The sequence below is a fragment of the Cetorhinus maximus genome, chromosome 9 (genome assembly GCF_964194155.1).
Source record: "Cetorhinus maximus chromosome 9, sCetMax3.hap1.1, whole genome shotgun sequence".
NCBI classification, from domain to species: Eukaryota; Metazoa; Chordata; class Chondrichthyes; order Lamniformes; family Cetorhinidae; genus Cetorhinus; species Cetorhinus maximus.
In genome coordinates, this window is record NC_135887.1 from 86,046,957 (window position 1) to 86,191,135 (window position 144,179).

Genomic DNA, 144,179 nt, shown 5'->3' on the forward strand with positions numbered 1-144,179 from the left:
ACCAAGACCGTCTAGTTGCAGTTCCACAATATTGCCCACCTCCGTCTGTACCTTTTACTCAACATCACTGAAATCCTTGTTTATTAATTTAATTATTTCCAGGTTCAATCTCTCCTGTGCTCTTCTAAGTTGCTCCCTGAGCTCCTCACAATAATAACTCCAGCTTATCCAGAACTCCACCACTTCCACCCTATCCCATAATAAGTCCACTCACCTATCACATTTATCATCAACCTCCACTGGTTCCCACTCTCCAAGCATCTCTTCAAAATCCTAATATACAGTTACATGTCCCTGTGCACTACATCCTAGCTCATACCATCCACCTTTTTGATTCTGAATTACTATCTACTTTCCTCTGCTCCACCACCAATGGTTGAGCCTTGAGCATCATGACCCCATTTTCTGAAACTGTCTTCCAAATGTTCTTCATCTTATTTCAACACTGTCTAACTTCAAAGACATCCTCAAAATTTACCTCTTCAACCTCACCTTTGGTCATTATCTTTGCTTTATCACAATTCTTGCTTGGTGATCAAATTGCCCCTCTGCCTTTTGAGTTGTGCCTTGGGACATTTTGTTACCTTGTAAGTTGTTCTTGAAGTGCGTGAAGGATAATTGAACAGGATTGTGGTGTGTGAATCATTCATTTTATTTGCAAAATAAAGATGACCTTACAAAGTTTCTTTATTCCTCCATATACCAAAGCAATCTGCCAAAGTATTTGCAATGGGAAAACCCCTGCTGAGGAGACTTAACAATAATTGCTAGGTCAAATCTGCCAAAGATTTGCAGCAGTCCAAGTTTAATTGGTAATACATGGTACAAGTGTGAATAAGACTCTGTGCTGGTGCTTTTTAAATACTGTAAATCATTATTTGAATGGTGTCAGGAAGCTGTTCTGGAACAAGTGGATGATTCAATGATATTTAACTTGCCTCTATATCTCTTCCCTGCAAGCTGATTAGTAGAAAGTATTCTGAGCTTTCACTTCATTTCCATTTATTGCCTTTGGTCTTTAAGACACAAGAAACAAATAATTGTCCAAACTTTCAAAGACACTTGATTTGGGTGATGTAATATCTTAGGCTTCTAAAAATGTTCACCTGGTGGAACCAGTGCTACACCTTTGACTAGAAAAAAAACAATTTCTTAAATCAAACTAAACTGGGAAAGATTATTTGCCAAGTACCAGCATTGGCTAAATAGTAGTATTCTAATTTTTGGATCAGAAAGTAGTGGGCTCAAACCTCATTCCAGAGAAATAAGCATGTAATCTAGGCTGGCATTTCAGTGCAGTACTGAGGGAGGTCTGCACCATCAGAGGTGCCATATTTTGTGTGAGATGTTAAAGAGAGGTCTACATATGAGCCCAATTTTAACACTGTGGATGAGTGGGCTATGAATGAGTTAAAATCTTGACAAATATATTTCAACAGTACTTAATTGCCTGTAAAGTGCTTTAGGACATCTCGAGGTTAAGCTACATAGCTGCAAGTTCTTTCTTTCTTTGGTAGCACCTCCAAGTGTATCCTAACGATTGTTTAGTCTAAATGCCAAAGTAAACATGATTGATCAACATTAAGCTCTTTCAGTTCATTAATTCTAAAAGCCAAAAACAAGGCAAATAATCTTGAAGCATCTGGAAGGGAGATCAGTAAGGATGGCAAAGCAGGTGCATACCACAAATGCAGCACGTGGAAGCTTTTGGAGAGCATCAGAATCCTGGACAACAACTGCAGTAAGTGCCTGCACCTCAAGGATCTTTAGCTCAGTCATTGAGCTGAAGTCTAAGGTACAACACTGTAGTGCATGGGGGTGATGTGGGTAGAGTTACCTGGATGCTTCGATCCAGTTTAGGTAGTCAGGTGCAGGTCTGATTAGCATTTAGGTACAGAAGGGTGTAACTGAGAGTCAGACAGATAATAAGGGGATTCCAAAGAAGAATCATATTAGACTCGAAATGTTTACTCTGTTTCTATCTCCACAGATACTGCTCGATCTCCTGAGATTTTCCAACCCTTTGTTTTTATTTCAGATCTCCAGCATCCGCAGTGTTTTGCTTTTATTTAGGTAATAAGGGGATTCCAGGTGCAGTGTTGGGGGATCCTTGGCCTTTGCTCTTATTCCTGTAGGGTCCTGCAGGGTAGGTGAGCAAACTGTTCATGACAATATGGTACAGGAGACCATTCAAATGGATGAGCGAAAAGAAACATGGTGGTGATAGGGGACAATATAGTCAAGTTGATAGGTACTGTTCTCTCCAGCCATGACTGAATGTTTTGAAGGTTATGTTGCCTGGTCAGTACCAGGGTTAAGGACATCTCTCGTGGCTGGAGAAGAACTTGGAGTGGGAGGGGGAAGATCCATTTGTCATGGTCCACATAGGAATCAACGATTATACTGGTTCTGCTGAGGGTTTGTGACAACCCAAGGTTGAAGTTAAAACATAGAATTTCAAATTGTTTTCTGAGCCATGTGCAAATTGGCATTGAGACAAACAGATTAGAAGGTTAAATGTATGGCTATGTTTGTAAGAGTGGTGTGGGAGACAGGGGTTTCAATTCATGGCACCAGTGCTAGTGAAAGGCAGAGCTGTTCCATTGGGATGGACTCCACTTAAACTGATTTAGGACCAGTGACCTGGCAAATCATATACTAGAGCAGCAGATAGGGCTTTCAACTATTGAAGGTTTTACACCCAAAGTCACCCAAACTTCAGGACCATCTTTCCAGTGCAACCAAAGCCAAGGACTGTATCCCTGTGTTGCAAAATCTGAACCTAATCCTTAGCACTGTTATACACCAAATGCCTACCTCAACTTGCTGTATGTCCTACCCTTTAAAAATTATACAAATAAAATATATACTAAAGATCACTTATCCACCCACTTGTCTTCCACAGAATGTTGCACACAGTTGCAAATTAAATTCCCAAAGCATTGGTAAAATCCAAGAATACCAATGAAATGAAAATGGATTTGGACTTTAATGTCTGATGTTAAACCCTACATGGAATAAGTCCCCTATTGTCATAAAACTGTGCATCTCCTCTTACTCACCATGAGCAATGTCACAAGAGAGCAATAGGAAGATAGCAATTTGCATTAATATGCTTTCTTATCCTTGGAATGCACCAAAGCACTTAACAATAATATTTTCTGTCTGTGAAAGCATATGAAAACTGGCTGCCACATTTGCATATAACAGTAACTACATAAAGTGATTCAATGGTTGTGAAATGCTTTGGCGCAACCTGAAGATGTTAAAGGCGCTATATAAAAGCAAGTTCTGCCTTTATTCCTTTCTTTCTCTCATGCCAACTGGCTCAATGTACTGAGGTATTCTCTAAGTATACTATAATAAAACTGTATAGTAACTTCCATGTATGATTTTTTTTCCGAACATATAAACAATAATAGATACTGCATGAGGGACTATGAAGGATCCATTACATGGAACTGGCACTGAACAAAGAGCAAAGGCACCATCACTTGGAGATGAAAGAGGTAGGCATCCACAGTGAATAAAAATAAAGACTTGCATTTATATAATGCTTTACACAACCACTGGATGTCTCAGAGCACTTCATAGCCAATGAAGTACTTTTTAAAGCATAGTCAATGTTGTGATATAGGAAACACAGGAGCTAATTTGCATTCTGCAAACTCCCAGATTATCTGTTTTTTGTGATGTTGGCTGAGGGATAAATATTGGCCAGGACACCAGGGATGACTTCTAAATAGCGCCATGGGATTTTTTTACATCCACCCGAGGAGACAAATAGGGCCTTGGTTTAACATCTCACCTGAAAGGCAGCACCTCTTACAATGCTCCCTCAATGCTGCACTGGAGTGTCAGTCTTGACTTTTGTACTCAAGCCTTGGGGTGGGACTTGAACCTGGAACCTTGTGATTCACAGGCAAGCATGCTACCGACTGAGCCACGGCTGACACACAATACTATGTAATGTGGTGCACAATGTAATATATAACTTGTTTCACACGACTTTATAAAGAGCAATTTAAGTAGAAAAGATTCATTATGGAAATGAAATCGCTCCAAGGGAAATAGGGTAGAAAAAAATAGACAAAATCTTGGGTATGTTTGTGGCAGTTATGCAATCAGATAAGTTTCTAGGTATAAGATACATCAGTACACATTTGAACAGGACTCTGGGTAGGTGACTATGCAGATGCAAGGGCAACTGGTAAGAATTGTATAAAATCATAGGTAGAATAATGTGCATGATCCAGGGATCCTGAGTTATATTGGGACAGCATGTTCTTTTGTGAAAAATCACTTCTCATTCCAACATGTACACTGTTACAGAAATTGTGTACATAACCACAATACATTTCTTAACATAAAAGATAACTCAGTTGAGAAAGTTCAGATTAATTTCACATTTATTATTTATTTAAAATATCCACATCTTCCATTTCCTCAGTTACAAACAGGATCCAAAAACATCAGGTTACACTTTGAAAAAGTTTCACATTTACATTGTGCCATTCTTGTTTAAAACTGTACCCAAAAATGAAAAAAAAAAGTTTATGCTAGAAAGACCATTTCTAAATATACTCAGTTATCATTTGACAGAATCTTTGTGCACAGAAGAAGCACTGCCTCCCCAAGCTGTGTTACACAGGAATTAGTCCTGTAGCTCTCTTCCGTTTTGGTCAGTTGGTGAGAGTCACCCCGAGTGGTCCATCTTATTGAATTGCTTTCTCCCAATATGCAGCTCTGTAAATTACATTGAGTCTCTTCAATGTCACAGGGCTCTCACATCCCTGTCCAGCATAGCAGGTTGGTGAGCTGGTCGCATGTTCTGCTGGGACTTTGCAGGTAACACAATCTCTCGCTCTCAAACGTCTCAAAACAATGCAGCATCACGTCTTTTTCAGCATTCGTTTTGACTGCCAGACATGGAATTTACTGAAGGCTACCTGTAGCATATCTTCTAAATGACCAGTCAACTGTAAGGCAACCAAAAAACAATGTAAACATGAAGCAAACCTCACAATCTAAGCCAGGCTAGAATTAAATTATACCACCTGCATCACACAGTTGACCTGCTCAAGAAAAAGCAGTACAATTAGAAATGTCAACTGCAGACTCTCACTGCTTCAAGCCTGAAAGACACCGGCAATACTAAAACCTGCTTAAGGTGTCAATAATTCGCAGTCATCTCCAGGTCCCTTTTGTCTCTCTTCCAATTCCGTTCTGAAAATTATTTAATCTGCTTCCACCACCCTTTAAGGCATTGCCTTCCAGATCATTACTCGCTCTGTAAATTTTTTTCATGTCACCTAATTACCTGAAATCTGCTCTCTAATTACTGACCCTCCTGCTTCTCTCTTTATTGAAACACCTTTTGAACACCTCTATCAAATCTACTCTTAACAATTTCTGCTTTAAGAAGAGACACCCAGTTTCTTTAGTCTCTCCTTGTAACCGAAGTCTTTCATCATTAGTATTATTTCAGTCTGCACCTTCGCTGAGGCCTTAACTTCCTTACTAAATTATGATGCCCAGAATGGGCTACAATATTCCAGATGGGACCTAATCAATGTTTTACCACTGCCGGCCATACCTTCAGCTGTCTGGGCCCTAAGCTTCTCAGCTTCCCTAACTGTGTCTCTTCCTTTAAGATACTCCTTCAAATCTATCCCTTTTACCAAGTTTTTGGACATATGTGCTAATATCTGTTTCTGTGGCTCGGTGTCAAATCTTGTTGATAACAATCCTGTGTAGCACCTTGAGACTATTCACTATGTTAAAGGCACTACTTAAATGCAATGTGATTCTTAGTCCACCCACCAAACACAGCTTGTGGCAAGTTGCCAAATTATTCAATTGAGAAAGGTGTAACTGACCCAGACAGATCAGAAAATTGTTCCACATTTGACTTAACTGGGGCATTAAAATTTGCCCCAGGGAGGGGGAAAACAATTTCATTCCTATTTGCTAGCCGTGATCCCAGCTGGAAAGTGGTTATACTTGGATATTGGGCAAAAAACTTTAAAGCTTTCTGTGGTTCAATCAAGTTGAGTGTAATGATCTTGACACTACTTACTGGCTGGGCTCACAAAATTGCACAATTGGATGAGGTGTCATAGGATGCCTGCCATCCATGGAACCATGAACCAAATAAATATCCTCACAGAAGGGGAAAAAAACTGGTAATATATAACCTCACTTTGCAGAAATACTGCCGAAACCCATGCTTACATAACTCCCCTCACCAGCTGCAGAGTAAATCTATGCTGGATAAATATCCCCTCTCCAGACTTTCGATTTTTCTTTCAATTTAGTATGTGGCATTCATTGCTCACAATGCAGTCTACTCTACATTGGGAAGACTAAACAGATTGGGGAGCTGCTTTGCGGACCATTTCCGTTCAGTCTGCTAACGTGAACCTAAACTTCCAGTGGCCTGCCATTATAATTCTCCATCTTACTCTCTCACTAAGCTCTCTGTCCTCTGTCTCCTGCAGTGATACAATGAAGCTCAATGTAAACTCCAGGAACAGTACCTCGTCTTTCAATTAGGCATTTTACAGCCTTCCACTCTCAACATTGAGTTCAACAATTTCAGACTAACCTCTGCTCCAATTTTGTTTTTTTTCTTCGCAGGTGTATTTTACTCTCATTATTTTCTTGTTTGTGCTTTCAGATCTTAGCTATTCATCCTTCTGCCATTTGCGCCTCCTCTAGACATGTGTTTGATCTCTTTACTTGTCCCATTACCACTCCCTTTGGCCTTGCACCACCAACCCTTGTGTCATTTAAGCTCTCCTGTCTTCCACCCTATCACAGGCCTTCCCTTTTGTTCTTTTTCCCCACCCTCCTCTCTTTCGCTTGTTTGAAAGGTATTATATTTCTAACTTTTCCCAGTTTTGACGAAAGATTGTCGGCCTGAAATGTGAACTGTTTCTCTCTCTCTGCAAATGCTGCCTGACCTACTAAGTAATTCCAGTGTTTTCTGCTTACACTATGTAATCCATGTTGTACAAACAACCCTTCCTAGCATTTACAACAGATTCAATCCACATATATATGCTCACATTGAGCCCATGCTGTGCATTTGGTTGACCTAAGAAACAGATTTCCAGATAAGCCCTGGAATTCAGCTCACACTGAGTTTCGATGTGGGAGAGATGGGTTTGATAGGGGGGTGGTTTTAAACTAACTCGGCAGGGGTGTGGAAACCAGGAGTGAATATCAGATTAATACCAAGGTGCACAAAATACTGGGAGAGACTCGTCCCATTACCACTCCCTTTGGCCAAGATGGCACTAGAATAGAGAATAGTAAGTTAATAGAATTGGAGTAAGGGAGAAAGTAACGAAGTCTAAATCAGGGTTATACTGTATGTATATGAATGCAGAGAGTATAGCAAATAAGATTGGTGAGTTACAGGCATAGATTGCCATGTGGAAATATGATGTTGTGGCAATAACAGAGGCCTGACTCAAGGAAGGGCAGGTCTGGGTGTTATATATTCTTAGGTACAAGGTGTTCAGGAAAGGACAGAAGGAAAAGGAGGAGGGGTGGCTGTATTGGTAAGGAGAGCATTGCAGTGCTGGAGAAAGAAGATGTCCCAGAGGGTTCAAGGACAGAATCAGTTTGACTAGAGCTAAGGAACAAAAGGGTGCAATTACATTTCTTAGTGTCGTCAATAGGCCACCAACTAGTGGGAAAGATGTAGAGGAACAATTCTGCAGGGAAATTAGAGAGGTGCAAACATCATAGAGTAGTTATAATAGGGGACTTTAATTACCTGAGTATAGACTGGGATAGTGGTAGCGTAAAGGGCAGAGAGGGGCAAAAGTTCCTAGAGTGTGTTCAGGAGAATTTTCTACAGTAGTATGTGTCCAGTCCAATAAGAAAGGAGGCACTGCTACCCCTGGTTCTTGGAAATGAGCTGGGCCAAGTAGATCAAGTGTCAGTGGGGGAACATTTAGGAAATAGTGATCATTGTATCATAAGGTTTAGGATGACAGCATAAAAGGACAATGGGAAATCCAGAGTAAGAACAATTAACTGGGTGAGAGCCAACTTGAATGGGGCAAGAACGGAGCTGGGCCAGTTAGACTGGAACCATAGGTTGGTGGGAAAAACTGCAGCTGAACAATGGGCTACCTTCAAAGAAGCGATGGATTGAGCACAGTCAAGGTGGAAAGGGAAAGGTAGGGCAACAAATCCAGAGCTACCTGGATGAAAAAGGAGATAGAAATTACAATAAAGAAAATAAAGTGTGCTTATGACAGGTGTCAGGTAGAAAATACAATTGAGAACCAAGCTCAATACAAAACGTTCAGAGGACAGTTGAAGAAGCAAATAAGAGAAGCAAAGAGGGATAACGTGAAAAGACTGGCAGCCAACATAAAGGGTAATCCTAAAGTCTTCTATAGGCACATAAATAGTAAAATGGTGGTAAAAGGAGGAATAGTGCTGATTAGGGACCAAAAAGGAAATTTACACATGGAGGCAGGGGGCATAGCTGAAGTGTTAAATTAATACTTTGCACCTGTCTTTACCAAGGGAGCAGAGGCTACCCAGGCCATGGTGACAGAGAAGGAAACTTTGTCACTAGAAGGGTTCAAAATTGATAAGAAGGATGTATTGGATAATCGTCAGTACTTAAAGTTGACAAGGAACCGGGACCAGATGAGATGCATCGAAGGATATTGCAGGAAGTGAGAGTGGAAATTGCAAGGGCACTGGGCATATTCTTTCAGTCTTCCCTGGACTCAGGGCATGTGCCAGAGGACTGGAGAATTGCAAACATTACACCCTTGTTCAAAAAAGGTTGTAAGGATAAGCCCAGCAATAACAGCCCAGTCAGTTTAGCTTCGGTGATGGGGAAGCTTCTAGAAACAATTATTCTGGATAGAATTAATAGTCACATGGAAAAATATGGGTTGATTAGGAAGGGCCAGCATGGATTTCTTCAGGGAAAATTGTGTTTAATTAACTTGGAGATTTTTTGAAGAGGTAGCAGAGAAGGGTGATGAGGGTAATGTTGTTGATGTGGTGTACATGGACTTCCAAAAGGCATTCATAGCAGTGCCACTCAACAGACTTGTGCGAAAAGTTATAACTCATGGAATAGAAAGGACAGTAGCAATGTGGATACAAAACTAACTGAGTGATAGGAAACAGCGAATCATGGTTAATGGATATTTTTCAGGCTGGAGGAAGGTTTGTCGTGGAGTTCCCCAGGGGTCAGTATTGGGACCCTTGCTTTTCCTGAGATATATTAATGATCTAGGTCTTGACGTGCAGGGGACAATTTCAAAGTTTCTGGGTGATACAAAACTTGGAAGTATTGTAAACTGTGAGGACAGTGTAGAACTTTCAAAAGGACATAGACAAGTTGGTGGAGTGAGCAGATAGGTGGCAGGTGAAGTTCAATGCAGAGAAGTGTGAGGTGATTCATTTTAGTAGGAAGAACATGGAGAGACAATATAAAATAAGGGGCACAACTCTAAAGGGTGTGCAGGAGCAGAGGGGCCTGGGTGTATATGTGCATAAGTCATTGAAGGCAGGACAGGTAGAAAGAGCAGTTAATAAGGTGTAAAGGAAATCTCTTTTTTTTCCCCTAATATTACTGTGGGATACTGAAGCAGGCTTATGGGGACTGTGTGTATGTGTGTTGTGTGTGGTTTTTGTGTGTCTAGTTTAATTAAACTGCAGACAGTCAGACTGCAAGGTTTGAATCATCAAAAGGGATTAGGTATAAAACAGGCATTTGAAATGGAGGTTGGTAAGCTAGCATGAAGTCTCAGCAGATACAATGTGAATGGAATTGGCATTTTTAGATAAGTTGAGAGGTTGTTTGATTTTCAAAGGGACATGATAAATAAGTTTCATGAAAGAACTGGCCATAATAACAACACAAAAGATTTTACATTCTGGGAAAAGTAACTTCCAAAGAAAGGTTGAAACAATGGGATTTACAGATCAAAGCTGAGAAATATATTTAAAGAAGGAAGGAAAGCTGTATGGGGATATGGCTGTGTGAGATCTTGAAAGGTGCACTGTGAGAAACAGAGCTGGGAGAAAAACATGTAGCCGCCACCCTGGAGAAGTTTGCTGTTCCAGTAACCAAGTTTTTATTAAAAGCCTTTGGAATTCCATTGTCGAGTGAGAAGGAGAAAGAAGCTGTGAAATACCTCCCTTACAGCCACAGTGGGTGCCTGTGGTAATATTTCTGGTTGTTTTATAGATTAAGAATCTATTTGGAGTGTTGCCTGAAAGGAGTATGTAGTTGGGAGTTTAGTTAAGTAGAAATCTGTTGAGAACTGTTATAAAACTAAATGTAACTGAAGTTTTGTGTGTTTAAGTTTTCTTTTCTTAATAAATGTTTTAATTTGAACTTTAAAATCTCTAAAAGTGGTAGTGGACTTATTACTTCTGACTTCAGTGCATTAACCTTCTCGTAATAAATACAAATTGCAAAATCGTTGTGATAGCGTGGCCAAGCTTTCCTTTGGGATTTAGTCCGCCTGGCAAATACCATCTACCATATCATAACAAAAGCATACCGTATCCTAGGCTTTATTAACAGGGACGTAGATTACAAGAGCAAAGAGGTTATCCTGAACTTGTATAGGACACTAGTTAGACCTCAGCTGGAATATTGTGTACAGTTTTAGGTGCCAATTCTGTGATTCAGTGATAGTGATCAGTGAAGGCAATAAGTCAATTTCCAACCCAATTTTTTCCATTTGTCCACTCAAGCCAGATGTCAATCTAGGAGTGTAATTTGGTGGACTAAAGAAAGCCTGGAAAGGAAATTACAAGGTCCTTACTCACTCATTTGACAAGTTTCATTATATGATCTCTCAAGTATCAATGTACCAAATTTGGAAAGATTTGCAAGGCTAAGCACAGCTTTAGTTGGTTTTAAACGTAGAGCAATTCCAATCTGGCCAAATACCGCCCCAACAGTCTACTCTCAATCATTGGCAAAGTGATGGCAGGTGTCGTTGACCATGTTATCAAGCAGCACTTACTCAGCAATAACCTGCTCACCGATGTTCAGTATGGGTTCCTCCAGGATCACTAGGCTCCAGACCTCATGACAGTCTTGGTCCAAACATGAACAAAAAAGCTGGGGCAGCATTTAATGGTTAATGGTGCACCTTTCCTACTAGCTGGAGAGCCAGTAGCAACCCCACTGCAACCAATTCCAGGAGCATTGTTGGGATTATGTCCCAATCAGGTAGCCTGCTGGCAGCCGTCAGGGCTCCCGGCTCCACTGAGGGCAATTTCCTGTCGGACTTCCAGGTGTGGACCGGAGCTGTCGATCACAGGCACACCACAGGGTGGCCAACGCCGGTAGTGTAGTGGGGCTACAAGAAGGATCGTGGCTGGAGCCCTGGGCTGCAGGTAAGTTGGGTAAGATTGGCAGGGCCAGTCAGGGAGGCCCCAGGAATGGGGTGTGGGGGAGGAGGGTGGGGGGAGAACCAGGGTTGTTGCCAAAGGCGGGGTGGTGGCTTCCCAAGGGTCCCTCCATTGGGCTCAGGATGCCAGAGAAGGAGGGACTCCCCCCACCCCCCCACCCCAACCCACCAGATGCAGCCATACTCACCAGGGTTTGCCTGGCAAGTTGCCCACATGACGTAGTGTCTGCCCACCACTGGTAGAATACCAGCGCAGTGGGTTAAGGCCTTAAGTAGCCTCCAGTTTGGGGGGGGAGCATTAAATTCCATCCCTCAATTCCAGAGGTAAGGTGAGAGTAACTGCCCTTGACATCAAGGCGGCATTTTTTAAAATTCATTCACGGAATGTGGACTTCGCTGGCTAGGCCAGCATGTATTGCCCATCCCTAGTTGCCCTTGAGGTGGTGGTGGTGAGCTGCCTTCTTGAACCGCTGCAGTCCATGTGGTGTAGGTACACCCAGAGTGCTGTTAGGAAGGGAATTCCAAGATTTTGACCCAGCGACAGTGAACGAACGGCGATATATTTCCAAGTCAGGATGATGAGTTACTTGGAGGGGAACCAGCAGGTAGTGGTGTTCCCATCTATCTGCTGCCCTTGTCCTTCTAGGGGTAGTAGTTGTGGGTTTGGAAGGTGCTGTCTAAGGAGCCTTGGTGAATTGATGATTGACTGAGTGTGGCATCAAAGAGCCCGAGCAAAACTGAAGTCAACAGGAAACATGGGGAAATCTCTCCACCAGTTAAAGTCATACCTAACACAAAGCAAGATGGTCATGGTATTTGGAGGCCAATCATCTCAGCCCCAGCTGCAGGAACTCCTTAGGGCAGTGCCGTAAGCCCAGTCATCTTTAGCTGCTTCAACAATTACCATCCCTTCACCATAAGGTGTGAAATGGGATGTTCACTGATGATTACAGATTATTCTGTACCACTTAGATACTAAAGCTAACATTGCGTGTATGCAGCAAGACCTGGACAGCGTTCAGAGTTGGGCTGTTAAGTGGCAAATAGTATTCACATCACACAAATGCCAGGCAATGAATATCTTTAACACTACAGAATCTAACAATCTCTCCTTAATTTCAGTGGCATGACCATCATTGAATCCCATCAACATACTCAGGTTACTATTGATCAGAAACTTAAGTGGAGCAGCCATATTTATATTGCGTCTAAAAGAGCAAGTCAGAGGCTGGAATTCTGCGGTGAGTAATTCAGCTCCTGACTCCCCAAAGTCTGTCCACCATCTACAAGGCACAAGTCAAGTGTGTGATGGATTACTCTCCATTTGTCTGGATGAGTGCAGCTCCAACAACACTTAAGAGACTCAACATCATCCAGGAGAAAGCAGCCTGCTTGATTGGCCCCATCCACCACCTTAAACATTCACTCTCTCCACCACTGGCACATAGTGTCATCAGCATGTACCATTTACAAGATGCATTGCTGCAATTCACCAAGCCTGCATCCACAGCACCTTCCAAACCTGCAAACTCTACCAACTGGAAGAACAACAAGTAGATGCAAAGGGATCCTCACCACCTGCAAGACCCTTCCAAGCCAAGCACCATCCTGTCTTAGAACTATATTGCTGTTCCTTCACTGTCACTGGGTCAAAACCTGGAACTCCCTTCCTAACAGCATCTGGGTGTACCTACAGCAAATGCAGTGGTTCAAGAAAGTGGCTTACTGCCACTTTCCCAAGGGCAGTTAAGGATGGGCAATAAATGCTGGTCTTGCCAGCAACGTTCCGATCCCATGAATGAATAAAAAACAACTTTGGACTAAGTGAGCTTTGCATTCATGGGGGAGGTGGCCCTGTAGTGGTATTTTCACTGGGACTGGTAATCCAGAGACCCAGGGTAATGCTCTGGGGACCTGGGTTCAGATCCCACCATGGCAGATGGTGGAATTTGAATTTAATAAAAATCTGGAATTAATAGACTATTGATGAGCACAAAACCATTGTCAATTGTCATAAAAACCCATTTGGTCCAGCCTACATGTGACTCCAGATCCACAGTAATGTGGTCGGCTCTTAAACGTCCTCTGAAATGGCCTAGCAAGCCAGTCAGTTGTATCAAACTGCTAAAGAGTCAAGAAAAAGGAATGAAAACAGATGGACTACCTGGCATCGCCTAGGCACCAGAAATAACAACCGCAAACACAGCCCTGTTGGCCCTGCAAAGTCCTCCTTTGGGGACTTGTGTCAAAATTGGGAGGACCGTCTCAAGCAACAGTCACTCATCCTGACTTGGAAATATATCACCGTTCCTTCACTTTCGCTGGGTCAAAATCCTGGAACTTCCTTCCTAACAGCACCGTGGGTGTACCTACACCACAGGGACTGCAGCGGTTCAAGAAGGCAGCTCCCCACCACCTTCTCAAGGGCAACCAGGGATGTAAAATAAATGCTGGCCCAGCCAGCAAAGCCCACATCCCATAAATGATTTTTTTTAAAAAGCCTGACATAGTCATACTCACGGAATCATACCTTACAGATCATGTCCCAGACACCACCACCACCATCCCTGGAAATGTCCAGTCCCACCGGCAGGACAGGCCCAGCAGAGGTAGCGGCAGAGTGCTATACAGTCAGGAAGGAGTTGCCCGGGGAGTCCTCAACATCGACTCTGGCCCCCATGAAGTCTCATGGCATTAGGAAAAACACAGGAAAGGAAACCTCCTGCTGATTATCACATACCACTCCCCACAGCTGATGAATCAGTACTCCTCCATGTTGAATGCCACTTGGAGGAAGCACTGAAGGTGGCAAGGGCGCAGAATGTACTCTGGTTGGGGGACTTCAATGTCCAAGACCAAGAGTGGCTGAGTAGCAACACCACAGACCGAAATGGCCAAGTCCTAAATGACATAGCTGCTAGATTGGGTCTGCGGCAGGTGGTGAAGGAACCAACAAGAGGGGAAAACATACTTGACTTCATCCTCACCAACCTGCCTGCCGGAGATGCATCTGTCCATGACAGTATCGGTAGGAGTGACCACAGTATCGGTAGGAGTGACTACCACACAGTCCTTTTGGAGGATACCCTCCATCGTGTTATGTAGCACTACCACTGTGCTAAATGAAATAGATTTTGAACAGATCTAGCAACTCAAGACTGGGCATCCAGGAGGTGCTGTGGGCCATCAGCAGCAGTAGAATTGTACTCAACCACAATCTGTAACCTCATGGCCCAGCATATCTCCCACTCTACCACCAAGCCAGGGAATCAACCCTGGTTTAATGAAGAGTGCAGGAGTGCATGCCAGGAGCAGCAGCAGGCATACCTAAAAATGAGGTGTCAACCTGGTGAAGCTACAACACAGAACTACTTGCATGCCAAACAGCATAAGCAGCAAGTGAAAGACAGAGCTAAGCAGTTCCACAATCAACAGATCAGATCTAAGCTCTGCAGTCCTGCCACATCCAGTAGTGAATGGCGGTGGACAATTAAACAACTCACTGGAAGAGGAGGAGGCTCCACAAATATCCCCATCCTCAATGATGGAGGAGCCCAGCACATCAGTGCAAAAGATAAGGTTGAAGCATTTGCAACAATCTTCAACCAGAAGTGCTGAGTGGATGAAACATCTCGGCCTCCTCCATTAGTCCCCAGTATCACAGATGCCAGTCTTCAGCCAATTCGATTCACTCCATGTGATATCAAGAAATGGCTGAAGTCTTTTGATACTGAAAAGGCTATGGGCCCTGACAGTATTCTGGCAATAGCACTGAAGACTTGTGCTCCAGAACTTGCTGCTCCCCAAGCCAAGCCATCCCATTACAGCTACAATACTGGCATCTACCCGACAATGTGGAAAATTGCCCAGGTATGTCCTGTCCACAAAAAGCAGAACAAATCCAACCCAGCCAATTACCGCTCCATCAGTCTACTCTCGACCATCAGTAAAATGATGAAAGGGGTCATCAACTGTGCTATCAAATGGCACTTGCTGAGCAATAACATTCTCATTGACCCTCAGTTTGGGTTCTGCCAGGGTCACTCAACTTCTGATCTCATTACAGCCTTGGTTCAAACATGGACAAAAGAGCTGAACTCCAGAGGTGAGATGAGAGTGACTGCCCTTGGCATCAAGACATTTGACCGAGTGTGGCATCAAGAAGCCCTAGCAAAACTGGAGTTAATGGAAATAAGGGGGGAAACTGTCTGCTGGTTGGAGTCATACCTAGCACAAAGGAAGATGGTTGTGCTTGTTGGAGGTCAATCATCTCAGTTCCAGGACATCACTGCAGGAATTCCTCAGGGTAGTGTCCTCAGCCCAGCCATCTTCAGCTGCTTCATCAATGACCTTCCTTAGGTCATAAGGTCAGAAGTGGGGATGTTTGCTGATGATTGCACAATGTTCAGCACCATTCATTACTCCTCAGATACTGAAGCAGTCCATGTCCAAATGCAGCAAGACCTGGATAATATCCTGGCTTGGGCTAATAAGTGGCAAGTAACATTCATGCCACACAAGTGCCAGACAATGACCATTTCTAACAAGAGACAATCTAACCATCTTCCCTTGACATTCAATGACAATATCATAGCTGAATCCCTCACTATCAACATCCTGGGAGCACACCATTGATCAGAAACTGAACTGGACTAGCCATTTAAATACAATGGCTTCAAGAGCAGGTCAACAGAGGCTAGGAATCCTGTTGCGAGTAACTCACCTCCTGACTCCCCAAAGCCTGTCCACTATCCACAAGGCACAAGTCAAGAATGTGATGGGCTACTCTCCACTTGCCTGGATGAGTACAGCTCCAACAACACTCAAGAAGCTTAACACCATCCAGGACAAAGCACCCTTTCCACAAGTATTCACTCCCTCCACCACCGACACATAGTAGCAGCAGTGTGTCCCATCTGCAAGATGCACTGCAGGAACTCACCAAGGCTCCTTAGGCAGCACCTTCCAAACTAACGACCGCTACCATCTAGAAGAACAAGGGCAGCAGACACAAGGGAACACCACCAGCTGAATGTTCGCCTCCAAGCCACTCACCATCCTGACTTGGAAATATATCACCATTCCTTCATTGCCACTGGGTCAAGATCTTGAAACCTCCTCCCTAATAGCACTGTGGGTGTATCTACACCACAGGGACTGCAGCGGTTCAAGGCGGCAGCTCACCACCACCTTCTCAAGGGCAATTGGGGATGGGCAATAAACGCTGGCCCAGTAAATGGATTTTTAAAAATCTGTTACCCATGTTGCTGCTGATCTACCACCAGAAAGATAAAGGCGGTGAATATACTTTTCTCAAGGACAATAAAGTATGGAAGAGATACAAGAATTATTATTTATACTGTAAATGCAGCTACTCCCTATTCAAATTAGCCTAGACCTGCCAAACAATTGCAAGAGGGAGATGTGCTCTACTAATTGTTCTCTAGTCTATGATCATGATGTCAGACAGAATGATCCCTCGCCCAGCATTCCAGTATCAGCCTCAATTGGTTAGGTTCCCCGAATGATAGTATTTTTTAAACTTATCTCCTTGAAATTTGCACACTGTTATCTCACTATATACCATCTTGACAGGCTTTGCCAGCCACACTTTGAGAAACAGTGATCTACACCACATGATGCAAGATAAATAAGCTTAGTGTACTGCAGGCACAAAAAGCCACATGGGATTGTGATATAGTGGTAATAACGGAGATGTGGTACAAACAAGAAGAGAAGGGCACTTGACATCCCCAACTACAATGTATTCGGAAAGGGCAAAAAAGGAGGGGTAGAGTGGCAGTTCTGTTCAAGATCCTTTTGCAGCACTGGAAAGGGATGATACACCTGAGGGTTCAATCAAAGTCAGAATCCATTTGGTTAGAATTATAGAACAATAGAGGAACGATTACACAGCTGGGTATGTATTAAAGGCCATCAAATAATGAGAAGGAAATAGAGGAGCTAATCCGCAGGCAAATTATAGAAAGATGCAAGATCTAGAGTAGTGGTAATTGAGGACTTCAATTATCCTAAAATATAGAATGGGATAGAAACACTGTAAAGGGAAAAAAAGCAAGCAAATTCTGAAATCTGCACAAGAGAATTTTCTTGATGATTCTAGCCCAAAGAGGAAGGAAGCAGTGCTGGATCTAGTTCTGGGGAATGTAGTCAGATAGTATTTGGATCACAATATTATTTTGTTTAGAATAGTTTGGAAAAGGACAAAGAAAAACATAATGTGAAAACATTCAGCTGATGGAGGGCTATTGTAATGAGTTAACTAAGGATCTGGCCTAGGTGTATTAGGATCAAAGACTGGCAGGTAAAGCTAAATGAGCAACAGGGAAGAAGAGATGGTTTGGGTACAGAATGAACACAGTCCCATGATGGGGAAAAGAATGGCACCCAAAGCTAGAGCTCCTTGGATGACTAAAGAGGTTAAAACGAGACAAATAAGAGGAGGCTTACGACAAATATGAAGTACATAATACAAAAGAGATCTAAGTTGAATACATAAGAGACAGTATGAGAATGGATTAGCATCTAATGTTAAAAATGGAATCCAAAGCCTTTTATAAACATACAAATAGTAAAAGAGTAGTCAAAGAGTGAGGCCGATTAGGGACCAAAAAGGAGATCTTAAAGAGGCAGGGAGCATAGCTGAGGTAATGAATGTTTTGCATCTGTCTTAAAGAGGATGATGATGCCAATGTCACAGTAAAGGAGGAGGCAGAAGAGAAGTTGGGTAGAATAAAAAATGAAGAGGCACTTAAGCGGTTGGCAGCACTCACAGTAGAAAAGTTATCTGGTTTAGATGGGTTGCATCCTAGTTTATGGAGATTAGTAGTGGTGGAAAATGCAGAGACCTCGACACAATCTTCCATTCCTCGTTAGATATGGATGTGGTGCCAAAGGACTTGGAGAGTTGCAAATGTTACACCACAAAAGGGAAGAGAGATAAATTCAATAATTACATACCAATCAGCTTAATGTCAGCGACAGGGAAACATTTAGAGACATTAATTTGGGGCAAAATTAATTGGCACTTGAGAAAATATCGATTAATAAATGGAAGCCAGCATGTATTTGTTAAAGGTAAATTACGTTGGTTAACTTGACAGAGTTCTTAATGAAGTAATGGAGAGTGTGAATGAGGGCATTGTGGTTGATGTTGCATACGTGAACTTTCAAAAGGTATTTGATAAAGTACCACAAAATAGGCTTGTTAGCAAAATTAAAGGCCATGAAATTAGAGGGGAAATGGCAGTGCAGATATACGGGGTATAATTTCAAAACTTGTAGATGATACAAAACTCAAATGTAGGATATTAATAGATTTCAGATGGACATAGACAGATTGGTGAAATGAGAAGACACACAACAGATAATGTTTAATGCAGAGAAGTGTGAATTAATTCATTTTGGCAGGAAGAATGAGGAAAGGCTTAGAGGTACAAGTAAACCAGCTTTGAAGGTGGCAGGACAAGTTGAGAAAGAATGTGAAGGCCTTAGAGAGGATGCAGAGGAAATTTACTAGACTGCTATCAGGAATAAAAGATTTCAGATACATGAAGAGACTAGAGAAGCTGAGGGCCTTCTCATTAGAGCAGAGAAAGTTAAGCAATGACTTGACAGGGGTATTCAAAATCATGAACAGTCTTGATAGAGTAAATAAGGAGCAACTGTTTCCACTTGCAAAAGGGTTGGTAGCTAGAGGATACAGATTTAAATTAATTTACAAAAGCATCAGTGGTGACATGAGGAAACCTTTTTATGCAACAAGTTAAGATGGCCTGGAATACACTGCCTGAAAGAGCAATGGAAGAGGATTCAATAACTTTTGAAAGGAAATTGTATAAATACTTGAAAAGGAAGAAAAACTGCTGGACTATTGAGAAAGGAGAGGGGAGTGGGACTAGTTGCATTGCTCGCTGGCACAGGCATAATGGGCTAAATGATCTCCTTCTGTGCAGTGTCATTCTATGGTAAAATAAAAAGTACAAGCTAGTTGATGCAAAAAGGCTCAATACTTCCACATAATATATCTCTGGGAAGCACTTGTTACAAAAGTCCTAATATGGTCTAGTAGGAAGCTTTCAAAAACATATGCCTATTAAGGAGATGGAAGGAATGAGGATTTTTCTAAGCTATTTTTAGTTGGACCAGATCTGTAAACCAGGATAGGACCTGAGTTTTGTTACCTTCCTGTGTGACAGCTCATGTCATCACAGGGTCACAAGATAGAAGACTGCTCCAACCTTAAGATGCTTTGAGCATGCAATAAAAATGGCAGCATGCCAGAAATTCATGATCAATGAGTGCCACTCTCTCCTTTTTTCTTTTGTGGTGATGGTCCTGATGGACACCCTGGACAGTCAACAGAATAGGGGCCTGTATTTTGCAACGGCTCAGGAAGCTGCTCTGAGAACCCAAGAAAAAAACAGGAATGTAGACAGCATTGGAGATGCAACTGCCCTCATTACATTGATAAGATGCCACCGATGACAGGATTAGCATATGTATGCTGCTAGTATATCATCAGTGTAAAAGCACAACTGTAACAGCTGCAACTACAGAAAGGCACTATGTGTGAGTACCCAAAGAACTGATAGACCAAAGTTGGGACCTTGCATTTTATGCTGAGTTCAAAGCAGCCTACAATATTAAAGATGTTGGGAGCTGATACATCTTTTGTCCCGATATCTGAGGCAACTTCTGAATCAAATGTGCAGCACAACTTGCTTTTCCTTCTGCACCCATTTCTCATTCTCTCCCACCAGCGTAACCATGTCTAGTGTACATAACTGCCGGGACTCACGTTTGTACTGATGTATAGCTTCTGCAGCTTCTCTCGGAATGGCCTTAGTTTTGACATCTGAAATCTCTCCAGGTTATTCATCATCTTCCCAACCTGCCACAGCAGACAAAAAAAAATTACACTTCGCCATTCAGTAAACTCCTGCTAAAAATCAGCACGAATTACTATCCACGCCAGGAATTCTCCAAGCACTAAACAGAACAAATAGGAGCAGGAATAGGTCATGCCTATTGAGCCTTTTTTTAATTAATTCAAGGGATCTGGGCTTTGCTGGCTCAGCCACATTTATTGCCCATCCTTAACTCCCCTTGAGAAGGTGGTGGTGAGCCATTCAATAAGACCATGGTGTACCTCAGCTACACCTTCCTACACAAACTCCATTGGGGCCACGATAATCAGATAAAAAGGTATTTTTTCTTCCAATACTTTTATGAATGTTTTTCAGCCTGGACATTTTGATTCCTTTTACTGTATTGACACTCATATAGGCTGCCAAAAATACCCCGCCTTACTTTTTATTTACTTGATGACAATTTACTCTACATGCAGGCTAATATAGTATATGATATTTGGCAATAGAAATGAATAGGCAACCATACAAATCAGAAAGTTTCAGATTTCATCACAGGCTTCACCTTTAGTTGATTTCAGCCAAGAGGCAGCCTTCGACGTGCTATAAATGGGCTCAATGCTCCTAGGCTGCAAGTCAGGGCCATGAATGAGGATGCATGCTCCTGATCACTATCCAGTGACCTGTATCTAGAATTCTCTGTTTTCTTGAGGACAGAGCTGACCTCAGCCATCTTTCCTACTGTTAAATAGCCTGTCAACACTTGCTGGCTAGGCTCACATATGACAAATGGTCATTTAAATGAGGTAGGAGACAGCTGGTAGGAGTACCCATGAAGCTGCACCATAGTGAAAGTCAGTACTTTCAGGAGAGGAAGAAAATTAAGGAAACATACAAAAAATTACTTTCACAGAAGTTATGATACAAATAATTTCCACTTTGAGAAGTTAAACTATTTGGGCACTCAAGGACCTAACCACATCAGCAGCACAAACAGTATTAATCATAATCTGTAACACTGCCCCTTTATTTTTCTTGTTATGTTTTTGCAGTAGATAAGAGGAGAAATTCCAATACTGAGAAACATGGAACATAAGAACATTAGATATAGGAGCAGAACTAGGCCATTCGGCCCCTCAAGCCTGCCCCGCCATTCAACAAGATCATGGTTGATCTGCCTCAGGCCTCAACTCCTCTTTCGTGCCAGCTCCTCATAACCCTCAACTCCCCGATTTTTCAAAAATCTATCTACCTCCTCTTTAAATACTTCAAGAGATCTAGCCTCCACAACTCTCTGGGTAGAGAATTCCAGGCATTCACTACCCTCTGAGAGAAGAAATTCCTTTGCATCTCAAGTTTTAAATGAGTGCCCTCTTATTCTGTAATTATGTCCCCTAGTTCGAGATTCTCCCACTAGTAGAAACATCTTCTCAACATCTATCCTGTCAAGCCCCCTTAGAATCTTGTGTTTTTCAACAAGATCACCCCTCATTCTTCTAAACTCTAATGAATAAAGGCCTAACCTGTTTAGCCGTTCTTGATAAGTCAACCCTTTCATCCCAGGAATCAGCCTAGTGAAGACTTTTACCATTTATAGTCAGGGTTAAGCACTTCCACCTATAAACACCCTCTACTTTACCCTCAACCACAAGCCTGTGCCCCATCTCAGAACAACATCATCTACAACAACTGTGCAAATTTTATTCTTTCTCCACCCCATACTAGCCAACCCAAGGCCTTTCCGAGGGAGGTTGCATATTTAATGCCAAGTAAGGGCAGTTTTAAAATCTGGGTCCATGCCCGTAAGGAGCATGGCTTGATAGTGATCATAATCAAAACATTAAATCTGAAGAGAAGATGCTACCCTTGGATAAATTAGAGATTGTATTTATGCTGTGCCAAAATCTATGAAACAATTTAAGATGGGAACACAATACAAGTTGCTTTAAAAGGAGAGTAGACACGGGTATGTATGGTAATAATGCAATGTACCAAGAAGTAAATTTTTTTAAAAGAAGAAACTTTGAAAAGGAGTTAGAATCTAAAAACAAACTTTTTTTTGAGCATGCCTCAAGGTTGGAAATGTTCTGTCAAAACGAAAGTATCAACTATTTTTTTTAGATGAGTAGAGATTGTCATGTAGTTATAAGCTGGTAATAGTGCAATGTAAAATTTCTGATTGATTTTGTTGTTCCAGTTTCAGAACTTGAAAATTTAACAACTTTCAAGTTAATATGGTTTTTAAAGCCCGAAATGCTTTAAGTCCCAAAACAAAGCATAGATTGAGCTGTGTTTAAAGTTGCTGGCTTTAAATCTTGCTAACAATAGGATGATCAGACCAGAGTCAATTGCTCACCTTCTCCTCAAGGAATGGCGTATTGACAGGAAAGCAGGACCAGAAGTGTCTCAGTAACTCCGCCACTGCCACATACATGTGTTTGAGTTCCATCTGGACATCACTTGGCATTATCTCTGCAACAAAAGCAACACGGAGTGAGCAAAGCAGAACTTATGGTTTCCAGCGGCACACACCTTTAAAAGCATGAACCCTCCCAGATTGGCTGGGAGTCATGTAGAACGGAGGATCAATCTCCTGGCACTGCTGGTAGAAATGTACTTTGTAATAGCACTTTGTATCTGTGCCCTCTCCTAAAGTCTGTACTTGCATTTTTTGGTTCCTTGATGTGTGAAGAACCCATCTGTCTTCATTCTCAACCATTCCTACAGGAACCTTGGGATATCACTGGAGCTGGTCCTGCCTCATGTCACTGTAACTTTATCAAAAACATGGCTTGCTATACTTTTGGTAAAAGTACAGCATGGATCAACTAAAAGGAAATTTCCTGCTTACTTTAAATTTAAAAATGCTTATCTTTCCTACTAGCAGCCTGTGACTGGTAAGTGAAAACAAACAGTAAAACAAAAGAATCCTCCTGGATTTGTTCACTTTGTTAATGTTGCACAATTATTAATGCTTAAATTCTGGAACCTTCTACATAATTCTGAGCTCAAAATATAGTCTATAGAAATTTTAAAACAGTGGAGTAGTACAAAAGTCTGGCAGTAACATAGGAAGAATAAGGCTGTTTTCATGGCTACATTATATCACGAATCCTGGAAATCTATTTTTTAGTGTCTTTTAATTGCATTTTGTTACAATTAGTAACCCAATATTGCTATAGCAATTTCAGAATGGAGCTATCCTGAGTTATGTATATCCACGGGCTTACTATCATTCTGGATTTGATAAAATGAATGGAAAGGAAACTTTCAGATGGCAGTTTGGGGGGATGCAGAGGTGGTAATTTTCCACATAGCATAATAGTTAAGGGTTCCCAACCTGCCAAAAATGGCCAAGAGTCACCAGGAATTGAAGATTGATCACCAGGGCACAGCTGGCTATCCTGGAGAAAAGTACTTTGCATTTGCATTTCATGCCTCTGTACTTGTACCTGCCACCCCAAGTCATCATACCCACCTCTCTGGCAACTGAGGCTATTTAATTACAGCTGCCTTTCTCCGGTTGACAGGCTCCCAGCCATTCCCTGCCTCCCATATCAAGAAGTCATAGCTGGCTCAGCATAAGGAAATTCCTTGCCTACCTGGTAAAAGTGCCAACTCTTTCCTGCGACTGGTAAACAAAAATAATTTTTAAAAATCCAGATATCACCAGTGCTTGAAATCTCAAACAAAAAGGGAAAATACTGGAAACACTCAGCAAGTTAGACAGAATCTTTAAAAAAGGAAAATGTTAACATTACAAGCAAAGCATAATCTGGCCTGCATCAAAACATGTAAACATTACCATGATTACCATGATACCATCATCTTATAAAGAGAAAAAGTATGTTGATCCACGGAGAAACCAATAAATTTTAAAAAGAGATGAATTCGCCAAGGAAGTAACTGAAAGATTTCACATTTTAAGATTTTTACTGTAACAAATAAAAACCAACATTGATCAAACGTCACCTAACGACTAATATGTCAAACTACAGACGCATTAACTAACTAACACAATTGAGATATGTCTTACAACCCGTTTTGCTGTACGCCGCACTTCTGGCAGACGTGTAGCATTACAAAAACAAGTACAAATTACTTCCGGCTCTCCCTGCTGCGCTAGGTTAAAACTTCGTGTCCTTCAAGTCATTCCACTCAGTCCAGGCCTTTCAGATCTGACTTTCCCCAGGAAGGTCCGCCTCAGTGACTCCTTGTTCCTTAAATCTCCAAAAGTCCCGTTGGTCCTGTCCTTCCTTTTGAAGGGAAAACCAACTCTCACAAGCATCCTGCATTTTTGTTAATACAAAAAGCCCTTCTCTGCTCTTCACAGCAGCTGCTGCTTTGTCCCTCCATACAGTAGTATTTGCTTTCTCTCTATGTCTCACAAAACTCTTGTCCCTTTACTGTGAGTTACTACGTAAACGTGTGAAACTGTCACTTAATTTCAATAGGTTTCTGTTCGAGTTTCTCCCCCATGGCCACCAGATCACATGGGCCTATATGATGACACAGCTAATGGTAAATGCTGAGCTGTTCAAATCCCAGGGGGAAACTTGAAACAACTGTCATAATTCATTTTGAAATTTATATATTTCGAGATGCAGGCTCTGAATTCAGTAGTAACAAGACCACTGAGTCTCAAGAGGTTTTTATAAAACTAAATTAAACATTTATTAATACAAGAAAGATTGTAATGACATACATATGTATACAAAATTACTACTATAATAACTACAAAAATCCCCTAATTAATCTGACTCCTTGTTACACCTCCATTAAGGTAACAGTAAAACACATAGATTTAAACAGACCCCAGGCAAAGAACACTCCGGACAGTCGCATTCAAAATGGGTTTCTTTCAGTTCTGGGTCCTTGCAGACAGCAGCTTGAGGCTTACAGGCTGGAGGCTTTAGATCTTAGAATCTCTCACCTTTTTACCAACAGCCTTCTCTTCCTTTATACATATTTTCCTCTTTGAATGCAAATTTTCATTGTATCACTATGTCTTTTGAACTTTACCTCTTCTAATAATAAGACCCCTTCATAATACCCACTTTATTAGTAATCCCTGGGAAAAATAAACAAACACACTGTTTCTGAGCTTCACCTGATTAGGTGTAATATTTCACTCCCTCTCTTTGAATCCAAGCTACACTAGCTTGTTTAAAGAAAAAATGCAAATTGCCCTCATGTTTACCTAATTAACATTTCAAAGCTACTTCTTTTCTATACATCAAAGCCTCGCGACTAGCTGGCTTTAATCCAATTAAGACACACACGCACATATAGACAGACACCACTAAACTCTACTTTAAAATAATTTCCAATAACATTATAGACATTACATCTTCTTGACACCTGTCTCTGAGCAGAGGTGTTTAGTATGACCTCACCATCCCCCATCCCCCTTTCCAGAACATTCTGTTTCACCTTAAGTTAAATGAGACATTTTAAAACATAACCATCTTGCAAAGTCCAGCATTCATAAAAAAAGCAAGGGAAATGTGTAGATAAAGAAGGTATAATATATATATAGAAACGAGCTGTTAACTTGATTGAGAGAAACCATCAGAACTGATGTTAGTGTAAGATCTTGATGGAAGAATTATGAGAAATAAAAACCAGGAGATGCAGAGAATGTGTGAATTGTTAAGGCAGGTTAGCTAATTGAAGGTAGGAGCTGCCTTCCATCGTCTAGTGTTGACCTGCCTTTTAATCTGCCACTTCAATTCTTCACTCCACTTTGACCCTGGCCTCTTAAACTGTATCAATGAACCTTGAAGCAAGCATGAGGAACAACACCTCATCTTTTAATTAGGCATTTAATAACTTCTGGCTTCAAGATTAAATTCAACAATTTCATAACCATTTTCTCAGACTGCAGGTAGTAGTAATGGTTCTGCTTTTACCATTTACATTTCCCCTGGACCCATCTTTTGTTTTTTTATTATCCCATCACCACCCATTTTGCTTTGCACCATCATCCTTTTGTCATAATTTCCCCTGCCTTCTACACCATCATAGACCTTCCCTTCCACTCACCTTTCCCTGCTTCTGTACTTGCTTAAAACCTGTTAATTTTAAAAAATTCATTCATGGGATGTAGGCTGGCTAGGTTTTTAAGCCAGCATTTATTGCCCATCCCTAATTACCCTTGTTCAGAGGGCATTTAAGAGTCAACCACATTGTTGTGGGTCTGGAGTCACTAGTGAACAAGAACAGGTCTTCATGGGTCATCAGACTTTTAATTCCAGATTTTTACTGAATTCAAATTTCACCATCTGGGATTTGAACCCAGGTCCCCAGAGCATTACCCTGGGCTTCTGGAATACTCATCCAGTTACAATACCACTATGCCACGTCCTCTCCTATTCTAACATCTCTAACGTCTTCAAGTTCTGATGAAAAGGTCATCAACCTCAAATGTTAACTGTTTCCCTCTCTACAGATGCCATCAACCTTCTGAGTATTTTTAGCATTTTCAGTTTTTATTGCATTTTTCTTCCACCAGATTCCTGAGCCACTGCAACATGCCAAGTTTTCATGGTGAACAAACAAATACACTTCCTAATCCTTATAGCAGGTACATTCGAACAAACACGGTTTGCCCACTATATACAAGTATATTGCGGAAAGGTTAATAGAATTAAAAATTATTCTAAACAAAAATAAAAATACCTGGAAAAGCTCAGCAGGTCTGACAGCATCTGCGGAGAGGAACACAGTTAACGTTTCGAGTCCGTATGACTCTTCAACAGAATTAAGGAAAAATAGAAGAGAGGTGAAATATAAGCTGGTTTAAGGGGGGGTGGGACAAGTAGAGCTGGATAGATGGCCAGTGATAGGTGGAGATAGCCAAAAGATGTCATAGACAAAAGGACAAAGAGGTGTTGACGGTGGTGATATTATCTAAGGAATGTGCTAATAGGTGACATTAAGTGTAGAAAGCAGGACGAGCAAGGTACAGATCTCCCTAGTGGGGGTGGGATGGGGGGAAGGGATCAAAATAGGCTAAAAGGTAGAGATAAAACAATGGATGGAAATACATTTAAAAATAATGGAAATAGGTGGGAAAAGAAAAATCTATATAAATTATTGGAAAAAAGGGGGGTCAGAAAGGGGGTGGGAGGAACTGGAACTGGAGGAACAGCACCTCATCTTCCGACTAGGCACTTTACAGCCTTCCGGACTGAATATTGAGTTCAACAATTTTAGATCATGAACTCTCTCCTCCATCCCCACCCCCTTTCCGACCCCCCTTTTTTCCAATAATTTATATAGAATTTTCTTTTCCCAATTATTTCAATTATTTTTAAATGTATTTCCATCCATTGTTTTATCTCTACATTTTAGCCTATTTCGATCCCTTCCCCCCACCCCACCCCCACTAGGGCTATCTGTACCTTGCTCGTCCTGCTTTCTACCCTTGTCACCTATTAGCACATTCCTTAGTTAATATCACCACCATCAACAGCTCTTTGTCCTTTTGTCTATGACATCTTTTGGCTATCTCCACTTATCACTGGCCCTCTATCCAGCTCTAATCCCCCCCCACCCCCCCGCCCCCCCACCGCCGTACTTAAACCAGCTTATATTTCACCTCTCTTCTTTTTTTCCTTAGTTCTGTTGAAGAGTCATACGGACTCAAAACGTTAACTGTGTTCCTCTCCGTAGATGCTGTCAGACCTGCTGAGTTTTTCCAGGTATTTTTATTTTTGTTAAAAATTATTCTAGCTAGTTGTCCCAAGCAGCTGCTTAGCAGATTTTTGAGATGGGACATTACACCCCAACATTTTATAATACCACCAGTCGGCGGAGTTGCCATCTTGTAATTCACTTCCTCCAATCTACTATCTTCAGGGTGTGAAACATTATTCCATGATATTAAATCTACATTTTAAATTGTAGAAGAGATAAAAAACTAAAGGGCATGAAGCCTACAAACTACTGAGTAAATACAACTGAGTAAGTACAATACTGAGTTTCTGCAACTTAGTAATTCACAGTAATGCAAATGGATAATGGTTAATGCTTTTAGGCTGATGATCAGCTGCCATTTTAAACATGGACAGTTTAAGTTGTGGAATTATACAGCCAGCCAGAGTTTCCAACCCTAACTGAGGTCATCAATCAAAATGTTTTGAAAACACTAAATTCACCAACTATTTAATTTAGATAATGGGGCCAAGACATTTACGTCAACAAATCCCCGAATTTTCATTGCGCAGTGTTCAACCGTGAACAGCCAAATCCTAACCCAGCAGCTTTTAACTTCCTATTTCTAGTTTGCCCAGTTCAGATTTTCTCAACATAGATACACTGAAGACAGTCTGCTCATACTGATAGTAATGCTCATTATTAACAATCTGACCTTTATTCAACACCAAAGTCTGACTTCGCTGTAAAATGGTCCCTATGCAAGACCTGCATGTGATATAGCACAGAATTCCACTCCCTTTCCCACACCCCCCCCCCCCTCCCCCCGCACCCCCCACCCCCAAACCCTATAGGTGCTGACTAATGCTTGAGTACACCGCCGCAGACACCCAGTTCTCCAGTATGCCACGGTAGTAGTGTCTTCCCTTGTAGGCCTCAGCAAGCAAGTTTTGGCAGATAAAATATTGGGGGTGCAAGTGAAAAAATGTACACCATTCAGGCTTAAAGCAGTACTTATGCAAAACCCAGATAGAGTCAATAAATAGTCATCAACAGCAGGAGCCAAAGCTGAGTTTTCCCTTCGGCTGTAGTGCCTCTCAACCACGGCCACTCTAGCTATGACCAGCACAGGATTATGATGCAGCCTGTAACCTTGCTGCTCTATATGGCTCTATACTGAACAATTCTGCATGCTCTATCCCTGAAAAATTGCAGGAGCTGTTTCTCTGCAATCCAGAAAACAATAAGGATCATATAAATAGAGGGGCTGCATCAAACCATGTTTTACAGATACAGATTAGTGGGAACAGAGAGGGTTACTTAAATATAGTCACACAAACATGAAGCATTAGTGACAATTGCACAAACCTTCGGCAGTGTGTGTCAGGACAGATACTCACGGTTTATAGCTTGGGATGTTCCTCCTTGCATGAGCACTCCACCAGGTGACAGGTCACTAATTGCACTGCTCGCCATATTGCTGGACAGAACCTGACCAGGGGATGTGCAAGGAAGATGTCAGTGAAATGACCTTGGATTTTGAACTATGTTCTAGAGTCGGTTGAGCAAGCAGAAAATCTGTGTGTATAGTTATAAAGCTAGATATATATTTTTTAAGATGCTCATCAGATTCAAGTTTATATTTAGATGGTACTACACAGTCCAGTATTATTATAGTAATACCAATAGAATATAATAGTAGGTAAGTGAAATTTTCAAACTATGTCCACTTGAATTGTGAAAAATAGTCATGATTGATTTCAGAGCAGCAGCAGAGCAGTGATAATTGCCCGAGGGCTAAGGAAAAGAAAAACACCATTCCTCCTCCTGATTACAAACATAGGAGCATGAGTAGGTCATTCAGCCCATCGAACCTGCTCCACTATTCAATAGGATCATGGCTGATCATCTGCTTAATGCCTTTTTCCCTGAACTATTCCCATATTCCTTTACATAATTGGTATTTAGAAATCTCTCAATCTCTACTTTAAACATACTCAATGACTGACCTTCCACAGCCCTCTGTGGAGTAGAGAATTCCAAAGATTCACAACCCTCTGAATAAAAATATCTCTCCCCATCTAGGTCTTAAGTGGCTTCCCCCTTATTTTGAAAATGTGCTGCCTGGTTCTAGACTCCCCAACCTGGGGAAACATCTTACCTGCATCTACCCTGTCTATCCCTTCAAGTATTTTGTAGGTTTTAATGAGATCACCTCTCATTCTTCGAAACTCTGGAGAATACAAGCCCTGTTTCCCAAATCTATCTTCATAACGACAGCCCTGCCATCCTGGGAGCAAGTCTGGTGAACCTTCTATGGCAATAACATCCTTCCTAAGGAAAGGGGACCAAAACTGCACACACTACTCCAGGTGTGGTCTAACCAAGGTTCTATACAATTGAAGCAAGACTTTGCTACTTCTGTGCTCAAATCTACTTACATTAAAGGCTAGCATACCATCAGCCTTCCTAATTGGTTGCTGCACCTGCATGTTAGCTTTCAGTGACTTATTGATGAGGACACCCAGCTCCCTTTGTACATCTACCCTTTCTAATCTCTCATCATTTAAGAAGTATTCTGCACATCTGTTCCTCCTACCAAATGGATAACCTCACATTTTCTACATGATATTCCATCAGCTATGTTCTTGCCCATTCACTAAGTCTGTCCAAATCCCCTTGAAGTGGCTTTGCATCTTCCTCACAACACACATTCCCACCTAGCTTTGCATCAGCCATGAACTTGGAAATATTACATTTGGTCTCCACATCCAAATCATTGATATATATTTTGAACAGCTGGGGCCCAAGTACTGATCCTTGCAGCACCCCACTAGTCACAGCCTGCCAATGCGAGAATGACCCATTTATTCCTACTCTCTGTTTTCTGCCAGTTACATACAAATTAGGAGCAGCAGTAGGCCACTTGGCCCCTTGAGCCTGCTCTGCCATTTAACAAGATCACAACTGGTCTGATTGTGGCCTCAACTCAACATTCTGCCTAGCCCCAATAACCTTTGACTCCCTTGTTAGTCAAGAATCTACCTACCTGTGCTTTAAAAATATTCATTGTCCCTGTCTCCACTGCTCTCTGGGAAAGATTCATGACCCTCAGAGAAAAAAAATTCTTCTCATCTCTGTCTTAAATGGGAGACCCTTTATTTTTAAACTGTAACCTCTAGTTCTAGTGTCTTCCACAAGGAGAAACGTCCTTTCAACATCCACCCTGTCAAGTCCCCTCAGGATCTTATATGTTTCAAACTATCACCTCTCAATCTTCTAAACTCCAAACGACACAGACCCAGCATCAAACCTTTCCTTTAAGATAACCACCCTACCCCATCCCAGGTATCAGTTAAGTGGACCTTCTCTGAAATGCTTAAATGCATTTATATCCTTTTATTACTGTAAGGCAACCTGTAATGCACAGAAGAACACAATCAGGCTTGTCTTTTGATATCTAGCTTCCCAATATTCACTGTCAAAGCTCATATATACAAATGACAAATTGGGCAAGGTAAGAGGAAATCCGCTGGTTACAGAGCTCTATTGCGGAGGAGTCAATGGCTCTAGGTAGGGATGAAAATTCTGCAGGAGGAAAAGCTCCCAGCAAAAAAAACACTTATGCAACTTCCGATGCAAGTTGTGTATGGTGTGTTGCTTCCCTGATGCCAGAGTAAAGGACTTCATTGAACATGTTCAAAATGTTTTGAGAGGGGAAGGGGAAGTCTTTGCCCCTGTGGGTACCAATGACATAGGAAGGAAAAGTGTTCAGATCCTGTAGACAGAGTTTCGGGTTCTTAGGAGGAAATTGAAGTGGAGAACCTCAAAAGGTCTCTCTGAATCACTCCCAGTATCACACAGTAGCGAGTATAGGAATAATAGGATAGGACAGGTTAACGTGTGACTGGAGAAATGAATTAGAAGGGAGGTCTTCAGAATCCTGGAACATTGGGATCACATAAATGGGACAGGGGACACTTGTTCAAGGTGGATGGGCTGCACCTTCATAGAGCTGGAATCAATGGCATCGTGGGAAGGTTAACTAGCTGGGGGTTGGTGGCAGAGAGGGGAGGGGAGAAATGGTGTCCAAACTAATTTGGCAGGAGGATGGGCACCAGGATGAAACATTAAGAGAGGAAAAACAAGGCGCACCAGACAATTGCACTGAACTATAATCCCTCACTTTACCATTACTATCAAGCTGGGGGACCAACTCTGGTTCAATGAAGAATGCCAGGAGCAGTACCAGGCATCACATGAGATGCCAACCTGGTGAAGCTACAGCAAAGGACTACATGCATGCTGAATAGTGTAGGCAGCATGTAAAAGACAGAACTAAGCAATCCAATAATTAATGTGTCAGGTCAAAGCCTTGCAGTCTTGCTACATCTGGCTTTAAATGATGGTGGACAATAAACAACTAACTGGAGGTGGCGGCTCCACAAACATCCCAATCTTCAATGATGGGGCAGCCCAGCATGTCAGTGCAAAAAGACAAGCTGAAGTATTTGAAACCATCTTCTGCCAGAAGTGCCAAGTGGATGATCCATCTTGGCCTCCTCTTGAGGTCCCCAGCATCACAAATGCCAGTCTACTGACAATTCAATTCACTCCACGTGATATCAAAAAATGACTGAACACAGACTGGATGCAGAAAAGGCTATGGTGTCCTGACAACATCCCAGCAGAAATACTGAAGGCTTGTGCTCCAAAACTAGTCATGCCTGTTGCGACTATCCAGTTCAAGGTTCATGTTAATATTTGAGGTAATTTTTTCATTCTGGGAAGATTAAAGTTTAACTGTAGAAAATGGAATAAATGCAACTAAAGCAGCTTGCATTTTATTACACTTAAAAGGTCGGGGCCATGTTGACTTAAGTGATCAATAGCTAGAAAGGTAAGAGCCATAAAACAGCAGGTGGGCTTACTTAGCTGGAGACTGGTGCCTACACTGCTTGCAAAGAAGTGCAGTCTAGACTTTGGGAGTTAGAGCTAATTTCGTTTAAAAGCATTCAGTGAACCCTGAAAGGCTACATCATCATGGAGATGGGTGGAGCTTAAGAAGGTTCTCTGATTTCAATTGATCTGTGTGTTTACCTGGTGAGGGGGTTGGCTGCAGTTTGGATCTCATGTGGTTCACAGCTCACAGAAAAGCCCTGGGAGATATTAGCAGGCTCCAGGCAGTTAGGACTCAGCGAACTCCTGGGGAGCTGAGAAGGTGGAGGAAGATTACTGGTTCTGTGCCAGGCAGTTAGGGCTTACAGAAGCCCTGGGAGCCAGTTATAGTTCAGTGCAGCAGGAAGACAGGAGTTTGAAGAAACCCGGGGGCAGTGCCAGTTTAGTAAAGCTAGCGGTCTGTGAAATACCTGGAATTGTGCCGGTAATTAGAGGCGGGAGTGCAGCTTTGTGAATCCTGTGGAATGCAGTCTCAGAAGAGACTGAACCCTGGGAGGTGAGCAGTCATTTAGGCAGTCTGAATTGGAGCAGCTTTTGTGGGAATTCAGAGGCTGGATCTTCAAAAGTAGAGTTGAAATCCCTCATAAGGGAGACAGAGCTTTAACGAGGTATTGGGACTCTCATTGGTCACAGGCATCCGAGTGGGTTGCTGAGAAATCCATGGGATCCGTCTTGGTCACAAATGCCATTTAATGTGCAGTGTGGTGTGTTCGGCCATAGTTTGCCTGTTAATTCATATTTATCTTATGTTAATTCTGAATGTTAGAGTAGAAGATAGATATTGCAGATTGTTTTACTTTTCTAACTATATATAGTAATGTTTATTTTGATTGTTTAAAACCTTGGAATCTTGTGGCTTTATTCTCCTAGTGGGTATCTAGGATTTCAAACTTTGCCTACTTTAACAAAAAGTTACTGGTCCCTGACTGGATCTTAACATGCTAAGCTCTTCTAATACAGCTACAACATGGCAACTACCCGAGAATGTAGAAAATTGCCCCAAACATGTCTTGTCCAAAAAAAGTCAGGAGGTGAGTTATTCGCTGAATAATTTCAAGCTTCTGACTTGCTCTTGTAACTACTGTATTTATATGGCTAGTCCAATTTAGTTTCTGGTCAGTGGTAATACCCAGGATGTTGATTGTGGGGGATTCAGCAATGGTAATGCCATTGAACGTCAAGGGGAGAGAGATCAGTAGGTTCTCCTTGTTGCAGTTTTAAAAGTTAAAATCGATTGATTTCTTAAACTTGAAACCTTTTAAAAGTCTGATAAATCTTGTCAAAAAGTAAAATCTATGACTTTTTAGTCTGATCTGAATTTTTAAACATCACTTTTTAAAATTATGTACCTGATCAAAATTATCTTTTTTTAAAAAAATTTAATTTCAAATTTTGTAAAATTATGCCTGCTAAAATGTGGCTTGCCAATTTATTTTTTAAGATCATTTTCCAGCAGCCTGCTTTATATAGTTTTTTTATGGTGCAGTGACTGAAAGTTGCATCCACAACTGCCAGCCATTTTCACCTACGTTAGACTATGTTGCTTGGCCTTGCTGCAGTCCATGCCAAGAAGGAATCCTCCTTCAAGGCAGCCAAAATTCTTGCTACCGGGTTTGCAATAAGTTCATGTAGAGATTTATTTGAAGTCAGCGGCAAGTACTGCCAACCACAAAATCCGGCCAATTAGATTAAAATTAAACAAATAAAAGGAGGCTTACGACAAACATAAGATAAATAATACAGTAGAGAACAAAGCAGAATATAGAAAATACAGATCTTCAAAAGGAATAATAGGGTCAAAGAGAGAGTAAGAGAATAGATTTGCTTCTAACAAAAAAAGAGAACTCAAAAGTTGTTTCCAAACATAATGGTAAAAGGATAGCCAAAGGAAAGATGGGGCCCATTACCAAAAAGGAAATATTTTTGTGAAGGCAGAGGCACTAACAAGTACTTTGCATCTGCCTTCGCTAGAGAAGAGGACAGTGCCCATGTGGCAGTAAAGGTAGAGGGAGTAGTGAAATTGGATGGGGGTAAAAATAGATAAATAGGAGGTACTTAAAAGGCTGGTAACCCTCAAAGTAGAAATGTCACCCAATCAGAATGGGATGCATCCTAGGTTACTGAGGGAACGAAGGGTGGAACTTGTGGAGACACTGGCCACAATTCTCCAATGCTCCTTAGATTATGGGAGTAGTGTCAGAAGATTGCAAATCTTCCATCCCTCTTTAAAAAAGGGGGAGAGGGGTAAACCTTCCAAATATAAGCCAGTCAGCTTAACATCAGTGGGGTAAACTTTTAGAGACAATTATTTGGGGCATTGGAAAAGCATGGCCAATAAATGAAAGTCAGTACAGAATTGTTAAAGGCAAACATGTTTGACTAATTTGATTAAGTTCTTTGATGAAATAGCAGAGAGGTTTGATGAGGGTACTGCAGCTGATGATGTGTATATGGACTTTCAAAAGATGTTAAAGTACCACATTAAAGCACTGTTAGCAAAATAGGATCCCATGGGATTAAAGGGACAATGGTATAGGGGGTAAGAGATTGGCTAAGGAACAGAAAGCAGATTACAGAACTCAAATATTGCTGAAAAGAGACATGTTGCTGAAGCTTTTTGCCTTGCACTCATAGGACAAACTCAAGAATGCCAAATTTCAAATGATCACAACAATTTATATCACAGGAAAAAGGCATGCTGGTTGGTTGGCAATTCAACTCTGATTAGCCGAGGCGCTACCATGGAAAAAGAACAGGGAACTAAGGGCCCCTCAAGCTCCTGAGTAATTCAAAAAAGGTGCAAGGCTTGAACATATTCCTTTAGTTTGCAGAGAATGGATCCTTATATATGAATGTACATCGTTTCTAGCAAGCATAAATGTTACAAACTTGACTGATTGTCTTAAAATCGTTGCTAGTGTAACTATTAGTGCACTCAGGATTGTTCAGCTAGTGCTGCCCAATCACAGAATCACATCCAACAGTAGAATCGTTGGGATGTACGCCCTATGTAATGTGGCTCATTTACGTTTGCCAGAAGATGGTGCTGAGTCATATTTTGGAACCGCTGCAGTCCATGTGGTGTAGGTACACCCACTGTGTTGTTAGGAAAGAAGTTCCAGGCTTTTGACCCAGCAACAGTGAAGGAATGGTGATATAGTTCCAAATCAGGATGGTATGTGACTTGGAGGGCACTCGAAGGTGGTGGTGTTCCCATGTATCTGCTACCCTTGTCCTTCTAGGTAGCAGAAGTTGTGAGTTTTATTCATAAGAGTCTGGACAGCGAGTGTTGGTAGGATCTTTTAATTGTGTGGTGCATCACAACAGAATCCAATCCTGCCATCACACATCCAGATATTTTTTATCAGAGGTCTTTAGGTAGCAATCAGGAGCAGAAAATTAGGCTCATTTTCTCTTCTGTAGCTCAGTGGTGCTGAAGCTAATTGTTGCACTCCATCTGCACTCTTAACTCTGATACTGCTCAAAAATAAAGCATATAATTGTCGATCTGTACAGCTTATTCCTATAACAAATTGTGTCTTCATCAAGTTTGGAGAAAAAAAAGTAAAAGTCCAGATTTTCACCAGTTCAAAGAGCTGGTTGGAGCTAAGCTTCGTGGATGAGGAGTGAAATTCAATCCCTATAATGGTGAATCCAATGTCCTTACTAATTCAATCTCCATTTTGGCTATTCAGTAGTAGGATAACAAATGATCATATGTGATTTGTGACAGAAGCAATATAATGTACTTTTGGCAATGGTTCACTTTTTTTTGTATTCATATGTTGTTCTCCATAGTATACTGACTAGTCAAATGGGAGGTTGACATAAATGAGCAAGGGTGACCCACCATAGGTACAGATGTGCCTCATTCCCTCTATGTAGTTCAGTTTTTGTTTACAAAGCTTCATTCTACTCTGCTCCTCTTTCTGGCCTGTTGAAACTACAACACAGACAAGATGATATCTGTGTTTGGCACAGGCACAAAATGTTTACGCTTATTTTATTGATCATACCTGAGCAAGACTGGGACTGTAATTAGCCATTTCTTGTCGTATACAATGGACTGAGTTAATGATATCCTGGCTAGTTGCGTAATGTTGAGATTGAACAGGAGTTGGACCATGAAAATATCTAAAAGAAAAATAGAAAAAAAGATTGAATTTTACTAAAAATAAGAACTTTGTTCTGATAACTGTGCTTTATTTTAGTTACATAAGAACTGTTGTCGGAACACTAAGAAGTAATATGCAGCGGTCTCTAGAATTTACTCAATTCCTCGCTTTTCATACTTCAATCCAATGCAGCTCACTCCAGTGAGTTATAAAGATCAACAACCAGATTTCACATATTAGTCCCTTTCAGCAAAATTACAGCTACAAACAAGATAGAGTGCATTTATTACACAATGGGCTGAAGGGCCTCTTTTCATGCCGTAAAACTCTATGACTCTATGATTATACACAAAAGGCTGCAATGTCCCCAACTACATAGATCAACAAATTTTGTGGCAGTAACCCACCCTACAGTACTGGACAGACCTTTCATTGGTGGCTAGATCGGCTAACAATGTCCTGATATATTTTGTGTTTAGGTGCGGCACCGTAAGAGATTTTGATCATAGCACAGCTAGAATTAGTTACTGACTCAAAGATTGGAACATTAGTCGAGTAAATTTAGGAGTCATCAGGACAGATTTGTCAATTTACCAAAATCACGTGAATAGTCCATGCAGCAAAGTCAGTTATCTTCAATTTAACAGCAACAACTCCATTCAAATAATGAAAATATTGACATTTGTGATTTTATGCAAATGGTATTTAGCCTGATAACCCAAGCAACAGTTGCACCCATCCATCTTAAAAACAAGGGGAACCTGAAGCCATTCCAGTGCAGCAAAACAGAAAACGAATAGGTTTTTGAGGACAGATAGATATTAAAAATGATTATATCTAAACAAGTGGCTTTTTCTACTGTATAAACTCATCTATAAGTTTTCAATGGTAGATCATTCTTTGGGAGGTTAAAAGAAGTCTTATACACAAGTTAATGTAGTGAATGATACTATAAGTCACTTGCTCTGGGAAGCGCAAAAATTTGTTTCTGGCCCATGCCCAAAACCTTTGCTATTCTGGGCTCTCGGTTTTATTAATCTTTCTCAGGTTCCTGGTTTCCAGCTCATTCCTCTCTTGTCCCTGTTTCATCAATTGCACACTCTTGAGCTTTTAAGCTTCCTACTCATTTGCAGGCAGTGGCAACACTATGTAAAAAGTCAATGCACATTTGAAATATACTGCTGTATGTGAATGATGGGGCATCTTCTCCATGGATTTCAGGTTTTCTGGCCCAATGGTAATTACATACGACTTAAGATAATTGAACTTCACTGGTAATCACTGTTACAAGTTTAGGTTTGTCGGATTATTATATTTTAGGACTATATCTTTTGGCTTGTAAGAGTGTTATAGTTTAGCACTGTATCTTTAAATTTCAAATAAATAAAAGTCATGTGACATATGCTTGAATTTGCTTGACACTAAACCTGGATAGTTTAATTCTTGAAGATCAAAGGGAGAGTCAAAATGAGATGGAGGTGATGGATGTTTACACCTGGGGACAATGACAGCTGTTTATAAGTCCACAACGAGAAGAGCCTAAGTCTCCCAAGAGCCAGAAAGGTATTATCGACATCAAGTTGTAAACATTTGTACTGGAACAAGTCCCTTTGATTCTAAGATGAAAGGCTGTTGTGATCCGAGATAGCTAATTAGCATTTCTACTTGGATGCAAAGCTGATATGTTTCTCATTGCCAAAGAGAAGGGGATAGGGGAAGCCATTTGAGATCAGGTTACAGGCTTCCCTAAAAATCCTGAAATTTCAGAGGCGGGGGGGATGGGTTGGCAGTTTTGATCTCACGTGGTCTGCAGCCAACTGGGAGGTGGGGAACAAAAAGAGATAGATGTTAGCCAGACCTGCAACTTAAGCAGAGAAAATGCAACTTTATTGATCACCACGCAGAATGCGAGTGGGAGCTCACACTCAGTTTGAAGACCAAGTTCGTGGAGAATTAAAACAAGGCTGAATTTTTCTGTCATGCTTTCTTATATTTGGCTCATTCTTCCCATTTAATTCCCAGCCTACTAAGTTTCTTCCAGCTGATTGGTATACAAATTTATTAGAATTTTGTTTCATATTAATTTGAGAAGGGTGACCAATGAACCACTCAAATTAGTTATGTAAAAATTTGTATCCTTTGTCAAGTTTTTCTCAGTTAGTAAAATAGCTAATGAACAAAATTCAATCATTAAAAATTACAATCCATGAGTCATGACCTCTGTAGCGACCAATAACTTTTAAAGAGAAATTCAAACTTCCAGTTATTAGCTGAAAGGGTGATATGTCCTGACTTCACATTTTATAAGAACTTTTACGATATCAATGACTAAAGACAAAACACCATTAATTAAAGACTACTTTAAACCACTGAACAGACAATAGTACTGGAACAGGGTCATTCAAACCCTCATTAATTTGAAGTCAGGTGCTGTTACAGTGCCACCTCAAACATCAGGAGAATTGCTCATAGAATGAGAACTGATAATATTCACCTGGATACATCTTCCATGGAAAATCCTGTATTGTTTCAACCAGGGAATCAACTAAATGGACATTGGAACCACAGGAAATATGTTTTGACATGTCTGAGTTAAATTAATATAGAAGAGGAGCAGGCCTGAGTATCTGGGCTGCAGTCAGAAGAAGGGTCGAGTTTGGTCACCCTGACTCAGGCCTACAGTCAACACCGGACAGACCAGCCGTGTTGGGGACTGTAAGTTTCAGCCAAATCATAGTGATATTGGTCTGAGGGTTTTGTGAAGGTTTGGGTTGAAAAATTGGTGTTTTTTTGCCAGTATCTTGATGATATTGGTCTGAGGGGTTTTTTCTTAAGGTTTCAGGACAGGACATGGTGCTTTGCCTGCGCTTTTGTAAGTTTTAACCAAGTCATGGTGACTTTGTGGCGGACACTGGGACCACCACAGACAATAATGCTGGAACAGGGTCATTCAAACCTCATTAAATTTGGAGTCAGGTGCTGTTACAGTACCACCTCAAACATCAGGAGACTTGCTCATAGAGTGAGAACTGATAATATTCACCTGGATACATCTTCCATGGAAAACCCTGTATTATTTCAACCAGGGAGTCAACTAAATAGACATTAGAACCACAGGAAATATGTTTTGACATGTCTGAGTTAAATTATTATAGAATTGTTATATATAGCTTGTTTTAAATTTTGTGTTTTGTACTGTGGGGTTGTGGGTGATTCAATAAAGGAATTGTGAATTATCAGAAGAAACTTGTTTCGCTGGTCATTCTGCTCAAGCTATACGCTTGTGAAGCTGGTGTCACCAACTTGAGCGTGGGGAGGGTCCCTGACGGAAAAGGGGGACCCCTACACCCAACCACAGGAGAAAAGAACTGATAACTGAGGTTACCATATTCATGTGGCATAGGAAAGAGAACAGATAGTGCATTCCTTAAAAAGCTACCATAAGAGTATCCCGAGGAAGAATATCCAATTGTGTACTGTGTGTATAATCTAACTCATGTTTAGAAAGTTCAGCTTTCACATCCAAAAAAAAAGGTTACTGAATCAGTTTGAACGTCAGCACATAAGTTTGTGCATGAATGTGTTCGGGTCACACAATCCTGCTCTATAATCACAAACCTACCTGTCAGCCTTCTTCAAATTTAGTGCAACTGTCTTCTTTGAGTTCTTCTCTCCCAAGTCTTCATATTCTATTGCTTCCTGTAACTTCACCTTCACAGAAAGAAAATTTCCAACAATCAAACTTTAATACAAGCTGTATCACACTGTCCTACCCAATTGCTGTGCTCTCCTACAGCTCCATCACCTGCCTGATCTTGCCATTCTGATCCACAGACCATCCTATTCCCCTCACCTAATGTATCATGCCACATTAGTCTCCCATTTTCTTTATCCCTTTCAAATAATTTCTAATTGAATTAAACTTCAGTTTTCAACTCAAATCTGATTAGCTTGAAGTTAACAAACGCTTCCTCCTGAAAACAAGAGGGAAAGTTTCTTAACTTTAAATTAATCAGAACTGAAACCACACAGCTGAGAAAAATTGGAAGACAAACATTTTCACCTCAGAAAATTAGGTCTTAAAACTAGGCCATTCGAGCAATAAAGTTTCATTTTTGGACAAGGCCTTAATCAAATGAAACTTCAAAAGATGAAAAATAACAATGTGCAAGACAAGCAACTACAAGAAGGTCAGAAAATCAACTTTCTTGCAAGGGAAAGACTGGGGAACTAGGCAATTTCAAAGTAGAAATGGGCAAAAAAGTAACTTTTTGGGCGTATCAAGAGAATAATCAGGAAAAGCAGGATACCAAGTTGGAGGCAAGTCCTATATTGAATAGGGTTGGGAAAGAAGAATACCTCACATCAAGGCATTAAAGAAAGCATCGGTAAATATTTTGTTCCATTGGGGATAGTGTGGAAGAGCAGAGGGATTTGGGAATACAGGCTCACAGGATATTAAAGGCAGCACCTGAAGTTGTTAAAGCTATTAGACAAGCTAATTGAATTCCAAAATACAAACAGAAAATATTGGAAAAAGCAGGTCAGGCAGCATCAGTGGGGAGGAAAATAGTTAACATTTCTGGTCGATTACCTTAATGCAATTCTAGAACTTGTCCCCCTGAGCTATAGAATATAAAAGACAAGAAGTAATGATGAGCTTATCTTTAAGGCCTGTTAGAGTACTGAGAGAAGTACTAGGTTCCACATTAATAGAGAATATTGAGGCTCTGAAGAGGATGCATCAGATTCAGTAGGATGCTGGCTGGTATGAGGAAACACTAATGGGAAGGAAAACTAAAAGAACTGGGTCTTTTTCATTAGAACAACATAAATGATGGTAGAAGTGTTTAAAATTTTGGAATGATGGGACAGATTAAATAGCAGACTGCTACTAGTGATTGAGGGACCAAGAACAATAGGCCATAGATACAAAATTTAGTGTGAGAGACTTAAACAGAGATAGGAGAAACTTCTTCAGCATCATGAAGCTGTGAAATTCATTTCCAAGGCAAGTGAATGAGGTAGAAACAAGTCAAAAGTCAAGATTAGATCAGTGAAGTGGAAGAAGGCAGGGAGGCTGAAGGAATATGGAAAGAGGATGGGCTACTGTGATTAAAACCATTTGCTCACATGGAGCTGACAAGACTGGTTGAGCTGAATGACTAACAATCAGGAGCAGGAACCCTATCCGATCAATGCGGCTGACTCTTAACTGTCCTCTGAATTGGCCTAGTAAGACACTCAGTTCAAGGACAATTAGGGATGGACAACAAATACTGGCTTTGCCAGCTATGCCCACATCCCATGAAAGAATAAATGAAACTAAATTAACTGTATTGTCCCTACCACTAACCCAGCTGCAATCAGCTAACTCAGCAGACTGGGAATCAAACCATGGAACTTCTGTTGAAGGGTCATGAGGACTCGAAACGTCAACTTTTTTCTTCTCCACCGATGCTGCCAGACCTGCTGAGTTTTTCCAGGTAATTCTGTTTTTGTTATGGAACTTCTTTGTTTGCCTGACTCAGTTTCTTATCATGTAAATCTACTGAGGCACTGGGGAAGTGTAACTTGACTTAACTTAGCGACCGAGCATGATGAAACAGAATTCTCAGGTGAAGTGCTAGTAAATCTCGGATGGATGATTTTGTTCTATATTTAAGGCCTTGCTCTGAGTCTGTTTTTACTCCTGTTGTTGGTTGTCGTCCTGGCCACGGTTCACCACATGAGAATTCTGATATCTATCCTGTTTAATCATTGTTTTAGAATGATGCAGTTTTGTTTCCTTTTGCAGCATTCTTTATTCTTACCTTCTTGACTGGTGGCTGGAAACAATCTGAATCACGGGAATTACCATCAGTGCTGTTGTTTTCACTGTTCTGATCATTTTGAGTTTCTCTGCAAATGGAACACAAAGGATTACATTACACAATTACCTTCCAAAATCTTCATTCCTCCACCTCTGGCCTCTTTTTCATTGCTTATCCCTCTCGCGCATTATTAACAACTGTACTTTCAACCACACCCATCCCCCAAAAGCCACTCTGGCGCTTTACTTACCCTTCTTTCTTTAAAGATTCATCTTAAAACATACCCTTTTGACTAATCTTTTGATCACTCCCCCAACACCCACTCCCCCAAATTGGCCGTGTGTTCTATTTTCCTCCATGGCTTGATAAAGGACGTTAGGACATTCTTCTACTCTAAACATGCTACATAAATGCAAGTTATTGTATATTGAAGATCTCTTATGATGACTTGGAGGACATGCTCATTTATAATTGTATATTATCAACAAGATGTGACTGGGAACTTGTGATGGGGAGTGGTACAAGTTGTGAAACACTTGCAGAAAATTCATGTTATACACAAGACTTTTAATATATTGCAGAAGTCAAGAGTGGTGAAACGGGGATAACTGAAGCAAGGCATGCAGACCTAATTCAGTTACCATTTTAAACTCATGTATTTTGCCATCCATTTTAGATATTTCCACTATAAATTCCTATGTTCACACTCAAATGAAAATTACCTTTGTAAAGTTGTCACACAATTATGCCCTCCTGCTGGCATGAATCTAATTAAAGGCTTTCCTTTCAAAATCCAACTTTAAGAAACAGGATTTTAAAAATCAGAAATCCAACTGAAATTAGGAAAGAAATCATCTTTCTCCCTCTATCAATTAACCCCTGTATCTCTCTCTCTCTCTCTATTTCATTCAGTGTTCGAAATCAGAAGCTCTTTCACATGGTTATGCCATTAGCATCAACCTGTTTTTCAAAACAGCACAATATAATTAGTTAGTTGCAACTGGTGCTTATTTTGCAGCTATATTTTAAGTTTATAGATCAAAAAATGCAAGTGTATAACTAGTAATTTGTCACATACTCAAGTCATACATATCCTGTTCTGTTTTGAAAAGCACGATACAAAAGTAACCTCAATAAAGCTAAATGTACTCCCTTGTTTTTCAAAATTATTTCAGGACAAGTTACTGAACTGAAAGTGCATCTTACTGAATGAAATTAATATCCTAGGATATCCTTTAATCATCTTAAACACCTTCATCTCCCATGCTCAAGGCAATATGACTTGGTCTATGCAACCTTTCCTCATTATTGATCCCTTTTATGTCCTGGGCAAACTGCATCTATTCAGACAGTACAGTTCAAATTAATCTCAGAATTAGAGCTCTGTGAGAAAATAGGTCCAAACCCAGGCTTTTGGGAGAAGCAAAGACCTTCAAACTTTAATGAAGGAATTAAAAGGTTAAAAAAGAGACAACTTAATGGATCAATTTAAATGTTATGAAAAGTATTGTTCAAAATTTTGCCTAAAATCTTTATCTTGATCATGAAATTCACTAACTGAGAAAAATGAGACACAAGTCTTTTTAGAAAGCATTTTGAGTAACATATGAGGAAAAGATTAAGTCAGTGATCAAATTCACACTGGAATTCCCCTTAGTGCATCATCTGGTGGCATGACAGGAAATAGCAATAGGAATTCCCCATTAAATCATCACCCAGTGCTGTGACAGCTAACAGGCAGGTGTTGACACTTCAACTTTGCAGTTCCTATAGGACATGTTAACAGCAGATTTCAACATTGCACATGCCTAGTGCATACGAAAGTGATGTTCTGATGAGCTTGGAGATAGATGGTAAAGGAACCACTAGTGCACCAGTAAGCCACACAGACTGGAAGGTCCTAGGACATGTTCTCAGCCTATGTTTAATGAGTTTAACTCAAGCTGTAATTTAGTTGAAGGCCCTTGTGTCTCTGGACTATGGAGGGGAAAACTCAGCCTGGGTTCCAGCTCACTGGCTGGTGGTCAGTCTTGACTGTGATCTCGAGCAATCCAGATTCACTGCAGGAGTGGGGGCGGGGGGGGTGCCTAACTGATCACTTAGTGAACTAATCATTTATTGTCAATTCGTCACAAAATAATTATGGGTCCAGTAGCATTGTGATTATGTTACTGGATTAATAATCCAGAGATTCAAATTCAAATCTCACCACAGCAGCTCAGAATTTAAATTCAGTTAATTAAATAAAACAGGGCTAGGCAGACTGGATGCAGGGAGAATGTATCTCCCCTCTGGTTGGGGAGTCTAGAACCAAGGGCCACAGTCTCAGGATACAGGCCAGGCCATATAGGACTGAGATGAGAAAAAATTCCTTCACTCAGAGGGTGGTCAACCTGTGGAATTCTCAATCACAGAGGACTGTGGATGCCGGGTTACCTAGTATATTCAAGAAAGAAATTGATAAATTTTTGGATATTAGGAGCATCAAGGAGTATGGAGAGAAGGCATAGCGTTGAGATAATACTGAACGGTGCAGCAGGCTCGAAGGGCCAAATGGCCTACTCCTGCTCCCTGTTTCTATGAAGACCTAGTATCAGTAATAGCGACCACAAAACTACCGGATTGTCAAGAGAAAACCCATCAGTTCACTAACGTCCTTCAAGGAAGACACTTTGCTGTCCTTCCCCAGTCTGGTATAATTTCAGATCCGCAGCAATGTGGTTGACTCTTAACTGCCTCCTGATATGGCCTAACAAGGCACTCAGTTGTATTCGTGAAGGCAGCTCACCAACACCTTCTTAAGGGCAATAAATGCTGACCTTGCCAATGACGCCCACATCCCATGAATGAATAAAGAAAAACAAACAAAAATCTGTGAATAAACTAAAAGACATCTTACAAAAAGACCCAGAGGAAACTGTATTGACACGTACTGTTTGCGGAGGACGGCTGCCAGCACCATAGCACTGTGATGATTGAAGCGACGGATTATAGCAGCATTGCTGCTCTCCTTGTTGGATTTAGAGGACGACAGCGCCGAAGTTCCATAACCCTGTGAACAACAGTTTTGGCTGCAGTAAGGCTGTTAGATAAACAAGTTATCACAAACACCACCACCCCCCCCCAAATTTAAACCACCAATTCAATCTATTCTCTATGTTATATACTATATCTCTGAAAAGAAACACTGAAACCAAACATACATCATAAAAATAAACATATGCTTTTTAGGGAGTTCGCTGAATCCCCAGTCCATGCACAGATACTGGGCCCTGACCTGAATATGTGTAGCCTGCTGAATAAAAATATATAATCTGTCCTGATTATTTATTAACTATGTCAAAGGCCTGCATTTATATATCACCTCATCATGTCCTGCAGCATTTCACAATAACTTACATTTGAAATGTAGTTGCTGATATTGTGTAGGTAAACGCTGCAGCCCTTTGACTGCAACTTATATAAAATTTTAAAATGATTTGAATGATAGCTTAATTGTTTTTTTGGGATGTTAATTGAGAGGAGAATGTTGACCAGGACACTGGGAGAATGTCCTGTTCTTCTTCAATTGATGCTGTAGGATCTTTTATATCCACCTTAACAGACAGTGCCTCAGTTTAATACCTCTAACATTGTTATGTGTATGTTGAACTTATGAAGTTTCTTTGAATCCATAATATTCAGACTCAGGTGAGAGTGTGCAAACTGAGGCAGTGCATTTTAATGCATCACAAAGTACATGCAGTCTCAACCCAACCAGACATAGACACATACTTGCAGTTTCCTTGGGCCTGCATACAAATCCATACAACTTTGTAGTTTCCTTCATAACATACACAGAATTTTCCCCCTACCCAAAGCGTGCATGTCAATTTGCATATTGTCATATACTCTTTATACTTGTCCTTTTGACTGAACTACTAATCAAACTGCCTTTTGGAAGAATGAAAGGAGTATACATGGTGCGATGCAGGATTACACTGTGCAGTTTGCATAAAAAAAGGGTTCCCGTGTGCTGGCCCCAAGTCATGTGATAAAATAAGTAGGTATTTGGTAAAAGGTTAATAACAGCAACATGGTAACATAGCGGTTATGTTATTAGATTAGTAATCCATAGGCCTGGACTAATGATCTAGAAAAGAGAATTCAAGTCCCTCCACAGCAGTGGGGAATTTGAATTAAGTTAATTGTTAAGTAAATAAAATACCTTGAATAAAAAGCTAGTATCTGTACTGGCAACCATGAAACTACCAGGTTATCGTAAAAACACATTTGGTTCATTAATGTTCTTCAAGGCAGAAAATCTGCCATTGACATCAAGTGTGGCTGACATGTGACTCCAGAACCCCTGTAATGTGGTTAACTATTATCTTATTATTAAACGCAGACTGGGTGACAGCTTTGCGGAACGCCTTCGGTCTGTCCGCAAGCATGACCCAGACCTCCCTGTCGCTTGCCATTTCAACACTCCACCCTGCTCTCATGCCCACATGTCCATCCTTGGCCTGCTGCAATGTTCCAGTGAAGCTCAGCGCAAACTGGAGGAACAGCACCTCATCTTCCAACTAGGTACTTTACAGCCTTCCGAACTGAATATTGAGTTCAACAACTTTAGATCGTGAACTCTCTCCTCCTTCCCTACCCCCTTTCTGATCCCCCTTTTTCCAATAATTTATATATATTTTTCTTTTCCCACCTATTTCCATTATTTTAAAATGTATTTCCATCCATTGTTTTATCTCTACCTTTTAGCCTATTTCAATTTCCCCCCCGCCGCCCCATCCCACCCCCACTAGGGCTATCTGTTCCTTGCTCGTCCTGCTTTCTACTCTTTCTCCTATTAGCACATTTCTTAGCTAATATCACCACCGTCAACACCTCTTTGTCCTTTTGTCTATGACATCTTTTGGCAATCTCCACCTATCACTGGCCCTCTATCCAGCTCTACCTATCCTCTCTCTCCCCTCCCCCCAAACCAGCTTATATTTCACCTCTTTTCTATCTTTCCTTAGTTCTGATGAAGAGTCATTCGGACTCGAAACGTTAACTGTATCTCTCTCCGCAGACGCTGTCAGACTTGCTGAGTTTTTCCCGGTATTTTTGTTTTTGTTCTAACTATTACCTGCCCTCTGAACAGCCAAGGAAGCCACTGAGTTTCAAAACCACTACACAAAAAAACAAATTTAAGAAAACCCAAAAGACCACCCAGCACTGACCAAATTTGGACACTATATAGTCATACCCAGCCCTGTTGACCCTGCAAAGTTCTCCTAACCAACTTATGCCAAAATTGGAAGAGCTGTCCCACACTAGTCAAGCAACAACCAGAAAGTTATACTCATGGAGTCGTACCTTTAGCCAAAGGCACAAAATCCTCCATCAGTGGGAAAGCCCTGGCACACTGGCAAGACAGATTCACTAGATGTGATGGCACAATGGTGTATAGTTGGGAGGGAATGGCCCTGGGAGTCCTCAAAATTGACTGTGGACCCCATTAAGTCTCATAGCATCTGGTCAAACATGGGCAGGAGAAACCTCCTGCTGATTACTACCACCTACCACTGTGCTAAATGAGATTGGTTCTACCAATACAGCAACTCAAAAGTGGGCATCCATGAGGCATTGTGGGTCACTGGCAACTGAATTTTATTGCACCACAATCTGTAACTTCATGGCCCATGGTTTGTCACAGTCTACAATTCCCATCATACCAGGGAACCAACCCTAGAGAAGAGTATGCCAAAAGAAGCACCAGCGTACCTAAAGATAAGTGCTAACCTGGTGAAGTTACAACACAGGACTACATTCATGCTAAACAGCAGAAGCAGCTAAATGACCTCAAAAGTAAAAGATCAGATCAAAGCTCTGCCACATATTTGAGAGTCATAGGTTCTTATGGCACAAGAGGAAACAATTCATTCAGTAATGAATGGTGATGCAGAATTAAGTAACTAACAAGAAGAGCAGGCTCCATGAATGTCCCAGCCTCAATGATGGCAAAGCAGCATTTAAGTACAAATGGCAAGGGTAAAACATTTGCAACTATCTTCAACCAGACGTGTTGAGTTAATGATTGATCTTGGCCTCCTTCTGAGGTTCCCCACTATTACAGAAAACAGACTGAAGCCAATTTAATTCACTCCACAAGATATCTAAAAATGGCTGGGCATACTGGAAACAGCAAAGGCTACGGGGCCAGACAATATCCCAGCTGTAGGGCTGAAGACTTGTGCACTGAAACTAGCCAGGCCTCTAGCCAAGCTGTTCCAGTATAGCTACAAAACTGGCACCTTTCCAACAAAGCGGAAATTTGTCCAGATATGTGTTACCAACAGAACCAAAACACTGTATATCTTAAAAAAAACCTTTACCCTTATTGCCATTTCTTATTTTTAAACTGGACTTTTCTGCTGAATGAAGATAATTAAAATGGCTGACCTTGTGTCTGTGAGTCACCAAAACAGAAGAATTCACTTCTCAGCTTTAGAGTTGTCACACCTAGTTATGTCTGAAGAACTTCTAACAGATCACCTGGAAATGCACAGATCAACTTCAAAGGGAGCTACACGAATGTCATTTGCATTTGATGAGCCAAGCTTGTTTGTGGAGTGATGAGTCTACAGAGACAATGACTTCCCAAACTCCAGACCCTCAACAAATAGCACCTCTTCCAACCAATAATGGCTGAGACTTTATCAGTCCGGGACACACGACAAATTTCCAGACACTAGATAAACATCCTTCGTTGAAGTTGTTGTGGAGAAGTAAGGTTACCTGGCCTAAGACTCTGGCTTGCTGAACTGGTTAATATTACTCCCTGAGCTGCATTCCCCAGTCTACTATTTAACATCTGACTGGCAGGCCACACAGAAGAACTGACTCTAACCTGACTCTGCTTGGAAGATTTTGTACTTTCACCTACAAAGCTGATACAAACTCTGCGTACTTGGGACATCAACACCACTGGAAAAGCAAATCTTACACTGGTCTTTAGCCAGTTGACCTCTGCAAAAAAATTTCTCAGTGGACTTTGATTCTGGACTCTGGAACTCACGTGAGCCAATATTAGTTTCCTCTGTGGCCCTTGCACTATATAACCTCCTTTTCTCAGTCCCTCCCTTTACTATATGAATGCGGAGTGGGAAGTTGCAGACACTTCTCGCGGTTTTTTTGAATGTGTGCAATAAACTAACCTTCTGAGTTAATCCTAACTCGAGTTTGCTGTGGGGTTATTAGAAATTGGATCACACAAAAACGGAGGGGTTGGGAAATACACCATCGCTCATTCTAAAAATTACAATTCAAAACACCTTCTGTTTATGGATAGTTGGTAAGAGGAAAAATCAGTGCTGTTTAAACCAAGCCCCTCATGTCCGTAACATATGTCCTGACCAAAAAGAAAGAGGACAAATCCAATCTGGGCAATTAGTATCACATCAGTCTATTCTTAATCAAAGTAATGGAAGGTGTCATCAACAGTACAACTAATCAGCTCTTACTCAGCAATAACCTGCTCACTGATGCTCAGTTTGGGTCCCACTAGGACCACTTGGCTCCATACCTCGTTAGAACCATGGGCAAAAGAGCTGAATTGCAGAGGATGAGGTTAGAATGACAATCCTTGACATCAAGGCAGCATTTGGCCAAGTGTGACATCAAAGATCCCTTGCAAAATTAAAGTAAATGGGAATTAGAGGGAAAATCTCTCCTCTGGAAAGGCGGTAGTGGTTCGTGGAGGCCAATTATCTCAGACCCAAGACATCACTGCAGGACCTTCTCACAGTAGTGTCCTTGGCCCAACCATTTTCAGCTGCTTTATCAGTGACCTTCCCTACATCATAAGGTCAAGGGTGAGGATATTCACTCATGATTGCAGTGTTCAATCTCATTCATATCTCCTCAAATAATGACAGTCTATGCCCACATACAGTAAGACCTGGACAACATTCAGACTTGGACTGTTAAGTGGCAAGTAACATTCACACCACACAAATGCCAGGCAATGAGCATCTCTCAAAAAAGGAGAATCCAACCATATCCCCTTGACATTCAATGACACTGCCATCGTTGAATCCAACACCATAAACATTCCTGGAGTTACCATTGACCAGAATCTTAACTGCACCAGCCAAATAAATACAGTGGTTACAAGAGCTGATCAGAGGCTGGGGATTATTTGACCAGTAATTCACCTTCATTCTCCCCAAAGCCATTGCACCATCTACAAGGCACAGGTCAGGAGTGTAATGGAATACTCCCTACCTGCCCGGACGATTGTAGCTCCAACAATACACTAGATCGACCTGATCCAGGACAAAGCAGCCACTTGATTGCTCCCCCAGCCACCATCTTCAGCAGTCACCCCCTCCACCACCAACACTGTGGCTGCTGCGTGCACCATCTACAAAATGCACTGCAGGAACTCACCAAGGGTTTGACAGCACCTCACATACATGCAACCTCTACCACTTAGAAGAAAAGGGTAGTGGGAAAATGGGAGCACCACCACCTGCAACTTCACCTCCAAATCAGACACCATTCTGACCTGAAAATATACTGCCATTTCTTCTTTACCGGATCAAAACCCTGGCAATGAACATCTCTCAACAAGCGAAAATTCAACCATATCCCCTTGACATTCAATGACATTGCCATCACTGAATCATACATATCAACATTGCTGGGGTTACCCAGAGACAGTGGCTGCCCTTGACATCAAGGCAGCATTTGACCAAGTGTGGCATCAGGGAGCCCTAGCAAAACTGGAGTCAATGGGAATCAGGCGGAAAGCTTTCCGCTAGTTGGAGTCATACCTAGCACAAATCATCTCAGTTCCAGGACATCACTGCAGGAATTTCTCAGGGTAGCGTCCTAGGCCCAACAATCTTCAGCTGCTTCATCAACGGCCTTCCTTGCATCATAAGGTCAGAAGGGGTGTAAAGGAAAGATTTTTTTTCCTAATATTACTATGGGATACTTTAAAGCAGGCTTATGGGGCGTGTGAGTGTGTGTGTGTGTGTAGTTTAATTAAACTGCTGACAGTCAGACTGCAAGGTTTAAATCATCAGAAGGGTTAGGTATAAAACAGGCATTTGAAATGGAGATGGGTAAGCTAGGATGAAGTCTCAGCAGGTACAGTGTGAATGGGATTTGCATTTTTAGATAAGTTGCGAGGCTGTTTGATTTTCAAAGGGACATGATATGATGTTTACAACTGGCAAGATAAATAAGGCAAGTTATTAAGTCTATTTTTCCAAAAGTGCTGGCCATAATGACAGCATGAAAGATTTATATATTGTGGGAAAAGTAACTTCCAAAGGTTGAGACAAAGGGATTTACAGATCAAAAGAGAAGAAATATATTTGAAGAAAGATGGAAAGCTTTGTGGGGTGTGGATGAGAGATCTTGGAAGGTGCACTGTGTGAAACAGACCTGTGGGAAAAGCCTCTAGTCACCCTGGAGAAGTTTGCTGTTCCAGTAACCAAGATTTCGGTAAAGGCCTTTGGAGTTCCATTGTCGAGTGACAGGGAGAAAAAGCTGTGAAATACCTCCCTTATAGCAACAGTGGGTGCTTGTGTTAATATTGCTGAATGTTTTATAGATTAAGAATCTACTTGAAGTATTGCCTGAAAGGGGTATGTAGTTGGGAGTTTAGAAATCTTGTGAGAACAGTCATAAAACTAAATGTAATTGTGTAACTGTAGTCTTGTGTGTTTAAGTTTGCTTTTCTTTTGTTAATAAATGTTTTAACTTAATCTTTAAAATCTCTAACGGTGGTAGTGGATTCATTACTTCTGACTTCAGTGCACAAACCTTCTCGTAATAAATACAAATTGCAAAATTGTTGTGACAGTGTGGCCAAGTTTTCCTTTGGGATTTGGTCAGCCTGGCAAATACCATCTCCCATATTATAACAGTATAACAGCGGGGATGTTCGCTGATGATTGCACAACGTTCAGCAACTTTCGCAACTCCTCAGAATCTGAAGCAGTCCATGTCCAAATGCAGCAAGACCTAAACAATTTCCAGGCTTGGGCTGACAAGTGGCAGGTAACATTCACGCCACACAAGTGCCAGGCAATGACCATCTCCCAAAGAGAGATTCTAGCCATCGCCCCTTGACATTCAATGGCATTACCATCGCTGAATTCGCCACTATCAACATCCGGGGGGGTTATCATTGACCAGAAACTGGACTAGCCATATAAATACAGTGGCTACAAGCGCAGGTCAGAGGCTAGGAATCTTGCAATGAATAACTCACTTCCTGACTCCCCAAAGCCCGTCCACCATCTACAAGGCACAGATCAGGAGTGTGATGGAATACTCTCCACTTGCCTGAATGAGTGCAGCTCCAACAACACTCAAGAAGCTTGATACCATCCAGGGCAAAGCAGCCTGATTGATTGGCACTCCCTCCACCATCAATGCCCAGTGGCAGCAGTGTCTATCATCTACAAGATGCACTGCAGGAACTCACCAAGGCTCCTTAGATAGCACCACCAAATCCACAACTGCTACCATCTAGAAGGACAAGGGCAGCAGGCACATGGGAACAACACTGGAAGTTCCCCGTCAAGCCACTAACTATCCTGACTTGGAAATATATCACCGTTTCTTCACTGTCACTGAGTCAAAATCCTTGAGCTCCCTCCCTAACAGCACTGTGGGCGTACCTACACCACATGGACTGCAGCAGTTCAAGAATGCAGCTCGTCACTACCTTCTAAAGGGCAATTAGGGATGGGCAATAAATGCTTGCTTAGCCAGCAATGCCCACATCCCATGACTGAATAAAAAACGAACTCTGTACCTAACAACATTGTGCAAGTACCTGCACCACACGGACTGCAGCAGTTCAAGACGGCGGCTCAACATTGCCTGCTCAAGAGCAATTAAGGATAAGCAATGCCAGCGACACACTCATCCCATGAATGAACAACAAACTTGCATTGATATAGTGCCTTTAACGAAGACCACCTTTTTCCATCTCCATAACATTGCCTGACTTTATCCCTGCCTCAGCTTGTCTGCTGCTAAAACGCTCATCCACGCCTTTGTTATGTCCAGGCGTGTCTATTCCAATACATTCTTGGCCGTTCTCCCACTTTCTACCTTCCATAAACATGAGGTTATCCAAAACTCTGCTGCTCCATGTCTTAACTTGCACCATGTCTCTTTCACTCCTCATTCCTGTGTTCGCTGACTACGTTGGTTCCTAGTTAAGCTTGTTGAGCTTGTTTAAAATTCTCATTCCTGTTATCACATCCCTGAATAAGCTCACCTGTCCCTATCTCTATAATCTCCTCCATTCCTACAACATTCCAAGGTATCTATGTTCCTCCCATTCTGGCTCCACCAATCTCGACTTCAACCACTTCATCATTGGCAGCCATGCCTTCAGCAGACAAGGCCTTAAACTCTGGAATTCCCTCCTTAAACCTCTCTATCCCTTGCTCCTCTTTGAAGACCTGACTGGACATATGCCCTAATACTTCCTTATGTGGCTTGGAGTTAAACTTTGCTAAGGCTCCTGTGAAGCGCCTTGGGACATTTCACCACATTAAAGATGCTATACAAATACAAGTTGTGGTTACTGTAATAATAAAACATCCCAAGGCATTTCATAGGATGATATTAGGACAAGTGACCAAAAGCTCCATCCAAGTGGTAGGTTTTAAGGAGCATCTTAAAGGGCAGAGAAGTGGAAAGGTTTAGGGAGGGATTTCTAGACTTTAGGGCCTTGGCAGCTGAAGGCATGGCCATGAACGATGGAGTGATGAAAATCAGGGATGTTCAAGAGGTCAGGTTTGGAGGAACACATAGATCCCATAGAATTGTAAAGCTGCAGGAGGTTACAGAAAGAGAGAGAAGCGATACCATGGAAGAATTTGCAAACAAGGATGAAAATTTTAAAATCCAGACATTACCAGACTGAGAATCAATTTAGGTAAATAAGCACAGGAGTGATGAATGAATGGGACATGTCACAAGTTAGGATATGGACAACAGAGTTTTGGTTTACAAATTTATGGAGGATGGAAGATGGGAACCCAATCAGAAGTGCATTTCAATAGGGAGACAGGATCTGTTTATGGGAGAGAATGGTGATGCTGAACTCAATAGAATATATTGTGAAACCTGGATTATTGTTATACACATACTTTTTTTTAAGATATGCACACAGTCCCCACCATTAATACCATTCATTCTCATCACAGGCAGATGCCTATATCAAGCAAGTAACTCTCACTATTTGCCATTAGTGTACGTATCAGCTACAAAAGCATTCATTATATGTTAAGCATGCTGGCTATTTTGGGCATATGTTCTGAACTTTTTTCTCTTGTTTTGTCACTTCAGTTGTCTTCTGTTTATTCGGATAAGATAGTTTCCATGAGCTACCATGCAATGAAATAGCTCAAAATAGAATTTTAATAGTGCCTTTGGTCCTACAGATCTGCCTCCCCTTCCTATGGAGCCTACACTAATCCCTCTTTGTCTCACCACACCCCCACTCCTCCCAAAGGTTCAAGTTTGATATCAGAAGCAGGCTAATTGCAGATGTAGACTCACTCCCAAGAGTGACCTCTGAGCAAATGATTGGCTGGAACCAAGAAAGGAAAGAACATGGGATCACAGTTTGGAACTGCACATACAGATTGGACTCACTATTTTCAAAGGTGTTACTGTCAGGACAAGGATAGTTGGTTGCACAGCTGCTGACTGTCTTCCCCTCTACTTGTTGTACTGTTTACTGCCAAATTACTTAAACATTAAAGTACCTGCTGTAAGTGTCATATTGCAAGGTACAGTAACACATTATTCACATTGCCCTGTTGCACCACTGGTACGAAGTAATGCTCACCTCGCCCAATGATTTGTCCTCCAGCGATGTCAAATCCACTAGAGGGTTCTTCACTCCCTGACTAACCAGAGTCTTCAAACCTGATCAGAGAAAAATATTAGAGCATCTCCTTTCAGACAGCACAAGTGGCACCCACCAAAGAAGCACTATTGCAAAGTGCCATTCAAGTAACAAAAATGAGAGGTCATTATATGGGAATAGCCACAAGGGGCACAGTAATATATGCCCTGTTTTCATCTGACCTATAATTCAAACTCTCATGCATTTGAGGATGAGAAAACAAGACCATAAAAAACCTCGCTAGGAGAAGCTTCAGACTTTACAGTAGGTAAAAAACAGCTCAAAGAATAGGTCTCTACTGATTTCAACCAGTTACAATTTGATCCCAGCCCAGGCTGAATCTAACATTGACGGTTCCTGTACATGATCAATAACCAGCATTCATACCTTTGTAAGCATAACTGGTATGGGCAAATCAGAATCATCTGAGATGCCAATCAAGATAGTCAGACAGATTTACAGGCTACTTGGTCTGGCAGCTACACCTTCACGTAATATCAAGAAACAGCTGGATGCACTGGCCACAGCTAAAGCTACGGGTCCCAATAACATCCCGGCTGCAATGCTGAAGACTTGAGCTGTGGCATAAGCTGTGCCCCTAGCTAAGCTGTTCCAGTACAGCTATCACACTGGCATCTACCTGACAATGTGGAAAATTGCCAGGTATGTCTTGTTCACAAAAAAAGCAAGAAAAAAGTAATCTGGCCAATTACCGCCCCATCAATCTACTCTCAATCACCCTCAAAAGTGCTAGCATGTGGCACTTCCTTAGCAATAACTTGTTCACTGATGCTCAGTTTGGGTTCCGCCAGGTCCACTCAGCTCCTGATCTCATTACAGCCTCGGTCAAACATGGACAAAAGAGTTGAATTCCAGAGTGAGGTTAGAGTAACTGCTCTTGACATCAAGGCAGGATTTGACAGAGTGCGGCAGTAAGGAAGTCAATGGGAATCAGGGGGAAAACTCTCCACTGGCTTGAGTCATAACTAACATAAAGTAAGATGGCTGGAGTTGTTGGAGGCCAATAATCTCAGCCCCAGGACATCGTTGCAGGTGCTCCTCAGGGTAATGTCCTAAGCCTAAACATCTTCAGCTGCTTCAGTGATCTTTCCTCCATCAGAAGGTCAGGAATGGGGATGTGGGCTCATGATTGCAGCGTTCAGTATCATTCGTATATTATTCAGTACCATTTCTCTCATGGTTGCTCAGTGTTTGGTACCACTCGTATGTTATTCAATACCATTTCTATGTCCTCAAATAATGAAGTAGTCCATGCAGCAAGACTTGGACAACATTCAGACTTGGGCTGATTAGTAGCAAGTACCATTCATGCCACACAAGTACCAGGAAATGACCATCTCCAACATGCGAGAATCTAACCATCTCCTCATGATATTCAATGGCATTAGGATCGCTTTATCCCCCACCATCAATATCCTGGGAGTGGGGAGGTGGAAATCACCATAGACCAGAAACGCAAATGGAATAGCAAGATCAGGTCAGAGGCTGGGAATTCTGCAACAAGTAGCTCACCCCCTGACTCCCCAAAGCCTGTCCACTATTTACAAGGCACAAATCAGGAGCGTGACAGTATACTCCCCACTTGTTTGGATGAGTGCAGCTCCAATAACACTCGAGAAGTTCGACAGCATTCAGGACAGAGCAGCCAGCTTAATCAGCACCCCATCCACCAGTTAAACCTTCACTCCCTCCACAACCAGCAAACAGTGGCTGTATTGTGTACCATGTACAAGATACATTTCAACAACTCACCAGCATTTTCCAAATCCACTATCACTATCACCTAGAAAAACAAGCGCAACAGGTGCATGGAAACACTACCAGTTGCAAGTACCCCTCTATGTCAGACATCCTGACTTGGAAATATAATTGCCATTCTTCCACTGTCGCTGGTTTAAATTCCTGGAACACCCTTCCTGGCAGCACTGTGGGTGCACCTACACCACATGAACTACTGTGGGTCAAGATAGCAACTCACACCACTTTCTCAAGAGTAATTAGGGATGGGCAATAAATGCTAGCCTTGCCAGTGAAGCACACATCTCAGGGACAAATAATAAAAAAAAAATACTCATAGCATTTTATCTACGTGCAGATGCATATACTCTCCATAAATGCATCTTATGAATTTTCTGCTTTGAGTTGAAGGCTCACCTTTCTCATCAATCCTGGCACACTCAGAGAAGAGATCCTTAGAACCAGCATTGATCCTGTCCCTATGGAAGTAGTGAGACTGAAAGAAGCGGGTCCAGAATTCCTTCTCCGTCATATTGTGAGGAACATTCTCTGCATACTTCTGTTTCACTGTCAAAGTAAGAGGTTCACACAATCGTCTGGGTCAGAAATGGTGATTGCTCTGCACCACGTTGCTTAACATGAGTCGACATGTTCCCTATAGCCCACAATTTGTCCTACTCAAATTCATAAGCTTTCTGTTGATGTTGCACTCACCTGCAGGATAGGTCCTAAAAATCGATTCGATGATGTCAGAGGTCAGGTTATACCTGAGGCCATTACAGCCATCGGTCTGTGGTCGGATGTCTGCCTGTGAGGAAAGCAGGACACAATTACATACCAGATACTGCAATACGCATTCACAAGTGGTTATTTCAACCAAATTGAAATATTCGCATGTAGAGTTATGAAAAATACATTTCTACAAAAAAAGTAGTCAGACTTTGCAGACACTCATACTTGCAATCTACCTGCCCAATCACTCTCAAACACCAAATCCCTGCCTGGATGCTTCCACATTCCAAATCTCACATTGAACATTCCTACCCTCCCACCCAGACATTCCTACACTCCCCAGCCTGCCTCCTAGCATTATACCACCTGCGCTAACACTCCCAAACTCTTCCCCCATCTCCCAGCCCCAATACTCCCCACACTTTCTACCAACACTCCCAGCTTCAATACTCCCACATTCTCTCCTCTCTCCCCTTACCTACACTCTCACGCTCTTCTGGAACTCAACCCCCCTCCCCAACAAAAGGCTGTGGATGCAGGGATGATAAAAACAAATTAACGACTGAGGTTGAGGGGTTTTTTTGTTTAGGTAAAGATGTCATGGGATATGGATCAACGGCAGGTAGATGGGATAGAGTGCACGTACAAAACTGATCAAGAGAAGGAAATAAAAACACAGACAAACTAAACACACAGACATATTAGCTGTTTACTAATAAATATAGTTTTTCCTTCATCAAAGTTGAATTATTAGGAACATTAGTAAGAAAATATTTAATCCTCCATTAGTTAGGATAATAAACCAAACATTTGCTCTAAGTAGAAAACAAGCTGAGCAAACAGCATACATAACACAAATATGCAAAGATAACTGACATGAAGCTTGCGATGGTCTGTCTCACACTCGGCCAACAATATACCCTCACCAGAAATGCGGCAGAGATTCCAATATCCTGCTTGTTACTGGACACAGAGTTATCCACAGAACTTCCAGTCAGACGGTTGGCCCAGAATTCCTCAGCACTGATTACCTGGCTCACAACCAAGTCTTTATAGAGTTGAAAGAGAACTGGGTCCTCCTGAAGCATTCTAGAATACAGAAACACAAGAGTTCAGGTTATAAATGGATAAGAGTGTTTGGATCCAACACTCAAAGATTGCTTTCTCTTTGGGTTTCTTTGTTACCTAGTGCCAAAACAGAATTTTTACAGTCATCGCTGGAAACTCCCATACTCTAGAATGCAAGACTCAGCTGTCTGATTCCATCCAATAGGAAGTTGAGCAAAGAATTTTAACTGGGCCAACAATACCTCAGAGTACAGATATTCTATGCTGAAAATTGCTGTTGAAACCTGGATTCTCTCAAATTGAAAGGGCATGTTAATGGCACCTATTACAGACTATTACTTCAGAGATTCTGATCAGTAATGTAAAATGCAGTTATTGACTAAACTATACACGGTATATTTTTCCATCATTCACAATATGAAAAGTAAGCTAATTGTAGGTCATGTGGTTGTGTGTGGAGTTTGTTTGCTGCAGTTCCACAGACATCAACTACCTTCTGGTACTTTGCCCAAGTAGCGATCAATTAGGTGTGAGCCTGTATCATGGGAAGCATCACAGTCTAGCCAGAGTCTGACAATGCACGACACTTTCTAACAGGGATTACCAAATACCCATTAAGGAGCAAAAACTCTGGCCACTTATCCCCTACTTACGAACATACAAGCTAGGAGGAATAGGCCACTCAGCCTTTCAAGCCTGCTCCGCCATTCAATAAAATTATGGCTGATTTGATTGTAACCTCCTTCCTACTCCCGGTAACCTTTCACCCCCATGTTAATCAAGAATCTATCTAGCTTTGCCTTAAAAATATTCAAAGACCCTGCTTCCACTGCCAAAGACAAATGACCCTCAGAAAAAAATTCTCCTCATCTCTGTCTTAAATGAGCGACCCCTTATTTTTAAACTTAGCCCAAAGGAAGTGAAAGAAACCACAGCAACTGCTTTCCTGACTAAGACAATTTAACTGAACTAAACTTGGGGCCATGTGACTTTTATGGTTCAGTTACATTCCACCTTAAAAACCTGAACCGCCTGCACTGATCTCCAGACAGAAATACAGTATCTCACACAGCAAGAACGGGGTCATCACTTCTCCTATTAGGACCAGTAAGATTTCTCCTCAATGGGTTTAAGTAGTAATACAGTATTAAGGTTCCGAAAACTACCATTAGATATTCAAGGTCAAACCAATATTGTATGAATCCCTCAACTGGATCAGTACAACGGAATTTACTGTGTCTCTTCATGTTGGGCAACTGAATCTGTACCCATGTTTGAATATGTTTCAAAAATCTTCTGTATTTTCTCTCCCTGTACCTGTTTTTTTCCTCCAGTTCCTTGTTTGCTTTTTTCTTGAACTTGGGGAGCAGCTGCTGGAGCAAGTCTTTAGCAGCATCACGGTCTTTGGCTGCTGCACTAGCACTGTTATCATTGGTGAAATGGAAGATCGTAGTGTCACCTGTATGTAAAATCAGCTGAAGCTGAACTTTTGCTTTCCCTTCAGGGCTGATCTTCTGACCTGGGATTTAACCAATACCATAAATTCAGACTGATGAAATTATGACAACAGGACATTTCAATCTATTGACTTAGAGTACATAATGGAACTAAAGATTAACTGGTATTGAAAAATTTCTAGACTTTTTTAATGAATTTTTCTGTTTAGCAATGTAAAGAATGTCTAAGCTGGGGAATGAAATACTTTCCATTCAGGTGCTCAGTGTCAGCATCAAGCACCCCCAGGCAAGTTAGAACATCCCCAAATGCAGCAATGTACCTCCTTCCATTTCCCACACCAGCTGAACTGAGTGAGAATGCAGTCTAGCACAAAGGCCCCATATTCACCAGAAACTAGATAGTAACTAACTCATTTCGGCCTTAGAGAAGCAGAAGTGAACCCTTATAATTTAGAATGGATTTAAAGTCACAGAAATGGAAAACAAATCCTGATGTTAAAGAATTTACTTCAGAATATCATAGAGCAGGTGCAGCTCAGCCAGATGCAAAATGAAGTTCTCTCTCCACAGAAGTGCAATGAACAACTGACAGCTTTTCCATTTCCTAAACATTCCTCTTTGTCCTTTAATGCTATATTAAGCATTCTGTGCTCTAGCTGCATGTTCATAAGGAATTTTTTAAAATATTCATGAGATGTGGGCAAAGGGTAATTAGAGATGGGCCAATATTTACGGCCCATCCCTAATTACCCTTGTTCAGAGGGCATTTTAAGAGCCAACCACATTGCTGTGGGTCTGGCGTCACATGTAGGTAAGGACAGCAGATTTCCTTCCCTAAAGAACATTAGTGAACCAGATGGGTTTTACAGCAACGGTTTTGTGGTCATCATCAGACTTTAAATTCTAGATTTTCACTGAATTCAAATTTCACCACCTACCGTGGTGGGATTCAAAGCCAGGTCCCCAGAGCATTACCCTGGGTCTCTAGAATACCAGTCCGGTGACAATACCACTACATCACCGCCTCCCCTTATTGGAGCAAGAGTGCCTAAATCCAGTTACATACAAACAAATGACTTACGAGCAGGAGCAGGCCATTTGGCCCCTCGAGCCTGCTCCACCATTCAATAAGATCATGGCTGATCTGATTGTGGCCTCAACTCCACATTCCTCCTGCCCCGATGACTTTGGACTCCCTTGTTAGTCAAGAATCTATCTACCTCTCACTTAAAATATTCACTGATTCTGCCTCAGCCACTCTCTGGGGAACAGAGTTCTAAAGATTTAAACTGTGTCCCCTAGTTCTAGTCTCTCCAAGGGGGAACATCCTTTTGGCATCCACTCTGTCAAGTTCCCTCAAGATCTCGTATGTTTAAATAAGATCACCTCTCAATTTTCTAAACTCCAATGGATACAGACCCAGCATTTCTAACCTTACCTCATAAGATAACCTACCCCATCCCAGTATCAGTAGAATGAACCTTCTCTGAACCATTCCTAACGCATCTATATCCTTTCTTAAAGGAGGCCAAAACTGTACACAGTACTCTAGATGTGGTCTCACCAACGCCCTCTACAACTGTAGAAAAACGTTCCTACTTTTATATTTCATTCCCCTTGCAATAAACAACAATATTCCATTTGCCTTCCTAATCACTTGCTGTACCTGCATACTAACTTTTTCTGATTCATGTACCAGGACACCCAGATCCCTCTGAACTGCAGAGTTCTGAAATCTCTCTCCATTTAAATAACATGCTGCTTTTCTAATACTTCACTGGAGTCTCTGACCCCAAGGGCTCTGCCACTTGGACCTTCACCAGGGCTCTGCCCCCTCCCAGACTTCCTTCCCTGAGCACTCACCAGCTTGACAGCCGGACATTCACTGGAGCTCTGACACCTCCCCTTGGACTCTCACAATATAATAAACAAAATGAAGTGTTTACAGTAATATACTGGAAAAACTGAAGGTTTTTTTTAAACCTCAGAAATGTAGGTAACAAACTAAAACTCAGTAGTACTATAAGCTGGGTCAGAAAAATAAACTGGGAGGGAAAATGGCACTGCTAGTAAGGAAGAATCTTAAAATTGAGACAATTTTATTGAGGCTCCTATGGAATCCAAGTCACTTTGGGTAGAGATGTATAATATGAAAGAATACAAAGACAAAGTACCTACCTCGTTCAATAGAAATGTAATACTCTGGTCATCCCACAGCAAATATCCTCTAGAGTATTGTCCATTTCACAAATTTTCACCCTGAATTATACGAAGAGCAAAGCTCCTTCTACATTGCCCCAATCTTGGACAAGCTCCATTGTGACATGCTTAATTCCTCACATCTCCCATACTGTGGCCTCTCCAAGAGAGGTTGCCAGTTTAGCAGCACTGGCTGCAGAGTTAGGGGCAAGATCCAGAAGTAAGAGAAGATTTTTAATACCATCAGCTTGGACTGGATTTGCACACAGATCAAAAATATGACAGACCAGTGACAAACAACTGCACCGCCCAGACTTTCCCTCTGACCAAAATACTTACAGCGGATATCTGCATACATGTGGCTAATGACAAAGCGATCCTTCCCCTCTGGCGTCCATGCTACACGCTCTGCCATCAGATATAGGGCCCCATCCTGTTTTTTGTGCCGCACTTTCTTCACAATTAGCAGAACCTCTTCTGATGAAGTGGCCATAATGGACAGTTTGAGAGTAGATTCTGCGAAGAGTACACAAAGTAACAGCACACTGTTTACATGATTCATTCAAGTCTACAAATCAACCAAGTCCAGACTTCAATTAGCTCCCAATGTTTTATATGCCTAATGTAAAACAGTCCAATTGTTTCAGGTTACCAACTGCTGCTAAACTATTTAACCTGGCCCTAACTTCATGGCTAGCACTCTTTCTCCTGACAGGGAAGCATCCCAGAACAGATCAAAGAACATTACAGGGAGAAGTATTTATTTCTCAAGCATACTCAGTTAGGAGGAGAATCCTGCCAGGAAAACTGGTTGAAACTAGATCACTGGAACCATTTCAGAAACAGCCTAATGCTGCAAAGGGAGGTTGACAGGTTTGGTAACCTGAAAGGATATTATCAAATGGGTCAAAGGGTTTCCTCATTCAAAACTATCTTACAAATCCAATGTTTGCTATAAAATATTCAGTTGTGTTTAGAGCAGCTCTTTTCAAATGTGGCAAATAATCATTAACTTAATTGCACTTTCATTTTCTCATGTTATGAATCACAAAATCAGAATCACACAGTGCAGAAGAGGCCCTTCAGCCCATTGAGTCTGCACCGACACGTGAGAAACACCTGACCTACCTACCTAACCCCATTTACCAGCACTTGGCCCATAGCCTTGAATGTCATGATGTACCAAGTGCTCATCCAGGTACTTTTTAAAGGATGTGAGGCAACCCACCTCCACCACGCTGCCAGGCAGTGCATTCCAGACCATCACCACCCTCTGAGTAAAAACGTTTTTCGTCACATCCCCCCTAAACCTCATACCCCTCACCTTGAACTTATATCCCCTCGTGACTGACCGTTCAACTAAGGGGAACAGCTGCTCCCTATCCACTCTGTCCATGCCCCTCATAATCTTGTACACCGTGATCAGGTCGCTCCTCAGTCTTCTCTGCTCCAACGAAAACAACCCAAGTCTATCCAACCTCTCTTCATAACTTAAATGTTTCATCCCAGGCAACATCCGGGTGAATCTCCTCTGCACCCCTTCCAGTGCAATCACATCCTTCCTATAATGTGGCGACCAGAACTGCAGACAGTACTCCAGCTGTGGCCTCACCAAGATTCTACACAACTCCAACATGACCCCCCCTACTTTTGTAATCTATGCCTCGATTGACAAAGGCAAGTGTCCCGTATGCCTTTTACACCACCCCACTAACATGCCCCTCTGCCTTGGACACACACGCCAAGGTCCCATTGTTCCTAGTGTCATGCCATTCATTGAATACTTCCTTGTCAAATTACTCCTTCCAAAGTGTATCACCTCACACTTTTCAGGGTTAAATTCCATCTGTCACTTATCTGCCCATTTGGCCATCCCGTCTATATCTTCCTGTAGCCCAAGACACTCAACCTCACTGTTAACCACCCGGCCATTCTTTGTGTCATCTGCAAACTTACTAATCCTACCCCCCCCACATAGTCATCTATGTCGTTTATATAAATGACAAATAATAGGGGACCCAGCATAGATCCCTGTGGTATGCCACTGGACACTGACTTCCAGTCACTAAAGCATCCTCTGTCTCCTACAACTAAGCCAATTTTGAATCCACCTGATCAAATTACCCTGTATCCCATGTGCATTTGCCTTCTTTATAGGTTTCCCATGTGGGACCTTGTCAAAGGCTTTGCTGAAATCCATATAAACTACATCAACTACACTACCCTCATCTACACACCTGGTCACCTCCTCAAAAAATTCAATCAAATTTGTTAGGCATGACCTCCCTCTGACAAAGCCATGCTGACTATCCCCGATCAAACCTTGCCTCTCCAAGTGGAGATAGGTTCTCTCCTTCAAAATTTTCTCCAATAATTTCCCTACCACTGACGTGAGACTCACTGGTCTGTAGTTCCCTGGCTTATCTCTACAACCCTTCTTAAATAGCGGAACCACATTAGCTGTTCTCCAGTCCTCTGGCACCTCCCCCGTGGCCAGAGAAGAATTAAAAACCCTTTCTTAAAAATATATTTTTTGTTAAATGCTGACAATATGAAAGATCTATTTTGGTTTAATGGTGCACAGGCCTGAATTTAAAATAAAAACATGCACAGCTGAAATGGTACAAGTGTTGCTAATACACCGTGTTTACTACCATCAAGAAAAGATTTACCCTGAAATCAGTGATCCTTCTCAGATCAGCTTCAAACATGTTCTATCCATTCTCATCTTATCTTTTTTCTCTACTTCTCAGATCATTGCTTCTCTGACCCTTTTTCTGTTGCTCATCATAAGCTGTAAATACATTCTTCCACCTTCCTGCGCTGAAACCAGGATTCATCACGGAGTCCCCTATGTTGACTCACTTTTTCTCAAAATCTAAAACTCTTGAATTTCTTTTCTCCCAGTCTTCCTTTCCTGCTACAACTTTCAGTCTTATGAATCCAAAGCATGAAATTACCTAATCATCACTTTCTGTTCAAAGTTGTTTTCCCTTTACAACTTTGCTGGTGTTCTGCACTCTGCACCTGGAGGCACTGAGCACTAACCTAGAGTGATCCCTGTAAATTCTGTCATGCCAATAAAGGGAACATATGAAGTTACCCGAACTGGATGCAGCAATGGAGGTAGTAAGGACAATTGGCCTCAGCACACCTCTGAACAAAAAAACAGATTGGGGGGACAAAGTGCTTTCTAGGTACTTTCTCTGGAAAATATGTATGTACAGCAACTGGCTTAGGTGAGCAGCCTGCCTAAATAATGTGAATAATAGACATTTACCAGAAGTGATACACCAAAGGGCAGACAACAGTTGACCTTCAGCATGAGCAACACCTTCAGAAGCGATGAAGGGAACTGGAGAGAGAAAAAAAATGTTTGCATGAGGAGAAGATTTTAGGCATTTTCACTCGAAGCCCAACTGAGACGACGTCGTTTGTACAGAATGCTTTCAGTGAAATCTGATAGGATTCTGCACTCTGGACCAGAATAAACAATGATCAGGCCTGACAAGACAATTAGAAAAGAGATAAAATCATGGATATAGGAATGATCGTTATAGGACAGTATCAGTGATGGAGAAATAAGGCAAGTTAGATATAGGACAGAATCAATGACAGATCCAAGGGGGATGGATATACGATCTAGAGTCATAGAGGTCTACAGCACAGAAAAAGGCCCTTCGGCCCATCGAGTCTGTGCCAGTCAAACAAGTACCTAACTATTCTAATCTCATTTTCCAGCACTAGGCCCACAGCCATGTATGCCATGGCATCGTAAGTGCACATCCAAATACTAAATTATTATGAGGGTTTCTGCCTCTACCACCCTTTCTGGCAGTGAGTTCCAGATTCCCATCACCCTCTGGGTGAAAAAATTCTTCCTCACATCCCCTCTAAATCTCCTGCCCCTTACCTTAAATCCATGCCCCCGGTTATTGATCCCTCCACCAAGGGGAAAAGTTTCTTCCTGTCTACCCTATCCATGCCCCTCATAATTTTATACACCTCAATCATGTCCCCCCTCAATCTCCTCTGCTCCAGGGAAAATAACCCCAGTCCATCCAATCTCTCCTCATAACTAAAACTCTCCAGCCCAGGTAACATCCCTGGTAAATCTCCTCTGCACTCTCTCTAGTGCAATCACATCCTTCCTATAATGCAGATTCCAGAGCTGCACGCAATACTCTAGCTGTGGCCAAACCAGCGTTTTATACAGTTCCAGCATAACCTCCCTGCTCTTATATTCTATGCCTCAGCTAATAAAGGCAAGTATCTCATATGCCTTCTTAACCACCTTATTTACCTGTCCCGCTACCTTAAGGGACCGGTGGGCATGTGCACCAAAGTCCCTCTGATCCTCGGTACTTCCCAGGGTCTTACCATTCATCGTGTTTCCCGTGCCTTGTTTGTCCAGCCCAAGTGTATTACCTCACACTTATCCAGATTAAATTCCATTTGTCACTGATCACCCCATCTGGCCAGCCCGTATATATCCTCCTGTAATCTAAGGCTATCCCCCCCACTATTTACTACCCCACCAATTTTCGTGTCATCCGCGAACTTACTGATCAACCCTCCTACATTCAAGTCTAAATCATTTATATATACCACAAACGGCAAGGAACCCAACACTGATCCCTATGGAACCCCACTGGACACAGGTATCCAGTCGCAAAAACAGCCCTCAACCATCACCTTCTGCTTCCTGCCACTCAGCCAATTCTGGATCCAATTTGCCAAATTTCCTTGGATCCTATGGGCTCTTACCTTCGTTATCAGTTTCCCATGCGGGACCTTATCAAAAGCCTCGCTGAAGTCCAAGTAGACTATGTCAAATGCACTGCCCTCATCTACACACCTGGTCACCTCTTCAAAAAATTCAATCAAATTGGTCAGACATAACCTCCCCTTAACAAAACTATGCTGACTGTCCTTGATTAATCCCTGCCTCTCCAAGTGTAGATTAATTCTGTCCCTCAGAATTGCTTCCAATAGTTTCCCCACCACTGAGGTGAGACTGACTGGTCTGTAGTTCCCTGGTTTATCCCTTCCTCCCTTCTTGGATAACAGTGCCACATTGGCTGTCCTCCAGTCCTCTGGCACTTCTCCTGTGGCCAGAGAGGTATTGAAAATTATTGCCAGCGCCCCTGCTATTTCCTCCCCTGCCTCATTCAACAGCCTGGGATACATTTCATCCAGGCCTGGAGATTTATCTACTTTTAAGCCTGCCAGACTGCTTAGACCCCCCTCCCTTTCTATGCTAATTTCTTTAATTATATCACAGTCCTTCTGCCTGATTTCCATACCCACGTCGTCCCTCTCACTTGTGAACACTGACACAAAGTATTCATTTAGAACCCTACCTACGTCTTCCGGCTCCACACACAAATTACCACTATGGTCCTTAATGGGCCCTACTCTTTCCCTAGTTATCTTCTTACTCTTAATGTACTTGTAAAATAACTTTGGATTTTCCTTTATTTTACCTGCCAATGTTTTTCCATGCCCCCTTTTTGCTCTCCTAATTTCCTTTTTAAGTTCCCCCCTACACATTCTATACTCCTCTGGGGCTTCTGCTGTTTTGAGCCCTCGGTATCTGCCATAAGCCTCCATTTTTCTCTTTATCCAATCCTGTATATCCCTCGACATCCCGGGTTCCCTGGATTTGTTGGTCCCACCCTTTGTCTTTACTGGAATATGTTGGCCCTGTACTCGCCCTATTTCCTTCTTGAATGAGTCCCACTGCTCTGACGCAGACTTACCTAAAAGTAGCTGCTCCCAGTCCACTCTGGCCAAATCATATCTGATCTTATTAAAATCAGCCTTCCCCAATTTAGAACTCTGATTTCTGGCCAATCCTTGTCCTTTTCCATAACAACCTTGAATCTAATGGAGTTATGATCACGATCTGCAAAATGCTCCCCCACAGATACCTCTACCACTTGCCCGGCTTCATTCCCTAAAATTAAGTCCAGGACTTACTCTCTTGTCGGACCTTCTATGTACTGCCTTAAAAAGCTCTCCTGGATGCATTTTAAGAATTCCGCTCCCCCTAAATCTATCACACTATGGCTAGCCCAGTTAATGTTGGGGAAGTTGAAATCCCCCACTATCATTACCCTATTATTTTTACACTTCTCTGAAATTTGTCTAGATATCTGCTCTTCTATTTCTCTCTGACCGTTTGGGGGCCTATTGTACACTCCCAGCAATGTGATTGCTCCTTTTTTGTTTTTAAGTTCTATCCATATGGCTTCATTTGAGAAGCCTTCTAAGATGTCATCCCTCCTTACTATTGTAATTGATTCCTTGATCAATATTGCGATACCCCCTCTTTTATCTCCTTCCCTGTCTCGCCTGAAGACCCTATATCCTGGAATATTGAGCTGCCAATCCTGCCCCTCTCTCAACCATGTCTCTGTGACAGCAAATACATCATACTTCCATGTGTTAATTTGTGCCCTCAACTCATCTGCCTTATTCGTCAGACTCCTTACAATAAAATAAATACCATCCAACCTTGCCAAACTCCCTTGTGCCTTAACTGGCCTATAATTTCTATGCCTTCCAGACTCACTTGTTCTCTTTTCTAATCTTGGCTGTGCATCTCCCCCTGCTGAACCTCCTCTCAGGATCCCATCCCCCTGCCAAGTTATTTTAAACCCTCCTCAACAGCACTAGCAAACCTCCCCGCAAGGATGTTGGTCCCATTCCGGTTCAGGTGCAACCCATCTGCCTTATACAGGTCCCATTGCCCCCAGAAACGGTCTCAATATCGAGAAATCTAAAGCCCTCCCTCCTGCACCATCTCTCCAGCCACACATTCGTCTAGACTAACCTGCTATTTCTATACTCACTAGCGTGTGGCACCAGAAGTAATCCAGAGATTACTACCTTTGAGGTCCTGTTTTTTAATCTGCTTCCCAGCTCCCTAAATTCTGCTTGCAGGACCTCATCCCTCTTTCTACCCATGTCGTTGGTACCAATATGTACCTCGATCTCTGTCTGTTTGTCCTCCCCCTTTAGAATGCCCTGCAGATCTGCCGAGTAACTTGAGCATACAGCAAATGTAGTACAGATAAGAATATTACCCTCCTCCTTTCAGAACCTCAATACATCTTCAAACACTGTGAAATCCCCTCTGAGCTAAAGGATGCTTCATTACTCTAGGCAGCTATTTCAGCATAACAGGTCATTTTTTGGCAAAGATTATTTAATGCAATGGTAACACCATACAGTTGGACAAAAAGAAAATCACACTTTAACATACATGATACAATTCTTATGCACTACTCTAGTCCAGCAATAGCTAGATTTTAAAATTCTCATCTTTACTTTCAAATCCTTCATGGTCCCTCCCTATTTCTGTAACCTTCTCTCTCCAAGATCTATTTGGTCCTTCAATTCTGGTCTCTTGTGCATCACTGGTGGTTGTGCCTTCAAATTGCCAGGCCACAAGTCCTGGAATTCCTTCCCTACCTCTGTCTCCTCCATTAAGATGATCCTTAAGATTGTTACGATCTTCAGAGACCAATAACAAAAAAAAACTTCCAATTAATAGCTGAAAGGATGACGCAACAAGATTTCATGTTTTAAGATATTTACTGTGTCAAAAGATGAAAAGCACTATTGACTAAACACTATTTCTGTAGGCAACTTATAGTTAAAACTACAGAATGGAATACTCTCCTTTTTATTTTTACCACAGCCAGAAAGTACACCGTCCTTCAAGTAACATTCAATTCTCCCAGAATCAGAAAAAATTATTCTTAACTTCCAAGGGTTTACTTTTGCTCTTTTCCTTTCTCAGTCTGGTAGCTTCTAACCCCAGCAGCTGGTGCTGTAAAAAGGGACTGTGATTTCATCACTCCCTTCCAATAATCTTGCCCTGCACATTTCTCACCAAGTCCAGCACAGAGGATCAAGCGAGAAATGTGCAGCTCTCGACCAGGTTAAGTAAAAGGGAGCAAAATGGCAATCCGATGATGATTGCCACTCCACGGAAGTTCTGGGCCATAATAATCTTATAAACCTTATAACTGCAACAAGATTTACCTCTTTGACCAAGCTACTCGAGTACCTAGATTTGCTGGGCAGGCTGTGGGGCCAGCATATGATAAACTGGAGATTGTAAGCTAGGAACTAAGCCAAGGGATTTAAGACAAATGTGTCTCCATTGATAAAGAGGGCAATAAATGGATTGGAAAAGATCAGAAGGCATAAGCACATTTCTGCTCGGTCCATGTTTGTTATTCTGTTGTCACTTTTATGTATCTTTGCTCTAGCATATATGATTGGTCAATATATTTCATGCACACCACCAAAGGTAAAAATGGTATACAAGTATGAGTGAACAAGAATACGAGAAATAAGAGCAGGAGTAGACCATATGGCCCGTTGAACCTGCTCCGCCATTCATTACAATCATGGCTGATTCTTGGGTTTCAACTCCACTTTCCTGTCCACTCCCCAAATTCCTCAATTCCCTGATGCCAAAAATCTGTCCACCCCAGCCTTAAATGTATTCAATGATGGAACATCCACAACCCTCTGGGGTAAAGAATTCCAAAGATTTACCACCCTTTGATGAAGTAGCTTCTCCTCATCTCAGTCCTAAATGATCGGCCCTCATCCTGAAATTTGTGCCCCCATTTTAGACTCCCCAACCAGCGGAAACAATCTCTCAGCGTATATCCTATCAAGCCCCTTCAGAATTTCATATGTTTCAATGAAATCGCCTCGCATCCTTCTAAACTCCAGAAAATATAAGTCCAATTTACTCAGCCTCTTATCCCAGGGACCAATTTAGTGAACCTTCACTGTATCGCCTCCTATGCAAGTATATCCTTTCTTAAATGTGGAAACCAAAACGGCACACAGTATTCCAGTTCATCATATAGCAGTGCTCACAGAGGAATCATGAATACGGTGTCTCAATAAAGACTTGATCTAATATTGTTAGAACTGTAAGTGTGTTAACAACACTAATAAGAATCACAAGGACATAGAAAGTTAGTGACGATGTGAACAGGAAGATTTGAACGGCATAAAGAGAGTTGGTAAAAATGCTAGTAAGTGAACATTATAGTCTTTTGAGAGTTAATAAAAAGTAAAAGAATTATGAAAGAGGGGGTAGGACTGTTTAGGAATAAAGGAGGAAATCTATAGGTGGAGAATGAAGGTATGATGGAGACTTTTCTCTCTTTCTCAATCCAATCTTTCTTTCCCTCTCTAGCACCTGACTTGACACTAAAGTCACTATTTCAACTTCTTTTTTCAGACACTGTGCTGTTCATTTAATAAATCTTCAATCTAATTAGTTAAGGAGATATACAGTTGTTTGCCCTGTTCACATAGATCCAAGATGCCCTGAAGGGAGTACTGTGCTGATTTCATCTCCCACTTACAGCAAGATCTCATAGAAATTCAACTGGCAAGGGCATATTCACCAGTTAATTCTGACCCAATTCCTTGAGGGTGCAGGTAGGTGAAGCCATAAAAAATGCCAAACTTTATACATAGGCAGAGAAAATATAATAATAAAATACCCGTAGTAATGATAAATTTGGACAAATTGTCACTCGGGCCACAGTTAAACAGCTGTGTGCAATTTAGGGTGCCCCCCTTTTAGAAAGGAACTCAAGAGTAGATCCACCAAGATGATGTTAGGAATGGAAAACCATAGTTTTGAGCAAGCCTCAAGACGCAGCGACTATTTCTACTGAAACAGAGATAGCTAAGAAAACCTATGATAGGGGCTTTTAAAATGATGAAGGGCTTTGATAGAATAAATATGGAAAACCTATTTCCTCTGGTTGGGTAATCACTTACAATGCTGAGTTAAATTTACAGTTATCACTAACTGTATAAAGACCTCTCTCATTCTCTTAATGAGCATCAAACGTGAGTCAGTGAGTGTCAGTAGGCAATTCATACATGAATCTGTCCTCAAATATCAGCATCAGAAGCAGGATATCTGGGATATTTAGCCCTGCCCACAATTCCACCCCCCACCCCCACCCACCCCCCCACCTTTCCAGGGCACTGAGGACAACCATAACAGCAAACATGAAATTTAAAAATTCTAGTATCATATACTAGGTCAGATTTATCTTAGGCTAGTAACTATGTTCTCTCTGATATATAGAGCAATTAACACTCTAGTGATGCATAGTACAGTCATTTAGGAACAGGACATAGGAGGAGTAGGCGAATTGACCCCTCGAGCCTGGTCAGCCATTCGACTAGATCAAGGCTGATCTTCTACCTCAATGCCATTTTCTTGCACTATCCCCATATCCCTTGACGTCTTTAATATCTAGAAATCTATCGATCTTTGTCTTGAATATACTCAATAACTGAGACTCCAGATTCCTCTGGGGTAGAGAATTCCAAACATTCACCACCACCATTTATTCCTACTCTGTTTTCTGCCTGTTAACCAACTCTCAATCCATGCCAGTATATTATCCCCAATCCCATGTGCTCTAATTTTGCTCACTAACCTCCTGTGTGGGACCTTATCTAAAGCTTTCTGAAAATCCAAATACACCACATGCACTGGTTCCTCCTCATCTATTCTGCTAGTTACATCCTCAAAAAAAACTAAGATTTGTCAAACACTATTTCCCTTTCATAAATCCACGTTGACTCTGCCTATTCGGACCATTATTTTCTAACTATCCAGTTATCATATCCTTTCATATATTCTAGCATTTTCACTGCTACTGATGTCTGGCTAACAGGTCTCTAGTTCCCCATTTTTTCTCTCCCTCCTTTCTTAAATAGTAGGGTTACATTTGCTACCTTCCAATCTGCAGGAACCATTCCAGAATCTATAGAATTTTGGAAGATGACCACCAATGCATCCACTATCTCTACAGTCACCTCTCTCAACATTCCGGAATGTAGATCATCAGGTCCCAGGGATTTACCAACTTTCAGTTCCATTAATTTTTCCAGTATTACTTTTTACTCATGCCAATTTCTTTCAATTCCTCATTCTTGCCAGTCTCTTGGTTCTCTAGTATTCCTGGAAGGTTTCTTGTATCTTCCCTTATGAAGACAGTCACAATCTCTGCCATTTCCTTATTTCCCATTATAAATTCTCCCATCTCTGTCTGTAACGGGCCCACATTTGTCTTTGCTAATCTTTTCCATTTTACATACCTATAGAAACTTTTACATTCCATTTTTATGACTCTTGCTAGTTTACTTTCATATTTTATTTTCTCTTTCTTTATCAGTTTCTTGGTCCTCCTTTGCTGAATTCTAAAATGCTCCCTATCCTCAGGTTTGTACCTTTTTTGGGCAACTTTATAAGCCTCTTCCTTTGATCCAATACAATATGTTACTTCTCTTGTTGGCCACAGTTGGATCACCTATCCTGCTGTTTTTTTGTGCCCAAAAGGAATGTTACTTTGTTGTTTTAAACCATGTACTAATTCTTTAAATGCTAGTCATTGCCTGTCTACCATCATACATTTTAATGTCTTCTCCCAAGCTACCACAGCCCCTCATACCTTTGTAGTTTCCTTTGTTTAGGTTTAAGACCCTAGTTTCAAATTGAACTACATCACTTTCAAATTTAATGTAAAATTCCATCATATTAAGGTCACTCTTCCCTAGAGGCTCTATTACAACAAGATTATTAATTAGCCCTTTCTCATTGCACAATACTAGATTTAAGATAGTCCGTTATCTAGTTCGTTCCTCAACACATTGTTCTAGAAAGCCATCTTGGAAACATTCCGGGAACTTGTCCTCCACAGCATTTGTGCTAGTTACGCTTATTTAGTCTATATGTAAATTAATGTCCCTGTTTACTGTATTGCCCTTGTTACATGGACCTTTAATTTCTGATTTATACCATGCCCTACACTACTACTACTGTTTGGTAGCCTATAAACAACTACCCAATGTCTACTGCCCCTTGCTGTTTCTTAGCCCCACCCAAACTGATTCTGCATCTTGATCTTCCAATCTAAGATACTGTCTCACTAATGTTCTGATCTCATTCTTTATTAATAGCACTACCCACCTCCTCCTTTTCCTATCCTTCCTAAATATCAAATACCCTCGAACATTGACCCAGCCTTGTCACGCTGCAGCCACATCTCTGTAAGGTCAGTAAGGGACGCGCAAGGAGACAGGTGACTCTGCCAGTGTGAGACGGAGATCGACTGAGTAGTGAATTAGGCTCACGTGATAAGTGGTAAGGCTGAGTGTGCAACCTCAATGGAGTGAGAGAGTTTGGGGAAGAAGCTAGCTGTTTGGTGAGTATCTGGTAAGTGGTCAAGGTCTATTCTATTCCTAAAGTTTAAAATAGTACAGGAATTTGTGATAAGATTAATAAATATAAAAAAGAAAATAAATAATTGAATAAAACAATTAAGTAAATAATTAAAGCACATAAATATAGCAGGATAGGTGATGTGTCATGGCCACAGCATGTGGCAGCTCCTGGATACCAGTGTTATCCAGGGCAAGCATGTCTGCAATAAGTGTCTGCGGCTTGAGGATCTTCAGCTCAGAGTCACTGAGCGGAAATCTGAGCTGCGGACACAGTGACACATTAGGGAGGAGAACGCTGGATGCTTTGTACCAGGAGGCGGTCACACCAGTTAGGATAGGGTCTTCTGATTTGGAAAGTGGACAGGAACAGGAGGGTGTGACTGTAGCTGCAGCAGGTAAGGGTACCCAAAGGGCAGGAGTGTCAGTCTCTGCAATTGTCAAACAGGTCTGAGGTTCTTTCAGCTTGTTTGAATGAGAGTGGGGGCTGCAGGGTGGATGAGCTGACTGACCATGGCACTGTGGTACAGGAAGTCATTCAAGTGGGGGGAGCATAAAGGAATTGTAGTGGCAGTAGGGGACAGTACAGTAAGGGGGATTGACAATGTTCTCTGTAGCAAGGAGCGAGAATGCAGAAGCTATGTTGTCTGCCCGGTGCCAGGATTCAGGACATTTGCTCAGGGTTGGAAAGGAACTTGCAGTGGGAGTGAGAGGATCCAGTAGTCGTGGTCCATTTAAGTACCAAAGACATAGGCAGGATGAGAAAGGAGGTTCTGCATAGCCAGTATGAGGAGCTAGGCACCAAATTAAGAAGCAGAACCTCAAAGGTAATCATTTCTGGATTATTACCTGAGTCACGTGCAAATTGGCATAGGACAAATAAGATTAGAGGGATGAATGCATGGCTCAAAGACTGGTGTGGGGGAAGTGGGTTCCAGTTCACGTGACACTGGCACCAGTATTGGGGAAAGTGGGATCTGTACCGTTGGGATGGTCTACACCTGAACCGTGCTGGGGCTCTGGTGTCCTCATAAGCCACCTAACTTAGGAAGTAGAGAGGGTTTTAAACTGAATAGTGGGGGAAAGGGATCAAATTTGGGAAGATGTGGTAAACCAAAGAGTAGAGACAAGGCAAGAGAGGCAGGTATTAATATGGAAAATGATAAACAGACTGACAGGAAAGGACAGAGTACAAATCTAAGAGTAAATCAACAAATAAGGCTAGATGCTATAAAAATAATAAAAGGACAAAACTAAAGGCTCTGTATCTAAAGGCATGCAGCGTTCGAAACAAAACAGATGAACTGATAGCACAAATAGAAATAAATAAGTACGATCTGACAACCATTACAGAGACATGGCTACTGGATGACATAGATTGGGACCTGAATAGTGAAGGATACGTGACATTTAGGAAAGACAGGAAGTTAGGAAAAGGTGGAGGGGTGGCTCTGCTAATTAATGATGGTATTAGCACATTAGAGAGGGGTGACCTAAGTTCAGGATGTAGAAGCGGCTTGGGTCAGGATGAGAAGTGACAAAGGAAAGAAGTCACATGCGGAAGTGGTGTAGAGGCCCCCTAATTGTAACTACACGGTAGGACAGAGCATAAAAGAAGAGATAATGGGAACTTGTCAGAAAGTACAGCAATAATCATGGGGGATTTTAATCGACACATAGACTGGAAAAATCAGATGGGCAAAGGTAGCCTAGATGAGAAGTTCAAAGAATGTTTTTGGGATAGTTTCTTAGAATAGCATGTTCTGGAGCCAGCCAGAGAGCAAGCTGTACTATACCTGGTATTGTGCAACGAGATAGGATTGATTGTTAACCTGATAGTGAAGGTACCCTCAGTAGCAGCGATAATATGATTGAATTTTACATTCATTTTGAGGCAGTGCATTCAAGACTAGTATTTTAAACTTAAATAAGGACAACTATGAGGGCATGAAAGCAGAGCTAGCTAAAGTGAACTGGAAAATGAGGTTAAGGGATAGGTCAATAGGGATTCAGTGGCAGACATTTAAAGGGATATTTCAGAATGCACAGAATATATACATTCCAATGAAACAGAAAAATTTCAAGGGAGGGCCCACCATCCGTGGTGAACTAAAAAAGTTAAAGACAGTATCAAACATAAAGAAAAAGCATATAATTGGGCAATAATGGGTGGCAGGTCAGAAGATTGGAAAGAATATAAAGGACACCAAAGAATGACAAAAAGATTAATAAAGAAGGAAAAATTTGAGTGCAAGAGAAAGCTAACTAGTAATTTAAAGATGGATAGTAAGAGTTTCTAGAGATATACAAATAAGAAAAGAGTTAACAAAGGGAGCATTGGTCCTATACAAAGTGTGTCTGGGGAGTTGGTCATCAAAGTAGGGAGATGGTGGATGAATTAATTTTGCTTCGGTCTTCACTATACAGGACAAAAATAACATCCCAGAAATAGTTGTAAATCACGAAATGGGAGGGAGGAACTCGGGAAAATTACAATCATCAGGGAAGTGGTGTTGAGCAAATTGTTGGGGCTGCAGGCTGACAAATCCCTGGGTGCAGATGGACTTCACCGTAAGGTCTTGAAAGAAGTGGCTGGTGAGATAGTTGATGCATTAGTTTTAATTTTCCAAAATTCCTTAGATTCGGGGAAGGTTCCATTAGATTGGAAAACAGCAAATGTAACTCCTTTATTCAAAAAGGGAGGAAGACAGAAAACAGAAAATTGCAGGCCAGTTAGCCTAACATCTATCATAGGGAAAATGTCAGACACTATTACTAAAGATGTTATAGCAGGGCACTTAAGGTAATCAGGCAGTGTCAACATAGTTTTGTGAAAGGCAAGCCATGTTTAACCAATTTACTGGGGTTCTTTGCAGGAGTCACGTGCTGTGGATAAAGGTGGATGTACTGTACTTAGATTTCCAGGAGGCATTTGATAAAGTGCCATATCAAAGGTTATTGCAGTAAATAAAAGCTCAGTGTTGGGGGTAACATATTCTCATGGATAGAAGATTGGCTAGCTAACAGGAAGCAGAGAGTTGGCATAAATGGGTCTTTTTCTGGTTGGCAAGATGTAATGAGTGGTATGCCACAGGGATCAGTGCTGGGGCCTCAGCTTTTCACAATTTATACAAATCACTTGGATGAACGGACCAAAGGAATGGTTGCTAAATTTGCTGATGACACAAAGATAGGTAGGAAAATAAACTGTGAAGAGGACATAAGGAAGCTACAAGGGGACATAGATAGGTTAAGGGAGTGGGCAAAGATCTGACAAATGGAGTATAATGTGGGCAAATGTGAAATTGTCCATTTTGGCAGGAAAAATAAAAAAGCTTATTATCTAAATGGTGAGAGATTGCAGAGCTCTGGGGTTCAAAGGAATCTGTCCTAGTAATTAGGAAAGCTAATAGAATGTTATAATTTATTACGAGTTGAATTGGTTAGAAAAGTAGGGAGCTTATGCTTCAGTTGTACAAGGCCCTGGTGAGTCCACATCTGGAGTACTGTGTACAGTACTGTTCTCCTTATTTAAGGAAAGATGTAAATGCATTAAAAGTAGTTCAGAGAAGGGTTACTAGACTAATACCAGGAATGGGCGGGTTGTCTTATGTGGAAAAGTTGGACAGGTTAGGCTTGTATCCACTGGAGTTTAGAAGAGTAAGAGGCGACTTGATTGAAACCTTTGAGATCCTGAGGAGTCTTGACAGAGTGGATGAGGAGAGGATGTTTCCTCTTGTGGGAGAATCTAGAACTAGGGTCACTGTTTAAAAACAAGGAGTCATTCATTTAAGACACAGACGAAGAGAAACTTTTTCTCTCAGAAGGTCGTGAGTCTTTGGAATTCTCTTCCTCGAAGGGCGGTAGAAGCAGAGTCTTTAAATATTTTTAAGGCAGAGCTAGATAGATTCTTGATTAACAAGGGGGTGAAAGATTTTTGGGTGTAGGCAGGAATGTGGGGTTGAGGTTACAATCACATCAGCCATGATCTTATTGAACGGCAGAGCAGGTTTGAAGATCCAAGTGGCCTATTCCTGCTCCTAATTCGTCTGTTCATATGTTTACTTTCTTTTGTGCTGTCAATTCATCTACCTTGTTGTGAATGATGTGTGCATTCAGATAGAGTGCCTTTAATTCTGTTTTCTTATTATTTTCACAAGCTCTAGCCTTATCTGCTGGCACGCTCTTAAGTTTGTACACTCTGTCCCTTCCTGCCACGCACACACATTATCAATTCCCTTATTGCCCTCTTGCCTTATCCTCTCTCTTTAATTTATCACATCTTGCCTCACCTGATCCTGCGCCCCCACTATTTAGTTTAAAACCCTCTCTGCCAACACTGCTTCCAGCACGGTTCAGGTGAAGACTGTCCCAATGGTACAGCTCCCACTTTCGCCAGTACAGATGCCAGTGTCCCATGAATCGAAACCCATTTCTTCCAAACCAATATTTGAGCCATGCATTTAATTCTCTAATCTTATTTACCCTACTCCAATTTGCTCGTGGCTCAGGTAACAATCCAGAGATTATTCAGAAGACGACCTCCAGCAGCAAGGAGTTTAATTCAAACAAAATGACCAAGCGCTCAAAGATTGCACACAACACAAAACTTAGATGTCGATGTGACAATTTGTGGTCTCTGAAATGGGCTGGACTGTGATGCCTGGTATGGTTCAGCACGCTCACTGACAAGGTTAACACATGAAGAATGACCATCTGGGCGAGATATTGGAGAACAGCACATGCCAGTGGACCCTTACCCAAAGAGAAACGGAAGAACATTGGCAAAGAAAGAAAGGCACAGCTGCACTTGCAGTTTGCCAAGATCAATGCAGGGATGATCCTACGGAAAGAGTCCAAGTGAAAAGTGTGTGTGTTTCCAAATATTGCGAAGTCAAAATGTTTCCATTTTATAAAAAGGCTACAGAAGGAGTGTGCCTGATTCCTCAACAGTGCTCTAAGAATTCAGAGGCTGACCGCCATCACCTATTCAAGAAGGCTGCTTCCCAGTGTTATTTGGCTGTATACACCAAAGCGAAGCCTTTATCAAAAAAGAAAAAAAATTGTAGGAGGAAAAACTACAGCAGAGAGCAGGACAGCATAAGAACTAAAGCGTTCACTGAAAACAACTGTCACATATAAAGCAGAAATGAAAGAGGGGGAGAAAATTCAAAACTGGAGGTGAAGGAATAAAAAAGTCAAAGAAAGATGAAAAATTGAAGCTTTGTTAAAGAGAAAGGATAACAGAAACAAATTCACTGAAAGAGCAGCTGTGCCAGAACTGCTTGAAAAGCAGTGATGTTTTTATAAAATATAAATCCACCCTTTGTCCTCAAACACCAGACAGTTCCAACTTCCCACCAATCAGCTGCTGACCTATCGAAATTAACACTGATTCTAAAGATTGACTAGACCACTGTGCACAGGTCAGCCCAGGTTACTTTTTCAGCATTTCTGACTTTTATTTTGGCCCCCTCAACATCTTCCTGGACTTTGAATTCTCGTCTTAACTTATCAACTGCAAGGTGGCTTGATACTGTCCAAACTGATCCTCCAAGGTTTATCTCTTTGAAATCCCCAGTAAGTTCTCTTCTTGGAGATAAAACATAAGAAATAGAAGGAGTAGGCCATTTGGCCCTTCGAGCTTACTCCATCTTTCAACAAGATCATGACTGATCTTTTACCTCAACTCCACAGTCCCACTCTTTCCTATATCAACCTCTGTCTTGAATGTACTCAATGACTGGGTATCCACAGTTCTCTTGGGTAAAGAATTCCAAACATTCGTAATGCTCTGCTGAGTACAACAAATGGTTGCCACTCACACCTGCCTACTTTTCATTTCCATATCTTGCCTTGATCCTTTCCTGTCATCCCTTGCACCTTCTCCACCTCACCAACGCTCTCCCATCTCACCTTGGCCACCTGATACTTCACCACCTCCAAAATCCTCTCTCATCACTGCTGAAAACCCTCATTCCTCCCCGTCAGGGTAATGCTTCACCCAATTCCATTCATACTCATCAACACCACATAACCAAAGCACTCTTTTTCTACCTTCAAAGTGTCACCCCATTTTTCTCACAGCTGCTGTGACTCGAGTGTCATGTGTTATAATGATATAAAGGCATATAGGATTGTGCAAACACGTTGTGGGTTCATTTATTAATTCTAGGTACCTGTGAACATATATAACATGGGTAGAAAGCTTGAGGACATCAGCAGCAAAGCTATGTCTGCTGTGTTCTGCTCCAGGCCAAAGTGAAACTGATGATGGATCACATGACACACTTCCCTTAGTGATGGCCTGCTACTATCCCTTAAAGGCATATTATAACATCTAGTCAATGCTTTTATTCACTTCAAGGTTCAACCCGCCTAATGTTCTCCTGCTGGCTTCCTCTCTTCTACCTTCTTGAATTACGATTCATTCAGAATGCTCCTATCCACATCTTTAACCACTCAAAGCCCTACACTTCTATTAGCAGGCTACATTGTGTCCCAGTAGTCATCTATATCAATTTCCAAAATCTATTTCCTTGTCTTCAAACACCAGTATTCTCATTTCACTATGCCTGAGAGATGGACTTCAGATGAATATTTCTGAGAAGTTACTGCACCCATACCAAACAGGGAAGGTTTTCTGGGCTGTAGAGTAACTGAAGATGGTTCGAACAATAGACTTGACAAGCATTTTCAATGAATATCTGCAGCTACTTCAATAGGAAGAAACTGGCAAACACTGATGTTGAATACAAGTGTAGAAAAATAGTTGGATCTTCACCAATGTATCAGTTCATGAATAATATTTCACACAGGTTGAAGGACAACAGTGGCATTTATATTACAGGTCTACAACTAGGAGATAGAACTATGCAAGAGGTATAAGATATACAAATTGAATTGTCAAGATAAGTCAATATAAAACTTAGTACTCCAACTGTGGCCTGATTATGTATAATTTTAGACTCCAATCTACAGGAAAGATATTGAGACACCAGAGCGAGTACACCACAGATTCACTAAAATGCTGTCTGAACTGTGCAAATACAAATACCAAGGAAGTCTAGAAAAATTGAGACTGTTTTAATTACAAATTAAGAGATTACAGAACAATTTGATAAGGACCTTTAAAATTATGAAGGAATGGGATACAGTAGATAAAAACAAGACTTTTTCCAGCACTTGGGGAATCTTGAATGAGGAGGCAGATATGATTAAATGTATGCGATTAAGGGCAAAGAGCGGGTGCCTTTTTTTTAATATAAAGGCTGCAAACTCAGGAATGCGTTACCAGAGTTAATGACTGAAGTGTCACTAAATGTCAACATTTAAGAATAGATGGATGGAAGAAAAGGGAATGGGAACAAGATTAGGGCAATTATTTATGTGGAGAATAAACGCCAACATGGACTGGTTAAGCCGAATGGCCTAGTTCCCTGCTGTAATTTCTACCTAATTCTATACTTGTACCCTTCAGTCCTTTGGTACTGATCTCTTCTTTGTTTCTCATTAACTGCTCCTTCAGTTACCCAGCCCTCCAACATTCTCTATAAATCTTTTGCCTTACCATCTCCCTTCCTGCTTTTGAAAGTCACCTTTCAAGACTTTTCCCTCACTTTGTTTGGCCTAAACTGCTAACTCCAACTGCACAACTCTCCATCCCTGCTCAAGTTTGTCTTCTTTCTTTACACTTAATGGTTATCACATCTTTCTAAAATGTGGGACATTACATAAATGCAAGCTGTTGTTACTAGTGATGTTCCTACATGGATCCTATTATCCGTATCCACCTACAGTTCAAAAAATCTACAACAGCAGCTGCATTTCTACCTGATTCACTTGCCATAATTTTTGATTTTCTTTTGTGCTGATCAACATGAGGGATGCTGGTACTAGAAAATTGAACTCATTCCTTTCAGATATCCAGTATTAGTATCAAGCACCAACACAGTCAGCTCTAATCTACTATCATAACATGCCTCATCCCCAACTTCAAGAGTGCCTACACTACTGCAACAGTATGACATCCTTCCTATTATTTCCATTAACAATTAGTCTAAGTTCTGCACTGTGGGCTAATGCCTCCTAGAAACTCAGCCAAGGTGGTCCAAACTCATTTCACACAGGATTCTTAAAATCAGCAGAGAGAAGAGACTTTAATCTCATCATTCTGGGCTAGATTTGAGTCCAGGTTCCAGGGCTGAAAGGCCAGCATCCAAACCATAGCAACAACCAGTTTGACACTACCTCACTTAATTGTGAAGTCTCAATATTCAATACAACCACATGGTCCAAGATCTCAAAGCAATCTAATCTACAACTGTGGGTTTAACCATGTCATAGTGCTTACAAAAGATATATACGGTTGAAGTATAATTCTTGTTATGACAACTTTACACTTTCGCAACAGGTGTACAGAGAAAGTAGGATCAAATGCAGGAAACTCTATGTGCCACTGTTTCTCCTCCCCCCTTTCAGTGGTTATTCTATTACACTGCTGCACAGTTGAGAATAAAATTTCAGTAAAACACAATGACCTACATGATGTTTTTGTACTATGTATTAGATGTACACTCTATTCCAGGTATACAGGCGTACCATTAACTGTACATTACTGTGGTGTACAAGCGCATTTATCTGTATTTTTCCCATTATAAAATGATATTGTACAGTAATGTTCTATCCTGGGTATATATTGTATGTACACTCTTCTGAAGTGTATCAGCATACCCACAGGTGTATACTCTGTCCAGCATATTGTGCCATACCAGGAGTTAAACACTATCAGATATACTGGCACACTGCTCGATGCAACAAGAGAAAAAAGGATGACTTGCATCTTTCACAACCACAGAATGTCCCAGAAGTGCTTTACAACCATATCAGGTACTTCTCAAGCATAGTTGCTAATGTAGGAAATGTGGCAGCTAATTTGCACATTGCAAGGTCCTACAAAAAGTAATCATCAGATAATTTGCTTTAGTGATTTGCCTGAGGTATAAATTTTAGCTAGGGAGAACTGCTCTTATCAGTGTCACAGGATCTTTTACATCCATCTAAGAGGACAGATGGGGTCACTGTTTAACATCATCCAAAAGACAGCACTTCCAGTAATGCAGCACTCCTCGGTACTGCAATGGGATGTCAACCTAGATTTTGTGCTCAAGTAGCTGGTGTGGGACTTGGAACCCACAACCTTCCGACTCAGAGATGAGAGTGTTACCACTGATCCACTAACACTCTGGCTTGGGGAAAAGTGCCACACTATTAGATGTATACTCTATAATCTTACTTAGGCTTAGTTTTTCCGGTCCCATGCGGGACAGTGGGCAGTAAAACTCCGTCACCGGTCCATCTTTCGCTCCAGCCCAGGTGGTGTCCCGCTCTCGAAGGTCCTCCTTAAATGTATTTTGCCAGGTCTTCTTTGGCTGGTCCCATCTTCTCCTTCCATGCGGTAGCGTCCATTCTATAGCCACTCTGGTGGGGCAAACATCCAGGAGGGGAAACACATGTCCTGTCAGCCTCAGTCATCTTTCTGTCACGATGTCCTGCAGGCGCCTCTGACCAGTCCTTTGTAGTACTTCTTCTTTGGTGATGCTGTCGCTCCAATATCATGCCCAGGATCTTACATGGGTAGCACTGGAGAAAGATGTTCAACTTACATGACACCTTTGCTATTCTCTCACTGGCATAGAGTGCAGTTGGAACTACTATGGACATGTAGGATTGCAGCTTCATGGTTGTGTTAATGGTGTTGGGTGCCCAAACTGTGTGGAGCCACTGGAAAACTGATGCTGCTTTGCCGATTCTTGTGTACACATCGATCTCTAAATCACCCTCCCGGAGATATTAATTCCTAGGTAGGGGAGGTGGTCAACATAATCAACATTCTGTTGCCTGATGGTGTTGGGAGGGCCTTGTTATCATCCAGTCATCATTTTCTTGGTCTTCTTGCGGCTGATGCGTAGACCAACCTTTGCACTACTACTCAAGACCGGTGGTCACGTCTTGGAGTGCATGCACAATTCTTTGGCCAGCAAGGCGATGTTGTCTGCAAAATCCAGGTCCATCAACCGGTGGTGTCGCCATGGGATGCCAAAGTCTGCACCCTCACCTTCCTCGTGATGAAACCAATAGCCAAGAGTAAAAGAAATGGGGAGGGTACGCAGCCTAGCTGTACTCCTGTGATGATGTTGCAAGAGTCCATAGTGCTCATGCTGGTCTTGACACAACAGCTGGAATCATGTTATATGGCACTGAAGATGTTAATATATTGTGACGGAATGCCGTACTGTCTTGCGATGTACCAGAATGACTGCTGATGGATACTATTGAAAGTCTTCTTGAAATCAATGAAACTGATAAGTGGCTTCTCATACATCATAGGCTTTGCTCCATGATGTTCCTGACCATAAAGATTTGCTCACAGCATAATCTGCCACCCCAGAAACCTGCCTGTTCTTCACAAAGGGTACTGTCTACTTCTGCTTGAGAAGCACCATGTTGAAGACCTTATCAGGTACTGGCAGCAGTGTTGTGCCCCTCCAGTTGTTACAGTCGATAAGGTTCCCTTTCTTTGGCAGCTTGACGGTTTGCCCCCAGTCATCCAGGACGCCCTCCGCATAGCACACTATTTTATGTACATCCTACCCAAGGTATATTGGCATACAATTCTGGATAGACTGGAACGCTATTATATACACACTATATCCTAGGTATACTGGCACACTCTAAAATGTATATGCTATACTGGCATATTGTTATGTACGTTCTATTCCAGGCATAAGACACACAATATGCGACACACTATTGGGCACATTGTTAGTTGTGCACACTACCTCAGGCACATGATTAGATATAGTCTATTGCTAATATCCAGTCACAGTTTATGTAACACACTATTACATGCATACACCATTCCGGGTATACTGGTGAGCCTGCGTTCTACACAAGATCTATCATTTCCATACCCGTCCTTTCCTGTTCCCAGGTACCTGCTAACTCTTCCTTCTCTCAGGCTCCTGCTCCGGCTCAAAACTCGACTTCAACTTCTCTGACATCTACCAGCGACAGCACCTCCCGTGTCTCCGGACATCCCCCACCCCCCCCGGAACTACACACCCGCACAAGAGGCCCGCGGACAAAGGTTCCTAGCGGAGGAAGACAGCGGACGACACGTGACCGGCAGTGATGTGAAGACGCCGGGTCGGGGCAGTTTGAGCATCTGCAGAACTGGAGTTTCAGTTCTTCCTCTCAGAGCCCAGCGGCCGCCGGAAGCCTCATCTTCCCTTCCCGGACCAAACCCAGAGCCTAATCCCCCGACCGAACCTGGAGCCTCAAACCCGCCCTCCCCCAACCGGGAGCCTGATCTCTTCCCCACAGCCCCCAACCTCCCCAACACCCCACTCCCCCCCTCCCCGACCCCCCCCCCCCCCCACTGCCCCCCTCGCCGACACCACCGTCGCCGACCCCCCCCCACTCCCCCCCTCGCCGACACTACCGTCGCCGACCCCCCCCCACTCCCCCCCTCGCCGACACTACCGTCGCCGGCCCCCCCCCCCCCCACCCCACTTCCCCCCTCGCCGACCCCCCCCCCACACCCCCCAACCTCCCCCACACCCCACTCCCCCCCTCGCCGACCCCCCCCCACACCCTCCAACCTCCCCCACACCCCACTCCCCCCCTCGCCGACCCCCCCACTCACCCCTCGCCGACCCCCCCACTCACCCCTCGCCGACCCCCCCCACTCACCCCTCGCCGACCCCCCTCCTCCTCGACCCCGACCCCCCTCCTCCCCGACCCCCCTCCTCCCCGACCCTCCTCCTCCCCGACCCCCCCACTCCCCTACCCCCCCCATTCCCCCCATCCCCCTCCCCCCCTCCACTCACTCCCCTCCCCCCATACCCCCTCCCCCCCTCCACACCCCCTCCCCCCCTCCACTCACCCCCTCCACTCACTCACTCACTCACTCCCCCGACCCCCTTCTCCTCCCCCCCCGACCCCCTTCTCCTCCCCCCCCGACCCCCTTCTCCTCCCCCCCCGACCCCCTTCTCCTCCCCCCCCGACCCCCTTCTCCTCCCCCCCCCCGACCCCCTTCTCCTCCCCCCCCGACCCCCTTCTCCTCCCCCCCCCGACCCCCTTCTCCTCCCCCCCCCCGACCCCCTTCTCCTCCCCCCCCCGACCCCCTTCTCCTCCCCCCCCGACCCCCTTCTCCTCCCCCCCCGACCCCCTTCTCCTCCCCCCCCGACCCCCTTCTCCTCCCCCCCCCGACCCCCTTCTCCTCCCCCCCCGACCCCCTTCTCCTCCCCCCCCCGACCCCCTTCTCCTCCCCCCCCGACCCCCTTCTCCTCCCCCCCGACCCCCTTCTCCTCCCCCCCGACCCCCTTCTCCTTCCCCCCCGACCCCCTTCCCCGCCGACCCCCTTCTCCTTCCCCCCCCGACCCCCTTCTCCTTCCCCCCGACCCCCTTCTCCTTCCCCCGACCCCCTTCTCCTTCCCCCCCCTGACCCCCTTCTCCTTCCCCCCCTGACCCCCTTCTCCTTCCCCCCCCGACCCCCTTCCCCCCCCCGACCCCCTTCCCCCCCCGACCCCCTTCCCCTTCCCCCCCCCGACCCCCTTCCCCTTCCCCCCCCCGACCCCCTTCTCCTTCCCCCCCCGACCCCCTTCTCCTCCCCCCCCGACCCCCTTCTCCTCCCCCCCCCGACCCCCTTCTCCTCCCCCCCCCGACCCCCTTCTCCTCCCCCACCCGACCCCCTTCTCCTCCCCCCCCCGACCCCCTTCTCCTCCCCCCCCCGACCCCCTTCTCCTCCCCCCCCGACCCCATTCTCTCTCCCCCCACCCCCTTCTCTTTCCCCCCCCACCCCCTTCTCTTTCCCCCCCCACCCCCTTCTCTTTCCCCCCCCACCCCCTTCTCTTCCCCCCCCCACCCCCTTCTCTTTCCCCCCCCACCCCCTTCTCTTTCCCCCCCCCACCCCTTCTCTTTCCCCCCCCCACCCCCTTCTCTTTCCCCCCCCCACCCCCTTCTCTTTCCCCCCCCCACCCCCTTCTCTTTCCCCCCCCCACCCCCTTCTCTTCCCCCCCCCACCCCCTTCTCTTCCCCCCCCCACCCCCTTCTCTTTCCCCCCCCCACCCCCTTCTCTTTCCCCCCCCACCCCCTTCTCTTTCCCCCCCCACCCCCTTCTCTTTCCCCCCCCACCCCTTCTCTTTCCCCCCCCCACCCCCTTCTCTTTCCCCCCCCCACCCCCTTCTCTTTCCCCCCCCCACCCCCTTCTCTTTCCCCCCCCACCCCCTTCTCTTTCCCCCCCCCACCCCCTTCTCTTTCCCCCCCCACCCCCTTCTCTTTCCCCCCCCCACCCCCTTCTCTTTCCCCCCCCACCCCCTTCTCTTTCCCCCCCCCACCCCCTTCTCTTTCCCCCCCCCACCCCCTTCTCTTTCCCCCCCCCACCCCCTTCTCTTTCCCCCCCCCACCCCCTTCTCTTCCCCCCCCCACCCCCTTCTCTTCCCCCCCCCACCCCCTTCTCTTTCCCCCCCCACCCCCTTCTCTTTCCCCCCCCACCCCCTTCTCTTTCCCCCCCACCCCCTTCTCTTCCCCCCCCCACCCCCTTCTCTTTCCCCCCCCACCCCCTTCTCTTTCCCCCCCCACCCCCTTCTCTTTCCCCCCCCACCCCCTTCTCTTTCCCCCCCACCCCCTTCTCTTTCCCCCCCCACCCCCCTTCTCTTTCCCCCCCCACCCCCTTCTCTTTCCCCCCCCACCCCCTTCTCTTTCCCCCCCCACCCCCTTCTCTTTCCCCCCCCACCCCCTTCTCTTTCCCCCCCCAACCTCCCCGACCAACCACATCCCCCAACCAACCCCGTCCACCCCCGACCAACCCCCATTCCCCCAACCGACCCCTCTCCCGACTGCCAATTCACATGCAATTTAATCTGTGTTATCGAGAATTAGGCGAGAAGAAATGTATGTGTAGCACAAATATATCAATCCCCTCCAGAAAGCCATAATTGAAGGCTTTGATTATTTGTGCTGCAACACTAGGGGGAGTAGTTGCTGCACATGCTCAATTTGTGTCAGTCGCAACTATCAGCATCAAAACAAACAAGATGGCCTGACACAGACTAACAAAAAAGTTCAATTTACCCATGTTTAGGTCTGTGCAGTCCTTAACCAGTTACAACTTCTTGTATCTAATCCACCTTGCATTTAGTAACTGTAAAAATGCTTCTGATAATTAAGTAAATGATGAAGATATATAATTTCAGTAAATGAAATTCTCAAATTCCAACATGGAGAATTAATTGTAATATTTAGTTTGAGGACACTATTTTAGTAAAGATCAATACAAAAAATGACTCATATCTAAGAAAAAAATTAATTACCCAATATGGGACTTGAAACGATGACCCTGGGATTTAGAGCCCCATTAAGTACCAATTGAACTACCCAGGCTGTATAGAACTTCCCTGCACAAAGCCATAACACAATGCATCATGCCTAAGGAGGGCTTTAACCTCCATATCAACATCCGTCTATGTTGATCAGTGGGATCCACAGCAAACATTTAAAGTGAATGATGAGCAAACTTTGACTACTTTAAACAAGATCCAAACTCCTGTCGCCAAACAAAAATGCATCAGGAGCAGTTTTACATGCGCCGACAACACCTTGATAGAAGTACAACTCCCCAACTCTGTGGCTAGAGTCTGGCTGGGTAACGTGAGATTTGTTGGAGCCAGCCTCCACTTTGCTGCCTTCGATTTGATCCAGCGGTATTAACTATTCATGGCCCTTTTTTTAATTCATTCATGGGATGTGGGCTTCGCTCGGTAGGCCAACATTTATTGTCTATTCCTAGCTGCCCTTGAGAAGGCGGAGGTGAGCTGCCTTCTTGAACCGCTGTAGTCCATGTGGTGTAGGTACACCCACTGCTGTTTGGAAGGGAGTTCCAGGATTTTGGCCAGTGACAGTGACAGAATGGTGGTGATATATTTCCAAGTCAGGATGTTGAGTGACTTGTTGGGGAACTTCCAGGTGGTGGAATTCCCATCTCACTGCTGCCCTTGTCCTTCTATATGGTCGTGGTTGTGGGTTTGGAAAATGCTGTCTAAGGAACCTTGGTGAATTCCTGCAGTGCATCTTGTAGATGATACACACTGCTGCTACTGTGCGTCGGTGGTGGAGGGAGTGAATGTTTGTGGTTGCGATGCCAGTCAAGCGGGCTGCTTTGTCCTGGATGGTGTCAAGCTTCTTGAGTGTTGTGGGAGCTGCATTCATCCAGGCAAATGGGGAGTATTCCATCGCACTCCTGACTTGTAGATGGTTAACAGGCTTTGCAGAGTCAGGAGGTGAGTTACTTGTCGCAGGATTCCAGTCTCTGACCTGCTCTTGTAGCCACAGTATTTATATGGATAGCCCAGTTAAGTTTCTAGTCAATGGTAACCCCCAGGATGTTGATAGTGAGGATTCAGTGATAGTAATGCCATTGAATATCAAGGACGATGGTTAGATTCTCTCTTTTTGGAGATGGTCATTGCCTGGCACTTGTGTGGCGTGAATGTTACTTGCCACTTGTCAGCCCAATTCTGGATATTGTCCAGGTCTTGCTGCATTTGGAATGGACTGCTTCAGTATCTGAGGAGTCGTAAATGGTGCTGAACATTGTGCAATCATCAGAGAACATCCCCACTTCTGACCTTATGATGGAAGGAAGGTCATTGATGAAGCAGTTGAAGATGGTTGTGTTGAGGACACTATCCTCAGCTCCAGGAACTCCTGCAGTGAGGTCCTGGAGCTGAGATGACTGACAACCACAACCATCTTCCTTTGTCCTAGGTATTACTCCAACCAATGGAGTGTTTTCCCCCTGATTCCCATTGACTCCAGTTTTGCTAGGGCTCCTTGATGCCACACTCAGTCAAATGCGGCCTTAATGTCAAGAACAGTCACTTTCACCTCACCTCAGGAGTTCAGCTCTTTTGTCCATGTTTGAACCAAGGCTGTAATGAGATCAGGAGCTGAGTAGCTTGGCGGAACCCTTACTGGCCATCAGTGATCAGGTTATTGCTTGATAGCACTGTTGATGACCCCTTACATTACTGATGATCAAGAATAGACTGATGGGCTGGTAATTGGGCAGGCAGGATTTATCCTGCTTTTTGTGTACATCATGTACCGGGGCAGTTTTCCACATAGCCGGGTAGATGCCAGTGTTGTAGCTATACTGGAACAGTTTGGCTAGGGGCGTGGCAAGTTCTGGTGCACAAGTCTTCAATGCTATTGCCAGAATATTGTCAGGCCCCATAGCCTTTGCACTATCCAGAGCGCCTTCAGCCGTTTCTTGATATCACTTGGAGTGAATCAAATTGGCTGAAGACTGGCATCTGTGATGCTGGGGACCTATGGAGTAGGCCGAGATGGATCATCCACTTGACACTTCTGGCTGAAGATTGTAACATCAGCTTTATCTTTAGCACTGATGTGCTGGGCTCCCCCATCACTGAGGATGGGGATATTTATGGAGCCTCCTCCAGAGAGTTGTTTAAATGTCCACCACCATTCATGACTGGATGTGGCAGGACTGCAGAGCTTAGATCTGATCTGTTGGTTGTGGGATCACTTAGCTCTGTCTATCACTTGCCGCTTATACTGTTTGGCACATGAGTAGTCCTGTGTTATAGCTTCACCAGGTTGACATCTCATTTTTAGGTATGCCTGGTGCTGCTCCTGGCATGCTCTCCTGCACTCTTCATTAAACCAGGTTGATCCTGTCTTGGTGGTAATTTGGGGGATATGCCGAGCCATGAGGTTACAGATTGTGTTCGAGTACAGTTCTGCTGCTGCTGGTGGCCCGCAGCACCTCATGGATGCCCAATCTTGAGTTGCTAGATCTGTTCGAAATCTATCCCATTTAGCATGGTGGTAGTGCCACACAACACAACAGAGGGTATCCTCAATGTGAAGGCGGGATTTCATCTCCACAATGACTGTGCGGTGGTCACTTCTATCGATACTGTCATGGACAGACGCATCTGCGGCAGGCAGGTTGGTGAGGATGAGGTCAAGTATGTTTTTCCATCTTGTTGCTTCCCTCACCACCTGCTGCAGACCCAGTCTAGCAGCTATGCCCTTTAGGACTCAGCCAGCTCGGTCGGGAGTGGTGCTACTGAGCCACTCTTGGTGATGGACATTGAAGTCCCCCACCCAGAGTACATTCTTGCCACCCTCAGTACTTCCTCCAAGTGATGTTCGACATGGAGGAGCACTGATTCATCAGCTGAGGGAGGGCTAAACTGTCAGGAGATAAACTGTCAACAACTAGGAAACCACACTGTTAAGGGTAGTTTGAACTTTTAATTTATCTTTTTAATTACCATACATTTTCCAAATGCTGTTTTGAAGCCTGACAGCATAGAAAATAATTTTTTGTTTAAGCAAATTAATAACTCAATAATGAGAATTGTGTTACCGTCAAGTTCTTTGATTTGTAATTTTCTTGACTTCATTTTATTTTAGGCTTTTTTCATAATAATGCAATCTAACTAGATAAGGTTGAGAGCGGCAAATGAGATGTTAAAAGTGTAACTCTGGAGCTGTGGGTTGATGAAGCCTGGCTTAGGCTGTAATCTTAAATTACTTAGGAAGTGACCTTTGGGACTCAGCCTCACATGCTGTTTTTGCTCCAATCTCTATGTGCTACTATCATTACTGTCCAATGCAAACAGCAATCAACAGGACATGTGACCTATTACACTGACCAGTCTAATTGCTGCAAAAAACATTTAGCTGAACCAAGATGATAGCTGGGAGATCAGAAAATATTAGTTTCTGGAGTAGTGACAGAGAAAGTGCTTCTGGGTCACCGCTTCTGTGCATTATGCTTATGGGTTGGTTATATCTACATCATAGATAGTTCAACTTTATGAATCCCATATGAACCTTTGCATAACCTCTAAATTCCACATAGTTTTCTGTGCATCTAAGTCACTGATAGTTTGGCTTTCTGTACTACAACTGAAATATAAATATCTACCCTAAGTGAAGATCTTCACAAAGATTTCTTTAAATTTTTATTTAACAAAATTTAATAACAATATCCAGTGAACAAGCTCTTCACATCACTAGTGATATAGGATGACACAGATGACAGTAAAATAAAATGCAATATTAAATGATAAAGTCCAAGGTAGGAAAAGGCATTTGATCAAAGGCCCATATATAATCATCACATTATGAACTTTCCCCTTTCTCATTACTTGTTGATCTTCCTTCATAATAATACACCAAATTCTTCTATAATCAAAGTTATTAATCTCTAATTGTCAATTACTGTTAAACAATCCAGCTCCTTTGATGTTACTGTTTGCTGTACGAATCTGTTCCAGACATCTTGAGAGACATTTTAAATCTCTTTGACTGAAATTTGTAAATAACAGGTTATGCTGATTCAGACAATCAAATAAAAACTCAACTCTGAATATTAGCCAAGATATAAAACCAATCCTCTTCATGCTAAACTGGTGATCAGAATACTCTGAGTCCTTCCCATGAGTTTCCCTGCCTTTATTGGCACAGTCAATTAAGCTGCCAGTACAACCTCGTTGCGCCTCATCTCCCTGTGGCTATCATCTGATGGAGATACAATCAACATCAACACCAACTCTGTATGGCAACATCGCAGACAAAGAGCATTTCTATGGTTCCCTAGGTGACATTCTGAGGAACATTCCAAATAGCGAAAGGCTATTAATCCTGGGTGATTCAATGCATATGTTGGGGGCAGACAGTGATTCATGGCCAATGTGCCTCGGTTGACATGGGGTGGGAAGGATCAATGATGATGGACAGTCTTCTTGAGTTTTGTGCCCTGGAGGAACTCTGCATCACCAACACCTTCTTCCAGTGCAGACATCACCACAAGATATCATAGCGACACTCAAGGTCTGGACATTGGCACCAACTAGGCCTGGTCACTATGAGGAGGTGTGATCTACCCAGTATTCTAGAAACATAGAAAATAGGAGCAGGAGTAGGCCATTCGGCCCTTCAAGCCTGCTTCATCATTCATTATGATCATGGCTAATCATCCAACTCAATAGCCTGCTCCCACTTTCTCCCCACATCCTTTGATCCCTTTCACCCCAAGAGCTATATCTAACTCCTTCTTGAAAACATACAATGTTTTGGCCTCAACTACTTTCTGTGGTAGCGAATTCCACAGGCTCACCACTCTCTGGGTGAAGAAATTTCTCCTCATCTCAGTCCTAAATGGTCTTCCCCGTATCTTCAAACTGTGGCCCCTGGTTCTGGACTCTGCACCATCAGGAACATCCTTCCTGCATCTACTCTGTCTAGTCTTGTTAGAATTTTATAGGTTTCTATGAGATCCCCCCTCATTCTTCTGAACTCCAGCGAATATAATCCTAAACGACTCAATCTCTCCTCATATGTCAGTCCCGCCATCCCAGGAATCAGTCTGGTAAACCTTCGCTGCACTCCCTCTATAGCAAGAACATCCTTCCTCAGATAAGGAGACTAAAACTGCACACAATATTCCAGGTGTGGTCTCACCAAGGCCCTGTATAATTGCAGCAAGACATCCCTGCTCCTGTACTCGAATCCTCTCGCTATGAAGGCCAACATACCACTTGCCTTCTTTATCGCCTGTTGCACCTGCATGCTTACCTTCAACGACTGGTGTACGAGGACACACAGGTCTCGTTGCACATTCCCCTCTCTCAATTTATAACCATTCAGATAATAATCTGCCTTCCTGTTTTTGCCACTAAAGTGGATAGCCTCACATTTATCCACATTATATTGCATCTGCCATGCAGTTGCCCACTCACTCAGCTTGTCCAAATCACACTGAAGCATCTCTGCATCCTTCTCACAGCTCACCCTCCCACCCAGCTTTGTGTCATCTACAAATCTGGAGATATTACGTTTAGCTTCCTCATCTAAATCATTAATATATATTGTGAATACCCGGGGTCCCAGCACCGATCCCTGCGGTACCCTACTAGTCACTGCCTGCCATTCGGAAAAAGACCTGTTTATTCCTACTCTTTGTTTCCTGTCTGCCAACCAGTTTTCTATCCATCTCAATACACTACCCCCAATCCCAGGCGCTTTAATTTTACATGCTAATCTCTTATATGGGACTTTGTCAAAAACCTTCTGAAAGTCCAAATAAACCACATCCACTGGCTCCCCCTTATTAACTCAACTAGTTACATTCTCAAAAAATTCCAGCAGATTTGTCAAGCATGATTTCCCTTTCATAAATCCATACTGACTCTGTCCGATTCTGCTACTGTTTTCCAAGTGCTCAGCTATTAAATCTTTCATAGTGGACTCTAGAATTTTTCCCACTACCAACGTCAGGCTGACTAGTCTATAATTCCCTGTTATCTCTCTACCTCGCTTTTTAAATAGTGGGGTTACATTATCTACCCTCCAATCTGTAGGAACTGTTCTAGAGTCTATAGAATCTCGGAAGATGACCACAATGCATCCACTATTTCTAGGGCCACTCCTTAAGGTCCACACTTGCACCTACCATAGCACAGAATGCAACACCAACCACTCTTTTCAGCAGCAGAATGAAGGTACACCCCAGAAATTTCACAGTTCCAAATGGGACATGCCTGCCACATACCGACATCCCTTGTACAAACAGTAGTGCCAAATACCAGCACTTTGCCCTGTTGCTAGAACGACTGCCAAAGGTTTACTGGGAAGCACCAGTGCTGGTATCTATGAAGTTTGGAAGTCACTAAGCTCAATCATCAATGAAGCAGCAGAAGCATCATTTAGTAAAGGCGGAATCACAACAAGGACTGGTTTGAGATCTACTTTGGCTGAGATGATATCTGTTATTGATGCAAAAAACGCATGAAACACAACATATGCCCAATAGCTAAAACACTACATGACCTGAAAGTAGCCAAGACAGCAGTTCAAAGACAGGAAGATACTGTGCAAACAAACACTGGATCAACTTATGTCAAGAAATCTACACTGCCTGTGACAATGGAAATTTATGGGCTATGTGTGAAGGGATCAAGAGGGCACTTAGCCCTTCCATCACCAAAGTTGTTCCCCTGAACTTGGCAGATGGTGAACTACTCATCCTCAAAAGTAAATGGATGTCCCGCTGGGCCGAACATCACTGCGAGCTGTACCCCTGTGAGTCAGACATCTGCTAGTCCGCGCTTAAATCTGTCCCACAGCTTCCAGTCATGGATGAGTTAGATGAAGAACCCTCATCACTTGAACTTAAGAAGGCTTGGACTGCCTTGTGAACAAAAGGACATCTTACTCCTTAGCATCACAGGGTAGGTCTTTGCTAGGGTCATACTTATAAGACTCCATCTACTTGCAGACAGAGTGTACCTGGAAGCACAGTGCAGTTTTTGTGCCAGCAGATCCACTGTGGACATGATCTTTTCCATAATGCCAGCTACAAGAGAAATGTACAGAACAGGGTATACCCTTATACCTTACTTTTGTAGATCTCACTAAAATATTCAACATCATCAGTAGACCAGGGCTCTACAAGATTTTGGGAAAATTTGGCTGTCCACTAAAGCTCCTCAGTCTCATCCGCTCCTTCTGTGACAACATGTGCCGCACTGTACAGTTTGAAGGCTCCACTTCCAACAGTTTCGGAGTGAAGATTGGAGTGAAACAGGCTGTGTCCTAGCCCCCTCTGTTTGGTATCTTCTTCTCTATGCTCCTGATCTTCACCTTCTCTGCAGACATGGAAGGAGCCTACTTGCACACTAGGTAGGTTAGCAAGCTCCACAATCTATTAAGACTGAAAGCGAACACAAAAGGCACAATGTTCAGGAAGCTCTTCTATGCTGATGGTGCTGCACTAGTCACCCACACGAAAACTCAGCTACAAAGGCTCATGACTGTCTCTCTCATGCCTGTAACTTGTTCTCCTTGACTATAGGCTTCAAGAAAACTGTGGTCATGGGTCAAAGTGTTGTATCTCTGCCCCTGATCACACTAAATAACACTCCATTGAAAGAGGTTTGCAAATTCTGCTACCTTGGTCCACAGTGACAGACAATCTGTCCCTTGATTCAGAGCTCGATACACTCATATGGAAAGCAGCTACCACCTTTGGTCAACTCATGAAATGTGCATGGGATAACACCAAGCTGACCCTTAGGACCAAGCCAATGGTTTATAAGAACTGTGTTCTCAGTGCCTGCTGTATGGCTGTAAAACATGGGCAACTTACAGCTGCCAGGGAACTAAGCTCAATAATTTCCATCTTTGCTGTCTGCAGCACATTATGGGTATATCCTGGCAGGGCAAAATCATGAATGCTACAATCCTCTCAAAGGTAGTGCTGCCAAATCTGTTGGTACTAATCAAACAGAGGCAGCTTCAGTGGATTGGGCATGTCCACAGGATGGAAGACAGTTGCATACCCTAGGAACTTCTGTATGGTGAGGTAGACGGAGCCAGACAACCAGTGGGGCTCCCAAGGCTCCACTTCAACAATGTTTGCAAGTGTAACATGAAGGTCCTAAACATCGACTATCACACATGGGAGTCATTAGCTGATGAAAGAGTGAAATGGTGACAACTCCTGTGGGCTGGCATGCACTACACGACAACCAGTGGCTCCAGCAGCTTGGCAACAGGTGCCAACGTTGAAAATACAATCCACAATATCACTTGGCAGCTTATGGCAGAACCTGCTACTCAAGGAGTTGCCTTCATAGCCATCAGCAAAGGTGCATCAAAAGAAGACACTCCACCTGCATGGATTGTTTGCTGCATTGCCATCATCTCTTATAGGTGGAAGGATGGCAACACAAAAAAGAGCTCTCTCCACCTTTAAAAACCTTCTCAAAACCCATCATTTTGACCAAGCCTTCCTTGTCAGAGAAGAAAATTTAATTCTACTCACAAGAGACAATTTTCACGGAATTCTAGCTATACCTGGGACACGAGTACCAATATGTAAACAAAAATTATGCCAACCAAATCATTGAGGAAGGAAACCTCCCCTTCTGGCTATCCCTTCCAGATCCTGCCCTGCCCAAACCACCACAGTGATGATGTGGCTTTTATTACTAAACCACATTCGTTTGATAAAAATAAAATACTGCAGATGCTGGAAATCTGAAATAAAAATTGAAAATGCTGGAAAAACTCAGCAGGCCTGGCAGCATCTGTGGATAGAGAAACAGTTAACATTTCGATTCCATATGACTTTCCTTCAGAGCTCTGAAGAAGAGTCATACAGACTCAGAATGTTAACTTTGTTTCTCTCTCCACAGATGCTGCCAGACCTGCTGAGTTTTTCCAGCATTTTCAGTTTTAATTTCACACTTTGGTCTGTCTCTCAACTCCTCCGGCACCTTCTCCTTCTTTGAGCATCTCATCTTGTTACATTCTTGCCTCTTACTTAAAATCCCTGTTCTCTACTGTTCACCAATGTGCCATGTTAACTTTCCCATGGAGATATCTGCACTGCTTCCCTCAATCGGCCTCTGCATCATGTGACTGGCTTCTCACCCTTGGTGATTTCAACCTCCATCTCAACTCACCATGCTTTCGCTCCTTTGAGCTCACTGCCCTCCTATATGTTTCGATGTGGTGATCGGAGTCTAGGTGGAGGTTTTGGGGATTGTCTATTCTCCCAAAGTATGCTGCTGGAGTTAGTTTTTCAAACAATTACTCTTTATTTACAGCAAGTATTTACACATTTGGACCTCTACATGAGGTTGGAGCTTCTCCTCCTTCCGGATCGCGCTTACTCCTCAGTCATGTGATCTGACATCATTATTAGATCAGCATCATGTATGCTTCTGATGTTAACCCTTTACATTGCACTCCTTTAATCTTCAATGTGACTCAAGTGTCAAATTTTGTGAACCTTCTTGAGACGTTTTACTACGTTAAGGGTTTACACTATATAAATGTAGGTAGTTGGAAGCAAGTGATGAATACGCATCAGGACAATTAGCTTGATACATTTCCAAGTGTATCTAAATAACATCTGGAAAACAGACTATGTCTATAAGACATTGCACAAAGTACCCACTTCCTTGCTCTTATATCTGGCACTCCTCTGCCTAGCACTTATGAATCTGTTGGAGGGTCAGGCAGATGGCAACACATGGTGAATCTTCTCCAAAGGCTGCAAAACCAGACCTTTCACCCACAATCCGACTGTGATCCTCACAATCAGTAATATAGGTAGCATATTTCCATGGGAGCTCGACGTGAACATGCAATAACGAATACAGCAAACGTTATCTGACATATTCAATTTCCTGTACAAGTATTTTCCGCAATGTATTTGTCAATGTACCGCACTGTACCACTTCCTCACAATGATGAAACCCCCTGCCCCCGCCCGCGTTGTCTCCACACTACGTGCCTGCAGACACGATCCTGTGCTGCCAATCATTTTCTGGCCTCATCACAGCGACTGCCCCGCCTTCTCCGCGCCTTCGTTGCGTAAAATGCAGATAAGTGCGTGACGCATTATGACGCAACGTATAAATATAGGTCTTGCGTTAAGCGGTTGTTACTGCAGAGGAGGAAGCTAATAGACTGGTATGTTGCATGGAGAAATATAGCAATCCATAGTCAAACCCTCATGGCTTAGTCGCTAAGCAGTTACATTTAATGTACTGCTACCTTTGCGAGATAATAGATCTTGCCTGTTAATATAAGACCTTTTGTATAAAATTGAGCTTATGAAATATAGCGTAACCTCGTTATAGTACCTATAAAGTACTGCATCACGCTGTCTTACATAAGGTTGGAATATAAATAGGTATTGTGTATGAAAAAAACTTTTATATATAAATTGTATTATATTCCAGTACTGATTGCACCATTCTTTTACCAGCACTCCAGTTTTATGCAATTATGTTCATGCAATAACAGTGCAGGTTTATATAAATTGAAATAATAAGTAGGTTGAATTGTGTAACGTCCAGTTCCGGGTGTGACGGCGCAGGACTTCTTCTTTCTGTATACGGTAATGGTGCTCTCTATGTACAATAATGTTGCTGGGAGTCGCCAAGGGTGTGAGGATTTAGAAATGAATTAAGCTGAGCCACCGCCGGCAACCTTGCTGCTGACCTTGGGTGGAACTGTAAGACGGCAATGGCTCGCGTATTTCTCCCTCCTCGGTTCCTGTCTATGAATGAATCATTTCTTCCCGGACCCAGCAACATCGGCAGAATGCATGCGCTACCCTGAGTGTAGTAGTTCGCACGTGCATGTTGTAGGGCACCTGTCCACTTCTAAATTGCAGTGCTGCTGTTGACGGGAAATAATGACGTTCAAAGAGTTTTTTTTCCCCTTAAAAATTAGATATTAATTCTAGGAAACAAAATAAAACAAGGAAAGGAGTTCAGCTCTGATGAAGTCATAGGGACTCTAAACGGTAACTCTGTTTCTCTCTCCACAGATGCTGCCAGACCTTCTGAGTTCTTCCAGCATTTTCTGTTTTTATTTCAGATTTGCAGCATCTGCCGTACTTTGCTTTCATCAAGGAGTTTGGGTACAGTTTTGACTATTTATGAGGGAGGTGATGAGTACTGGAGAAGTTTCACTAGATTGCACATGAGTGAATATGATGTCCATTTTCTTTTAAAAACAAAACTGGGCATCTACAGATAAAATAAATAGAATTGATTACTAGGTGTAAACTTGAAGGTAAGTTGCATGATATAGGCCAGAAGGCCCTGATGAGGCTTATCCTACTGGCTAGATAGACTTCTACAAAAATCTTTAGCAAAGTTATGTGTGAAAGGTTACTACTGTACTATTATTTTCATGATGAATTCAAGATAAAAAGTCATGGAACTGATGCTTCATTTGAGAAATTCTGTAGATATATATTTTTAATTTTTGAAGGAATTGGCCTTCGTGGTAATCGAGGTAACAATTAGCACAGGAATGGTAAATTTGGAATAATTCAGCATGAAGCAGGGCAGATTTAAATTACTGAATTCAAATTCAGGATCGATGAGAAGTTTTTCACTATGAACTGATCAATATAAGAAATGGGCTTTTGGGTCAGATACCTGAAATAAAATTTTGGAATTACGTAAGTTAACTAAGTGTTATGACCTCGGTGGATAGATACGCTGATGTCTTTCCTTCATCCATTTCTTAAATGCCCTGTGAATTACTAACTATTGAAAATTTAGTTATGTCAAATCTTGGGACATAAGACCATAAGACATAGGAGCAGAAATTAGGCCATTCGGCCCATCGAGTCTGCTCTGCCATTCAATCATGGCTGATAAGTTTCTCAACCCCATTCTCCCTCCTTCTCCCAATAACCTTTGATCCCCTTACCAATCAAGAACCTATCTATCTCGGTCTTAAATACACTCAATGACCTGGCCTCCACAGCCTTCTGTGGCAATGAATTGCATAGATTCACCACTCTCTGGCTAAAGAAGTTTCTCCTCATCTCTGTTCTAAAAGGTCTTCCCTTTACTCTGAGGCTGTACCCTTGGTCCTAGTCTCTCCTACTAATGGAAACATCTTCCCCACGTCCACTCTATCCAGGCCTTTCAGTATTCTGTAAGTTTCAATCAGATCCCCCCTCATCCTTCTAAACTCCATCGAGTATAGACCCAGAGTGCTCAAACGTTCCTCATATGTTAAGCTTTCATTCCTGGGATCATTCTCGTGAACCTCCTATGGACCCTCTCCAGGGCCAGCACATCCTTCCTGAGATAACGGGGCCCAAAATTGCTCACAATATTCTAAATGTGGTCTGACCAGAGCCTTATAAAGCCTCAGCAGCACATCCCTGCTTTTATATTGTAGTCCTCTCGAAATAAATGCCAACATTGCATTTGCCTTCCTAACTACCGACTCAAGCTGCAAGTTAACCTTAAGAGAATCCTGGACTAGGACTTCCAAGTCCCTTTGCATTCCAGATTTCTGAATTCTCTCCCCATTTAGAAAATAGTCTGTGCCTCTATTCTTCCTACCAAAGTGCATGACCTCACACTTGCCCACATTGTATTCCATCTGCCACTTCTTTGCCCATTCTCCTAACCTGTCCAAATCCTTCTGCAGCCTCCCCACCTCCTCAATACTACCTGTCCCTCCACCTATCTTTGTATCGTCTAACATGCTTCCCCTTTGCTGCTTGGTCCAGTTTTGAATGTATAAGTTGGAATCCCTTACATACAGTTACCTCATATACAAAACTTTAATACATAATTGTGCTAATCAGGTAGGACAAAAGTTAGTGATTTTTGAATGGACAAAAGTCAGCTTAGTAAAGGATCATTGGTTAGAGCTGCCCTGCCAGGCCACGATTCGAATGGAAATTTCTACAATCGCTTAAGTTACACATAGGTGGGGATCAGTTGGACTATCAAAGCCATTTACTGTAAACTCATTTCCTTGTTTTTTGCCCTGTATCCCTTTTTATTTTTGCTTTCTCTTCAAATATTTATACAATTTCATGTTAAATGTTATTAAAATGTATTTAAATGTTTATAGAGCAACTAGGAAACAAACATTAGTTCTAAACTAGACTTGTCTTTCTGTCTCATTCTTTTGTGTCACTGTATGGAAGCATTCCAACAGAAGCAGAGGAAACATCAAAATTTAAACATGATCAAACCCTTTCCTCTTCTACAACAACAGCCTGTTTTTATTTTTGTCAAGTCTGGTCTCTCACTTAAATAAAAGCAAAATACTATGGATGCTGAAATAAAACACTCAGCAAGCCTGGAAGCATCTGCAGAGAGAGAAACAGTTAACATCTTGAGTTGAATATGACTCTTTGGAACTCCTCTTGTCTCGCACTTGTTAGTTTAGTGAAGATGTTGAATGGAGTAGGATACAAAATTGCATTTTGTGCTGACTTCAGTTGCTAACATTGCTAACAAAAATTAAGGTTCTGGATTCTGTTGATGTGTAATTTGCCTTTTGTAAGGTAAAATTGGTGATATTATTACAAATTTCATTTCCATTGTGCAAATTGGCATTAGCAGAATTTTAGTGATTGCTTGAACTGTAACTATTAGCTTTACAGTAGCTCTGTTACTGTGCTGAACTTCATGCCTTCCTGTACTCGCCAGTTCATCAGAGGAGCAGAGTAAGCATGGCACACCAGACGCTTAAATTAAATCTTTGGCAACTTCAGCATTAACTTATCTGATGCCACCTCGTAGCTATTTGGAACTATTGGGAGTAGTAGGAAGGTCAATCCCTAATATAGGTAACATTGTTTGAATTTAATTTGCTTCTTATTTCAGAAGACTGTGGATGACACCTCAGCTGGTTTATCTGTTAACTAAATTGCTTTAAGGAACACATTTGAGTGTAATCTGGAAATGACCTTTGTGCAATGATGGCTGTGCTTTTATGCCTTGCGTAACTGTCTTCTGAAAGTTTCTTCCTCCTTCCTCACTGGGGTTGTGCCAATTGACAACTGAAAGGGTACTAAATTTAGATTTCATTACCATCTTCCTCTAGAAATAGATCTCTGTTAGATAGTATGCGAAAGAGCTAAATGTTCTTCCATGTTTCCCTCTTGTTTTATCCCACCACTCCCTCCCTCCCCCCACCCAATCCTCGATGGCTATTCTATTTTGATTGCAATATTGGGGCCTCAGAAGGTAAATCATGCGAATATGACTGATCAGGAACTGCACTTTGCATAATCAGTGCTTTCAAGCAGGACTGCCGGTATCATTCTTTTCCATTTATCCCATTAGCCAATCTTTTAGGCTGAAGGCAATAGAGGAGAGGTTTGTGAATGTTATTGTTCAGTAATGTTTGCAGTTTTTGTAATGTATGAGATTATTCGCAGCATTCAATGCAGATGGGCAATGAATACAGTGGCGCTTGTTGCTATTGCATGATCTTATAGAAATCTCTTTGGTTTCCACAATTTCTCAATGCCCACACCTGCCCATATGTAGTGCATTCTAATGTAATGAAGAGAGCTGGAGTTTGGGAGAAGTGTCAGTCAGTGACAAAAAGTGCACATGAAAAGTTAAGCTTTGAGGAGCCTTATGGAAGTGGGGGTAGATGTAGCAAAGTCTTTAGGAAGACAGTTCCAAAAAAGTGAACAGTCTGTCACTGAGTTTATGGACAGGGAGGGAAAGTGGAGGAGATTTCCACAAAGTCACGGCTGGAAGAAGAGGTGTGTACTTGGACAACGGTTGCTGGGAGGTTTCTTGGATGCCTAAGAAATGGACATGCATGGATATAAAGGCTATGATAAATACTTTGAAAACTATATGTTGAGGTCAAGAATCAGAATGGGTGATGGATAAGTGGTACTAAAGTGCTAATTTAGGTACAGTTTGCATAATTTGGATGTTAGAATTTGTCAATGGAACATTAGAGAAATGATCAATGGCATGATTGAGAGATTTTGAGTTAATAAGAAAGGAGATGGGAGGTGGAATTGGGCAAACTTGGTAATGGACCAATACTGAAGTTTGAAGCCCAACTTGGAGCAAAATACCATTTTGATTAAGCCTTGGCAAACAGCTGGGAAGAGGGACCTCAGTAAGATTGGGGGTGGGGGAGTGTTTTTTTTAATTCATTTACAGGATGTGGGCATCACTGGCTAAGCCAGCATTTATTGCCCATCCCTAGTTGGCCTTGAGAAGGTGGTGCTGAACTGCCTTGAAATGCTGCAGTCCATGTGGTGTAGGTACACCCACAATGCTGTTAGGGAGGAAGTTTCAGGATTTTGACCCAGCAACAGTGAAGGAACAGCAATATATTTCCAAGTCAGGATGGTGAGTGGCTTGGAGGAGAACTCCCAGGTGGTGGGTGTCCCATCTGCTGCCCTTGTTCTTCTAGATGGTAGTTAGTGGTTGTGGGTTTGTAAGGTGCTAAGGAGCCTTGATGAGTTTCTGCAGTGCACCTTGTAGATGATACACATTGCTGCCACTGTTTTTTGGTGGTGAATGTTTATGGAAGGGGTGCCAATCAAGCAGGCTGCTTTGTCCTGGATGGTGTCAAGCTTCTTGAGTGTTGTTGGAGCTGCGTTCATCCAGGCAAGCACAGAACATTCACACTCCTGATTTGTGCCTTGTAAATGGTGGACAGGCTTTGGGGAGTCAGGAGGTGAGTTATTGGCCATGGGATTCCTAGCCTCTGACCTGCTGTTGTAGCCACATTTATATGGCTAGTTCAGTTTCTGGTCAATGGTAACCAACAGGATGTTGATAGTGGGGCATTCAGTAATGGTAATACCATTGAACATCAAGGGGCAATGGATGGATTCTCTCTTGTTGGAGATGGTTATTGCCTGGCACCTCTGTGGCACAAATGTTACTTGCCACTTGTCAGCCCAAGCCCAGATATTGCTGAAACTTGGACATGGACTGCTTCAGTATCTGAGTCGTCGTGACTAGTGCTGAACATTGTGCAATCATCAGCGACCATCCCCACTTCTGACCTTATGATGGAAGGAAGGTCATTGATGAAGCAGCTGAAGATGGTTGGGCCTAGTGGAATGGGCAGGTGGTTAAAATGTGAAGTCTCTAGCTCTGATTATTGAGCTGGAGAAAGTTTTGGTTTATCCATGAATTGATATGGTACAGCATTACAAAAACACAACATACTGTGTGCTAGTAGAGGTACAGCTGGGTATTGGCTTGTGTATGGAACCTGACTCCCAATCTTGTGGATATTGCATGTAAAAGCAGCATATGGAGGAGAAACAGGACCGTTTTAATTGGACAAATTATTGTAGGGGCAACCAAGCTGTAGTTGTAGGTGGTGTGATGACTATATTGGATTTGGTAGGGTAGAACAATGAAGCGATAATGTCACAGTGGGTATGGGATACATCATTGAGGCTAAAGTGGTCTCCCAGGCAGTCTATTCCACATGAATAAAGTAACTATGTCTAAGTTGCACCTTCCCATTCTAATCATCAGCCCGTCTCCTCTGGTTTTGAGATGTGGCAATTGAACATATTATCATGGTCCAATTTATGTATTCCTTGAAGTAACTTGATTGATATTTTCCAAAATATGTGGAGAGATGCAAAAAGCTGGAATTGTTCACCATAGTGCAGAGAATTTTAAGAGGGGCATTTAACAGAGATATCAAAATAATGAGGGGTTTTGATTGAGTGAATGAGGAGAATCTATTTTTATTAGTGGAGGGTCAGTAACCAGAGCACACAGATTTAAGATAATTGGCAAAAGAACCAGAGCGGAGATGAAAGAAAAATTAGACAAGTTATTATAACCTGGAATGTGTTGCCTGGAGGATGGTGAAAGCTAATTCAGCAGTGACCTTCAAAGGGGAATTGAATAAATGGACACTCCACAGCAAAAAGACACCAGCAATAAAATGGACACTACTGACACTCCCAAATAAATTACATTATAATCGGTACAAACTGCCCTGTGAAACCACAGATGGCTGCAAATTGTGAATTATGAACAGTCTTCATTCACCAAATCAATTTACAACATAAAATACTGGGCGTGTAGGGTGGCTGCAAAGAACAGAAAAAACTTTGCACATAACAAGGATGCCTGGAGGTTTCAAAGAGTATGGAAGTGAGAAACCAAAAACAAAATGGATCTTAGATAGGTTAGGAAGATGGCTATTGATTGGCAACTGGTACTAAATATTTAGTGAAACAAGGGAAGTGAAATAAGTGGTACCAATAGAAACTACAGAACAACAATGTACACGGATCTGAGGGTACTTATGGATAGGTCACGAAAACCAGCTGTTCTGGGTGTGGCAGTAGCAAGGAAGTCCAGTGAGATTTTGGGATGTGTTACCAGCAGGACCAAAAACAAATTTCAGATGGTAAGTCTGTAGAAAGCACTTGTACTGCTGTAAAGATATGCTGTAAAGATATGCAAGCATTCAGTGCAGTGCAGAAAAAGGCAACCAAACAAATATCGGGTTTGTCGGAAAGTGGTGGCATAGTGGTATTGTTACTGGACTGGTATTCCAGAGACCCAGGGTTCAGGTTCGAATCCCACCACGGCAGATGGTGAAATATGAATTCAATAAAAGTCTGCTGATGACCATGAAACTATTGCTGATTGTTGTAAAAGCCCTTCCTTTAGCGAAGGAAATCTGCTGTCCTTAATTGGTCTGGCCTACATGTGACTCCAGACCGACAGCAATGTGGTTGACTCTTATGCTCTCTTAACAAGGGCAATTAGGGATGGGCAATAAATGCTGTTCTAGCCAGGCACACACTCATCCCATGAATGAATGAAAACAAAATCAGTATTTTAAGGTGTGGAAAGGCTGAGGATTATTTACTGTAGAGAAAGGGAGGCTCAGGGAAAATATTATTCCAGCAGTGATCCTGTAACTGACTCTCAAAAACCCTTTGGCACATTGGCATGGAACACAATCACCCTTTGCAAACTTTCAGTTAATTTTTTACCTTATAAACTTAATAATTTTGTGGCATAATTTTCAAAGCTTTGCTGAAAGCTCTTATGAGCAATGAGATATTGGGGAAAGTTGACTACAATTTGAGCTCGGTATTCTTTTAAAAGGAGGGGGAACCTCATTGAGGTATGTCTTAAAAAAAAAACGGAATAGATGAATCAATTGAGCTGAGATGTTGCATCAAACTTGTCTGGACAGTAAGACCAAAGGATGTACCTTTTAAATTGGTGAAGATCACAGCATGTTACAAAACATACTTTACTTTTTTAAAATTATCTAACCCATCAGCTAATATTACAGCAAAAGCACTTGTACACTTTGCAGTGATGGCTGGACTCCAATATTAATCAGTTTTCCTTGTTAATTTGTAATGGTGAGCTTCTGGGAATGTGTATAAAGAGACTGGTGAGCTAATATGAATTATTGTTTCCTTTAGCAGCAAAAATGGCAACCCTCAAGGAGAAGCTGATTGGACATTTGCAGACATCACAGGACAGTTGCTCATACAACAAGATAACAATTGTTGGTGTGGGTGCGGTAGGAATGGCATGTGCCATCAGCGTCTTAATGAAGGTAAGATGGAGTTCAGGTGAAGTAGTAGAATCTACTGCGCTGCAAGTTAAGATTTATTTAAGACAGGCCTATAGTGACTGGATTTAAGAGGGGTGGTGGGTTTCTGTGTAGTTCTGGGACCCACCTAGGATAGATAATCCTGTGTGCCATGGGGTGAACACCACGGGACACACATGGTTGAATGGTGTTGACAAATTTGATTTTCTCAAATGCCATCTCTCCATGTTCTACCCTCGTCTCCTTAAGACATTAACTGTTGTAGGTGGAGTGCCCCCCTATCTTGCTCGTGTGGCTCTGCTGGAGTGTTTTGTCCGAATATGCAACTATTTGTGTTGTTGCCAAGAGTTATCAGGGACAGAATTTTCCCTGTTTCCAGAGATGCTCAGACACCTTGCTTACACTCCTTCCTTGACTAAAAGATTTGTATTTTTATAGCACCTTTCACATCTCATAATGTCCCAAAGTCCTTTACTGGCAACAAGTACTCTTGAAGCATAGTCACAGTTGTAATATAGGAAATTCAGTGGCCAATTTGAACACAGCAAGCTCCCACAGACATCAATGTGATAATGGCCAGGTAATTTGTTTTTGTGAGATTGATTGAAGGATAAATATTGGCCAGGACACCAGAGCTAACTCCCCTGCATTTCTTTTAAATACTGCCATGGGACCTTTTATGTCCACCTGAGAGCAGGCAGGACCTTGGTTTAATGCCTCATCTGTAACACAGCACCTCCAACAGTGCAGTACTCTGTAGTGGTACTTGAATCAAAGTCTTCCAACTTGGAGAGAGGGCTACTAACTGAGCCACAGCTGACTTTTGCTGGTGGGATGTCTCCCTAACCTTGCCCATGTGACCTAGTTAGCTAGGAAAACAGCATGGCAATCGAACCCCAAAACTACTGGACTGCACACTTTAGAGCATTGTGTCTTGAATGTAGTTATAACTATCATTGTTCCTTGTTTCAGAACCTGGCGGATGAGGTGGCTCTGGTGGATGTAATGGAGGACAAGTTGAAGGGCGAGATGATGGATTTGCAACATGGTAGCCTCTTCCTTCACACTCCCAAGATTGTGTCCGGCAAGGGTGAGTACAAGGTTGATGGGCAGAATAAAAGTACTGAATTAACCTGGGTTCATGCTGGAAATAGTATGTATGGGCATCTTGCGACCAGACTTTTAAGATTGGTGCATGGCTCTAAAATAAAGGTGACAATAAAGATCAGCCCGTGTGCAAAAGTTCCAGGGGAGGTGGAGGGAAGGGTTAGAAGAAGGAGGTCACTAATGTGAAGCATAAACACTGGCATAGACCAGTTGACTGGTCTGTTTCTGTTCTGCAGTTTGTATATAAGAGTATGTATGTTTTTCAGCCTCCTGTGGTGATGAGACAGGCTGTTTAGTTTATGGGCCTAGGCCTTGGGGGTTAGATCTAGAATGTTGATTCATAATGGGGAGGTAGAAATGGTGCAGTTGTTTCATACCAGTCATTGAGTTCGTAGGATGGCTGTGAGATGTATAATAGTGTCTATGCGGGAGTGGAATAACCCATCCTCACGTTAATGTAGCTGTGCTGTTGTTCATTTGACAGATTACAGTGTGACCGCTGGATCCAAGTTGGTTGTGGTCACAGCTGGTGCTCGGCAGCAGGAGGGAGAGAGCCGCTTGAATCTTGTTCAGCGTAATGTGAATATCCTCAAGCACATCATCCCTGACATCGTCAAGAACAGCCCTAACTGCATCATACTTGTTGTTTCCAACCCAGGTGAGCATTTCTCAACCTTGCAAAGGAGGGATCAGGAACTCAGGGTGGGGGGGGGGAAGAGATACTCTTGAGGGTGGGACTAGGAGTATGCACTCATGTGATTAAACACTTGTTTTAAAATAATGATGTATTCAGCCAAGGAGGCACACAATTGTAGGGGTGGAATCATGGTTTAATTTCTGTTTTGCTGTTAGTACAAATTCAGTTCTGAAGTAATGCCTCCAAATCCTAAGTAAGGCATGTGCCTGATAAATTGATTTTTTTTTCTGTAAATGCTGACTTTTTAGATTTAGTTTTTTTAAGATTAAAAACTAAAGGGCATTTCTTCACTAATGCAGCTGGAGCCTATCCTTGGTCCAATTATTCTCATTACACTAAAAAATCCGAGTACTCCACTTCTTTAGCATGCTGTTGCCAGCCAGCTCTATGCTTATTTTCTTATTGCTTTTAAAATCTTTCAATTTGACCTGCCCTGTTCACAGCATAGTGACTCTTCTGGTTTAAATCATTGTCATCCTTTGTGACAGTGGCACACTATCTTTGCTCATCCTCCTTGATAGCAGCATTTGTAATGTCAGATTGACCCCATTATCATCCTGTTTTCCCACAGTGCCTCTGTCACTGCTTTGCTTAGTTCCACTCCTTTATGTTTGTGTTATCAGTACATCTCTCGCAATGACTTTTCTTTGCATGATCACCTCAAAGCTCCATCCTTGGGATGGCTTCTTCTCCAACTTATGGTCTCACCCCACCCCAAAGGCTTGTTGGTGTGTTTCCCTCGGTGATGACATCTCTTCGTCATGAGGTCATTTTTCATGCCCTGGCTGATTATCACCCATCTCTCTACTGTCTGCCATCACTTTTTGTATGCTATGACTACCAGTTTGTTGTCTGATGAAAAAAGTCCTGGATTCTCCACAATTTGGCAACTTAATATTCACAAAGAAAGCCATCCTGCTTAGAATGCAGGTTTTTGATGAAGCTATCTTCTCTACCCTGGACATGTTGTCAGGCTGAATCTGATGGTAACCTTGATTTTCTTGGGTCCTGCCCTGAGTTTCAAACACTATTTTATATCTGGCCCTAATGCATTTAATTCAAGATCCATGTTCTTGTCTTCAGGTACTTTCTTGCTTGTGCAACTTCTTTAGAACTACTTACTACTAACACATCCTCTGCTCTTCCAGCTCAGGTCTTTTATTACTGCTTCCACTTTAGCTTCAGTGGCTGAGCCTTCAGTCTGCAATGGCTCAATATACATAGTACAGTGGCTGCAGGCCTATATTTGGTAGGGAGGAAGTAGAGGGCCTTTTGAGTATCGGGATGAAAAAACGTGCAGAAAGGGGGTAACTGCTAAAATAATATGAAAGAGGAGATTGGGTGAAAATGAGCTGATGAGGAAGGGGAGAGGAAGGAAAAATAATTTCCTTGGATGGATGATGGAATGTGCTGAGCAGGCTGTCGGAACTCGAGCAGAAGTCTCATCGAGACTGTTCAAGCAATTCACAGCAGAAAGTGCCATCGCCATGGAAACTGCATATTGCCCAGGGTACAGCAGCCTCTGCAACAAAAGCTACCCAGTGCTCTTGGGAGTTTATTGTTCAGCCATGTGTTAGAACAAGAGATTAGACAGAATTTAGTCTAACATGAAGGCAAATAAACCTCAGTAATCCCACTGAGTAGTTCTGCGCTGTTAACTGTTTAAGTGCTGGAATTAAAATGTGAAGGAATGACTGAGCAGTGAAAATGAAAAATGGGGGTAGGCCATTTGAGCCTGCTCCACCATTCAATGTGATCATAGCTCATAGTGGGGCTCCTTCAGACAACTTATCAGGTGAAGCAAAGGAGCTAGCTCCAGTTTATCCTGATGTCATCTATTAGCATCATTGTCCATTTGCCAAAATTCTGTTTAATAGAGAATTGCAGGCAATCTGTCCATTCAACTCGAGAGTGAGTTTCATGCTTTAGAGTTGGGATTATATAGTGGGGTAGGGTTGGGCTAATGATTTGATTTTGAGGGTTATTCTAATGTACATTTTTCTTTCTTTCCCATCAGTGGACATCCTGACCTACGTGGCGTGGAAGCTGAGTGGCCTTCCCGTGCACCGTATTATTGGCAGCGGCTGTAACCTGGACTCTGCTCGATTCCGATACCTAATGGGAGAGAGACTGGGAATCCACAGCTCCAGCTGTCATGCCTGGGTGGTTGGCGAGCATGGAGACTCGAGCGGTATGTCTGCAGGAGATGCTTCAATTTATGCTTCAGAGGGTTACAGCTGAAACTGAAGTAGGCCAAAAGTCATATTGTGGCCAGCTGGCATGGTAGCAAATGACACTATCACTGCTTTCCTGATTTGTTCTCAAAAGATGTCTGCAGCCTGATATTAGTCACTTTGAATAGTGCTAGCAGATATTCTTAGCAGCTTTTGCTGTAATGAGACATTGTGACTTGGGAGTTGTGAACTGCACCTACCCGGGACTGTAGCACTGTAATGGGTTACACTGAGCTAATGGGAAAAGGGGTTACTCTGTCCCTTCCCATAGAAATGTCTCGAGTTCAGCATAATTTTTTAAAAACCGCAACAGTTATTGAAAGGTTGAGATACTGTAATATAATCTAGCTGTTATATTTGGAACTTAAACTTGGATCTCACAGCTCGTGTACAAAATTAGCAATCCTGTATGAGATTACAGACCTGGTGGGGGGATGGAAATGACAGCATTTGTGGAGAGTGAGAAACAGAGTTAACATTTCAGGTTGATGAGCTTTCATCAGAACTCCACAGATGCTGCTAGCCATGTAATCTTCTTGGAGAGATTTAAAAAAAATTAAAATCCCTCGACCAATTCAAGGGGAAGAAAATTCAGGGAAATTCCTCTGACCTGTTGAAGGTCAACCAAACCAAAAACTTTAGGAGATGACAGTGACCATGAGATAATTTACCCGTCTGCCTTTTCTGTTCAGTAATATCTGTCCATATAGAGAAACTGCAATCTTGCATCAAATTAGTACATGGCAGTCTGTACTCTGGTCTGTTTAATTGTGAATATTTACCTTTCTTGGTAGAAAGGGCTGGGTCAAAATCCCTTATCTGTTGTTCAAAGACCATTTGAAATAAGTTGCCCAATGTGAACCAAATGACCTAGTGACAACACTTCAGTTTTCCATAAAATTTCCATGAAGTATAATGCCTGCTATGTGGCATTTTCATAGCATTTCTGAGCTATGAAAGAGTACCTGACAGTGCAGTTAGATTCTTTCCAAACTTCATTTGTACTTGCAGAGTGTGTTTGGAAATGTATAATAGGGTGATGAATGTTGAACCATCTTGGTACTGTTTTTTTTTATTAACCCTGCTGCAATTCTTTTCCTCCGTTTTATCACAGTGCCTGTGTGGAGTGGCATGAATGTTGCAGGAGTGAACCTGAAGGATATCCATCCTGAGATGGGAACTGACAAAGACAAAGAGAACTGGAAGAAGGTGCACAAAGAGGTGGTGGACAGGTGAGAACTGGAAGTGACTTGACACACTTGTAACCTCTAAACAGCCCCTGTGTATATGGCCTTACTCCATTGGCTTCCATGTTAGACTAAATTCTGTTTAATCTCTTGTTCTAACACATGGCTGAACAATAAACTCCCAAGGGCACTGGGTAGCTTTTTTTGCGGAGGCTGCTGTACCCTGGGCAATATGCATCTGTGGCGAAGGCACAGGAAATCCTGGTACTCACTAACAGCACAATGGGTGTATTTACACCAGTTGGATTGCAGCGCTTCAGGAAGGTGGCTCACCAAAACCACCTCAAGTGCAGTTAGGGATGGACAACAAATGCTGGTCTTGCCAGTGACCCTCGCATCCCGTTAAAGAATTTTTTTTTAAAATTAGGGTTGGGAGGGTGCAGTGACATTTGGAAAGTGAATTCGAGTGTTGGAATACGATTCTTCTTCAATGGAAAGTATTGCTGCACTTTTGCAGAGCTTTAACTAGATTGAGAAATTAGGGATTTTCCACTGTCTGAATCATTTAAGACAAATTGAGAAAATGTCATCTTAGTCAAAGCATCCAGTTCTAATATTAAATATAATTCCTGTTATTCTGTCATGCTGAGTTTTTTGTTATGGAGAGCAGTCCAATAACCCACTGTATTTGCTCATACATGAAGCATTAATTGGATAGTATGCTACCAGCACCAATGAGTATCAGGAGGAGGAGGAAAGAAAGTTAATGCTAGCGTTATGTCTTGTTTTCTTTGTGTTGCTGGTGGTGTAGGTCATGAATTACAAATTAGCACATATCAATTTTCAGCCAGCGATTCTGTTTGATAAAGAAAGTAATTACTGTTGTCTGTGGATTCAGTGCTATCCTTGTTGCTTTTCCCCACAGTGCTTACGATGTGATAAAACTGAAAGGCTACACCTCTTGGGCTATTGGGATGTCTGTGGCAGACCTGGCAGAGACTATTATGAAAAACCTGTGTAAGGTGCACCCTGTATCCACAATGGTTAAGGTAAGAGCAGCAGTGTTCGATGCTGAAGTACACCATGAATCTGGGGCTGGAAAAGAGTGGGACTAGTATGATCAGTTCTAAGCATTAACAGGACCATTTACAACTTCATACCTTCCCTTCCAAGAATAGGGAAGTTGGTTTAGTGAGGAGACGAGAGTTGAAATTACATTAATTAAGTGTCGTTCTTTCCATCTAGGGTTTCTATTGTATTAAAAATGACGTTTTCCTGAGCCTCCCTTGTGTTCTGGATAATCATGGAATTGCTAATGTTGTGAAGATGGTGCTGAAGCCAGAAGAAGAAAAGCAGCTGCAGAACAGTGCCACAACCTTGTGGGACATTCAGAAAGACCTGAAATTCTGAACCTCTCCTCTCTAGCTTTCCATTGCAGCAGTAACTTCAACGATCATACACTGGTGATCTTGCTGCATGTAGCCCCTTTTAGGAAATAGGCAGTGGATCTGCTGTCTTTTCTGTGATCACTAGCTATTGGTGACTTTTCTCTTGACCACGAATTGCTAAACATCTGCAAGTATTACTTGGAGGGAGCACGTCTGTATTTTGTGTAATGACAGTGTTTGCCAGTCATACTATTGTCTTCCTCACCTGCACCCCTCACTGCTGTTAATGTCTTATTTATGTAGAGCAAACAGCTATGTATTTGAGGAAAACCATCTGGTTTTAAAAAAATAAAGTTTGATCAACTATCTTTTGTTTTCTGAAGCTGTCTTTCATATAAAATCATTATAATAAAAAGTTTGCAGCACTTTCAAATCCCAAGAAATCCTCTCATAGCCTGCAACTATTAAAGTCCAGGAGAACATATCATTAGTGTGCTCAAGCTGTAGTCTGTCCCTCTGCTGTGGGAACTCTACTTCTAGTTAAGAAACCCAAGGAAAGGCCAAAGCTCTTTGTGCAGGATATTGCCAACTGAGTAGGACAGATGCTTGTAAAGCAAAAAGATTGCAGGAATAACAGGTGAAGGATGAAAAAACAGTGCCTCAGTTTTTACGGTCTTGGCAAAAAAATGAGAAGGATTTCTGCCGATTTTTTTTAGAAATGTGTATGGGGATGCTCCATTCATTGTGTCAGATTTCCTGGAGATCTGCTGTTTTATTATGGTCAAGGTGATCTAAAGGTGTAGTGCACTTGGAGTCTGTGCAGTGTACCATGGCAACACAGTCCAGAGAAACTCTAATATTTTCTCCAAATTTCCCAAATAAACTTAAGGACCTGCAGGGGTAAATTTCTCATGTCTTGACAAACTCAGCATTTGTCAAATGTTTGTGCAGCCTGTGGGATATTCAAGGTGTTGCAGCCTACAATGATCTCTTGCTGCTGGGACTGCAAAAACTCAGTATTACAAAAGGACTTTTAACAACTATGACCTATGATGTTGTGGACACAAGTTGGGCATTACTTTTCATCTCCACTTCAAAAATCTTTAATCTGTGTTTGCATTAGTATCTGGTTGGAGCTCAGCACACATAACTGAGGAATAAACATCAAAAGGTTGTTAGAGAATTGTGGTTGAATTAAACAATTTTTTTCATGCTCAGTGATCATAATTCATGCTGCACACTTGTCTGTTACACAATATATCACTGAAATTAATAATTTTGGTATACCACAAATAGGAAATACTTGGCAGGTCTGGCAGCATCTATGGAGATGAACTGTGTTAACATTTCAGGTCTATGACTATTGTCAGAACTCATTCCTCCTCTTATCCTGTTTTGGACAGCTTTTCCCAGTTTGCACATTCCATTCCATGGCCTCCATGTTTCTGTTCATTACTGTAACATTCAGAATGCAAGTTTATCTTTCAGCCACTGCATCCCTATCCAATGGAATTCCATTTTGAAATCACTTTCTTCTCTTACCCTCTCAAACTTCTTCTATTGTCCCATCAGTTCAACCATATCCTCTCTTATTTCTTCAGCTGAGTTTAACCTCTCCGTTAGGAAGTGCTTTGAAACAATGAATGCAATATTAATGTAAGTTGTTATTGGTTGGACAGTAACTGGATGCTATCCTTGCCACCTGCATGAAGTGGTATATGGCTAACTGACTGGAAATAGACCTGAGAATTAAGTATCAACTGGTCATCTGCCAGCAACCTTCCAGCAGTAAAAGGAACACTGTTCAATATATGGAGATTGCAGTATTCAAATTTACAATGTGACTTCAATTACTGGCTTTTTACCAATCCCTGTTGCTAATGTTACAAAACAGGTTCACCTCCATGTCGATGAGTATAAACTAACAAATAAATCTCCATTCAAGTACTGTGCATAATAAGTGTCAATCTTATGGTGTGGACTCCTAAATGTCACTGTTTGTGTATTTAGATTTAATCCTATTCCCATGGATGGCAGTAAGAGAAGACAATGATCCAAGTTTTAATTTGGAATGATATTGATTTTGCATGTGATATGTTGCTGTTACAGTTGTTGGATCAGTGATTTAGAGGGAAAAAACAGCTACGAAGTTACTTTAGAGACCAAATATATTTAGAGAGACAAAGGTGAAAGATTTAGAATGAGAGTTCTCCAGTGAATAGAGCTGAAGCAATGCTGGTTTTAGTCTATGGTGGGTGAAAGCTGTGGAGGAGCAGATTTACAGGCCCAAATGAAAAAAAAGATCAACGGGCAGAGGTGGGAGCATTCAAGATTGGAGTATTAGGGTCAAGTGAGCCAAGGTACCTGACGAGAACACGGAGGATTATAAAATTCAAAGCAACAGGCACAAAGTCAGTAGGAACAAAGCAAAATAAGAAAGTGAAACTTGTGGCACATAATGTAGGCAATAAGAATTTTGGGCAAGTTGGGGTTTATGGAAGGAATTGCAGAAATCGAGGCGAGATGAGAAGTATTGATAAGAGTTTGGGCAGTGGTTAGGCAGAGGTGAACCATGTTGCAGTGCTTGAAGTTCAGATTATGTTCAAAGAGAATACAAGGTTTTGCACAGCTCAAGATTAGTTTGGGTGAGTAGCCAGGGAGGGGGCGGCTGGTGTAAGTGGCAAGGGAGTACGATTATGGTGGACAGGGGCTTTTCTCAACAATTCAATATAATTGGCAAAAGGAATAAAAGTGATGTATGGAAATCGTTTTTCACCCAAAGGGTGGGTGAAGTCTGGAACGAACTTCCTGAGAGGACAGTGGAGGCAGGTTCGATTGAGCTATTCAGAAAGAAACTGGATGGCTATCTGAAAAGAAAGAATGTGCAAAGTTACAGGGATAAGGCAGGGGAGTGGGAGCGGGTAGAATGCCCTTTCAGAGAAAGTGCAGACTTGATGGGCCAAATGGCCTCCTTCTGCACTGTAAAGATTGAGATTCTGGAAGACATTTCAGCTCACCCTCAACAATGGGCAGGCAGTCCGACATTACAGAAGCTGTCTTTGTGCCTGCAGTTAATGTAGATGAAAGAGTGGTGACGAAGGATAATTTTTTCAGAAATCTAGAGGGAACTGTGCAGCCAAAACTTTGGACTGACACAGGGAAGTCCCACAGAGCCTGACAAAAAAGAAGTGATGGAGGATCATATGCTTCAGATCACCTGGTGTAGCAACATAAAACTTGCCACTTCCGTCTATTTAAAATGATAAGGGTCAAGCATGTACATTGATACAGCCCTAGGACATTAGATTCCAAACAATTCTTTCTCAAGTTTTTAAATCTAACTGCCCCCCCCCCCACCACCTCTTACTGGGTAATGAGCTGTCTGTCCTATTCCTTCCATTTCTGCAGGTGATGAGGGGCACTTTAATGCCATGGCAACTGCCTTGGATAAGACATCAGCTGCTTCAACAAAGGCCATAATCAATGATTTTTTTTTAAAAAAACTGCCACAGTTAAAAAGAATAACTTAGATAAAATTCCCCAACGCAATGTCAGTAAGCTCGAAATTTAAAGAATCTTTATTCCAATTGCTAAGTTGCTTCTCTAGGAGGCTACAAGTAAATACAAAGTCCCCCAACAAAAAAACTATTTTAAAGAGAAGAAAACACAATCAGAAAGTCAACATAATTTACAGTAGGAATATGCAATAACTTATCCTTTTTTCTTTGAAACTGGTTAATTGCAGACAAGACAAATGAGAGAGAAAATAAGTCAGACCTGACTTGAGCCACACAAAGAATTGCTCAGTACAAGTCACTAAGACCAGCTGTTTTTCTTGCTTTCTGCATCAATGCTCGAAGCTGGAACTGTTTACGAGACAAGAGACGCACATGCTGTGGAGAGGAGAAAAAAATTTAGTAACTTCTGTAGTGGTAACAAACTAGAAAATCTAAGTTGCAAACTTACAGTACTGTGGTTCAAAAAGCAGGTGCTCTGTTTTGTATTTGGTTAGAGGTGTAGGTTGTTTTTTTGAATTCCCAGAATGGTAACTGAGTTCACATGCTACTTGTGTTTGAGATGAAAATTTCTCACAGGGATTCTCTGTATCTCCAGTAAGTTTTCCTAGTTACTGTGAGGGATCTCGTTCTTGAGCAATAAGGCAGCTAGGTATAGAATAAAATGTTTATTTTCCCAATATGTATATTATAATAATGAGACCAAGGATTAATAAAAACCCTTTTGCCTTACTGGTTTTTATCATACTTTCATGTGACCTTTAATTTTGGAGTTGTTAGATTGTAATTTAGGCAATAAACCACCAGATATCTTAAATAGTAAAATAGCATTGACACATTGTAAATACGCAGTAATTAACATAACTGCTCCTGATACCCTCAGAAGATAGTAATATACAAAAATGCATCGGTTGTGATAATATGAACTGACTGGATACAAGGTTCCTGAATTTTATGTGGCAGTTTGATGCTGACTATTCATGGAGTCCCTCAAGCTTATAGTCCCAATTGCTTATGACAGATTTCTCAATTTATTTTGTGCTTCTTAAACTGAAATAGCTGCCAATCAAACATGAATAAATAAAATCGACAAGATACTTATATTTGAATTGACTGGCTTGCTACCTCCCTTGGGCATTACCCAGATACCATGGGAGTGAATCTGTTTTCCATAGTCCTATGGAAGTCTAGCATACTTTACTTGGGGCACGCTGCGCCTCCAGTTACTTCCGGCACAGCAAGCCTTCATGAGAAGGGTGCTTTCAGGAGCATTCCACGTGTGCACCAGAAACAAATGTTTTGGCACAAATCTGAAGCCCTGCCAGCCGATGTGACAGTGGATTTCCTCATTTAGACCACATAGGGCCATTAAACTAATGTGCACATCATTCTGCAAAGATTGAAAGCTGAGCTGCAAGATGGACTCTGCACCATGATATTTAACAGGCCAAGACACCAATGTGCAGGTAGATTGATTTTGAAAAAAACTTCTGCTATTGCAAATTGCCTGGAAGTAAGCAGGAGTGTTTTTGGAAGTGCGGTGAATTGCTGCATTTGGCAGGAAGTGTTGCTGCATCTTCCCTGGGAGGCAGAATATTAAGTGTTCTGTCCACACAAAGGCTGCAACAGTTATGGGGTCAGCAGTGGCAGTGCCCAAGTCTGTAACATGAGACGGAGCAGAAAGGGGTAGCTGTGTGCGATGTCCTCTACCAAGTTTGTCAGACTTCTCCATGCTCCATGACAGTGACAGGAAGCTGTCTGGCAGATTTGTCAATGAACCCAGCATCTGTGTACATGCTTTCAAGGGCTCGCCTGTATGCTGTCCCATTGAGGTCTTCATCCAAGTCCCCTGTGGCAGAACCTGCTTGCGACCATGCTATCTGGTGAACTGGGAAACTGTCCTTTAACTCCTGGCGAGACTGCAGCCCACACGTGCCTGGTGACTCACCACGTGCAAATCTCAACTCCATAGGAGCCTCTAAATGCCTATCTCAGCTGGTGATCTCGAGTGTCAGGTCAAGTGACGGGGCCTCTTCATCAGTGCTGTGTTGTTCTTCTCCTCCTCCTCGAGCTGCTTGTGCCTAGACAGGAGAAGGTTCTTGCGTGTCTGAAAGCAGAAAATCAGAATGGCGGTGGTTGGAAAGAAGAGGTCCATGTTCAGACCAGTTTGCTCATCACGCCAGGTCTCAAGATGAGAGCTAGCTAGGAAAGTGGCGTCAGGCAGGAACACACAGCCCCACAATGTTCTTAGTAACACCAGAAGAAAAAGATTCTGGTGCATGATGCCAAGAGTGTCTCAATAGCAGTCAGGAGATGCAGGTGCTCTCATACTCTGCCACTTCTACTCTGCTCTGATCTATTGTGTGCCATCTTGTCCTTCAAGAGGGGGCAGAAGCTCAGTGATTTTGCATCACTGTTTTTGGTTGTGCTGCCATAGCTGAAGAAAGCGAGAGATGGGTGATATGCTGGCAGCATTGGCTGGTATGTGAGGGTGCAGTGGAGTATCTGGATGTTAGACCTGAGTCTGATGGGTCTCCCAGGGAGTGCTGATGGGTGAGTGATAAGGGTGCAGTGGTGCACTGAAAAGTGCAAGAGGCAGTACTCCAGGTGTGGTCTCACCAATGTTCTGTACAGTTGTAGCAAAACTTTCCTACTTTTATACTCTATCCCCCTTGCAATAAAGGCCAACAGGTTTTTAAACAAGTCAGAACAGGGTGAATTGGGGGACAGCAAAAGGAAGGTCGGTGACAGGGGAGAAGGCAGGAAGATTAAAAACGGGTGATAATGCCATACAAGAGGAGGTAGTAATGGAACAAGTGAAGAAACAAAAGATGGGTCTGGAGGAGGTGCGAATGAGAAAAGCAGAGTCATCACCAACAGCTTCCATTGAAAGAAAATGGGGGAAGGCACTATGATCTGCAACAGTTGAACTCAATGTTGAGTCTGGAAAGTTGTAAAGTGCCAAACTGAAAGATTAGGTGCTGTTTCTCAAGCTTAAATTGAGCTTCATTAGAACAATGTAGGAGGTCAAAGAAAAAAAGGTCAGAGTGGGAGGGGTGCAGAGAATTAAAATAACAGGCAACGGGAAGCTTGGAGTCATGCGTGCACACTGACCAGAGGCGTTTTACAAAGCAATCACCCAATCTGGGTTGTGGTTTCTTCAATGTCTCTCCCTCTGTACTTGCTTAAATCTGTTACATCTCTAACTTTTCCCAACAAAAGGTCATCAACCTGACACTTTAACTCTTGTCTCTTTCTCCACAGATGCTGCCTGACCTGCTGAGTTTTTCCAGCATTTTCTGTTTTTATTTCAGATTTCAGCTTCTGCAGTATTTTGCTTCTGCATCGAATTATTTTGGTCACACATAAGTGGAGAGTGCAGGCTCTGACCTGGATCACCAGAGTTCTGTCATATCAGGAGTACGACATTAAAGCGAGTTAATTATTCTGTAGAGATGCCTTGCAAATAGTGTCTAGGGAAACCCCTGTACATTGACCAATGATGTAATCTATGTCCAAAAAAAAGACTGTTTGCTTTGTTCAGTGGATGTGCTTACCTAACTGAAGCTTATCTAATGTTTTGATACAGAAGGCAAAACATTGCAAATATCAAAGTAATTCTGTCCAACAAAACACATGGAAGCAAGTAAAAGGTTTGCACTGTCATTTTCTCAGCTAAATAAAACTCAACTTAGCATAAATATGAGCATTTCTTTTGGTTGGTAGAAGGGGAGGGATTTTAATACTGCTGTCTTAATAATGGATCTCCCAACAGACCATGACGATTAATACAAACCTTAATAGCAATATTTTCCAACTGCCTAGAACCAGTTAATTGCCAAACATTAAAGTGAATCCAATGAAGTATGAGGAGCAATCTTCCTAAACAATCTGCCACCCCAAAACATTCAACTCTCCACTGGTAACTCCGAGGGCACTAGGGCAGGTAATGATCATACTGGGGACAATTTTCAAATTCTAGTGCTTCTTAAAATTCTTCTATATCACCTCCACCTCGGTATTGTAAGCAGCCCAACTGCGTGCATAATCCCTCCCGAATCGGTACTGTATGAGCAGCCCCAATCTATACACAACCCCTCCCCAAACTATACTGTACAAGCAGCCCCATTGTGTACACAACCCCTTCCCAATCTCTACTGTATGAGCAGCCCCACTGACTCTCTTATCAATACTGTGACAGCAGCTCAATTCTGTACACATACTGTATCCGATCTGTAACGTATGAACTGCTCCACTACGTGTACATCTTCTCCCATCAGTACTGAGAGCAACTGGACTATATAGACACACCTTTCCAATCAGTACTGTGTCATAGCTAGACTACAGACACTCCCTTCTGATCAATACTGACTGAGAAGTTGGACTGTAATGACATTCCCTTCTGATCAGTACTGAGAGCAGCTGGACTGTAATAAACTCCCTTCCAATCAGTACTGTGAGAACAACTGGACTGTATAGACACTCCCTTCTTATCAGTACAGTCCAGAACAGCTGGACTGTAATGATACTTCCTTCAGAGCAGTACTGTGTGAGGAACTGGGCTGTTTGGACAGTCCCTTCTAATCAGTACTGTGTGAGCAGCTGGATGGAATGGACACTCCCTTCATATCAGTACTGAGAGAATAGCTGGACTGTAATGACACAAAAACAAAAATTGCTGGAAAAACTCAGCAGGTCTGACAGCATCTGTGGAGAGAAAGACAGAATTAACGTTTCGAGTCCGTATGACTCTTCTTCAGAGTGAAGAAGAGTCATACGGACTCGAAACGTTAACTCTGTCTTTCTCTCCACAGATGCTGTCAGACCTGCTGAGTTTTTCCAGCAACTTTTGTTTTTGTTTCAGATTTCCAGCATCCGCAGTATTTTGCGTTTATGGACTGTAATGACACTTCTTTCCGATCAGCACTGAGAGAGAAGTTGGACCATAATGACGCTTCCTTCAGATCAGTGCTGTATGAGGAGCTGGACTGGGACTGTATAGACAGTCCCTTTAGATCATACTGAGAGCAGCTGGACTGTATTCCTTATCAGTACTTAGAGAACAGCTGGACTGCAATGACACTTTCTTCAGATCAGTACTGAGAGCGCAGCTGGAATGTAATGACACTCTTTCCCCATCAGTTCCTTGTGAGCAGCTGGACTGTAATGACACTGTCTTCCAATCAGTACTGTGTGCGCAGCTGGAGTGGAATGACACTCCCTTCCGTTCAGTATTGTGAACTCTACTGTGTACACAGCTTCTCCCCCATCAGGAATGTGCAATCAGCTAGACTATACATTCCCTTCCTATCAGTACTGTGACAGCAGCTGGATTATACACTCCCTTCCTATCAGTACTGTGTGAACAGCTAGGAACACAGGAACATAGGGCAGCAGTAGGCCACTCGGCCCCTAAAGCCTGCTCCGCCATCTAACTGGATCATGGTGATCTTCTACCTCAACGCCATCTTCCTGCATTATCCCCATTTCCCTTAGTGTCACTGGTATCTAGAAATCAATCGTCCTCTGCTTTGAACATACTCAATGACTGAGCCTTCACTCAGGGTACAGAATTCTAAAGATTCATCACCCTCTGACTGAAGAAGTCCTAAATGGTCTACCTCTTATTCTGAGATAGTGTACCCTGGTCCTTGACCCTCCAAGCCAGGGGGACATTATTTCTGCATTTACCCTGTCGAGCCCTGTAAGAGTTTTGTACACTTCAATAAGATCACCTCTCATTCTTCAAAATTCTAGAGGATACAAGCATAGTTTCCTTAATCTTTCCTCATAAGACAATGCCCCCATCCCAGGGATTAGTCTGGTGAACCTTCATTCCAACTTCTCTATAGCCAATATATTCTTCCTTAGGTAAGGAGGCCAAAACTGCACACAATGCTCCAGGTGTGGTCTCACCAAGACTCTATATAATTACAGCAAGATTTCCTTACTCCTGTACTTAAATCCTTTTGCAATAAAGGCTAACGTGCCATTTGCCTTCCTAATTGCTTGCTGCACCTACATGTTAGCTTTCAGTTACTTATGAACTAGAATACCCAGGTATATTTGAACATCAACAGCTGGACTATACACTCCCTTCTAGTTAGTACTCTGTGAGCAGCTCCAATGTGTACACAACCTTTCTCCAATCAGTACTGTGTCAGCAGCTGAACTGTGTACATAATCTCTCCCTGATCTGTAATGACACTCTGTAATAACAGAGTAATCTTGTATAAACTCCTTCGCCGGATGCTCCAAAAGCCCTTATTTTCCCAAATAGGATTCCCTAACCATTTCATTTGCAGGTCTAAAATTCTTAACATACTTGTGATTGTGAAACTGAATGGCTGAGGTATAAACGTGCCCCTAGATTGAGGGCATCAGTTTCAAACTGTTACAAAGTTTCTACAAATGGAAGCTGTGCATGTTCTCTTTAGGGTAGTGGTTAATGGAAATTTAAGAGGGGCATTCAAAATCATGTAGGGCTTTAATAGAGCAAAATAATTAAATTCATTTCCAGTGGCAGAAGGGTTGGTAACCAGAGAATGCAGATTTAATGTAACTGGCAAAACAAACCAGAGGAAAGGTGAAGATAAAAACTTTTACCCTGTGATTTCTGATTTGGATTGCAATGCCTGAAAAAGTGGTGGAAGCAGATCCAATAGTAACTTTCAAAAGGTAAATACGATAAATGCAGAAAATTGCAGGGCTATGGAGAAAGAGGAGGGAGTGGGACAATTACGAATAGCTTTACTAAATGGTCAGCATAGACATAATGGGCCAAATGGCCTACTTCTGTGATAAGGAGATTCAGCCAATATCATAGGCATTTCCATTTGCTTTTGAACAAATAAAACCAAGGGATCTTGATAACAACTTCAACAAAATCTTACATCTATATAGTGCTTTAATGTAGTAAAAATGAACCAAGGAACTTCACAGGAGTAGTATAAAACAAAATTTAGCATCGAACCACATAAGGAGATATTAGGACAGATGAGCAAAAGTTTGGTCAAAGAGATAGATATTAGGGAGTGTCTTAAAAGGAGAGAGAGAGTAGAGAGGCAGGGGGGGGGGGGCAGTTTAGGGGTGGAATTTCAGAGCTTAGGCCTTGGCAGCTGAAGGCACTGCCACTAATGGTGGCCTAATGGATGCCCAAAGGGCCAGAATTAGAGGTGTCCAGATGTTTCGGAGGGTTCTGGGACTGGAGGAGATTACAACAATAGGGAGAGGCCAGGTCATGATGTGATTTGGAAACAAGGATGCATATTTTAAAATCACGGCATTGCTTAACCAGGAGCCAATGTAGGTCATGGAGCACAAGAGTGATGGTTGAATTAGTATACGGGCAGCAAAGTTTTGGATGGCCTCAAGTTTACGAAGGGTAGAAAGTGGGAGGCCAGCCTGCAGTGTGTTGGAATAGTTAAATCCAAAGTTGACAAAGACATGGATGAGGGTTTCAGCAGCTAATGAGCTCAGGCAAGTGCAGATTTGAGCAATGTTATGGAGGCAGTTTTACTGATGCTGCAGATATGTGGGTGGAAACTCATCTCAGAGTCAAATAATGACACTAAGGTTTAGCCTCAAGATAGTTGCCAGGGAGTCGGTGTTTGTGATAGGGACTAAAGACAAAGGTTTCAACCTTCCTAATGATTAGTTGGATACTATTTCTGCTCATCCAGTACTAGATGTAGGACAAGCAGTCTGATAATTTAGTGAGTGGAGGGGTCAAGAGAGATGGTGGTGAGGTATAGCTGGGTTTCATCAATATATATGCAGAAACTGACATGGCATTTTCAGATGATGTCGTTGAGGCAGTGTGTAGAATGAAATAGGACGGGGATACCAGAGCTGGAGAAGCCACTGAAGGTGATTCTCTGGCTATGTTAAAGAGGTAAGAACGGAACCAGGCGAATGCAGTCCCATTTAGCTGGATGATGGTGGTAAGGAGTTGGAGGAGGATTTTTTTTTTATTATTCATTCACGGGATGTAGGCTTCGCTGGCTGGGCCAGCATTTATTGCCCATCCCTATTGCCCTTGAGGTGGTGGTGAGCTGCCTTCTTGAACCGCTTCAGTCCATGTGGTGTAGGCACACCCACAGTGCTGTTAAGAATGAAGTTCCAGGGTTTCGACCCAGCGACAGTGAAGGAATGGTGATATATTTCCAAGTCAGGATGGTGAGTGGCATGGAGGGGAACTTCCAGATGTGGTATTCCCATCCAACTGCTGTGCTTGTCCTTCTAGATGGTAGTGGTCGTGGGTTTGGAAGGTACTGTCTAAGGAGGCTTGATGAATTCCTGCAGTGCGTCTTATAGATGGTATACACTGCTGCTACTGTGCATTAGTGATAGAGGGAGTGAACGTTTGCGGATGTGGTGCCAATCAAATGGGCTGCTTTGTCCTGGATAGTGTCAAGCTTCTTGAGTGTTGTTGGAGCTGTACTCGTCCAGGCAAGTGGGGAGTATTCCATCACACTCTTGGCTTTTGACAGGCTTTGGGGAGTCTGGAGGTGAGTTACTTGTCGCAGGATTCCTAGCCTCTGACATGCTCTTGTAGCCACAGTATTTATGTGGCTAGTCCAGTTCAGTTTCTGGTCAATGGTAACCCCCAGGATGTTGATGGTGGGGGGATTCAGTGATGGTAATGCCATTGAGCATCAAGATGCGATGATTGGGCACAGTAACTGAGAACAGAACACCATTAACAATATCAGTTAACATGGGAGCCAATCAAGGAAGTTGGGTGGTCAGCAATTTAATGGGAAAAGGGTTGAGGGAGCAGGAAGTGGGCCTCATGGACAAGATGAGCTCAGAGTGCACAAGGGAGGAAAAAAGAAACTGGAGAATACTAGACAAGTCCTCATCTGGAGTGTATCTTGTGAAAACATCTCCCCCCACCCCCAAATGATTTTTAAAAAATATTTTAATAGCACATAGTTGCTTGGCCACAAACAGAATACAGTAACAATGGAGACGTTAAGACAATACGCACTAATGTTGATTTGATAACACATTTAGAAGAAAGGAAAATTACTCCAGGAAAACTGGTTTAGTTTTAATAAATCTCATCATAATCTCATAAATCTATTTAAACCTCAACTGTTAATTTTGGGACACAAGTTTCTAACAAACCAATAATTCAAGATATAAATTTTAGATCAAAGCATGCTAATAGTTACTGAGCTCAGAAATGGTCAAGAGATCACAGTCCTCAGAGCACACATGGCAGACACATTACATATTACAGTATTTAATTGCATTAATATGTTGTGGAGAATATGGTCTCTCATCTCTCCCTGAAAATGAAAGGGTAAGGGAGAACTACAGATCGCGGATGTATATTTCTCAAACATCCATTTTAAACATACAACACGCTCTCTGGCAAACATCTGCTCACACAGTTTTCTCGATTAAGGAAGTAGACAAACATCAGGATGCTCACACAGTACTGTTCCAGAAGAGCTCATGTTTAGATCTTGGCACTGCTCGTGATGTTGGACTGGGGGATAGTAGACCTCATTACAACAGATACAGTCCTCTCACTCAAACACAGTGCCAGCAAGTTTGCAACTCAGTAATAAATCCTGCAGTAATTTCAGTCCGTGGGACGCAGGGATGTCTCAGTGACTGAGTTTATTCTGAGGTGGTGTTTACTTCCAGTAAGACAACAGTGCTGCAATGTGACTGTTTCAACTTGTTTTGTAATTTCAGATTCAAGTCAAATTTATTGGTCAGGAATAAATTGGATCATGTGGTTTCAGCAAGCATTGTCTGCTCTCCATTTTTCTTATAACGTGACCACATTAGACACTCTAATGCTCGATGTACTGAGACCCTGTAAGAGTGGTCAGGGGAAAAAAGAGCTGCCACATCATTTCAGACTTTAATTACCTTCAAAAAGACTTCCAGGTCAATGACATCACGTCTCAGGGCTTCACCCAGGTAGAAAATGGTGTCCTCAATGGCATTCTCCTCTGCATAAAGATTAAGAATCTGTTTGTAGAGAGGTGCTGTCGGCACAACCACCTCATCAATGTCATTATTTTCAGACTGGCTTTCCATTTTCTCCAGGGCAATACTCAGCTCGTCGTCCTTTTTCCTCAGTATTTCAATATTCTTGTCTACCTCAGACTAAGAAAATGACAGATTTTGAGTCAATGAAATCTCAAACAATACAACAGCTAGAGCAATCAGATTTGTATAAAATGATATGGTATTTAACAGGAATTTAACTTATAAACCACACAGATGGACATTGATGCAACAAATTTCAAAAATGTCTGAGTGTCAGTCACAACTGTACTTTTACAGTGCTATCCTAAGTCATGCCCACATTAATCCATTAACTCTCCAAGGAAACCTTTTCAATATATGGCATGTACAATGAAGAAGAGGTTAGCAATCTAAAAGAGCAGTCATGAGGCTGGATCCCAAGATGTGAAGCAATCTGGAAAAGCAAGGGGGAAAGCGAAGGAAATGTGCTTTAGTCTGTAGCCAGGGTATTTTACTGGTGCCAGCAGTAACAAACACATCAGTAAATTGGCTAAAAGTTGAATAATGTATACATGTCCCCAGCATCACAGAAACCAGTCTTCAGCCAATTCAAGTCACTCCACATGACATCAAGAAACGGCTGAAGGCATGGATACTGCAAAGGCTATGGGCCCTGATAATATTCCAGCAATAATACAGAAGACCTGTGCTACCTTAGCCAAGCTGTTCCAGTACAGCTACAACACTGGCATCTACCCGGCTATGTGGAAAATTGCCCAGGTATATCCTGTACACAAAGCACAGGACAAATCCAACCCGGCCAATTACTGCCCCATCAGTCTACTCTCCATCATCAGTAAAGTGATGGAACGGGTCATCAACAATGCTATCAAGTGGCACTTGCTTAACAATAACCTGCTCACAGACACCCAGTTTGGGTTCTGCCAGGGCCACTCAGCTCCTGACCTCATTACAGCCTTGGTTCAAACATGGACAAAAGAGCTGAATTCCCGAGGTGAGGTGAGAGTGACTGCCCTTGACATCAAGGAGCCCTAGCAAAACTGGAGTCAATGGGAATCAGGGGGAAAACTCTCCACTGGTTGGAGTCATATCTAGCACAAAGGAAGATGGTTGTGGTCATTGGAGGTCAGTCATCTCAGCTCCAGGACATCACTGCAGGAGTTCCTCAGGCCCAACCATCTTCAGCTGCTTCATCAATGACCTTCCTTCCATCATAAAGTCAGAAATGGGGATGTTTGCTGATGATTGCAAAATCAGCACCATTTGCAATTGCTCAGATACTGAAGCAGTCCATGTCCAAATACAGCAAGATCTGGACAATATTCAGGCTTGGGCTGACAAGTGGCAAGCAACATGAGCGCACCATAAGTGGCAAGCAATGACCAGCTCCAACAGAGAGTCCAACCATCACCCCTTGATGTTCAATGGCATTACCATCACTGAATCCCCCACTACCAATATCCTGGGGTTATCGTCGACCAGAAACTGAACTGGACTAGCCATATAAATATTGTGGCTACAAGCACAGGTCAAAGGCTAGGTATCCAACAGCAAGTAACTCACCTCCTGCTCCCCAAAGCCTGTCCACCATCTACAAGGCACAAGTCAGGAGTGTGATAAAATACTCTCCACTTGCCTGGATGAGCACAGCTTCCACAACACTCAAGAAGCTTGACACCGCCCAGGACAAAGCAGTCCATTTGATTGGCACCACATCCACAAACATTCACTCCCTCCACCACCAACACACAGTAGCAGCAGTGTGTACCATCTACAAGGTGCACTGCAGGAATTCACCAAGGCTCCTGAGACAGCATCTTCCAAACCCACAACCACTACCATCTAGAAGGACAAGGGCAGCAGATAGATGGGAACACCGCCATCTGGAAGTTCCCCTCCATATCACTCATCATTCTGGCTTGGAAATATATCGCCGTGCCTTCACTGTCGCTGGGTCAAAATCCTGGAACTCCCTTCCTAACAGCACTGTGGGTGTACCTACACCACATGGACTGCAGCAGTTCAAGAAGGCAGCTCACCACCACCTTCTCAAGGGCAACTAGGGATGGGCAATAAATGCTCGCATAACCACCGAAGCCCACTTCCCGTGAATGAATAATAAAAAAGTGTTCCAAGTTATAGGTCATACTTCAGACATTAATTATTATACACACTAAATCCTAGGTTTAGATCTCTGTACAAAGGAGAAGGCTGTTCTCTCATCATTCTCTGATCAGGTACACATGCGCAGAAATAATTTCAATGACTATGATGGTCTTTCTGGTCTATGTCTTGTGGGGTTGGTGATGAGACCTGTTAAGATTACTGGTTTTGAAAAGCATAGCAATCCTCCTCTATGGCTCAGTCTTACCATTTCTTGGTCCAAGTGATTGACCATGATCTCCAGCTTTTGGTTGCCTTTTTTCAAGTCTTCTTCTGTTCGTTTGAGGGCATCAAGTTCAGCCTGAGCACGATCCATTTCTTCTTTCATCCGCCAGCGCAGCTTATCACTAACTGCAGAGATCAAAGAAGCACGAATCATGTCCTCACTGATGGTGCCATCTCTGGCAGGACCTGTAACATAAACTGCATGTTGGTCCAAATACCATGGGATCAACGGATTGCTCAAGGACCTGTCCATAAGAGAAATAGACGTTGCTGCAAACCTCAATCTACTGTCCTTGAGATTTAGAGCAGATTGCAAAATGATCATTTTGACCCATCTTTCATGGTCATTTCAAGATTCAAGACAGATTCACAGATAAAGCCCGTTATTTCTTCATATCGAATTTATCCTCAATAAACTCTTCAGAGAAGTAAATGAAGATTCATAAGTTTTAAGGCCGTGCTTCTATGAAAGGCAATGGAATGACAACCTGCTGTTAAAAGAAGCATGTTGCAGGAAATGAAAAAAATTGAAAACCATGCGATGGGCACAAACTGGAGGCCTTTTAGCTTCTAAGCTGTGCAATGGTCAATATATAGAAAAAATACTGTTTAATAATACCATTGACCAGGTCAAAGACATAAGTTAGAATTAAATCAAACAATGAAAATTAAAAGCATGTACATAAATTATTTCTACTTTTGTCAGTAAATTCCCAGTCCTGACTAGAAAAACAACACTTGTAAGAACATAAGAAATAGCAGGAATAGGCCACACAGCTGCTTGATCCTGATCCACCCATTCAATAAGATCATGGCTGACTTGATCTTGTCCTCAACCCAAGTTTCCTACCTGTTCCCCATAACTCTTGATTCCCCTAACCTTCAAAAATCTGTCCATGTCAGCCTCGAGTATCCTCAACTGTCTACAGTAGAGAATTACAAAGATTCACAATCCTCTGAGTGAAGAATTTTCTCCTCTAGTTGAGCTCTTATTCTGAAACTATGCTTCCTAGTTCAAGATTCCCTCATAAGGGAAAAGATCCTCTCAGCATTTATCCTGTCAAGCCCCTCAGGATCTTACATGGTTCAATAAGATCACCTCTCATTCTTCTAAACTCCAATGCGTATAGGCCCAACCTGCTCATCCTTCCTCACAAGACTGTGTATGTGGATACCTACACAATGATAGGTGGAATTGGGAGTTGAGGAGTAGTGGAAAGAAGGGTAGAAATAATAGCATAATTTTTAAATGAGTACAAAACACATGGAATGATCCTCTATGATTTTCCATTAAAACAAATAGCTCATACTAATAAATATACAAAATCAAGTTATTTAGAACTGTTGGTTTTACACCTTGGGCAATCTCATTCAGGATTTCTGTACATTGTACAGTGCTTGGTATAAGAATAAGAGACAAGTTTTCCAGTGCAGAATTGTGCTGGCGTCTGGCTGAACAGAAGTGTCTCAAGTTTATTAGAGTCAGCAAATGTAGAAGATTCCTTTCTGTTAACCTTAATAAGGCTTCCGATGCATGGTGTGTTGGAAGCCAGAGGTCAGTTAAGGTTTCTGTTCCTGATATAGCACAGTGACATTAAGAAGCTCTCTCAATGATCTTATGGTTAAATGCTGCACCATTTAAATCAGAAGGTCATGGATTTGATCCCTAGCCTGTGCTGAGTTAGCTTGGTCTCAGTCAGGGTACATTACAATATTACAATAGGACTTGGGGCTCCTAGACTCAGGAGGGGGAGACGAGATAAAATCAGACAGGGTTTTTGCTCTCACATTGCTAATCAATGTAATGATTTCTGCTGGAAAATAAATGTGTGGTCATCAAGTTTTGTACATGAACATGTTTTGCTGTGGTGCCCTACATGATCAAGTAGTCAGTCAACACTCATGAGTGATAAATGTCCACTTGCCAAGATACTGGAGAGATATTGCACCAATGGAACCCCAAAACGTACTTTCGGGTGAGAAAATTGCTGGAAAAACTTTGACAACTGTCATTGGTTGAGATCAGTTCTAGCAATTGCCAAGACTGAATGTAGCTGCAAAATATTTCCCCTCCACCATGACCAACAAACAAGAACTAAGCAACTCGAGCATGTGTACTTTTTTACAAAAAACAAATCATGATCCAAAACTGATTAAAATTTAATTACATTTCTACTAAGTTATTACAACAATATTATTTCCAGGCATTTAACCTATAAAATGAAGGGTTCCTCATCTCTTACCAACACCTGCAGCAGGAGACTGGCTGGGATATGGAGGATGCTGTGCAGTGCCTGTGGTTGGTGGATATGAGGCTGAATGGGGATATGGATATCCAGGAAACCCACTAGAAACAGGAAAGAGAAAAGGAAGCAATGAAACTACTGTTGCACCATTAAAAACATGACAAAAAAAACCAGTGAAGTACTACTGAGTACAAGTGCGATGCATGAGCAGCAGGCTGACACTGGCTGTCAGAGAAACATCTTGAAAGATTCAGGCAAATACAAGGTCCTATCAGCTACATAATATTTGGCTGCATAATGAACATGGACTGTTTTTATTGCAGCTTCTAACTGTATAATTAAAGCACACGAGCGTGCAGTAACTGGAAAATAACAGAGGCACAGGTTTCACCTTTTAACAAGTAACTCATTCAATAAGCTGGCTATCACCACAGATAACATCTGCATTTCCAAATGTTAAACTTACTGTAGCCAAGAGTATCATGCCAGGCAGGTGCTGGATCAGCTACAGAACTTACCTGTAAGTAGCATCTACATACCTACACCTAAAATTAAAATGCATCAATGCAAGCAGGTGGTGTGATTAAGTCAGAAACTGTGAACCTGCCTTCCTTTCATCTCTCTTAACTGTGGGCATAATACTGATATCTTGGTTAAGATTAGGGGTTTCCCATGTGAGTGGCTATCATGGGGCAACTCCATGCTCAAACACAAGAAACAATGGTCTTATCAACAATAGGTACCACACATTGCAATTCATTATATCTTAATACATCTTTCAAAAACCATTCAATTAAACTTCTGCACTTCAAGGAATTGTGTGGCACTAGTGAAGAAATGTATTGACTAAGTCAAATGCACTACCTCAGGAGGATGGGCCGAGTGGCAGATTCTCATGCTCCTCAATTATGTAGTTTCAATTAGACACTTTACAGCCTTCTGAATTCAACACGGCGTTCAACAACTTTAGATCATAGCCACCACTCCTATTCTTTCAAACAACTGTTGGCAATGATTCTGTTATTTCCCATTACCCCGCTCTTTCTTTACTTGTCCGATTACTAACCCCTTTTGCTCCTACCATCATCCCTTAGAATCATTTAATCTCTCCCTTCACCCTATAAGACCTTTTTTGTTCTTTTCTCCTTTCCCCTTTTCCCTGTCTCTGTGAGTGCTTAAAATCAGTTACATCTTTATCTTACCAGTTCTGATGAAGGGTCGCTGACCTGAAATGTAAAGTCTATTTTTCTCTCTCTCGCCACAGTTGCTGCATGAGTTTGAGTAGTCCCAGCACTTTTTGTTTTATTTGAACCTGATGCTAAGCCCAAATACTTAAGTTGTAGTCGTAGTTTTCCCAGAATCTGATTTACATAGTTTGCAGAGTTACCAAACACGGCTGTTCTATCAAACAATCGGCCTTCTAACACTTGAAATTGCAGTAGTTTACAGCATTTAAGACAGATACAAGCGTTAAACAACAACCATTTCCAAGAGAGAGCATAAGTGACATTACCATCGCCAAATCCCACCAACATCTGGGAGCTCACCACTGATTATAAACTCAACCAGACATGCCATATAAATGGCCCAGCTACAACTACAAGTCTGAGGCTCTACAGCTCACCTCTGACTCTCTAATGCCTCATTACCACCTACAAGAGACACCAAAGGTCCAACAAAATATTGTTCACTTGCCTGGTTAGGTATAACTCCAAATATACTCAAGAAGCTCAATACGATTCAGGACAATACAGTCCACTTGATTGACATTTCATCCACCAGCTTAAATATCCACACCCTCCATCATCAATGTACCTTGGCTTCAGTGTGTACCATCTCCAAGATGCACTGTAGCAACTGCCAAAACTTCTTCGACAACACTCCCCAGATCCACTACCTCCGTCAAAGGGCAAGAGCAACAGCAGGTGATTGGGAGCCCCGTGACTTCCAAGTTCCCCAATGCACACACCATCCTGACTCAGGCATATAGCCGTTCATTCATTGTCACTGGGTCAAAATCCTGGAACTCACAACCTTACAGTATTGTTGGAGCACCTTCACCACACGGCTCACCACCACCTTCTTAAGAACAATTAGGGATGGGGAATAAATGTTGGCCTTACCAGTGGTGAGCACATCCCAAGAACGAATATTTAAAAACACAGACAATATTGACATTTCAAAGGGCATGTATGGTGCCGATAACACACCTATTCAAATAAAGAATCAGAGTTCATAGAGCAGAAATGAATGCTTCTATTTGAATACTGGTTACTGAGAGTAGATACCACTTTCATAGCAGAAAATCCAGGCTTATGATGTATCAAGAAAATATCATCTTAGTAGTAACTATGCACCTCATTCCTGGTCTCCGACTCTGAGGACATAAGGTTTTGGATTTGTTTTCACTGAGACCAGTTCTAAAATACTATCTGCTGTTAAAATTATCCTACAGGAGCAGGCTGAATTATTTTAGAGGCGGAGATTGCCAGTGATTTACACCAGTTTATTAATTATCTTGCTCAAAACATGGGGAGCCTAGCCTTCATTGGAGGATTTGTTACTATAATGTTTAATCTTGTTCAAACAGTACCATGTATCTTTTATATCCACCCAAACAGGTAGAAGGGACTTTAGTTTAACAACTAACAATGTAGTACTCCATCAGTATTATGCTTAAGAGTATCAGCCTGGATTATGTGTCCAAATATAACACACAAATAAATACATAAATAGCTTTAAAATACAAATGTGTGTTACATCTCTGGTAAATATAAATCATACCCAGCATTCGTGTGGCCAGATGGATATGGTGCAACTCCAGCTGGCATTCCAGGCATGTAGGAAGCTGAAAAAAAAAAGGAAAAACACAACAGAACACATTAATGCTATACTAAAACAACACATACAACAGTTTGCATATCTAACATCAGCACAATAAGTCTTTCAATGGTTACTTCATCAAAAATGTGATGTGCTGAACATTTGACATTAATACAATGTGCATGGTTCAGGACATTAGATGACGTCAGTTTTTAGCCTAATATGTAATTTATCACAAGCAAATACTACCATGGAATGGTTACAGTGCAAGAGGCCATTCAGTTCATATGCTGGCTCTCTGCAAGAGTAACTCAGCTAATCCCACTTCCCTGTCTTTTCCCCATAGCCCTGGAACCAAACTGATGAGGAATTATTTGGCAATAATTTGTTTATTTTTGTCTCGCATGAAATTCTTTTTGGAGGTATTTTCTTTCTGATTCCCTTTTGCAGATTCCCATCACAGGTTTCCATCAGAAGACACACAACAATGCCTGAGACACTTCTTTGATTTTTACTTGCCTATGGGAAAGTGTTTAGTCTCTGCAAATTGTCCCATGTGTGAAGGTTGCAGCCATAAACATGCATCTTATTTCTCTACAGCGCACAGCCATCAGACACTGTCCTGGGCCACCAGAAGTACAAGTTCCACATTGACTCATCAGCAACCATGGCAACTTAAGTGCCTCTAAGCATTTGTGAACACTATTAAAGAACGAAAAACTTCTCACTAGAAAGACAACAAAAAAAGCAAGGCAATTGACTATTTTACCCATGGTTTGGTGTTCTGTATTTCTTTGTAGCATTTAATTTTAAAAGGCCTCCTAAAAATACTGAACTTAAAGTGGAAACTTTGCATAGATTAAGCAAGCATATTGTTTAGACTGCAAATTACTATAGAAACTGACAAACTGAAGTACGGATAATATTGTGATTGCAGCAACCAAGAACAAACTGCATCCACTTAAACCAATGAGGATAAACATTTGCTTCAATGGAATTTCGATGGAGTTTGTTACTACAACCTTAAAACTTAAAGGTTGTTCATATTGCTGGAAAAGATAATGAAATTGCTGATACATTATCCAGAATTTAATTTTTGTTAGTATAATATAGAAATCAAAAGATCAGGCCCTATACAGAGATTCTGTGTAAGAAGTGAGTGAAAATGAGAGAGTGTGTGTTTAAAATTTTTATATATATGTTGTATATGTTTTTTGTAATGAAAAGCATTTGAAAATAGCGTTTCATTCCTTACAGATGGGGGCATGTGAGGAACCAATTTCTGGAAAATTTGAAGGACAATGAATTTTGGACATTCTTCCTCCAGAGTTATTTTTAAAAGTTTGCAATACTAATTCTGGGTTGTGATTATGCCATTCTTTAAGAAACTATGGGTCAAGATAGATGCAGGGAACACCTGCTGAGGGATGAGGTACTTTGTATATCTAAGTTAACAAAGAACTACTGTGCCAGGCTAAAGACCATTGCAGATTTGTTAAACACACCTGACCTGAGAGAAGTATTCTTTGAGCCTTTGAGCCTATTCTTTCAGTCTTTGCAAACTCTAAGTCAGTGTGTGTGGGTATGCGTGCCTTAGAAGGAAGGCAAGGAAAATACTCTTTCTTTTCCTCTCTCTGCCCCACCTTTATGTTACATGCAGACTAGGTGAGTTAAACTTCCCTCAGAAATGCCTCATCAGAATAAATCATCTGTTTTTTTTAAAGTCTACAAAGTTGTGATAAGTAAGAGTCATCAAGGACAGTTTTACCAGAAAATCCGTCTGAAAGAACTTCCAGATCTATTGTGACCAGGATTCTGTTACATCAACAGTGCTGAGATCTTACCAAGTTTTTATCCTTTTAAAAGAAACTTTCCCATACTCAGCCTCTGCGAAGGACTGTATTTGTTTTATCCTGTTTTGACTTGATGTATGGGGGTTCAAATATCTGTTTTTTTAAAAAGGGGAAAATCATTACACTTCTAGACTGCAACTGGTATGTTAACCAGTTTATTAACCTGTTTCTGGAAAGAAGTTTGTTTTATAATAAATCAATATTTTTTGCGTTTACTGAAAGAAGCTTGGTTACAGTCTTTTTATGCTGGGAATAATAGTATAACAATAACAAAGGTAACAATTAGCCAGTTTTGTGGGTGAATTAAACATTTAAACTATTGTTATGACCAGTGGAGAAGTGGGGCTAGAATTAACTGTGCACTCCTTCCATCACGGTCCATAACAATTACATAGGTCTGGAAGGATTTTTTAAAATCCATTTATGGGATGTGAGCATCACTGGCAAGGCCAGCATTTATTGCCCATCCAATTGCCCTCGAAAAGTTGGTGGTGAGCTGCCTTCTTGAACTGCTGCAGTCTATGTACTATAGGTACACCCATAATGCCGTTAGGTAGGGAGTTCCAGGAATTTGACTCCGTGGCGATGAAGGAACGGCAATATATTTTCAAATCAGGATCATGTATGACTTGGGAGAGAAACATAAGAACGTAAGAAATAGGAATAGCTCTGCCATTTAATATAGTCATGGATGATTTCCTGCCTCAATTCCATTTTCCCACCGCATCAGAAATATATCTATCCCAGCCTTAAATATACATAACAATGGAGTATTCACAACCCTCTAGGGTAGAGAATTCCAAAGATTCACGACCCTCTGAGTAAATAAATTTCTCATCTCAGTCCTAAATAATTGATCCCTTCTAGATTCCCCAGCACCAGAGGTAACGACCCATCAGTGTATGTTTCTTGTATGTTTCAATGAAATCACCTCTCATTCTTCTAAATTCCAGAGAGTACAGGCCCAATTTACTAAGCCTCTCATTATATGACAATCCTCTCATTTCAGGGACCAATCTAGTGAACCTTCGCTGTACTGCCTCCAATGTAAGTGTATCCTTCCCTAAATATGGAGACCAAAACTGCACACGGTATTCCATCTCACCAAAGGCCTGTACAATTGCAGCAAGGTTTTCTTATTCTTGTACTCCAGTCCCCTTGCAATAAAGGCCAACATGCAATTTGCCACCCTAGTTGCTTGCTGGACCTACATGCTAACTTGTGGTCCTTGTATGAACATATCATCTTTGAACATTTAAAAGTTACACAGCTTGTCACAATGATGGGGAATTGTGACTGAGCGATATCTACCCGTAACTCCACAAAAAAACACTGACCATAGATGGTTGTCACAAGTCACATGATGTCTGGAAATGTAAGTTGACCACTAATCTACTATATGGTTTGCAGTGCAGACATGCCCTGACATGATTGTTCATGGAATTTCACACCTGGGGGCTGTCAAGGTCCGTTATTCAAAGTAATGGAAATGTTATTTGTATTTTTATGAGCTTACCTCTCCAGCAGAGACGAAGAGTCCATCATGACAATGGAGAACTGCTAGCCAGCCAGGATATATAATCAACAGGCACTCAAACCCCCTATGGAGGATGAAAGAACCCCATCTCCTGTTGGTTTCTACTATCTTGAAACGTGTCAAAAGTTTCTGAGTTGAAACATCAAAATGCGATTACTTGTTCTAAAATGACTACAGCAGACTTGGTAATCGACTTCCTTTGGAATAAACAGCAAGCAGGACTTTAAGAACGGGGTTTGCCAAGCAGAAATACAGAGGAATATGGAAATAATTGCTAATAGAACAGTAAGGAATCTCTTCTCTCTCTTAAATAAAGATTAATATATTACATTCAACTCTATTAGCAATTATCTTGTGTATTGACCTTTTGCGTTGCACCATATCGAATGCCTTTTGGAAATCCAAGTGCATCACACCTACCAACTTCTCTTTATCTATACTAATAGTTACATACTCAAAATCCGCTAACAAATTTATAAAACATGATTTCTCTTTCACAAAAACAATGCTGACTCTGTCTGGTCATACTAAGGTTCTCTAAGTGTGTTATTAAGGCTTCCTTGATGGTAAATTCCAGCATTTTCCTGGTTTGTAGATCCCTGTTTTTTCTCCCTCCTTTCTTAGGTAGCAGTATTATATTTGCTAAAATAGAATCTGTTGGGGCTGTTACAGAATCTAAGGAGTTTTGGAAAATCATAACCAGTAGATCTACTATCTCTGCAGCTACCTCTTTTAGAACCCGAGGATATAGGCCATCAGGTCTCGGGGGCTTGTCAGCTTTTAGTCCCTTAACTTTCTCTAATACTTTTTCTCTGTTGATATTAATTATTTTAAATACCTTACTCTTTTTAGCCCCATAGTTACCCTCTATATCTGGTATGTAATGTATCTTCTACTGTGATGACAGACACAAAATATTTGTTCAACATTTCTATCACTTCCTCATTCTCGATGATAATTCCTCATGTCACTGCCTCTAAGGGACCAACATTTGCTTAAGCTACTTTCCTTTTCACATATTTGTTAAAGTTCTATTACGATCCTGACAGGGGCTATTAGCATTTAAAGAAGAAATTGGAACACCCATCTATTAACCAACATAACTACGCCACAAAATTTCACTTTTTTCAACAAAAATAAACTTTATTGTATATCAAAAAGAATTAAACAAAGTAAGCATTGTTAACCTAAAACTATAGTTTACAACTACGTATATTATGCACTCAGCTTTACTTTTTACTTCTCCCAAGAGTTCCCTTATCTTAAGAATTTTTTACGGTGCATTGATTTCTCCTGCAACCAACCCAAAAGGTATGCCTCAGTCCTCTGGAATTTACTTTACTTCTTCCTTAGTATTCCAGCTATTCCTCGAGGTACAAATTCTATGGAAGTTTTTCCAATAGCTGTTTGGCTTCATGACCCTCCACCTTTTCTTTACAACCTTCACGACTGCGGATGCCTCAGCTCCTTGTTTGGGTTGCTGGCAGGTATCCAACTACTTTCCCACAGCTTACCAAGCTAACTCTGCTGACTATTTTCTGCCATAAGGCTCTGTGAGGACCACTACAGAAATCTTATATTAGATACAAGCTAGAGCAAATCGGCCAACTGCTTTTCTCTCACAAAATTCAAGCTGAGATAGAGCCCCCATCTGCATTCCATGTGGTGAATCATGAAGTTAGTATTTTCTTTGCTCGAAATGCAGGCCCAACTGACTATTACCTCCTGTTGGCTCTCTCAATCTGGTGAGGTGCAGTCTTCACCAAAGCAAAATGACAACTGCCTCTGTCTGTTTCCAAACTAAGCTGCTCACTTCTGTCAGTGAACACACACACAGATAAACCAAAAAGCCTTCTAACCCCACATCCCTTCTCCATGATTGTGGCATGCTCTGGGATAATTCAGAAATGCAAACAAATTTTTTTACCTTCAACATAACTCTGATTCTGGAACATATATGAATAATTTCAATCTCTAATGGAGTTTTACAACCCTCTTTCTCAGAATTTCTAGCTTTTAGCTTATTTTATGGAAATAACAATAGACACCCTGGCTTTATCAAGAGGTCCAAAAATGGATCCTCTATTGTTCAATGTTTACACTTCTCACTCTGAGCTCGAAGATAAACAGATTAACTTTTAATTGTAATTAACTCCAAGCTTGCTGGAATTGCATTTCCTTCACAGTTGCTCATCAGTTTCTCAATCTGGCACCTCCGTTTTCTACAGTTACAATTTTAATTTCTAAAATTAAAAGTTATATTCTAAAGCATATGAATTATGAACTAAATATTCTCAATAGTTCTTATGATCTGTTTTGAAAATTCTTGGCTAGTTTCCTCTCATATTCTATTTTTCCCTATTTCAATCAACTTTTTGCAAGTATCAGGTGGAGGTGTTCCCAGGCACCTGCTTCCCTCATCTTGTTAGTTTGTAGAAGTTGCAGGTCTGGAGATGCTGCCAATGAAGCCTTTGTGAGCTGAAGTTTTTTTTTATTCGTTCATGAGATGTGGGCATCCCTGGCTAGGCCAACATTTATTGCCCGCCCCTAATTGCTCTTGAGAAGGTGGTGGTGAGCTGCCTTCTTGAACCACTGCAGTCTATGTGATGTAGGTACACCCACAGAGCTGTTAGGGAGGAAGTTCCAGGATTTTGACCCAGCGACAAGTGAAGGAGCTGTTCCAAGTCAGGGTGGTGAGTGGCTTGGAGGGGAACTTCCAGGTGGTGGTGTTCCCATATGTCTGCTGCCCTCATCCTTCTAGATGGTAGTGGTTGTGGGTTTGGAAGATGCTGTCTAAGGAGGCTTGGTGAGTTCCTGCACTGCATCTTGTAGATGTTATACACTAGTCATGTTGTATCAGTGGCGGATGGAGTGAATGTTTAAGGCTGTGGGTGGAGTACCAGTCAGGCAGGCTACTTTGTCCAGGATGGTGCCGTGTTTCTCTAGTGTTGTTGCAGCTGCATTCATTCAGGCAAATGGACAGTGTTCCATCACGCTCCTCTCTTGTGCCTTGTCGATGGTTCTTAAGATGTGGGCATCATTGGCACGGTCAGCATTTAATGCCCATCCCTAATTGCCCTTGATGGTGAGCTACCATTTTGAACCACTACAGTCTATCTGATGCAGGTACACTCTGTGCTATTAGGGAGGGATTTCGAGGATGTTGACCAAGAGGCAGTGAAAGAATGGTGGCATAGTTTTTAATTAACAATGGTGAGTGACTTGGAGGGGAACTTGCAACTGATGGCATTCCCGTGCACCTGCTGTTCTTGTCCTTCTATATGGTAGAGGTTGTGGGTTTGGATGAGCCCTGGAAAGGTGCTGCAGTGCATCTTGTAGATGGTACACATTGCTGTCACAGTGTGCCAGTTGTGGAGGAAGTAAATGTTGAAGGTGGTGGAGGGGTTGCCTATCAAGCGGTCTGCTTTGTCTTGGATGATGTCAAGCTTGTTGAGCATTGTTGGGGGTGCACTAATCCAGGCAAGTGGAGAGTATTCCGTTACACTCCTGGCTTGCAGGTGGTGGACAGGCTTTGGGGAGTCAGGAGGTGAATAACTTTCCACAGAATTCCCAGCCTCTGACATGATCTTGTAGCCACAGAATTTATATGGTTGGTCCAGTTAAGTTTCTGGTTACTGGTAATACAGAGGATGTTGATGGTGGGGAGTTCAGTGACGGTAATGTCATTGAGTGTCAAGGGGAGATGGTGAGATTCTCTCTTGTTCGAAATGCTATGTCACTGACGTGGCACAACTCTCATTTGCCACTTATCAGCCCAAGCCTGAATGTTGTCCAGGTCTTGTTGCATGTGGGTATGGACTGGTTTCAGTATCTGAGGAGTTTTGAATGGTACTGAACAATGTGCAACCATCAGCAACATCCCCACTTCTGACCCTATGTTGGAGGTCACTAATAAAGCAGCTGGTGGTTGGGCCTAGCACACTACCCAGAGCCTGCAGCGATGTCCTGAGGCAGAGATGACTGGCCTCCAAAATCACAACCATCTTACTTTGTGCTAGGTATGACTACAACCAATGGAGTGCTTTCCTTCTGATTGCCTGCTTTAATTTTGCTAGAGCTCCGTGATGCCACGTTCAGTAAAATGCTATCTTGATGTCAAGAGAAATTACTCTCACCTCATCTCTGGAATTCAGCTCTTTTGTCCATGTTTGGGTCAAGACTGTAATGAGGTCTGGAGCTGAGTGGCCCTGGCAGAATCCAAACCGAACATCAGTTAGCAGGATGCTGCTGAGTAAGTGACATTTGATGGCACTGTCAATGACACCTTCCATCATTTTGTTGATGACTGAGAGTAGGTTGGTGGAACAGTAATTACTTAGATTGGATTTGTCCCGCTTTTTGTGGACAGGACATATGCTGGGCAATTTTGCCCATTGTTGGATGAATGCCTGTGTTGTAGTTGTACTGGAACAGCTTGGGTAGAGGCACAGTTAGTTCTGGAGCACAAGTCTTCAGTAGTACAGCTAGTATATTGCCAGGACCAATAGCATTTGGTCTTCCAAGTGTCTTGAGCTGTTTTGTTATCACGTGAAGTAAAATGAATTGTCTGAAGACTGGCATCCATGATGGTGGGGTACTCAGGAGAAGGCCGAGATGGGCCATCCACTCAGCACTTCTGGCTGGTTGCAAATGCTTCAGCTTTGTCTTAAGCACTCATGAGGGCAGGGGTGTTTTTGGTGCCTCCTCCAGTTCATTATTTAATTGTCTACCATCATTAATGACTGGATGTGAAAGGATTGCAGAGCTTTGATTACTGGAGAATATGCAGTCAAGGACCTGCTCTTGCAGCCGCAGTATTTATGTGGCTGGTTCAGTTAGGTTTCTGGTCGATGCCAACTCCCAGGATGTTGATGGTGGAGGATTTGGCAACGGTAAGGTAATGTCATTGGATCTC

At 42.3% G+C, this 144,179-nt stretch overlaps 3 protein-coding genes and 1 long non-coding RNA gene across 7 annotated transcripts in view; 1 reads left to right on the forward strand and 3 right to left on the reverse strand.

Annotated features, from left to right (window-relative positions):
* Window positions 1-4,391: 4,391 nt before the first annotated feature.
* gtf2h1 (general transcription factor IIH, polypeptide 1) lies at window positions 4,392-86,405 on the reverse strand. 2 transcript variants are annotated; one of them, XM_078549003.1, is made up of 16 exons: window positions 86,285-86,402; window positions 66,277-66,351; window positions 63,336-63,512; window positions 60,658-60,859; window positions 59,199-59,361; window positions 58,255-58,348; window positions 57,958-58,107; window positions 55,723-55,802; window positions 45,788-45,906; window positions 42,855-42,942; window positions 40,664-40,752; window positions 36,943-37,060; window positions 29,368-29,458; window positions 22,665-22,780; window positions 20,239-20,331; window positions 4,392-4,979 (listed from the first exon to the last, which is right to left on the reverse strand). In XM_078549003.1, exons 3-16 carry the CDS (start codon window positions 63,487-63,489, stop codon window positions 4,893-4,895), a joined length of 1,644 nt encoding a protein of 547 aa, XP_078405129.1. In that variant the 5' UTR covers window positions 63,490-63,512; window positions 66,277-66,351; window positions 86,285-86,402; the 3' UTR covers window positions 4,392-4,892. The 2 variants fall into 2 exon arrangements, with proteins under 2 accessions (XP_078405129.1, XP_078405130.1); XM_078549004.1 differs by lacking the exon at window positions 66,277-66,351 and having other exon boundaries at window positions 86,285-86,405.
* A 13,330-nt stretch (window positions 86,406-99,735) lies between these two features.
* ldhbb (lactate dehydrogenase Bb) lies at window positions 99,736-115,256 on the forward strand. 2 transcript variants are annotated; one of them, XM_078549005.1, is made up of 8 exons: window positions 99,736-99,872; window positions 108,142-108,278; window positions 109,248-109,365; window positions 109,867-110,040; window positions 112,097-112,270; window positions 113,428-113,545; window positions 114,426-114,549; window positions 114,746-115,256. In XM_078549005.1, exons 2-8 carry the CDS (start codon window positions 108,150-108,152, stop codon window positions 114,908-114,910), a joined length of 1,002 nt encoding a protein of 333 aa, XP_078405131.1. In that variant the 5' UTR covers window positions 99,736-99,872; window positions 108,142-108,149; the 3' UTR covers window positions 114,911-115,256. The 2 variants fall into 2 exon arrangements, with proteins under 2 accessions (XP_078405131.1, XP_078405132.1); XM_078549006.1 differs by lacking the exon at window positions 99,736-99,872 and adding an exon at window positions 100,738-100,985.
* Window positions 115,257-115,975: 719 nt separating this feature from the next.
* LOC144684785 (uncharacterized) lies at window positions 115,976-117,076 on the reverse strand. Its single transcript, XR_013577568.1, has 2 exons — window positions 116,431-117,076; window positions 115,976-116,343 (listed from the first exon to the last, which is right to left on the reverse strand). It is a non-coding gene; the product is annotated as an uncharacterized LOC144684785 (long non-coding RNA).
* Window positions 117,077-118,443: 1,367 nt separating this feature from the next.
* The window catches only part of tsg101a (tumor susceptibility 101a), a 47,002-nt gene continuing 21,266 nt past the window's right edge, over window positions 118,444-144,179 (reverse strand). For both annotated transcript variants that reach the window (XM_078549008.1, XM_078549009.1), the window contains 5 exons: window positions 135,836-135,899; window positions 133,049-133,152; window positions 130,789-130,991; window positions 128,295-128,534; window positions 118,444-118,781 (listed from right to left, as the gene is read on the reverse strand). In XM_078549008.1, coding sequence (XP_078405134.1) covers window positions 118,692-118,781; window positions 128,295-128,534; window positions 130,789-130,991; window positions 133,049-133,152; window positions 135,836-135,899 — 701 coding nt within the window. In that variant the 3' untranslated portion in view covers window positions 118,444-118,691. The remainder of the gene's footprint in view (window positions 118,782-128,294; window positions 128,535-130,788; window positions 130,992-133,048; window positions 133,153-135,835; window positions 135,900-144,179) is intronic.

Excerpts from the sequence above, each read along its gene's own strand:
- gtf2h1 (XM_078549004.1), bottom strand. The coding sequence starts at position 63,489 with ATGGCCACTTCATCAGAAGAGGTTCTGCTAATTGTGAAGAAAGTGCGG. Across the intron at positions 58,108-58,254 it reads TTTTAGGACCTATCCTGCAG|TGAAACAGAAGTATGCAGAG; the intron begins GTGAGTGCAACA and ends TTACTTTGACAG. Across the intron at positions 40,753-42,854 it reads TCCAGCCACCAGTCAAGAAG|GTGAAGTTACAGGAAGCAAT; the intron begins GTAAGAATAAAG and ends CTTTCTGTGAAG.
- ldhbb (XM_078549005.1), top strand. The coding sequence starts at position 108,150 with ATGGCAACCCTCAAGGAGAAGCTGATTGGACATTTGCAGACATCACAG. Across the intron at positions 109,366-109,866 it reads CAAGATTGTGTCCGGCAAGG|ATTACAGTGTGACCGCTGGA; the intron begins GTGAGTACAAGG and ends TTCATTTGACAG. Across the intron at positions 110,041-112,096 it reads ACTTGTTGTTTCCAACCCAG|TGGACATCCTGACCTACGTG; the intron begins GTGAGCATTTCT and ends CTTTCCCATCAG.